Below are 142119 nucleotides of genomic sequence, written 5' to 3'. Positions count from 1 at the left end.
AGGCTGCGCCGAGGCCCAGGTGGAGCGGTCCTGCAGGCCCAGGTGTGCCAGCATGGCCTCCAGCAGGCTGCGCAGCGCTCGGAAATTCACGGCCTCGACATCGGGCATCCCGATGGCGGCGTCCAGCAGCTGGGTCAAGCTGGTCAGAGCCATGGCTGCCGCTATGGCCGACAACACGAGTCTGACCTGCTGGCGGTAGGAGAGACAGCGGGCAGCGGGCAGCCTGCCTCCTGCTCCCTCAGGGATGTGGCGGCCCCTTCCCTACCGCCGGCCCCCCTGACTCCCGCTCCCCGCGCCCCCCTGTCCTCTACCTGCAGCAACTGTCCCTGGCCCCCACCCTGCCGCGCCTCTTTACCGACCAGCACCGCCCGCTCCTCGATGCCCATTGCCCGAGCCCGTTCTCCACCTCACAGAGGGCGGCGCTGACGAAAACACCCGTTGCCAGGCAACAGCCCGCGGCCCTCTCCCGTCCCGTCCCGTCCCGTCCCGTCCCGCAGCTCGAGCGCACGGGGGACGGTCCCGGGACCGACCCTGCTTCCACCAGCCCCTGCCCATGGAACCGGAGCGCCCCGGGAAGGCGAGCCGTCCTGCCGAGGAGGGCAGGGCTATGTGGCAAAAGCAGGACAGGTTTTACTCTCTCCCTTAGCCGTGGCAATAGTGGGGGGAAGGCTGCTGCTGACAGCATCACCACACACACTTTGAGCGCCTCGCTCCAGAGCAAAGAGCTGCACAAGCAGGAAAAAGCGGCACAGACAGACGCAAGCTTCCACACAAGCCGAGGAAGGAGAGGGCTCCAAAACATCTTGGAAGCAGAATCACCCATCAGACAAGTACTGACAGAAAGAATCCTCAAGAACATCTTTTCCCGCGGAAACCTCCAGGCCCGACCATGCCAGAGAAGCGACACCTCCCTCCTGCGGTGAGGCACTCGGAGAATGAGGGTGGGCAAGCTGGAGGCAGAACTTGACAAGCCTTGCTCTTGTCAAAGATATGAGAGATTCATTTTCAGTCATTAAAGAGAGATCTTGGGGCGGGTGGTGAAAGACTCTGGGGCTCAAGTGATCTTCTCCTCACTCCTTCCATCTTCCATTGATGATGTGGGACTGAATGGGAAAATTCAGTCCATAAACGATTGGCTTCGAGGCTGGTGCTGCAGGCAGGGCTTTGGATTCTTCGATAACGGCTGGTTTTATAGGGCACCAGTCTGGACAATGGCACGTGGGAAAGGTTTATCGCACAGAGGCAAAAGGATGCTGGCGCACGAATTATCAGGGCTCATTTGGAGAGCTTTAAACTAGATTCGAAGGGGGATGGGGTTGTAGCTGGGCTTGCCTCAGTGGGACAGTGCTCCGGAATTGATGAAGACTGGGAGGCCTCCTATAATCCTAGGGTGAAATCGGTGTGCTCAGCTCGCTCCCTGAAATGTCTGTACGCCAATGCGCGCAGCATGGGAAATAAGCAGGAGGAGCTAGAAACCTGTGTTAAGTCAGGAGATTATGACCTGGTGGCAACTACAGAGACGTGGTGGGACAGCTCACATGACTGGAATATAGTCATGGAGGGCTGTGTCCTCTTCAGGAAAGACAGGCCAGCCAGGCGGGGTGGTGGGGTTGCTCTTTATGCGCGAGAGCAGCTACAATGCGTTGAGTTCTGTCTGGGGACAGATGACGAGCGAGTTGAGAGTCTGTGGGTGAGAATTAAGGGGCAGGCTGGCAGGGGCAATACTGTTGTGGGGGTCTGTTACAGGCCACCGGATCAGGGTGAGGAAGTTGACGAGGCCTTCTACAGGCGGCTGAGAGCGGCCTCACAGTCACAGGCGGCTGAGAGCGGCCTCACAGTCACAGGCCGTGGTCTTTGTGGGGGTTTTAACTTCCCTGATGTTTGCTGGGAGGACTGCTCGGGAACCCAGCCACAGTCCAGGAGGTTCCTCCAGTGTATGGATGATAACTTCCTCATGCAAATCGTGGATGAGCCAGCCAGGAGAGGTGCGCTGCTGGATCTCATCCTCACTAACAAGGAGGGTCTGATCGAAGCAGTGAAGGTTGAGGGCTGCCTTGGTTGCAGCGACCACGAGATGGTGGAATTCAGGATCTTGTGCGGTAGGACTAGTAGAATAGCAAGTAGAATCGCAACCCTGGACTTTAGCAGGGCAAACTTTGGCCTCTTCAAGCGATTGCTAGGGGAAATCCCATGGGCTAGGCTGCTTGAAGGGAAAGGGGCCCAAGAGAGTTGGTTGACGTTCAAGGACTGCTTTTTCTGAGCTCAAGATCAGAGCATCCCGACACATAGGAAGTCAAGGAAGAGGGCCAGGAGACCTGCGTGGCTAAATAGGGAATTGCTGGGTATGCTCAAGTGGAAGAGGAGAGTTTACAGGTCATGGAAGGAGGGTCTGTCCACCTGGGAGGAATATAAGGCTGCTGCTAGAGGACGTAGGAAGGCAGCTAGGGTGACTAAGGCCTCCTTGGAATTAAAGCTGGCGAGAGGGGTCAAGGGCAGCAGAAAGAGCTTTTTCAAATACACGGCAGATAAAACTAACACCAGAGGCAATGTAGGCCCGCTGATGAACGGGACGGGTGCCCTGGTGACAGAAGATACAGAGATGGCAGAGTTACTGAATGCCTTCTTTGTCTCTGTCTACTCTGCTGGAGGCAGTCCTGAAGAGCCCTGTACCGCTGAGACCTCAGATGAAGACAGGTCAACGGAGCGGTTTGCCTTAGTCGATGAGGAATGTGTTAGAGACCAGTTGAGCAATCTGGACATCCATAAATCCATGGGTCCAGATGGGATGCACCCGCGGATGCTGAGGGAACTGGCGTAGGTCATTGTTAGACCGCTCTCCATCATCTTTACTAAGTCTTGGGAAACAGGAGAGGTGCCTGAGGACTGGAGGAAAGCAAATGTCACTCCTGTCTTCAAAAAGGGCAAGAAGGAGGACCCAGGTAACTATAGACCAGTCAGCCTCACCTCCATTCCTGGGAAAGTGATGGAACACCTTATCCTTGGTGCCATCTTAAGGCATATCAAGGATAAGAGGGTTATGAGGGGCAGTCAACATGGCTTCACCAAGGGGAAGTCATGCTTGACCAATCTCGTAGCCTTTTATGAGGAAATAACACGGTGGATGGATGATGGCAGAGCGGTGGATGTGGTCTACCTTGACTTCAGCAAAGCGTTTGACACAGTCTCCCACAGCATCCTCGCAGCTAAATTGAGGAAGTGTGGTCTGGATGATCGGGTAGTGAGGTGGACTGTGAACTGGCTGAAGGAGAGAAGCCAGAGAGTTGTAGTCTATGGGGCGGAGTCTAGTTGGAGGCCTGTATCTAGTGGAGTGCCTCAAGGGTCGGTACTGGGACCAGTATTATTTAATATATTCATCAACGATTTAGATGAGGGAATTGAGTGTACTATCAGCAAGTTTGCTGATGACACTAAGCTGGGAGGAGTGGCCGACACGCCAGAAGGCTGTGCTGCCATCCAGCGAGACCTGGACAGGCTGGAGAGTTGGGCGGGGAATAACTTGATGAAATATAACAAGGGAAAGTGTAGAGTCCTGCATCTGGGCAGGAACAACCCCAGGTTCCAGTATAGGTTGGGGAATGACCTGTTAGAGAGCAGTGTAGGGGAGAGGGACCTGGGGGTCCTAGTGGACGACAGGGTGACCATGAGCCGACACTGTGCCCTTGTGGCCAAGAAGGCCAATGGCATCCTGGGGTGTATTAGAAGGGGGGTGGTTAGTAGGTCGAGAGAGGTCCTCCTTCCCCTCTACTCTGCCATGGTGAGACCTCATCTGGAATATTATGTCCCGTTCTGGGCCCCTCAGTTCAAGAAGGGCAGGGACCTGCTGGAGAGAGTCCAGCGCGGGGCAACTAAGATGATTAAGGGAGTGGAGCATCTCCCTTATGAGGAAAGACTGAGGGAGCTGGGTCTCTATAGTTTGGAGAAGAGGAGATTGAGGGGTGACCTTATTAGTGTATATAAATATATAAAGGGGGAGTGTCACGAGGATGGAGCCAGGCTCTTCTCAGTGGCAAACAATGATAGGACAAGGGGCAATGGGTACAAACTGGAACACAAGAGGTTCCACTTAAACTTGAGAAGAAACTTCTTCTCAGTGAGGGTGACGGAACACTGGAACAGGCTGCCCAGGGAGGTTGTGGAGTCTCCTTCTCTGGAGACATTCAAAACCCGCCTGGACACGTTCCTGTGTAACCTTATCTAGGTGTTCCTGCTCCGGCAGGGGGATTGGACTAGATGATCTTTTGAGGTCCCTTCCAATCTCTAGCATACTGTGATACAATGTTATTCCCTCAAATGAATTAAAATAATACATAGGCAAATAGATTAGAGTAATGCATGTGTAAAATTCTCCCACAAAATATTCCAGTTTCACCTGCAAGACAATGAAAAATTAATCTATCCCTCAAAATTGATTTGGGCAGCATTCAGGAAGTTGGCTGATTTAACTTGCACATTCTGGCATAACCTTCCTCAAGTGTAGCATCCAAGAAAGAGCACAAATGAGACATGAAGCAATGAATGTAGGAGTCTTGCTCTGATCTGCAGCCCATTCCAAAGGCTGCAAAACCTAAATGAGGACAAACTGGAACATGTCCAGAAAACAAGCCTCAGCACCCTCCATACAGGTGATCTGTAGCAGACATGGCTTTTCCTCAGGGCCAGTCTGTTGCCTCCCACTGTATTGCTCATGTAGCAACACAATCTTGAATAGGAATTAATCATCAATGTCTACATCTCCAGAAGGGAGATTGGGAAGTGTGTTTATCTCACTAGGATAAGGAAAAGAAATAACTGGAAGTTGACAGATGATCAGATAATATGATTGTAGAAGCAGTCAAGATAAAGACTTTCTTCATGTATCAACATGGATTACGCTTTTAGAAAGTAACAGGAGAACTGTCTGCACAAGTACTGTGTTTTGTTTTTCTAATACTGCTTAACTGATCAAGATCCAAATCAGATTGAGGGGAGGGGCAGGAAGCATACATAAAGCGATAACCAGAGTTTTAATAAGATGTTTTGCACTTTGCTGATGTTCCAGAAAGATGCAAACTCTGCAACTTCCCTCTTGCAATTCTGTAATCTTATTGAAGGTAAATTATACTTGAACTAACATCCACTTCTGATAATCTGAATCAAGGCAGTTCTGTTTCATGGGCTTTTAAAAACATAACACTAATGTAACACAATAATTCTGATCAAAGGGGAAAAAATATGAAAGAACATAGACCTATTCTGAAGTACTTTATTTGAAGAGTAAATTTTATTTCAAGGTCAGTTTTATCAACCAAGACATAATACTTCTGCTTATGAAGGAAAAATGAGAACAGAAAGAAACATGTGCCATACACTACACACACTTAGATACTTATAACAGCTTTGTTACAATCAGCAGTACTTTTCTTTCATACAGAAAAGCATTTACTTAATATACCGAAGACAAAGAGCTATCTGAAATCAATTAATTACCATGTTTGTTCTAAGGTCTCCCACTGCAGCAGACTTCATCTCTGTATGAAGAGTTACATGAAGAAAACACAGTTTATCTTTGCAGAAGCTGCTTCATTCCTTCCTTTTCTTTGTACACTGTAGACCAGAGTAGGGCAGTCGGCATCTGCACACGTTAGGAGCTATGCATTTTCCTCCATGTTGACAAGGTAGTTTACATACAGCTGCAATGAGACACCAGATACTCAGTATGTCTCAGCACAACACAGGATCATTTTTCTTCTCTGACTGTGCTAGCAGAATTGTTCCCTAGTGACCGCACTGGGACAGTATAAATAAAAGTATAATGGAAGAACTGGAAAGCAATGCCTCTCAAGTTACGGCATCGTGGCTCTCACTGGAATACAGCCACAGTAGGTCTAGCCTTATTCATGCTCCATTCCCCTTTTAAAATGCTATCATTTCTGTTGTTCTTTACAGCACAGGCTATTTTTGAGATGGATGCCTCCATGAAAGTGTGGCAACAATAAAAATTCCTGCTGAAATTTACTCAAGTTGGTTCTTGGATCCACATCCAGGAGGAAATAGTTGCCATATCCTAGCTTTTGCTCACACACTACCCTTCTGTTCCCCCACAGGAAGGGCAGAGGAGGACTGAGCAGGCACAGCTTTAGTTGTCCCCAGCTAGTTCAGTTAACAGTTATCCCCTAACACCAGTTAATATGCCAGGGGCTGCAATTTGCTTATGAGCACCTGCACCAACAGAAGTCAAACTGGATGCAAACCTAGTTAGCTCAGGAATAGTGATAGTTTTGACACAAAGAATCTGAATACTTCTATCATTAGTGTTGGTGCAGGGAATAGAGTTAAGCATTTTGTAAGTTCTTTGCATCATCTATGCTTACCTTTTAATATTGCCCACTACCTCAATACGCTGATGAATATGAAGGATAGGCATTTTGCTTGTCAAATGGGAATCCTAAAATATTATTTTTTAATGCTCACTTGACTATAAACATATATTGCAGAAGAACTAAGAATAGCTGCTTTGGATTCCCACAGGCACACAAAAAATTGAAATGCAGAGGACTTCATCTGGAGATTCTGCACCCATGAAATCCAGTTAAAAGCAGTGTTTCATTGAGCTTTCTCTCAGTCTCACAGACAGCAAACCAAAAAATTTCTGTTTTTACAGTCTTGGGATTAGTACCTTTAGCATCAGGGCAGTGCTGATATGTGCACAGAAAGCCCTGCCTGGGAAGGGTAAAGTTTTTATAATCATCATCTGCTTTTGTGAATCAGAATTTGGGAAAACGCAAGTGGTTTTTCAGCACGAGTGTCAGCCAGTATTAATCCTGATTATAGCCAGCTTCCTCTTTTAAGAGCACCTGCAGTTGGTTCTGCCAACTCATCCTCAAAGTGAGAAACAAGTTTCAATCTTCCATGTCCATAAAATTTAATGAAGCTTCTAACCTACGTCAGTAGTGACAGTGTTTCTGCAATGACCATTTTCAGTTCTTTATACTGGGGTCTTGGCTTACAAAAAATATTTCAGAAATAATGACAAGACATGCCAAGTAATGAATTTGTTCACACCTAAAATCTGAATCTGAATTTAAAGTGGTGAATTTCTGTCTTTCTGTTCAAAAAACCTTCTTCTGCAAAAAAAAAAAAAGGCTTTCAAAGATATCTTCTGTAAAGCCATCTACTCTTTATGGGTACTTGTAAGCTCCCTAGTGTGCAGAAGCAGCTCTCATTTACTATTCTGAAGATAGTTTCCTAGCAGCTTTGTTAAGCACTGAAGATCTGAACCCTATACTGGTAAATCAAACAAGTACAGAAAAGATAAATGAAAAATGTCAGAAGTCATTTACCTAAGTGACATGCTCCACCAACCCATCCAGCTGGACAGCTACAAATCCCAGGAGCCACACAAGCTCCATTATTCCGACAACCTTGAGGACAAATTGCTAGAAGAAAAGAATGGGCAAGTCAGCAGGACTTATAAAACTGGTATAAAAGAATCCTGACAGAATGAAAGATTCAGGATGATACAAATTAAAATAGCAAAACACATTTTCTTCCAGGTCAGATACTCAACTGGTATACCTCTAAAGGCATTTTCAGGACCATAGAAGGAGAAAAAAAACCACAAACCTACGTACTGTGTTAAAAATTTTGGTTTAAATATTAACAGGTGTGTGCTTTAATGTAAAATAATTTGATGCAATTTTACGCGAGCATGTACCGATAATGAATGTCCTTCATTTCTCTAGTAATGCAATGACATTTCCATAGTCACAAGCCTCTTAATACTTATAAAATGTTTTTGTTACTGCAGTTATATTTTCAATCAATATAAATATTTCCATGAATGTAGATACCCACCTTCTTGGCATCTTGACCCTGTCCAACCAGAAGCACAAAGGCACTTCACAACTCCATTGACAGAGATGCATTCCCCACCATTCTGACAGCCTCCTTCACAGCTTACTGCAAGAGAACAGCATACGTACACAGTGCATTTCAGAAGCAACATAGGACTTCAAATAATTACCTTTAAACAGCTGGTCTGCCATCAAGTACTTATTTTACTATATATGCAAAGACTAAACTTTCAACTATTATGATCAAGGCACAGTTCTGTAAGGAGTGAGTGAGGATGACAGAGCCACATCTGCAAATGCCAATTAAAAATGCAGTAAAATTAAGGATTCACTTAAAAGCTTGTTGAGCATTTAGCCTGAGAGTACCAACAAACAAACACGCTTTTTGCTATGGCACACTTCTCCCTCCAGCTGTGAACCAACAGTTCATCACCTACACCACAGTAACTACTAGCATGCATGTTCTTATTAATCTTGCCAAATCACAGCTGGTAAGCCAGTAACGTACGACCAAGGATTGACATATTTCCTCACCTGACAGGACCTACACATAACAAGAGGAAGAAAAGAAGGGGATATTACTTTGACAAATGTACCTATAAACATAGTCAAGTTGAGTGGTGCCTTCCCAAAGGTCAGCTAAGTCAGCCTCCTCATTCCAGATTTGTTCTACACATCAAAGCCCTGAAGGCCTCATTAATGAAGTGTTATTTATACCAGACATATGATTGGTATCAACTGTGGCGTGCACCATCTTTGAAATATGGCATAATTACTGTTCTGTACAAGCAAATGCATCCTTTCATAAGGTTGAACGTAAATGTATACACCACATTCACTATTGAAGATAAACAACTATCCTTCATTATAATGACAGGCAGTTGGGATGTCTGCTTGATACTTGGTAGGAGAAAGTATCTTTCACAAGTTTTGAGCATGATTTCAGCTAAAGGATATTTGGCACAAATGCTGAACATACAAGGACACACAAGTCAACTCCAGCACAGCTAGCAAAGCTCTTCAGAGCTTGTCTGCATATTTCTTTGTCATACATTGTAAGCTAATGTGTTTAATACTGACTGTATATGATTGATCATGATGACTGGGAGAAGTGTCTGAAGACTACAGGAAAGCAGGCATCAGTCCGATATTCAAGGACAAATTGGACCACAGAATCACAGGCTGAGGAGTCCCAAATTAATTTTGTCTGATTTCAAACTCCTTGTCTTTCCAAGCTACTCCTTGTTGGCTCTTTCTCACCTTTATGACAGTATCTACCCCCGTAGCCAGGTGGACATCTGCATTTTCCAGGTCTGAGGCACTCCCCACCATTTTTGCATTTTGGATAACATGTTGCTGTAAGAGAGAGAGAAAAGGCAAAGCTTAGGTAAATATTGACGAGGCTTACCAAAGTTATTACTTCAGTACATAAGAAATTCACATTATTTTAGTCTCCGAGTACTCAGTTTGTCTTCACATTTCCTAAGATATATTTGCCCTGCATATTCTACATGAGTTGAAACAGTTTCTCTTACAGACAGCATTCCACCATTTTAAGCTTTTAAACACTCAGAACTAAGGAAGCTTTTGGATGACATAGAGGACGGGCAGAAGAAGAAGCCATATTAAGCAGGAACACAGCTGGACTACCAAAAAAGCTTTTCTCACCTGTCATTTCTTGACTTCAGTTATCAAAAGAAATGATAAGAAGAAATTATTTAATCAAAAATGCTGCAACTTAAGGAGCATCTTCTGATTCTTATACTTCACTCTTTACTGGATTCCTACAAGTGTCTCCAGAAAAACTACATGCTCATTTCCTCATATCCCTTCTCTAAAATGTCTCTAGAAGGCAGCATTTCCTTCTACTCCACCCTCTTTTTTTTGCCTTAGCTTCCATTTTGGAGACATACACTGTTTGTCTACAAATCCTCTGAGATAAATGTAAGCTTTATCATAATTGTAATTATATATTGGGAAAAAAACATCTGTGATCATCACAGATTCTGTGATGATCACTGCTAACATCTTGGACAGGTTGAATAAGGCACAAATAAAAATCTTCATTTTGCTAAATTCTGGGTAAGTCCAGTCAGATGGCAAATAAACTATCTATAGCAGAGATCTCCTTGGTATTCATAAATCACTTCTGAATCAGCCCTGGTGTTTGAGAAATCATTTGTTTATTCACACACAACTTTTAGAAATCCATGTGTTTGAGTCTCATCTGGATTAACTGCAGGTGTGAGATGAGTTCTCTATACCACATTGCTTTATATTTTCTGGATGGGTGAGAATGCTGAAACAGAGGCAAGAAAAGGGAAAAGACAAGCCATGAATAACCACACTGACTTTGCCCTCATATACTTTTAGCACTCTGAATCAACCCAATTGAAGAACAGAGGATTTTTCTCATTAGTATCTGCAGGAAGAGTATTTGCATGCAAATACACAGACATGTAAGAAAGAACCATTCAGCACTCAGCTGTTCATAACTGCTTTCAGTTCTTTGGAAATGCCATACCAGAGCTCGCAACTTAACTAAAACTCTGTTTCTGTGTTATTTCACATAGTTTTCAGTCCAGTTCTCTTGACAGAACAGGCTATGAAGCTTCATTTATCCGAATTTATTTCTACATTGATGACCTTATCAGAGCAAGCATTCATTAGTTCCCTTAACAATTCCAGACAATTCACCTCCCTAGCTCAAAATCAGATCTAAATCTCCAACAACCTTTCCCATCTCTCCTAAACCCAAAAATGTCTAGGATCCAACAGTTGTTTGGAACAGTACATACAGCATAGCTATTCATCCCCACTGTGCAGTGCATTAGCAATACACCATTTGTCACCACCTGCTAGCCTTAGCTTCTAAATAAAACAACGTTCCGTGAATAGTTACTGTGCTGAATGAAATTTCCAACATCCCATTTCGGAGTTAAAAAAAAAAGCACAAAACCCACAAAATCTCAGTGAAGGACATTGAGAACTAGAACAAATATTGTACAAATTATATTATCTCTTCACATAAGACGTGAAGCAAAAGAACTCCTGATACTGAGTGACTCAGCAATTAATAGCCATAATGCTCTGCAGTTAAACTTCTGAAGAAAGGAATAAGAAATCCAGCACATTAAACAGGGTATAAATAAAAACTCTTTCCCCAGTGTTTACTTTTGCATACTGCACTACTGAAAGAGGGAAGATTTAGATTAGATATAAGGAAGAAGTTCTTTGCTGTGAGGCTGGTGAGGCACTGGCACAGGTTGTCCAGAGAAGCTGTGCCTGCCCCATCCCTGACAGTGTTCAAGGAAGGCCAGGTTGGACAGGGCTTTGAGCAACCTGGTCTAGTGGAAGGTGTCCCCATCCATGGCAGGGGGGTTGGAACTGGATGAGCCTTAAGGTTTTTCTAACCCAAACCATTCTGTGATTTTCAGAAATACTGTCGCCCCTTGGAAGCCAACAGGAGCAGAATTCAGTTCATCCTAGCTTTACATCTCCTACCACGGAAATGGGAGGTACAAATGACTATATGGGTCAGGTATTACGTATGAAGTAAATTCCGGTATTTTTTGCAATCACAACATATTCTAAATAAACAAGAGATCCAGAAAAGAACCTACTTCCTACACACTTTTTAAATCTTTTAATTAGTCCCATGCTCACTAATCACACCCAGTTTACCACTTCAACATTGCTGAGGCTCAGAAAGCTGCCAGCCTCTAAAAGCACCATTCTTTTCTCGGGGAAGTGTTTAAGCATGCACAGTAAAAATAAGAAAAGGAAACCAATGCCAAAGCCTGTCCAGAAAGTGGATGTTTATCCAGTGTTCATGCGGTAAAACACTACTTGCAGACAGTACAGCCATTTGTGATGTCTGGGTCTACTCACCTACATGTGTGCCTTCATGAAGGAGCTGGTTCCTGGGTGCACTCTACCAGTTTGCTATCATTGCCTTGCCTCACCAGAAACTGAGAATCTTTACCCCTCTTTCTCCACCACTGCACCTGGTTTACATCCTCCCCAGCATCTAGCCACCAGCCTCCCACATTAGATCCAAATCCTCAGACCTTCCCAGAGAGACTACCTGTGGGAAGGCTGACAGGTCAGATACCTGACACAGGTGCTAGTCTGTCCTGCTCAGGCCAAGAAGCATGCCCAGGGACCACCACCGAGGACCAAGTCCCCACAGCAGAGGGCAGGCTACCGGGGCGGCCTGGGGCGCTTCTCATCTCGCCCCCACAGCCCCTCTCCCACCATCGCCTGCGCCGGCCCCTGCCCAGTGACCCCATACAACCAGCCGTCGCCCGCCCCGCGGTGCGTTACCGTGCTGGCAGAGCTCGCCCTCATAGCCCTTGGAGCAGAGGCAGGTGCCGTTGCCGAGGCAGAGCCCGCCGTGCTGGCAGCGCGGGCTGCAGGCCGCCGGCCGGCCCCCGCCGAAGGGCAGAGCCGCTCCCTGGCCGGGCAGGGAGCGGGTGCCGGCGTCGCCGCAGCGGCACAGCCCCCACAGCGCCAGCCACAGCAGCAAGCGGGGCAGCCCCGTCCCGCCGTAGCCGCCGTCCCGCCGCGCCATGGCCCGGCAGCCGCTGGCTCGGGCAGCTCGCTGCAACCCGCTCCGCTCCCCGCGGCCGCCTGCTCTGCGCTCGCTCTCCTTTCACCCCCGCTCCCTCACGCCCCCCTCGCTTTTCCCCTCACGATCTTTCCCACTCCTCCGCCTCCTCACCCCCACTTCAGCGCCGGCCCCCTCTCGCCTCGCCTCCCCCCGCGGCGTGTCACAGAGGGTGGAAGCACCTCCCGGGCCCCGGGAGTCTGCAGGCCCCGAGCCTGCCCCGGGTAGGGCAGCAGCCCATGGGCAGCCATTTACCAGGGGTGATGTGTACGGAGGTCGAGGGATCTGCCCTGGCACGAAGCCTCAAAGCGGGCCCTGCTGTCTGCCAGCCCTTCTGCCTGTTCATAGATGGCACAGCTCTTGCCACATAAGCAGACAAGCTCCCTCTTTGCCACCTTACATGCTCTCTGATTTCTATTCCCTTTAAATCTGAATATCGTGTCACAACATTCAAAGGGTGATCTGAAAGATAGGACTGACATACTGAACTCACTGCCACTTTGCAGGTGGAAAAACAGGAGGAGTGCGGGTTTCCTGCTGCTGTCTCATCCAGTGTGCCGTCTCCAGGAATGGCTTGAAGACAGTTCTGTGCCAAAATAACAATACACTTCAGTTCAATTGTGAAAATATCCTCAGTTGCAAGAATACAAGTGTAGACGGTCAGAAAACATTCCCCCCCCCAATGTTTCCTACCTTTCAGAAACATTTCCTATCATCTTAAATGTTTCCCAGGGAAAGCACACACCTTCAATGGCAAGACTGAGCCCAAGAGAACCTTTTCAGATGAGTTGGATTGGCCAGTAGCTATTAGAGGATAGTACAAACACCTATAGAAAGCAGCCACAAAAAAAGTGGCATAAACCTCATGCTTTTTGAAAAACTAAGGAAAAAAGTTCGCCTTCAACAGTGAGATTTGACTTTGCATTAGTTTTGCGAGTGGCACAAAACTGCTTGATTTGTTGTCCAGGCGAAGCAGTAGTGTGATCTGGTAACTGCATTCACTTTGACTGGAAATCAAAATTTGTGTAACTGCCTGATAGAATAAATGGCGAAAGTACTTCTGTCGGAAAATTTTCTTTGATCCTTTTTCACACCTACAGTGTGGGACATACAGTTCCCAGAGGGAGCAGAACACAAGGCAAAGCTGTTACTGATAGCATTAGGTGCTGTTTGGCTTCTGACAAAGGTTAAGGCACATGGAACATGCTTTGCAAGAGTGTATTTAGCCTTTAAAAGAGCAAAGTAACACGTTAAATGATTAAACAAGAGAACCCTAGAAGTGCAACACTAAATAATTGCCTAAAATGGGCACTGTTCCCATCTTGCTTATGCCTAAGCAACCAAAGCAAGTTTTAGGTGATACATACATACAGTTAATTCATCCTGTGCAAACCCATGTTGGCAAATATCCTTTCAGGTAGTACTGATGCTGCAAAAAACAGTGATCTACTTACTCATGCATAAGTTATCATAGTATAATAATTTGCCATCTAGAAAAAACACATCAAAGTCCTGTTTGTATGGCAGTTCCAGTTGTGGGGGGGACAACAGGGTCTTCTGCATTTGGATACATTATTCCCTCTGGCAAGTAGAAGGGTAGCTGTATTGTGCAGTGAGAATACGGCAAAATTGCTTGCCAGGAATATATTTGGGAATAAATTTTTCCCAGAAGGAGCAGCTTGCTTTGCACCAACCTCACAAGAGCAGAGGAAGGGCAAAAAAATAGAACTGAGACTCTGACTCTGGGCTGTGCTGTTCTCTGGGTATATCATAATTCTGCACTTCCTTGACTTCTGCCAGTAATTTTGATCATATTGAGTTCTTCACAGAATTATTTTTTCCATTTTTCATCTTTTCTCCACAAGACAGCTTAATGTGCAAGTGTGCCTCTCTGATACCAATGCCTAGCAACAATTCATTCATACACAATCCTTTTCAGGCTTTAACAGCTATTCTTCATTATTCATGTAAAGAATCTGATTTTTAAAGTAGTATTTATTGGCAATCCCATATCCCAGCTTTCCTATTCCAAAAAGATGACTTCTGGTGGCTCAGGTTAATTAAGAGCTTTTTTTTTTTTTTTTTTCCTATTTATTTATCTCCAAGTTTCCTTTGAGGATCTTAAAATAATTAATAGGAAAGAAAATAATTATACTTTGAAATATGGCAAGTGCCCCTTCAGTAGAGGTAATTAAATGCAAAGATTATATTAAATAAGCTTGCCCAGGTGTTTCATTGAATGAAATAAATTTGTTTAAACATTATCCTCCACAGGAAGGATTAGTCTGCTTCACCATCTTTGTGAATCTAAATTAATCTCGTAGCTTATCAAATTTGCTGAGTGCGTGTCTGCATTTTTAACGGGATTGTGTCATGTTAACAGAGGTTCTCACTGAAAACGGAAATGGTTCCAGCCACATGCTTTAGCCATAGAAGCACAATCTGAGGAGGACTGCAGTTAATGGAGGTGCTAAGTATAGAGTTACACAAAGAGAATCCACATTCATTCATGTCTTAAGGGTTGTATTTGATAGTTAGTTTCAACTTAAAGCGGTTTTAGGACTAGGACATTCACAGGCTCTTTTTTTTTTTTTTTTTTCGTATTTAAACAGTAAAGAGCATCCTTCTGTTGCACTGGCTAGCTGTGTCATAGACAGGAATATGTGATAGCCTCTTGAGGGGCACTGCTGTCCAGTCCGCAGAGGAAGACAGGGATGAAATGAAAGTTGCATTAGAATCGAAGTTAACATAATCAGTGGCATACTGTAGGGAAAAAGATCCTCACCTGGAGTTTGGGATTCTGCTCCGTGTGAGGCATAGCAGGTACAAGGACTGGGCTCTCCCACAGCCTTGTGGGAATACCCCACTTTTGGACATCCTGGAGTGTGCCTGTGTCTCCCACCTACTAAAAACACTTTTATTCTATTACAGCCTGAACAAAAATATTCAAGCATAATAAGCTCTGATCTTCATATGTCATGGGATTTTACAAGTCAGCCAGGCATAATACAGCACAACCTGTTCTCAAAAAGTAGTGACTTGTAAGAAAACAATAACCAGAGAATTGGGACACAAAATTTTAGAGGGTGCTTGTGCCATGGTGATGCACAATAATCTAATAAAATGTTAATATGTCATTAATCAAGTAGATTTAGTGGGGTGGCATGTATTATACAGCTAACCTCCTCCCTAGCACTGTGCAGCCTGTGTGGTCCCAAGCCTTGAGTCAATCATAGCTGTGCTGTTAGAGCTGGACTCAGTGCTATACTAAAGTACATCTAATAATATAGCATCCAGAGTTGAGGCTTTGTTTTTCAATGTGGTGTCACAATCAGCACCCACATTTGAAAGTACTTTTCACCATAATTTGATCTCCATTATACCACATGCAAATGAGCCATCAGGTAATGATGCAGTTAAGTAGCATTAATCAAAGCTGTATCCCAACTCAAGTCCACATCAAATATTTCAGATAATGGGGACTTATGACAAACATCAGTCTTCTTTGTTGACAGTTTGAATACTGATCTGTCTTTCCAGTGCAATTGGGCTAAGGTGGTATTTGAGAAATATGTATGGAAGTCACTATAATTCTGCTAAAAAGAGGAAAGTGATATATGGGTTTGTTTCCAAATGTGTAAATTAGGGAAGCAGAAATATTAGATATAAAAAGACTGTGTTCAAACATTCATCCACAACTGCCATGCACATCTCTTTTTGGTATCCAAAATTAAGGGGCTCTATGGATTGCATGTAGATTGTCCCCATTAGCACACCTAGCTAGATTCCATAATATGAAATATTTTATCTGAAACAAATATATTAATCTAAAAGATGCCAGCCAGTATGCAACTTTCAAACCCATTATTCTAATAAGTAATTTTCTTCACATAACAGCAAACTCTCAATATGTGGTGTTTAGTCAACAAGACTGATGTGCACTGAAGTTCTCGTTCACAGATTCATCTTGCTTACTAGATAGTAACATGGAAAAGTATACATTCTATTTCAGAATTAACACTTTAATCATTGCAATTAGTTATAAATCTCTTACACTGTCACCTTACCTAAGCATTTGCAATTAGAGTGCAGAATAAATCTGTGCCTGGGGACTGTGAGTATCCCAAAGCAATACAAGAATATTGTTGAAAGACCAGCCAGCCTCACTAGAAAGACTTCAGCTCTGTTTGAAGCTCTGTTTTATGCAAGCCAAGGTCACCCAGCCACTACTCCCTCTTTTGAATCCTGGATGTAAATTAGCTGACAGGAAAAGAAATGATGTTTCTTTTCCCATTAAAAGATCACTGAGCAAAAAGATCACTGAGCAAAAAGATCAAGGCTTGTTTTACTCCGTGAGAAACAGCTCAGCCTTCAGCTGTAACCTCAATTACTTGTTGGATCCAATTCGATCTTTTGCGAAAGTTTGGTGCTGTCTAAGCTCAGAAACACTTCCAAAGTGGGCAGGCCAGTGACCCTTTATCTGATTTCACAAACATAAAATGTTACTTCAAAGTTGCAATTTTATAAAACAAGGCGCTAATCAGACTGCAAAAACCTCGGTTATTCACTCCAACAAGGGGGTACACCAAGTGTTTACACAAACATTGCCCATCTTTATTTCAAAAGCTGAAGCCAATCTCACTATACCTAAGGAATTTTCTCTCATGCTGTAGGTCTTAGGATCGGCCCATGTCCTGGGTTCTATAGGTGCACCATTTGAAAGATGCTGACCAGATACTTATCAGCAGAAAACAAATCTGAGTCATATACATAAACTACTGTTAAGGACTAAAGTCCTGATAAAGCAAAACTGTGAGACACTTAAGTATTACATCCAGCTTCCTTTAGAAACATCTGGAAACTGCCTTATTTTCTTCATCTCTGTAGTATCAGGCCACATCCCAGCAAATAAAAGTCATAATAATGCAAGGCACCAGGTACCTTGAATTTTTGCTTGCTCTGGAGTTCAGAGGGCTATTTCACAATGCCATCAAAGTCAAACTGAAATAGCCCTGCTCCCATCCCCTGTTCTTTCTGCACTGTACTCTGCTGAGTTGCTGAAGTGAGCTTGCAAGTAAATGAAAAGAATTTGATTTCCTCACTACTCATGGGCTCTAAACCATGTCCCTCATAAATAAATGGTTTGTTTTTTTTTTTTTTTGTCACTGAATGTTATATTCTGCCCTTAAAGAAATCTGGCATAATATCCAATGAAAAGAGTAATTGATTAGCACTTGGTGAAACTATTGACTATAACTCAGATAACACACCACTGCACACAGTATAAATACTGGTAGGCTAATGTTCTGTAAATTAGTTGAAGTGGAAAGTCCACATTCACAATTCATCTTGATGAACTGAAGGAAAAAACCCAAGAGAGTAAATCCTAACTCTACTATAGGGTTTTTTTAGTAGTGAATTTTATATTATTCTAGCAATTAAATCTCTGCCTCACAAGATACAGCTGTATATCCATCAACAGTCCACAGCATCAATTATTATTAATCACTTCATATTTATAGTTATTACTGTACGTAATCCTTACACACATTTATCTGTAAGACAAAGCAAGACTGCTCAAGCTGCTCCAGAGCAAAACCAGTGTCTGTGGAAGCATCCAGAGAATCATCCTAGAGACATAAAGATATCACTTTGTCTGCCCCAAAATTGTTGCCAACTTAAGGGTGAATGTGGCTACTGTTCAGCAGGGCACAGCAACACAACCCAGCAATGTGGAACAGGAAATGAATAAAAAAAGACCACGTCTAATTGATATTGAGATATGGTAGGATGTAATTACTCATGCTGGAATTCATTCAGAGCACCAGCACTCTGAATGCTCCCTTATAACAACAACAAAAAAAGTACAATTCATTCTTTACTGTCCACCAACAGAGAAGACTTCCGTTCAGCATCTGATGGTTAAAAAAAATAAAATAAAATATCAGTTTAATACCTATTTCTATGTTTTTCATGTCATTGCTATGTTTGTTGAGTTATATTACCTCAAACCTATCTCTGAACGAAGTGCATAGTGCTTAGAAGTATAGCAGCACTTTACAAGTTTAAAGATCATTCTAAATATTGCCTGCTTGTATTAATTTTCAAAGCATTCCTGAGGGAAATGGCAGAGCCACTCTGCAAATTCTGAGGCAACAGAAAGTTGTTAGTCAACTCACATTTAGGGCTAATAACGAAGCTGGAGCGTGCATGGTATTATTTGCTTGGTCCACATTTCAAATCATGACAGCATGTCTAATGCAAATGTGTCTTCATGTGATGCCTAGGAAATGAGGATGTGAAAAGAAGGAAGTCAGATAATAGCTTATTTTTAAATATCTGTCATTCATCTGAAAACCACTGGTAGACACCATCTTTCCTAACTGCATAGGTATTGAGGGATCACACCTCTAAATTGAACAGAGCTGGAATCTGGGTCCAAGAAACTTAAAAAGTGAGAGTTGCTAATTTGAATGCTTAATAACAGAGCAAACAGGTCAACACTGAATTAAAATTCGTGCTAGCCAACTAACAATATAGTGAAAATTATCATTGGCGTCAATGAAAATATCTCAAATCTACTTCTTACTTGTGTGTGTAGGTAACAGGTAGAGGAAATTAATATATCCAGGAACTTTCAACATTCCTGTAAAAAAAACCAACAGGATCTTTGTCATTGTAGTCTTTCTTCAAACTTCTCCCTTTAAACAGGTGCTCTCCAGTGGATCAGTTCAGCTCTCTCTGCCATTTATGCACTGTGCTGCCACTGACACTCAGCCCCTTGATGGGCACTAACTCTGATGGACAGCTTTTGCTGCCCTGACTGTGAAGACTTTTCATGTTGTATGTAGCGGGAACTCATGTTTGTGCATTGACAGTATTGCCAGTTTTGAAGGGTTTTCACACAGATTGTGGTCTGGGGTTTGGTTTTTTTCTTTGGAGGAGGTTTGTTTGGGTTTGGGGGCTTTTTTGGTTGTTGTTGGGTTTGGTTGGTTGGTTTGCTTTTTTGTCCTCCCTCAAATCTCCAGATTCTCGAATACTATGAGTAGCTTTGATACTTAATTTTAAAAGCTGTGAAAAAGAGCTAAGAATGGGATCCTAGAAAACTCGAGTTGTTGAATGTCTTATCTTCTGCCAACTTCTTAAAAACAACATTTTTTTTCCTACTAATTCTTTTTGTGCCTATCTTTTGAGCTCCTAGGATAGGCAACACTGTCCATAATTTCACTTTTTATAAATGCAAAATGGCAACTTTGTACATATATGCACACCAAAGAACACATTTGTGAGAGTAGAGCCTGAGGTTGCCTGACATTCTAGCCCAGTCCCAGTCCAAAAATCCTGAAAACTCAGACTTCCAAGACACAAGAATTCCCATTTGCCAGTACTGGCAAAGATGGCAGTTATCAAAGTCTGGTGTCCTGACCCCCACAACTGGTAATTCAATGTAAATAAAAAGAAGGATCTTTCTGCACCTAATTGCCAGACACTGGGAGACTTAAAACTTTAAGGGTCCTTGGGTGAAATGTGTTCCATAGGTACAAAATGATCACACCACCTGTGTACATATATAATCTATATATTATATAGATAATATCCTATCTATAGGTGTATAATGGATGCTGTACTGCATATATAGGACTTAGATGCTGAACAGAGGAGCGCACACCTGCTGCAAACACCACTCTGGGTTGAAACATGATAGAAAAAAGCCAAGCAAAAATGTTTCAAACAACTGAAAACAAAACATTAACTGTATAAATGTAACTGGTATACTTGAAAAGATAAGCATAATAAAAGCCCAGCTGCTCATCACTTTAGACTTTCAGCTCACGCTGCTTGATGATTTTGCTTCCAAATTGAGTGCTGCTGGCTGGAGATTTGGAGGCAGACGTGGACACATGCACTATATCTTATTTTAGGAGAAAACAACAACAAAAGGTAAAAAAATGAAATAGGAAAACCAGCCTCAATTATACAAACACATTATAAGACAGTCTCTTCCTCCCTGTGATGGTTAATATTAATGTTGAAATCTTTACTTTTTACTGATTTCAGTGATGAAAAAGTCCAGTCCTGCACTACTTAGCCTCTCCTGTGCTTTAAACAAGACAACCAGAAATGCAAGAACAGACCTTCCCCTTCTTAGCATAGGGGTATTTTTCAAAATTTCATTAAGGGCCTTTGCAATTTATCTAAGGCAAAATGGAATGCAAGATCATAAATATGACTTAATTAATACTGTCAGATTACAATATCTCCGTTCCCTTTTTACAGCTATGCCCAGTGGCAGCAGTTTCCGTTTCTAAAAATGGTTTCTAATCCACAATTTCATTTTGTCACAGTGACAACTAGTAACATAAATGCCACCAATAATACTTACCAGAAAAATCTTTCAGAAGGTTCATATCTGCATTTACATTGAATTACCAGTTGTGGAGGTCAGGACATTGGACTTTGGTAACTGCCTCCTTTGTCAGGACTAGATTTAAACCAGCTTAAATTAGTTGATGAGGTGCTTGGTTTTGGAAAGATGCGGTTCTGTTTTAAGGCCCTGTATTGGTTGACAATAGAGGTTGGCAAAAAATATTTCACTAGAGGATGTTAAACGTTGCTCTGCAAAGTCATTACAAGTGCCTGTTAATGTGGATTGCAGAGTCAATGTAGATTGCAGGACCCTGGTTTTAGACAAGACATTGTTAGAAGGTGCTTGAGAACTTAATCTTTCTGGGGCAGATATTTTCCTGCTTCATACTGTATTAGTTTATGGGCTAAAATAAACTGCATGGCTTATGAAGTAAAGGGTGACACTTTTGTTTTCTGCTGTCTGCTAGAATTTATAAAGTTGGTTGCTCCTTTTGATAAACTTGGTATCCTATTGCCCTGCCACCTTAAAATAAGCCTGCCCTCTAAGTGCAAATCAATGCATATTTGCAAGAAAGAAGGTGACAAAGAGTCATGCTCATTTCTATAAATCATACATCCCCCATTTTACTTCCCTTTTAATGTCAGGCAGAGGAGCAGATGGGCTAGAGATCACAAATGCAGGGCCATTGCTTCCCTCCTCAGCCAGCTCAGGGGTGGCATTCAAGCATTCCAGGCATGATTCCTGCTGACCTTTACACTCAGTAATCAATATGAAACACCAGTAATGTTTGACTCGCCATTAAAAGTGTTATTTTTGTTACACTGCTGAAAGACAAGGCGGCTGATGGGAATCTGCACCATGCCAATGGCTGTAAGGACACCTGGTCCCCACAGCCCTCCATAGCACCCTGAGCCATCGCCACCCTGCACAAACTAAAACTCACAATGGGTAACATCAGCCTCCTACAAAATGTGTGTTCTGGTGAAAGAAGGCAAGAGATAAAGACATTGCCAAAACTTTGTTTGTTTAAACCTGCACTGAATTTTCTTAGTGAAAGCTTAGATAAGCCAAATGACCCTAAGAAGGAAATATTTTTGATCATAAAATACCACACCAGTGGTTTCCTGCCAGCTCAGTCTACAAAAAGAGGACACCAGCTCCCCTTGAGCTGAACAGTCAAAGCCAACCAAGTTTTGCCTACCCCAAAATTATCCCACTGGAATCAACCCCATTCAAACCCAGTGTTATTGCCTAGGTACTGGCCAGTAACAGGCCCATGCTATTGCTCCTGGGTATACTTAGGGATATTATTTTTGTGAATTACTTACACCACTGTAAGGGCAATGAGGCTAATCACAGAAGTAAAATACGTGGCATATAGTCAAAGCCAAGCAAGACTGATTTTAAAGTAGCATCAAACAAGGGAAGTTGCAAAAAATACAGTTGTAAAAGCTTGGGTTGTATTTGTGTCTCCTAATAAGAATAAAGATAATCTAATGGTGGTCCAGGAAAATAAAGTTTTATTTCCTATTTTCAATGCTAAGAACACATAGGTGGAATAACACCATATTCATAGCAAATTTTCCTCTACTACTGTTGTCTGTAAGCTAAAATGGAAATCAATACACAGTACAGTCTAGTGCAGTGAATGGAGTTATTATGAGACTGGAAGAATTTGTGTCTCCTTTGCAATCCTCTCATTCAGTTGGCCATTATGGATTTTCAATAGGAGATGACCCAGCAATCTGCACAGCCCATACAGTACATGACATTGTCTCACTGGGACTTGAGTCTTCACATCTAAGCTGTTCACAGTTAATGTATACAGACCTAAAATGGAGTGTAAATACCTTAATGTCTTCCTTATGTCATTCCTGAGCATCAGCTGTCCATCTGTAGAATATTGTCCAAGCTGCTACAGTTACATCTATTCAAATCTGTCTCAATTTTTATCTGACAGTGGCTTTTTGACATGTCCCATCAAATAGCCAATAATGATGTATTTTTTGGCATTCCTAAAACTGCTTCCTGTGTCTCTCAATTACTTCCCCCCAGCAGAATGGCTGCAGTTATTAGCTGGTGCTTCACTGTGCCATTTGTGTTACTCCAGTTCCATGTGAAGTATGACTTCCTGCATTTATTTGGTAATGGTGATTAGCTGCCTTTCCCTCCCCAGAGGTTTTTTAACTCTCCAAAATGTGCTGGTCAGAAGCATAGTTATTCTTCATTGTCAGCATATTCGTCAGTTTCTTTAGGTTCTGTTCACACCTAGCAATATAGGTACTAGAATTACTTAGTAGCAACTAAACTTCTAAGGTATAATTAAAAGGTATTTTCAAAGTACCAAATCCAAACAGCATATAATACACTATCTGACATGGACAAAAAGTACAACCTAGAAAAATGCCTTGGGATTATGATTTTTCTTGTGTGTGATCATCTCAGATTGTAGTCTTCAATTCTAAAATACAAATCCATATTAACATATGCACAGTAATGATGTAAACAGCCTTGGCAGAGGCTGTTTTTTTGTTTGCTTTTTAATTTGTTTTTGTGCAGAACACATTTAATTTAATCTGCTTGGACTCAGCCAAAAGTAAAGCCGGCTGAAATTCACTCCTGTGTTACTCCCATTTGTCAGGAGACAATCACAATTATTCTGTATATTTGTTTATTCGACCTCCATTAAATACTGGTCATTGATAAATTCTTTTGTGCATTTCCGAGCACCACAGATTGCCAGCCTGGCTTTTACTGATGAACTGCTGGTGGGGAATTGAAAACCCTAAAAGTCAAACAGGAAAAACAAACAAAACAATTAAAAATGAAACATAAAAACACCAACCCCCAAACAAACCAACAAACCAACCAAACCAGAACACCGCACACCAAAACCTTGAAGTCAGTATAGAAGGCATAGGGGCATCTATCCTACAAAATCCCATGCTCTGGCCTACTTCATTATTCCCTTTACTGTTTTGTGTATACTGTACTTCCAAACTGTGCAAATTAGCGGATGTTCTGGCACTGCTTGCTCTCAGTAGGGTATGTGGACTTCAGTATCACAGGATGGTTTGGGTGGGAAGGGACCCTAAAGATCATCTCCTTCCACCTCCCCTCCCATGAGCAGGGACACCTTCCACTAGACCAGGTTGTTCCAAGCTCCATCCAACCTGGCTTTCAACACTGACAGGATTGGGGCAGTCACAACTTCTTTGGGCAACCTGTGCCAGTGTCTCACCACCTCATAGTGCACAATTTCTTCCCAATATCTAATTGAAAACTACCCTCTTTCCCAGTATTTCCTGGTCTGTAGAAACAACAAAATGTGCCCAGACCTCTTGGTGTTCAGTCTCAAATCCTCCTGACCATCCAGCCTTCCCCTCCATGCTCTGATAGTGAGGGTGGCACTTTTAATCATTCAAATCACAGATTTGTCAGACAAGATCAATTTTGGATGTGGTGAACTAAGTCTACAGCTAAACAGCAAGAACTGGTGTGAAACTAGCATGGAAATCACACTAAACATGCAGTTCTGCAATGCCAGGGGCTGTTACCAGGAAAATTGGCAAATTCTGTGTTGGCAAAGTGTTCACATGATCTGCCCTGCTCTGGGCTGTACCAGCCAGCACTCTCCTGGGCCATCCCTAAGTACACTTACAGAGTTTGAACACCTCAAGGGCCATTCCCAGCAGGGGGTTTGTGCCCAGCCATGTTGTTTAGCAGGGTGAGACAGCTTACATCATACCTTTTGGTCTCTTTACCAAGAAACAGACCTAGATACTTTTAATATCCTAATCAAGACGTAGCTTTACGGCCCTAGCATCTCCTAATGCACCATAGGGGTATCTGCCCTATGACCTACACCAAGCAGATTCACTGTTATCCAGTATGTCACCATATTAGGATTTGGAAACAGAGGAAGATCCCAATTGTGATTCATCTCTGACCAAAGGAGCCTTTTATTTCAATGGAATAGCAACCAGCAGTTTAATTATATGTCAAATGATATGATATTATATTTCCATCTTAAATACACAGGCACAACATTGGGTTAGATGTGTGAAGTACTAACTCCACATTATGTTGTCAAGGAAGAATTGCCCAGCTTTCAGATGGCAAAGTGTTTTACACAATATTAAAAGTGAAAGGTTAATGATGGGAAGAAGTGTGAGAGCAGAGTGCTACAACTAGATGAATAGGGAACTATTTAGAATAATTTGTTTAAAGTGTTGCATCTGTACAGATACTGGTTTTAATACCATTGCAGGCAATATTCTTCTGTCATGCTCTTTTGGCTAGAAATATTCTACTTCTGTCTGGTCTATTTCTGACTAGATACTAGGAAAAACATTTAAAGTACAGGGTTTTTATTACTATGACAGCTTTGAGAGGACTTCCATGGTTTGAAATAATCTGGGGAAAAAAAGACATCAACAAGTAAGCTTGTGGATAAATGAGGGACCTGTGATTTACCAGCTATTAACTTGATAGTAGAAGCAGGAGGAAAGCACCCTTGGACTGTCTGCTACAGCTTTTTATTTCCAGTCTATCCTCACAGTAACACATACTCCACTTCTGCTTTGCTCCTGAAATCAGGTTTACAGTCTGCAGCTTAACATGTAAGCAACACAGATATAGTTGTAACCTTTACAAAAGGACACAAATTACTACTCACATTAGTCAATAGTCCTATGCATTTTGGTTTTTTTGCTGGCTTTTTTTTCCTTTTTTTTTGGAAAGTCATCAGTGTAAACAATAATCATCAAAAAATAAAACAAATATGTCTCTCCAGCAGGTTTAATAGCACTAAAAAGTACAGAAATGAGAAAATAAACCTAAACATTGTGACAACTGTTTATAACAAAGACAGCTGAAAAAAACAAGCAATCTGAATACATTCTGAAGGCAGCAAATGTCCCTCTGAATTGTGTGTACCTGAGGGCTCCCATGTTTATCCAATTCACATAGAAATCAACGTAAAGCTCTAGCTATACTTTCTATGGCTCAGCAACTCAGAGAACATCAGGCTCAGTCTCACAGGAAACAAAGTCAGGCCATTACTTCCACTTAGGAGCCTATGACTTAATGCAGATAGTGAACAAAATTGATAGATTTTAAAATCTTTTCTTCTTTGTTACAACAGAATTTCAAGAGAAAATGTTCTAGACCTGGAGTTCAGTCCTGCTCAGTGTTAAGAAAGAAAACATAGTATCACCTCTGACACAGGGTAAAACAACCATCATCAACAACAAACCTCCTACCAACAGCACTTACCTCACTCTTTCTGGGATAAAGCTATACAACTCCTCTGAAGCAAGCACAGCAAAACTTGTCTTTGCTTTTAGCGCATGACAAGTATGTCGTATAGAACAAAATTCACCCTCCTGATCTGTGAGTGCCTTGGCCTCACACCCAGAGTGAGTCCCAGGGCTTTGAGCATTTCCATGTAATGGTACCAAAGGAATAGTTGTTGGCAAGTACTTCTGAACAGGCACCTCTGACTGAAGCCCGCAGAAGCTAATTACAAGCCATATTAAACGAAGAGGATCAGATGGAAAGGTTAAATCATTTTAAAGCTACAATGGTAAGTTCTCCTATTTCCTAAAGGAGTTCCTATCTATAATGGTGCAAGGGATGGAAAAATCTGCTTTTTCTCTTGGCAAATTATTCCAGCTGTTAATTAACATCATGAGTGAAAATTTGCACCTTACCTTTAGTGTGATTTTTTTAGGTCTTAAATACTTTCTTATGAGAAGACTCTTCTGGAGTCCTTTTTGCAGGTAGAATAAAGACAAATAAAATCTGATCTTATACTGACATAGGCCTTGAAACTGGTCCTAGGCAAAGCCGCTCCTTAGTTACACAGGTGGTATACATGTAGCCTTTAATGACATGGTGTCTGGCTGCAAGATATACTGTTAATTAAAAAAAAAGGTTCAGGGCTGGGCATGAAGGAATGCAAGAATTAAAAACTCACTGACACAGGTCTGTTGCAAACAGCCTTCAACACAGTGAGGTTTTAGATAGGAAAACGTATCATTTTTATGCATGGTACTGATGGTAACAGGGTATGCTAACAGGAAGGAGGTTGAGAACTGCCCCTTGTGAGTAGAACACTTCTCTGCCATCTAGTAGGCCAGAAGGAATTAAGATATTAACCCTGAACATTGACAGTGTGTGCGAAATGGGTACAGCTCCTCGCCTGTGCAGGGGAAGTTTGTGTATCCCAGTACACAATAGGATGCAATCAGCAAGCCAGTGCAGACTGCAACACACTCCTTGTCCTTATTAATGCTCTTTGGGCATGATATAATGGAAGGGCCATGCAAATGTGAAAGTGAGATTAGGAAATGAATTTCCCAGTGTTACTTGCAGAAGAACAGGATTTATGTTGCCTGCTGCTATCATTTCAACTTACTGCCCCTGTGGCTTTGATAAGTCTTTGACATGGTTACATGTGGTGATCTCACCAGGAGATGAGGGAAATGTACTGCAGGAGATGAGGCTGCTGCAGGGTAGGAGCAAACCTGGGGAGAAACACCCCAAGCCCTTTCCAATAGCTCTCTGGCAGAGTGGGAGGGTGCTCTGCAAAGGGTTCATCAATGTTACGATAGCCCACAGGTCTGTACCTTAACTTAACCTCCATAGGCAGCTGTCTTAGCCTGAGAGAACTCAGCTATCTTAAAATATATGCAAGAAAATGATACACATGTAAACTGGTGAAACGGGGATTTTGTATGTCTGGTTGAATCTCAAATAAATAGGTCAATAATCTTTTTGTTTGCGCTGTGTGGTTTGACTGTTTATGGCTACCAGCACATCCAGCAGCTCCTGACGCAGCAGAAACAGTCTTTGTAAGCCTATAGCAGTGTCCAAGTGACAGTGGGTGACAGCAAGTGAGCATTTTAGAAGCCTGGTTATGCTTCCTTTGGGACTGCTTCAGCCCCTAGCACAGTACAGATTTGGAAAAGCACAGCTATGCCTTAAGGCTACCTTAGCCCACGTTTCCTTGAATCTTACCCCCACATTTCAAGGAATCTGCTTAGTGCTTCCTTTTTAATATGAGACCTGATTAACCTGCTTCTGGTGGATATTCCCCCTCATTTCAATGATTCAAAACAGATCCAGCAGCTGTGGCTCGCACAGTGAGAAATAAGCAGGTAACATCTTTCACGTTTAAGGGAAACTAGGTTTGTTCTGAAAAAGCTGGTATTTCTGAACTTAAAAATCAGACACGATGCCATGAAAAATGTGCTTGTCCCACATTACTTGATAGCTTTTCCATCACTCTATGAATACAGGAAACACTTTCAGCCCATTTACACCTTTGTGGCTCAGTAATGAAAGTATACGTGAATTAAAGAAAAAACAACTGGAAGAGTTAAGCCTAGAAGCTAGTCATTACTCTTCTTGTCAGTGGCTGTATCTCAGTGAACTTTATAAGTAATTCATGATATTCCTTTTTTTTTCCTTACTCCACAGCATAGTGGGATTATCCATTGAGACTGTGATTCCTTGTTGAGCTTCACAAAGAGTCAGTGGTTGTACAAGAAGTGACAAAGGAGGTTTGTGAATCTGCGTTGAACTGAGGGGCTATTACATTTTTAGCTAAATTTGAGAGGAAGAAAACGTCATCTAGAAACAAAAGGAGCATACTCAATCCATATGTCAAAGCCTAATAAATCCTGTCTTTGATTTTGTGATTGTGAATAGATCAATTAAATGGATGCTACATTCCTGAATGAACCCTTGTAAATTTTATCTGTCTGTGGCACGAACACGCTTTCCTGAGTGGGAACAAGGGGTTCAGGAGACAAAGGGCTCTTGAACCCACTTCCATTTCCTCTTCCCAAAAAGCCCAAGTCTGAAATGGTCTTCAGAGAAAACCAGAAATTAGGACTCCTTGTTAAAGTGAAGTAATGAATGAAGCCTCTCCACAACAGCCGCACATCTGGCTAAATGATAAAAAATACAGACAAAAGTGTTTCATGAGAGTGCTTCTGAGAGGCAAGAGCACTTCAGAAGTTGAGGACCATTTGCTTCCTCCCTCTCACAAGCTATAATTATCTTACAGAACATGTAAAAGTGGCCAGGTACATCATTTTCCTTCCCACCCTCAGGAAGGCCAGGAAGCCAGGTGAAGCCAAAAGCTGACAAAGTGCCCGCAGCTCCAATTCACCTATACACTGAGCAGTCACAAAGGCTGGGGGTGATGAGCACATTAGGACTCCACAGGATCAAGTTGGAAGTGGAGGCTACAAACACTGCAGCACTGGCCTGCAGTGACATAAATTTAATGGCAACTGAGCTGGAAAAAAGAAAGCAAAAGCAGAGGACATCTCAGTGTGGCTCTGCTGAGGTGCCCAGTGCCACGAGCCAGCGAGCTGGGTCCTCTGCCCTGGCACCATCGCAGTTTCTATCTCCTCCCCATGGCTGGTAACCTGCCTCAAAGGCAAAGATTTCAGTTCCTGCCAGTTGTTGAACCTCTGCCTCCCACCTTCCTCCCCCAGACCAGCAAAACACCAGCCATCTCCTCCTCATCCAAGAGCTGAAACTGATGCAGCATGTGGATACTTGCACACTGCAGTGACAAATACAGATGCAGTTAACTTTAACTTTGCTCATGACTGCTCATTTACATGATGTTGTTAATGACACCTGGGCTCTGTAGCTCCAAAAAAGTCACCAAGAGAACAGAATTCAGCAGTTCCCATAAGAAGCAAGTTAATGAGGACATTGGAGAAGAAAGATTAGCCACATATCGCATTTATATAAATCCCTTCCCAAGTGTCCCAGCACCAGAAAAAGGGGGTTCATCTTCATCCCTCCCCTTTTCAGGTATGTGAGACTGGAATATAGAGAGAGCAAATGACGTTGCTGAGGTTAGTCTTGAGTTACTGGTGGAGCAGGACACAGATCCCTGGTGCTAGGCTTATTCATACCATCCCCTGCCACCAACACACAGTGACTCGGCAGTGAAGCCAGTTTCAGAAACTAGATCTAAACCCAGTTCATTAAAGTTGCACAAGCTCTAATGAAAGTTGTCTACATATCTCATGAGTAAGTTTGTTCATTCATGCTCCCTTCCTTACTATGTCCTGCGGCTGCAGGGCGCAGTGCAGAGGGATTGTCAGGTTTTGCACATTCAAGTGGGACTCATTTGACTCCTGCATCATGCAGAAGCTCATTTACAAAGGAGCTTTGCAAGGCTTCTCCAAATCAAAATCATGTGAATCACATCTGTGGGTGAAGCAGCTAATAATTGCAGTCTTAATGAAACATGGCTTTTAGCTTGGTTCTAGAGAATCAAAGTTTAAGAATACGCTCAGTCTATTTGTCTAACTTCAACCTGCCTAATGCCTTTGAACACATTAAACACCACCAACCAAACACAGAAATCAAGTCAACTGAGATATCAGGCCCTTGCATGTGTTGCAAAAAAATACCCCCATTGTAGGAAGGATACACCTTTTATGGAACACTGAGGAATCCACATAGATATGGTCCTACTGATAAATATCTAACCAAAAGGATTTGGTCATTTATTGCTGATTTATCTGACAGAGTAATTACTGCTTAATAAAATAGCAACTAAGAGAAAGCTCCTGACAGTGCTATAAAAGTTTTAAGGAAAGGAAAAATATGGGTACCTAGACTTCCTAAACCAGCACCCTTCTAAGAAATAAGTCCCAAATTATTCAGTGCCATAGATAATCCTGTAAGAGCCTATGCTTCTGAAATTATGAGTTCAAACATTTCTGCCATGAGAGTTAGAACAGAGGAAGAGGATAGGGGCACAGAATGCTGATTAAGGAAAAAGAAAAGTGGTTTGCTCAGCAGATGTCTTGTCAAAACCACATCCTTTAATCTGAAGAACAAACACAAAGACCAGCACTGCAATGATCTGTTTTAGCCATTAGAGTTTATAGTATTCTGGGCTACAGCAGTGGTGAAGATGAAAGAAGTGCAGTCATTAGGGTGCAGACTAACTGCAAGGTAAATGCCTTCCTGTGAAAGGATAAACACCGTTGTCTAGACAGTTTCCCATCAGGAGGAACTCGGGAGCTGGGCACGGCCCTCCCCAGCTGTTAACACTACAGCGGGAAGCAAGGTCCCCTGGGGGGCGTCCAGGGATGGGCTGATCTCTCTGCTAGGCCTTTTGCAGAGAAAAGATGCTTCATGCAGAGCCCGTCATCCAAGCAGCAGCAGGCTGTGAGCAGGATCCACGGTGTGACTCCAACAGAAACCACTGCAGCCAGTGAAGCTGCAGACAAAACCAACTCTCCAGAGAGTGCTGACAAGTGTGGAACATTAGCCTGTGTGTTGAACTCGTGGCTGAGAGAGACGTTGGGGTTTGAAGATGTCTGTGGCTAGAGAGACTGAAGATGAGGATGAGAAAGAGGAAATCCTCAGTTCTGTCAAAGTTGTTGCTCTCATGACATACAAACTTATTTACATGGGAAAATCCTCACCTTTGATTTCTGCCATTTGTCAACTGTACTAAAGTGCCTTAAAGTTCACACAACACATGGTTGAAATGGGTGGATCTAACATGCTCCCCCCCCCCCCCCCCAGTTTAACAGTTCAGAGGAGAATTAGTGCAAACAGTACCTGTACAGTCAGCAACCAAACACTATAGACAGTCTTCTGCAATGTTAATTCACAGTTCAATCATGGCACTGAAAGCATAACAGCAGGAAAAGTGACTTTTCCAGCAAGAGACCTGGAAAAAAAAACCCCACTGACATATGTATACACACAGAACTCTAGGACTTGGTTCAGTAAAGCTGGCTGCAGTTGGTGCACTGCATAAGACTAGCCCAATGAGGGGTGGAATCTAGGTTGCTCTGCAAACTCTTAGCATAAGGAATGTCTTTGTTTCTTTCCTCTCATGTAATTAAATTAAATTTACAATTTGTTAGAATTTGCTCAAGGGCTTGAATTTAAGACAGGACACTAACTCATGCAAGTGTATGTTGTTTAACAATACAAAACAAAGTGGGAATTGTGTCTGCAGTATGAGCCTCCACAACTTTGCAGTTCGTGAAAATGCAGATACATGACAAAAAGTATGTTCTCTACAGTATTTTCTTCACCATATCTAACAGCGCAGAAACCTAATTCACTTGAGACTTTACAGAATAACCGAATTTATGATGGTTGCCTTTTTTTTTCTTTTCAATCTATTCAGTTTTCTGAACACGAATTTGGTAGAAATCTTACTAGTGAGTCTGATTAAATATTAACAGCATATTACACAGACATGTATTTTTCCACCTAAATGTACAATGACCCGAAGGTACGAGGATGTGAGCACGCATATAAGAGCGAGCAAACACAGGCACAAAGCCAATGTCTTGAATGCAGGGATGGAGTTAAGATTAAATAAACAAATAATTTCTGTCTACGGACACAGAATCCCCAAACTGACAGGTCCCTCCGAGCAGGGCCTGTCACACTGAGTGACAGCGGTCTCCGGGGGAAAGGCTGAAGTGGCTTTGCTGCAGGATGCACACAGGGTGTAAGTGAGCACACTCGCCTGCCACCCCACGGCTGTGAAGCAGCCTTCAGAGCACCTGCTGGGAAAGGCAGAAGTATGCAAAAAGCCATCGGCACTCAGAGAGAAGGCACAAAGCAGGTGCTGACTGCACCTGAAACTGAATGGACACTGAAACCCTGGCAATGCTGTCCTGCCTTCAGTCACTGCATTTCCAGTGGTGAACTTCACCAAGCTCACCAGATGAGCAGGCTTCATGGTCCTTCGAACAACTGCAAAGCTAAGGGCTGCTTTCCATTTATCCAACAGGACCATCACCCCCAGTATGTGACCACAGGAAATCAGTCAGTGTCCAGACAGTATTTCACATTACATTAAACCCCTTAGGTATTATTTGGATAAAGTAGTACCTCCCGTCTCACTCCTCCCCAGTTCCAGCTCTGTGCCACTCCTAAGCAGAAAGCAAATGTTGCCATACCTCTAGAGATGCCAGCCTTCCAGACCACATCAAAATCATTAACAGGATGATGACTTCCCAAATCAAAAGTTTAAATAAGCATATTTATCTAATCTACAACATTCATTGCAGCTTTAAAAGAAAAAAACCCCACCAACTTTATTCTTATTTAAATTATATTAAAAACCTTCAGTAAGACTTTAACATAACTTTTGACCAAAGATCTAAAAAAAACCCATAAGCCTCACAAAATTCTTAGTTTAATAAAAGTTATCATTGAAATTTTATCAAAGTAAATAACTAGAGTTTTAACAAACAATAATTTCCTTGATTCTGGTAAAGTCTACTCCAAAATCCTCACTCAGTGAAAGTCTTCTGCTGACTTTATTCAAGGCTTGCACCTAGTCCATAGCTAATTTGTAGCAGAGCAATGAACATTTAATTCTCTATTCACACTTTCACTTGGTTTTTGCAGAAAGCGGCACCAAAGGATGTTTCTGACTGAACACTGTAGATTTTCCAGAGGTGCAGGAATATGTTTTGCTAGCAATTTTTCATCAATATTATTGACCTTGTATTATTATTCATGTTTGTTGCTGCAGACTCCTCTACAATCCTACGTATGAATTGTGTATTCTGAACATAGGCACATGTATTCATGAGAATAAGTGGAAACAGACAGGATGGAAAACAATGTTTTAAGCAGTCTCCTGCCAGCAAAACTTGCAATTATTTTTTTCTGGAAATGACAATAAGTGAATCTGAGAAAATTAATCACGAGTTGGCTCTTTTGAAACGCACCTCCACACAGAGTGAAATGGGAGGTTACAACCTGTAGGGAGGAACATCTCTGTTCTAACCTCTTTCCTTCAAGTCTGCCAATGTGCTTTGCGGATATAAAGTAATTAATTCCAAGAACCTGTAAGCTTCTAAAGTTTGTTCCTTCCTCCTTCGCCGTCCCACTCCAACTGCCTGCCTGGGCAGCTGTTTCAGATCATCTGAAACTATCGAATCCTTCCTCTTTACGAGTTAGGCACAAAACCAGTCTACCTACCTATGGCAGTGTAAGGCCTGCAAGGCCATAAGGTGCATTTCTTTGTATGCAAATGTTAACTTTACTATTCCCTGTCAATGCATCTCAAATGGCAGTTAAACTAGAAACTCTGTTTTCAGCATCGTCCACTTGACATGCCCAGGATTATAGCCTGTAGGCATGATTGTGGTTTACTTAGTATGCTTTCATATACAGCCTACAAGCCAGACACTTCCATCACACATTATGAATGGATGCTGCACCATCTGTAGCCAGGAATAAGGTCAGAGGAAAGTGGGAAGGTTACTGAATAAATGATGTCAGGAAATTTTTGGGTAACAGCGCACACAGGAGAGGTGAAGTATCTCAATAAACAGAGGCTGCCTTTAGCTTGATATAGTGTCATATGAAGACTTCAGTCTGTGTGTCAGTTCACTTTGGGCCATTAGCCATTTTTTCTGCAATCACCCTGTTCCAGAGGGAATGTCACTCTGGAGACAACACTGGATGATACAGTCATTATTTATCATCATGACATCCCTCCTGGGACTGTTAACAAATGAGTCTCGCATGTCTCCTGAAAATCTGCTATCAGTATATTACAAAGAAGGCAGAGACAGTCATTATCTAATAATTCATCTGCAAAAATGTAGTTTAAACAGGGCAATATTAAAGCCTAATAGTCTGTTTATCAGCAAAACCCATAATAATCCTTAAACTCATTGAGACCGTCAACATTTATGTCTTCTGTCATGGGCTTTCAGTGTTTAATAGCTCAAATGCGTGTTTATACATGCATATATGTACACATATACACACCTCTTCATGTGCTGAAGGTCAAAATTACAGTGCACTCTTACTGAAGAGAAGCGAAACACTACGGATGAAGACTGTCAGAATATCAGTAGCGCTGATATCATCACTTTTCCCATGCAGAAATGTCATGTCTAGTCTGATGGTCTTGTTTCTAGCAAACCAACCATGGTGACTGCTCTCTTATTGAAGCCTTTACCAAATTCAAATGCCTCTCATCCTCGTTTAATCAACTTTAGGTCCCCCAAAACCTGGCGTCAGCAATACCTAAGAGATTCCCTGGAAACTCTGGTATCTTTTTGTAAGCCAGATCCCCCTCTCACGAACCACAACAGGGACTGAAGCTCCTATGGGACCCTGCTCCTACAGCCAAGTAAAATACATTACCGATAGCATTTTTGCAGTTTAAGTTTCCAAATTAGATTTTAATCAGAATATTGCTCCTGGAAATTTTCTACTTTTAATCTTGATTCAAAAAAAGAAAAAAATTTTTTTCTATGAATACCAAATTTCAGCCAGCACAGAAAATTTAATGCTGAAACTCAGGCATTTGAGCAGTAATCTGTAAATGTCTACGGGAGAAAATGTAAAGATAAATAAGCCTATAAAAGAAAGATCAATGACATAAGTCAGATATATCTCTGGAAAATTGTTTTGGACTTTGAGTTTTGTACTACACTCATAAAGCAGCACTTAATGCATTTGGAAGGACTCAGTTAAAAAAAAATCAAACAATTTTAAGATAAAATCATAACAGCTTGGGAGTGATTTAATCTCTGAACTTCCAAAATACATTTTTAAGGTACATGACACTGCTTTCTTGGTATCCTGATTATCTTATATTTTTAATAGAATTAGGGATTCAGGGATGAATCATCCTTTCCCACACCATGGCAGAGTTGTGTATCTTTCTATCCAACTACTTGAAATTCCACTAAAATTCTATTAGTTACACTTTACTTCTTGCTGTATTTGAATGACTGCTTTTCTTACACATGGCACATCTAACATTTCATTAGCAGGACGTAAAATCACTTGGTTTATACTTCTAATTTAATGATTAAGTTGAAAAAGGAAAACACCAAGGTATTTGTAACAGGGGGGAAAAAAGCTACTACAAGATTCCTCTTTTTTTGAAAAAGAAAAAAAAGGTGAACTGAGAATTAGGTGAGTTGTTTTGCTAAACAGTGCTGTAAGATGGATTTTTACACTTACCTTTCAGTTCCTCCCTCTGACACCTCTTTGATGATAGTGCTGTTACGCAGGAGCTCATTTTAGTTTTGAGTTTTGGGGCTCTTTTTAGTCAGTTCATTGGCAGTGATATTGTGCACAGTTTAATTTCTCTGGGTTGCACTGTTTCTTATCAGCACCTGCCAAACGGAGAAATAAAGAATTTAAATATGTTAAATAAGAAGTAATATTCGTGTCCAAGAATAAAGAACAGAAGCCAGAAGTTGGATCAGATTTGTATTCATCCATCTTCCAAATGAATGTCTTCATTTGGAAAGTACTATACAGATGCAAATCTCATTAGTTTTCCAGGGGATATTTAAAAACTGGTCCACTTTATCATTATACCAAATATAGAGTCAGCATTTCAGTGTAAAGTACTAGCAGAAGTAACACATCTGTTCTTCCTTCCTGGTAGCTTCTATTGGGATATTGGATATACAGATATACACACACACACATATATAAAATTAATCTATATAATATGTCTTATCAGAAATTATATACACATATATATGTACATAATTTATAGTAGCTATACATTTATATATTATTTATTTTTAAACAACTGATATTTTCTTTGCCTAAAAGATTCACCAAAGCTCTTATTAAGCAATGTATCACATCAACTCCAAGGGAGCTAGTTTGCCATTTGAGAGGGGATTTTATTTATAAAAGCTTAACATTTTGATAACATTGTATGCACCTGCATGTTCAGATCTTTCATGAATTATGACAATGTTTTGCTAGTTAGACAAAGATTCATTATTTGTCATTGTTATGGGTTTTTTTCCCCCCAGGATACTCGATGTTATCCAGTGAAAGTGCTCACTGATCTCAAGTTAAAGTTGCAGCACTGTATGACCAGTGGTAAAGAGTAGAAATAAAGATCTTCCATGACTTCTATACCTCCATCAATTGTAAAGTCAGCTCTAAGCTTCCCTGATGACATTGCTATTTAGCAATTGTGCAGTCTGAGTGGATGTTTTTCAGAGCAGGATTTGTTTACTTTAGCTAAAGTGTAGTTTCAGAGAAACATGAAAAGTATTGTTTTACCTCCAAATGGAGACCCCAGGCCATCCTTTATGGACAGTATTATGCCAACAATAAATTTTATTACCATGAGTTTTCAGCACAGTATTCAGAGGCTTAAACGAGAGACTGCAAATGCAATGGATCAGTAGCCCACATGGGAAAACGTGTGCACATGTGCAGGCACGTACACACATACCCAGGCTAAAACACCAATCGTCTCATATTCCTCCATAATAAAGCAATTGATCTTCTTGACACTTCAAATGAGATTTGGGTCAGATTCGGTACAGATGCAGTTTATGTCTCCTGGCACACCTCCGTGCTTTCCACACCTTCCGCTATCAATCAGCCATTCTAATGGAATGACCATTGCTGCTGCAAGGCAACAGCATCATTTGCAGCATGCTCTCCCTCAGGAACCCAAACCCCAGGAACCTGGGTACATTCATTTGTAAGGCTCTTTGGTAATTAGTTCAAATGATCAGGCTTGGGGAAAAAAACCAGCAGAAAAACCCCTTCACGGCTGCACTATAGCAATCCATCAGAGGTCATGGCCACACTGTCTGGCAACATGACTGCATCTGCTGTAGTTTCAGCATGCCAGCTGCGAACCTAGATCCCAATTTTGCTGAAAACCATGGCAAAGAAACTCTGGATTGCTGAAAATAGTTAATTGCATATGCTTGGACTGCAGGTATTATCCAGAAGCAGTATTGCGTGAGATTCCACCCACTCGTGTTTCAGTATCAGAGTATTAGGAGCATGCAAAGGCTGCCTAGATGACTTTCCCAAAATAAAGTAGGTATGTTATATCCAATAATGTATTTAATGAAGCACATTATGAGTACATTACATTGTCACATCAAGGCTATACTGATTGCCCTGTAAGGTAATACTGCTAACAGCATCTATTACTCAAATAGCTCAGGAGACCAGGAAAATAAAAACCAATCAAGTAAAATGCCTTTCACGTAAACCTAACATCCCCGACCAGTTTGCCTGCTGCATGGTCACTGCAAATATGTCCTTCAAAATCACAGATGTCCTTCAATGCCCTACAGACCAAAAACTATAGAGGAGCATGGACATGGAATACCAGTGAATCTGCTCACTGCACGTGTTGAAAACATTTGCCCCCTTCCAGTGAATTTCCTTTCCACCAGCTATTAAGAAGTAACTCAGTCATCCCAGGCTACTTTTATTGACCAGATACACATTTTAATACAAGATAAGCGTCTACAAAAAACAGATGCCACTCTGGATACACTGTTCATACCAGAGGAAAATTGCTTTTCCAAATCTGATATGCATTAATAGTGATGATTAACTTATATATAGAATCATACAGTAGTTAGGGCTGGAAGGGACCTTAAGATCATCAAGTTCCAAACCCCCTGCCATGGGCAGGGACACCTCACACTAAACCGTCTCACCTAAGGCGTTGTCCAGCCTGGCCTTGAACACCGCCAGGAATGGAGCATTCACAACTTCCCTGGGCAATCCATTCCAGTGCCTCACCACCCTAACAGGAAAGAATTTCCTCCTTATATCCAATCTAAACTTCCTCTGTTTAAGTTTGAACCCGTTACCCCTTGTCCTATCACTACAGTCGCTAATGAAGAGTCCCTCCCCAGCATCCCTATAGGCCCCCTTCAGATACTGGAAGGCTGCTATGAGGTCTCCACGCAGTCTTCTCTTCTCCAGGCTGAACAGCCCCAACTTTCTCAGCCTGTCTTCATACGGGAGGTGCTCCAGTCCCCTGATCATCCTCATGATGGCCCTCCTCTGGACTTGTTCCAACAGATCCATGTCCTTTTTATGTTGAGGACACCAGAACTGCACACAATACTCCAGGTGAAGTCTCACAAGAGCAGAGTAGAGGGGCAGGATCACCTCCTTTGACCTGCTGGTCACACTTCTTTTGATGCAGGCCAGGATACAGTTGGCTTTTTGGGCTGCAAGCGCACACTGAAGCCGGCTCATGTTCATTTTCTTATCAACCAACACCCCCAAGTCCTTCTCCGCAGTGCTGCTCTGAATCTCTTCTCTGCCCAGCCTGTAGCTGTGCCTGGGATTGCTCCGACCCAAGTGCAGGACCTTGCACTTGGCATGGTTAAACTTCATGAGGTTGGCACTGAACCACCTCACAGGCATGTCAAGCTCCCTCTGGATGGCATTCCTTCCCTCCAGCGTATCAACAGCTTGGTGTCATCAGCAAACTTGCTGAGGGCGCACTCAATCCCACTGTCCATGCCAGTGACAAAGATGTTGGCCAAGACCGGTCCCAACACCAGTCCCTGAGGGACACCACTCGTTACTGGTCTCCAGCCGGACATTGAGCCATTGACCACAACTCTTTGTGTGCGGCCCTCCAGCCAGTTCTTTATCCACTGAGTGGTCCATTCATCAAATTGATGTCTCTCCAATTCAGAGACAAGGATGTTGTGTGGGACAGTGTCGAACGCTTTGCACAAACCCAGGTAGATGACATCAACTGCTTTACCGCTGTCCATCAGTTCTGTAGCCCCATCATAGAAGGCCACCAAATTGGTCAGTCAGTATTTCCCCTTAGTGAAGCCATGCTGGCTGTCATCAAGCACCTTGTTGTTTTTCATTTGCCTTTCCATGCCTTCCAGGAGAATCTGCTCCAAGATTTTGCCAGGCACAGAGGTGAGACTGACTGGTCTGATATAGTGTCTTGAAAATATTATATCCTTGTGTCTCTGTAGCGAAGGGGTACAAATATCTGTATTTTCAAAATAAGGCAATTTGCTCTTTAAATGTCACAATTTGAGACCCTGAATGAATTCAGGAATTCCTTGGTTTTGTCAACAAAATCCAGGAAATAAACTCCCTAACCAGAATGACAGGTTAGAGAGCTGACATTACTTTATTATCATCAGTACTGGGTGCATGGGGGATAATTCTGCCTATCATGCACACCAAAAAGAGGCAGTTTATAGCTTATATACCTTAATTATATACATATAATTGTGTGGGATATATACATTATAATTCCATGAAATTCCCCATTCACATTACTCATGCATACAGTAATTTGGGTAGATAAGGCTGTGGCACAGTGCCCTGGGCTCAGATGTGTTATTTTTCTCCTTCTTTGTAGCTGGTGCAGTGCTGTATTTTGGTCTTAGTCTGAGAACATTGCTGATAACACACGGATGTTTTGAGTTGTTGCTCAGTAGCACTTGCTCTGATCAAGGACTGTTCAGTCTTTCATGCTTTGCCAGTGAAGAGGAGCACAAGAAGCCAGGAGGAAGCAGAGACAAAACACCTGACCCAAACTAGCCAAAGGGGTATTCCATATCACAGCACACCAAGGTCCAGATCGGTGCTTGGGTCAGGCTGGGTATCGGTTGGTGGGTGGTGTGCAATTGTATTGTGCATCACTTGTGTTTATTGTTTTTTCTCTTTCCCCTTTTATTTTCATATTCTCTTCCCTTGTTATTTCCTTTATCATTACTATTATTGGTGGCAGCAGTAATGATTTGTATTACACCTTAGTTACTAAACTGTTCTTATCTCAACCTGTGGGAGTTGCATTCTTTCGATTCTCCTCCCCCTCCCTCCGGGAGTGGGGGCAGGAAGAGGGGGGCAGTTAGCAAGCGGCTGCGTGGTTCTGGGTTGCCAGCTGGGCTTAAACCACAACAGTTCTCTGTGGTGCCCAACGTGGGGCATGGAGGGTTGAGATAATGACAGATCTGACCAGAGTGTGTCTAATCATATTTATGATAAGCATTCATTGTGTCAGGTTAATAGTCACTCGTCACAATGCTGATTTATTGGCTCTCAAAGGTGTTGCTCTTGCCGTCACAGTTTCAGCATGTCCTACCTTACAGCCGGTATTTGCTGTGTCAGTGTTTACTGGCTTTGGGGCCTGGGCTAAGGTTCTTGTTTTGTTACACTTTATGATAATGGGGCTTGTAATAGGATAGAATTATTGATCATGAAACTGACCTGGTATGTGTTCTCAGTGTGGTCTTACCTCTATACTTTGGGAGCCATGCAATGGGAATTATTAACAATTATGCCTCTTGTCTCCCCCCCCCGTGTTTTTTCCCCCAACCTATAGAGGACACATCCCCCCTCCTGCACCTCCCGCTCCCCCACCAGGCTATTTACAGCAGCATTTGAGGATTTTAAAGATTTTGAATACACTGCCACAGGCAGGGGCACCTAACACTGGACCAGGTTGCTCCCAGCCCCATCCAACCTGGCCTTGAACACTGCCAGAGACAGTGTTTAACATCCACAACTCGTTGGCACAATTGCAAGGGTTTTTTCCCACATTAGTACTGTGTAACAAAATGTCCATTTAAAGCCGTAACTTTGCCATGTTAAGGGCACAGTGATCTTTGCCTGACAGAGGTCTTTGAGCTGCTTCAACAATACCCTACATGCCCCTGGGACAGAGTCCACAGCAAGAAAGCGAAGTTTAGATTTGAAAAAAAAACCAGATTTTGAGTTTGGTATGCCTGGAGTGGCTACACAGAGACAAACAAGGGTTGTTCAAACACCCTTCACTGAATTAAACATCTCAGCATCAACACTGTGCTCTCACTGCTACTCAGCTAATACATATTCAGGTCTCTCACATTTTCAAATCCCAGAGAGACCTCCAAACAGGACTATTTCATACATTCAGAATGGAAGTCATATACTGGATTTCTTAGATTAAACCCCCATTTCATCGAAACATCTTAACTGGGTCAGCCCTGCTCTTTTCTGGAAGGCTATTTTTGCTCCCCGCTGCACTGACACTGGGACAGGGACAGTGGTGAAGGGCTGGGAGGCAGAAACAACCTTTTCACACAGTTCCCTTCCTCAGGGAACACTCTTCAGCTCCTCAAGCATTCCCTGAGATGCATCCACCTTGCTGGGGTAGCTGCTGCCACCCACACATGCTGCAGACTCCTGGCACCACCTCTTGAGGGAAAGCAGCACCACACACCAGCAGCACAGAGTGGGGTTCCATATACAAACATAAAGATGAAGCAGCACCAGAATAAAAACTGGGGTGCCTCGGACTGTAAGTAGCAATCAGCTAAATCGAAGAATCAATTGGCAGTAACAGGGAAGAGCAGGTTTTTCGGAGAGGGAGGTGGGTGTCTTGGGGGACAGGAGTTCTTTCTGTTTTTTAAACGAAGAGCCCTACATACGCCATCCCCTGGGTTTAGCTGGTCTCATCAAGGTTACTAGGTAACCTGGAGTTGCATTCAGCATTTCCACTGCTCTTTTGAGAAGCAAATTGAATTCCTCCCTTGTTTGTGAAACCCAGCTTTCAGTTTAAAGAGGATTTTTCAAGTGTTAACAGATCAAGCAGTTTAGTTGTCAGCATGCGACAAAAAATTAGCACATTTTTTTCTAAGTCACAGCTTCATTCTGGCCTTTTGCATTTTTAGTGAGAGCAAACTAAAGGCAAGCATAGTAGCCATCTGCAGGAGCAAGACACAGGGTTGTAACAACAGAACAGCTTAATTTGCTTCCAGAAATCAGAGGGGCTTAAATCTGCTGGGTCTCCTTAAGTCTGTAAGTCAGCACTTCAGTCCTGATCCCCAAGAATATTTATCAGTACTGAAGAAGCTGGATCCTGGCATGGTACAGAGGGTGGTAGAAACTCTGGATACACTCCTGACCATGAATCTTTCAGAGGGAAGTCAGAGATACCAGGTCACATAGCACATTAAAAGTGGTGTGGAAATAGCAACTCTGCTCCATCTCTGGATTGCCATCAAATGGAAGTGGTTGTAGATGGCATGAGTTTTAGAATCCATAATCTGCAACAGTTTGGGCTCCTAAGGCTTATTTTAACATTTCTTTGCGTATCTGATGAAGATTTTCGCAAGGCCAGTGCCAGCAGAGAAAGTGAAATAATTGCACTGATTATGTCAAATTTAAATACATTGAATGTAAAATTTGTGCACAAGTTAATGGTGGGTGAATTCAACCTACCAACAATTGAATACAATCACCAACATTCCCCAAACCTATACTATTTAAGATGTATTTAGGAAAGAATACACACCCCAGTAGAACATAAGCCTCATTAAACTCACCAAAGGCATCCCAGCAGGTCTTTACCTGTTCTTTTTCTAAACGTTGCCATCTATTGAGGTAACCCTTACATCACTCCTCTTACCGGTACCGGAACAACAGTTTTGTGGTGTGGTTGTCAGAAGGAAAGTCAGACAAAGGTAAACAACATTTATTTCTCAACCTCAACTACATTGGCTGGTAGAAGTATTACTTCCTCTCAGAAATGATACACATCATTGCCTTTCAGGCATCCGTAACTGCAGTCAGTGAGATGTTACATTACAGTGATGCTGAAACTCCTTAATCAAGTTCTATTTTTACTTTATTAGGTGATTCATTGGCTTATGAAAAAGAAGCTCCATTACAGAGCAGGGACAGCTCCACAGTGCCCATGACAGCTCATTAAACTGTGTGGCAACTGCTACCCTTACACAGGAACCACAAGTGTGGCATCTCAACACTCAGACATGAGAGGCAGGGATTCCTGGAGAAGGAAAAAAACCCCAAAATCAAAACAAGGATGTAGATGGATCTTTACCTCATGTGACACCAAGAGACTTCTAGCAAAATTAACTGTGTGATTTAGTATTCCTTAAGTTGCCAGGTAGACATCATCTTCACACTGGAAGGCAATTAGTGTCATTCATCACCAGTGCACCTGAAGTACTCTCAGGTTAACACATTAGCACAAGAACACATCCCAAGTATGTGCTCAGTCATTGCTACATAGAAAGCTATATGAAATTGAGAAGTAAAAGGAAAGCAACCCACAGCCTGCCAGGGAGAGCTTTGAAATGTTTCAGAGGTTTCTGACATTACCAGGTCTCTTGGTTCCATTGCACTGATAATGCACTGGTGTTCTGGCTAATGTTGAGCAGTGCTCATGCAGCACCTAGGTTTCCTTTCTCATTGTTTCCTCCTCTTCTACTCCCACAGCTCTGCAGTGAATAGGCTGGGGATGGTCAAGGGGCTAGGCCCCTAGCTGACCAAAGGAATATTCCATATGGGATCATGCTCAGCATGATCAAGGAGGATGGAGAGAGATTCAGCGTTATGGCACTTCTCTTCCTGTAGTAAACAACTGCCTGCTGACAGGAAATAAACTTCATATTTTGCCTTGCACACAGCTTTGCTTCCCCTGTTAAACTGTCTGTATACTGATCCATCATCCCACCAGGGGGAAGAGTGTATGAGCATCTGGGGGGTGGAGGGTGTCTCACCTGCTGGCTGTGGGTCAACCCACCACACCACCCTGGGGTTTTAATTCAGTTACTATAGTAGTCCAGTCAGACAACAGCAATTTATTCACAGGTGGTGCTTAGCTTTCAGATACTGGAGTTTATTACAGACTTAACACAAAAGGCATAGTATAAAAAAAAAAAAGAAGAAAAAAAGTGCAAAGTTTTCACATCATGGAATGCCAAAAAAGATCCACCCCAAACCAACCAAAAAAATCAAACGACCACAACCCAAACTTTTTTGATAGAAAATTTAATATCATTCTTGAGTCAACCATGTCTATAAATATATATTCATAATGAAGTTAACTCCAGATTTTGAACCTCTAACAAGATCCCGTGTCCCAGTTAACTTATATTAAGACAGCTTGGATCCTACAAGTCATTCCCAAATACCCCTTGACTTCTAGTTTATCATGCTTAAGTTGAGAGATGGCTTGTTACACAATTACAACAGTTTACAAGTAAGTTACAAAAATAGTTATCACTCATTAGTATCTCTATACATATCTCAAGCAATTAAATGGACACTCTGTACAGTGGACGTTAACAGTGGTTAAGTTTGCTTCCTTAAACAAAAAACCCAAACTAAATCACTGACAGTCACGCCCAAAATATTCAGGCACCATAATCTACTTGCATGACTGGCACCAAGTACCCCTTCCCCATGCCAAGCAAAAGCAGTTTCAATACCAAAAGACTGTATGCATCCAGGTGGTAAGACCCATATGATGGTTGGTGGAAGAGGACAGTATGAGGATTAGTATGTTACTGCCACCAGTCTCACACTGCACTGGGGGACCCAACACTAGCTTGAATTTGTATAGATTCCTTGCAGACAACTGTTCCTGTCCAACAGGCCTGCCTAGGGGTAGGAAAGCAATACGGCAAAAGCTGTACGGCAGCAGAACCAACTACCCCGAACTACCCCTCTAGTAATGATGAGAATTCTCCAGCTAAAGGTAAAAGCATGAAGGTGACTTCTCAAGTAGACAAACACTGGATGTTTTTGCCATACCCAAATTACTGTTTTCAACACATTTTGTGTGGGTTTTGACTTGAGTTTTATTACTTCACCCCCAAAAGAAAGAAGTCTAGATTTTCTAGGCATGATCAGAGCAAACACTAACAAATATTTTGCTGGTTGCAAGTAGTCCATTATTGAAGTTCCTTGGTCACACTTACATTATTTACTCCCTTTCAGAGTTAACAGTAAACCTGGAAGCATTGCATGGGTTGTGGCATTTGTTAGGCAAGTAAAAAAATTAGTTCTTACGATGTATGACTGCTAGTGTTACTTATCTCTTAACTTCTGAAGTCCAGTCCAATGGATGTGAAGCTTCATGTAGCTACCCAACTCTGAAACAAGTCACCTGTTTCAGAAGATGCTGTTTGGGAACAGAGAGCCCACTAGAGGTCCAAGGGGCGGGAAGAAAAGCAAAACCACAACTAAATCACCATCGAAAACCAAACAAATGAAAAAGGCCTTAAATGCTACATAACAACACTATTTTTCTTTTAAGATTTTCTGAATCTAGATATTCCTCTCATACTCACAGTACTCCAAGCACCCTCATGAAGGAGGCACAGCACTTCAGTCAGATGGTTAAGACACTAACAGTTCAATTCAAGGACTTTAGATTCCGAGCTGAAATGGCTACCTTTATATAACACACGCTGAAAAGCCCAGCAATGTCTGCAATATACTGCCATGAAAACATTTATTCACTTTTAGAACTTCAAGGACAATCCAGGGCAAAGACAACTAAGGCATGTACTTAAGTCTGCCAACGTAAGGCTGCAAATATAAACACCACAGTGTTAATATCAAGGTCATGCAGACATCAGAAGTACATTAAAAACTTCAAAGCTATACCACACAAGACACTTCTGCTTGTCTTCACACAAGATTAAGTAATTATCCTCTATGAGGATGAGGAAACAAATCACTAATAAGCTTCTACAGGCTCTTTCCTACACCAGGAATTCAAAAGTGTCAGGAACTACGTCTTTTAGTAACAGAACCTGCCTTTACATCTCTCCAAGTGGTACTTGAGGGTTAGATCTTTTGTTTGGTGCCTATTTTTCATTCTATCATATTTAAAGCATCATATTTAAAATGTAAAATAATTTTGTTCTTCAGGGCATGGGGAATGGCCAGATATGCAACATTTTTACACATTTATGTGTCCAATATTAAGTTACCTTAAGTTATAATTTTAAAGTTTTACAGCTACTGTATACAGAATACATTAAATTTTGGTTTTCAATGGTGCCATTACACTGCAACTTCTGGACCACTATTTGAAGATATAAATAACAGGGCTTCTACTTTAAAGTGCAAGGTTTTAGTATGGGAATTCAAATGAATCATACTAGAAATAAATCCCTTTGAACACAACACTACCATGGCAGTATGCATGTATTTGCTATCATTCTAAGGTTACAGGGAAGTTACAGGCGAAATACAAATTGCTTCAGAAGTCCTTCAGAAACCATCTTATACACAGGAAAACAAAAAGAAAATTATGATTTGTCAAGCTGACCTTCTGGAGAGAATCTGTACTTACTGATTTACAGGGAGCTGAAAGGCTTGCCTTCTTAATTTTAAAATCAAGATAAACAGACGTGATATAATTACAGGTCTGTCACTTGGATCTATTCTCATGGCTGATTTACAAAGTTACACAAGTTAATACTGACTTACTTCTGTTACTTCCTTAGCATGCTTCCAAGCTCAGTTACAGAAAAAATTAAGCCCAAGTTAATTACTCAAAAAGATGCTTACCTGATGAGATGTTACATTAAAATCAGTTACATTCAAATACTTGTCTTGCTTGGTTAGTAACATGCTGACACATTTTCAAAGACATACTAGCATATGCAGAACCTTCAGCCCTTGATTCTCCTGTAACTGACAATTTGAGGATTCAATAAGATCTTTACCTACCCTTTAAGGTAAGAGCTCACTCACATTCAGTATGTCTACTACAAACTGATGGTGTTAAAGTTTATATCCGTTAGATATCCCAGATGACAGACATTGACAGTTGTATCTTCCCCTTCCACCATATACATGGGAAGAGTAACTCATGATTATTTTCAATTAGCCAATACCAATGATTTAATGCAACATGGGAGCCACAGATTTATGTATTTTGTTCAGCATGTCTGCCAGACTTTCAAAGACCAGTTTGAATCTGAACACTGCATAAATAGTGTAACCTCCCCCCACCATGCTTGTTCTAGCAGCATTCATTACTGTCACCAAATAACTTTATCATTGTGCCATTCCAGTTATTTTGGATTACCTCTTATCCTTTGAAGAAAAAGTTGTTGAAAATGAAAGTATCTGCCTAAACCTGTTTTCTTATTTTCTTATTAAAAAAACCCAACCGACCAACCAAAAACAACCCCCCCAACCCCCCCCCCCCCCAAACCACCTGCAAACAAAACCAAACTCTAGGTGTAAATACTTAGCCCAAGAGACAAAAAATAACCCCCCAAACTGTATCACTTACTGGCTATCTTCAGATCTGACATGATCTAAATCAGAATGCTTTCCCTAATCTTCATTATAAGCATATCTTTTAACAGCAGATAACAAGAGTACCTCTCTGCTTCTAGCCAGTTCCCCACTATCCTGGTCTTTAGTTATCACCTGCATCTTTTCAGATGAGCAGACATGGTTCTGCATGAATTTTTATCAGCCACAAGACTGAACCTCATCTATACTCTAGGAAGATTAGAGTCAGTAGTGAACTACTTTCCTTTATGATTATAAGCTATAATAAGGAATGTTTCCTTTTAAGTACGCAGATTCAACAATAGCTTTCAGAACATAACTACAGTAAGTAATCAGAATTGACATTCCAGTTCCACTTCTCCAACACCAAAAGCTGGCATCTTTATGTTATTAATAATTATATGAAACTGACAGGTTGGGTTCCAAAACCTTTAATAGACATTCGGAATAAGACCTCAAAGCATTCAAACAGAGGAGGTTTTTTTTTTTCTGTATGGTTAGCTAATTTCTTTTAAATCAGTCTTACATCATCAAAATTCTTTTCCTCACCCACCCAATTAGGTCCACCAAAGAAAGGCCAATGAAGAAAAAAAAGAGTAATAAAGACACGTGCCTTCACTGAAGTACTGAAGCATAACAGATTGTTAGTTGCAAGAAGTTATTCAGCAGCCTTTTTCCATAGTGTTTACTGCTAATTCATCTTATATAGCTTATTTCCAGGAGATCGGCAGCATAAAAACCACAACATCTACTTAAAAAAAATTATACATTACAATGCAACAGTCTCAATAGTACCTCCTTACAGCTGCTTCTGATCTGATTTAGAAATAAAACAATTCTGATCTAGTTAATTAAAAAGTTTTGTACCTGACCCTTAAAAAAGTCAGTCTTAAGAAGTCAAGCAACTTTGGACCCCATATTTACAATGACCACATTTGATAATAACCCCAGAATTTCTCATTGTGCAAACTATCCTACTGAAATGATTTCATAGCTTTGTTTTAAGTCAGTCTCACGATTACATCAGCATTTGCATTTACAGAAAGAATTGCTTTACTCTCCCTTACAGAACTTCGATGTGAATTTTGAGTGCTCTGGAGATTCAGGTGGCTACTGCATTGCCTGCTGAGCTTGTGCACTAAATATGCACACGCAAACATATTAACACAAGTAGCTTAGATACATAGTATGTTAAACCAATAAAACTTAGGAAAATTTACAAGCTGCCCAAACCCGTGCTCAAAGAGTATGCCCCCTAGTTCCAACTGTACAATTTTGACTTTAAATTAACAGCTGAAACTCAGAAGTTTACTAAAAATCAAAGTAGAAAGACACTAAGTCATCACTCATTCATTTAATACAGTCTGGAATTTTTCCTTTGTTGGTAATGGCTCTGGGGGGGTTGTTTTTTTGTTTTTAAACCCAACTTTAAATCTAACAACATACATTCTCCTTATAACATCCCAGAGGTAGCAGGAGGGAATACAAATGAAATGATGCCAGATTCTGGAAGTTGCACATTCAAGTATAGTGTCATCCTAGAGAGCTTTCCTGGCTTTCACAGACTGCATGTCATCTCTAATCATGTATGGCAAAGAAAAAGTAGAGCCCCAAAATAAAGAACTATCACTACTGGGTTACTAACAGAAGTCTAACAGCCAGATACCTCAAAGTAATCTTGTTACTTAAGTAGTAATACTGCCAGTTTCAATAGTCAAATATCAAGAACTTACATATGAACTTAAAATTTATGAGTATCAATTTTTCTAAAGTGCTCATTAGTGACACATTTCACCTAAACACAGACATACACATGGTTACTCTAAGTTGATGTACCACACTGTAAGGAAAGGTCCCAATTCAATTCAAGAATCTGATATTCCCCTTCTCCCTCCCACCGCATGACAAAAGTGCTTACAGTAATAGAAAGCAAACAGAAGGGGAAAACACAACATTTAACAAGTGCATCTATGTACATTTTGCACCTTTTCCCTCCTGGCATCTAAAGTAAACAGGTCATCATGTTCGCTAAGCTTCACATGCATATATCCTCCCCTTCAGGTAGTACCAGTCCTACTCAAAGGATCTCTGCAAGGATCAGCAGTCATTCCACACTAACCAACAGGTGCTTTTACTGTGGAGGCTGAAGTACATTTAAATATTCTGACTGGCCCAGCTGGTAGGTTGTGTTTCCTCCACAGTCCACATACTGGTATCTCTCCTGGGATGTCTGCTCAGAGTGGCCAAAGTAAGAGGATGTCACTGTCACTCTTAAAAAAGAGACAAAACAGAAGAAAGTTTTTTGTAAAAGACTTGAGTTTCCTATTTTAATTAGCAACATTTTTACATTATTAGGGTTTTTAAGGAAAATGTTATGGAAAAAGTAAGTTTCAAATAAACTTAAACCCAGTACTAGCTTACCAGTTTACCACAACAGATTTTCTCCATGAAAGACATTTACTTCTCTGAGCACAGACCTCCTACCCTTTCCCCTCCTGGAAGATGGTAATGCTTCATGAAGACCTCAGCAACTTTTGAACAGTGGCCGATACACAAACTAATTTCAAAGTATCTGAGACCTTAGTACAGCCATGGCTATGGCCAAGCTGCAGAGCAGATACAGCAATACAGCAATAACAACTCTGCCTATTCAAGTGTCTTCACACCACCAGAACCTGTCCAAAGACACAGCTCAGTTTCAAGAACTATGAACCTACTACAACAGAAAGCAAGATGATTTCATTTTCTAAGATGCACAAGGTGCCAGGATTATGTATTTGAGTAATACTTCAATTAGAATTACATGGTTTTTAAAATTGTTTCCAACAAAATTCCCATACTTACTGCATCATCACTACTATGTTATGCACTTTGATATATGCTAAAGTACAGAAGTCACTGCAAAAAAGAAAAACAATTGTTAGATTTGCATCAAACTTTTACAGGCAATTATCTGAAAAGTAAGAACCGTGTCTTCAACTGGAAATTCTGCTACCTATGTATATAGAGACTACAGAGTTGCTAGCAATGACAACAAAAACACTTGTTGAAAAACACTGCCACTGAATGTATGTTCACCTAGGTTTACTTTTATAAACATAGTGTTGCTTTCACATGATCTGTTTTCCCATGTGCTTGCTTACATGTAATGCTTGCCAACACAAGTGTCCTGTGAAGCACAGTTCACTCCATCTTTCAGAATCTAAGTGAAGTTAACCTGAACATGCTTTAATCCAAAATATGGACAACTTGTGACATATCAGAAAGCCAGCTCATATCCAACAGCACATACCAGCTGATAAGCAGAGGTACAGCACCAACACATTTTTTTTCCAAGCAGGCTGATTCCCCGATACTCTGAATTTTAAAAAACAGAACAAAACAAAACCCCACAACCTAAACCCACAAACCAAAATGAAAAATCCCAACCCCAAAACACACCACAGCACCAACCAGAAAACAGTAGCTAGGAACTACACTGAAGTTGAACTCTACATTGAGCCAGCTCACCAAAATAAATGTGTGGAAATGCCTTGTATGGTGCTGATTTCATCATACAGGCCTTTTGAATCCAGATGATTGTATGCAGATACTTCAGGACTCCAAGATCTCCTGTATTCAACCTAAGCTGATGTTATGGGACATGTACGCTCCAGGAACAAAAACAACTCACTAGTTAATGCCTAACTAATACTTAAATCGACTAGCTGGGGAAACATTGAAGTGCGATACTGTACAACCTCTGATGCTATAACCCACAATACTAATACTGCCTATGTCAGAAAGATTATACCACCGCAATCACTGGAAAGGTTAATGTTTTTGTGTGGAGAAAAAACCCAAACATAGTGAAAAATACAAAACCCCAATAAGACCACGTGAAGCTGCATCAGTTGAGTGTTCAAACTAAGGAAGCTTACTTGCTGTCTCCAGGGCAGACTGCTGGCACTGACACATGACAATTTCACTGCTTCTATTCCAAGAATTCACCATCCACCTCTGAGCTGAACCAGCAAGCACATCATTGTTCCACACTATTATCAAGGCTGCAGCTATAACAGAAGAGCCTGAAATCCATTCAATGCAGGCCATAGGCAGAACAGCTCTTGCCTGTTCGCACCTCTCTACATATCCAAGTCACTCAGGTTTTCCTAAGGTTAGTCACCTTTCAGGTAAAAGTTGCAGCTAGTGTTGGGAACAGACTCTCAACAGTATTACTCACATTAAGGCCACAGTATTGACCATGATAAATTTAAATGCATTGCTGCATCACAAGCATGACTAAGTAAGTATTAGCATTAGTTCTACAAAGGCCACATTTATCTACTCTCCATGCATCCAAAGGATGAGCAAATTTGAAAGATTCAGTGTTTACACAAAGTTAACTTACATGTTTTTAAGAGTGACAAAAGTACACTTCCTGCTTATTTAAAGTTACTGCCCAGTTTGCTATTTCATACCTATTTCAATTCATTCTACTTCAAAAGCTGTAAGGTGTTCTCCCACCCCAAAAGGGCTGGGATCCACTGGAACTGCACACAGACCTGAAGTCTCAATATTTAACTCGTTCTGTTTAGTCTGCATTTCAGTGTGAGAGAACTCACATTTGGTTTTGTTGGTCAAATAAACTTCAGAAGCTCTGAATAACATCAGGTAAAAGACAAGCTATAAACACTGCTTATCACTGCATACACATGGTCTGACGAAAAGAAATACAAACTTGCCTCTAATTTGCATAGAATTAAATACAAATTCCCTCTGCCATCAGAGAAATTAGTGTGAAAGTTACTAGAAAACTTGTTAGAGGAACACACCTGCATTTTTGCCCTCCAAAACAGCATGTCCTAGTTTTTGCCAAGGCCTAACACACTGGGATAAGAGATACCATTCAGAGTGCTGAGAGCCAGGTACTGCAAGGCACTATGTGCAACTATTGAAATAACCATGTTTTAACTACTTTTCAACTACTATTAAACTCACACAAAGAAAATGACACATCTCTATGAATATATTTCTGCTGACTTTGAAAAAAAATTTGGTTTAACACCATTGTAATTTTTAATCAGACCCATGTGATATTTAGAGGTGAGTACACTTACAACATATAGCTCATTTCATCTTGTATAACTGTGGGTACCATATAGTCAATCTAAAAAAAAAGAACAAAAAAAGCAACAAAAAACAATGAGTGTATTTATATATGAAGATTAATGTGTATTCAACTTTGAAAGCCTATCCTGTTTACCTGTTTCATATCCAGAGGACCAATGTTGGTGATGTTGTTTAGTCGTGCTTTGCCAATAACTGTTTTAGAAAACTGAACTTGAGCTGTGATATTTGCCACTTCAACAGAATAATAGTTGTTATTCGTTATATTTAGTGTGCTCTGAAAAACAAACCAACCAAATATAAAAAATTAGCAGCTATCCATTCTGTGTCTCTTGATGTGCACACATTTTGAAGTTTGTGCTTGAGACAGTAAGACCTGAAATTGTGCAAGTATATTCCTGCCTTCTAGGATTGGGGGTTGGAGGCGGAGTGGAACACGATGACACACACAGGACACAGGACATAATCACTTAACCTCTTTCTGGGTTTTTTTTGTGAATATCTTGAGCTGCACAAACTTCTGTACAACATCCCTGGTGACTACCCTCCACTGCAAAGAACGCATTTCTTCCTGTCCTCAACTAGTGTTTCTGGGAAACTTAGCTATCATAGGACCATCTTCTCCCACGGCTGCCTTGCTTTATTTAAAATGAGGAACTCTACCAAATGTCCTTAGGTTTTCGGTATTGACTGCATTACCAAGAAGTCAAGAAACATACAAAAAAATAACTTTAAAGTTTTAAGGTGAATAAAAAAGTAATTTTCCCTCAAAACCAGTTTTGACAGAAGCACAGTACCTGGACAGCACTTCATAACATCCCCACATACACACATTACATTTCACTCATTCAAAAAATAATTCAGAGAACTTCAAATTCACTGTTCCCATGAAAACAGAAGACCCAGTGGTAGCTTGCAACTCAGCTCTATTAGCTATAGCTGCAGGAGCCAGCCAGAGCGGGTCCAGTTACATTCTTTCAGCTGGTCATTATATCTGCTTGTATTTCTTAAGGTACTAAGTAGCCTTACCAGCTGGACCACAATTTTTATGCATGTTAAACTGTTGCAGTAGTATTTCTTGTTGCACTTACCCATTACAAACATCCAAACAGACAGCTAGGCTTACCGTGATATTGAGATATATTATACGACTACTCCGTTCATAACTGACGTAAACTGACTTCACACCAATGTATTCAACATCAATTGAGCGAGGAAACAAGAAGAATACAGCCAGCCCAGAAAGTAGTAAACATACGATTACAGAAGCAGTCACATAGAGCTTTCTGGAGGGGAAAAAAGAACACATTTCAGAGTCAAAAGCATATTAAACAATAATGTCATTTTATTTTAAGTGATAGATTGAATTAGCTATACTTACTAGTCATGCTCCCTATTTCTAACTTCCACTAGTGCTCAAGAGAGGAAAAAAAAACATTATGCTGCACTTCACATCTGTGTCTCTGAGATATTCCTTCTGCATATACATCAGGAACCAAGTTTCAAAACGTGGTTATCCCAACATTTGTAACTTGGAGGAAAACAGAAGAGGTAAATATTTACGTACTTTGAAACATAAGCACTTCCTCTTAAAATTTGTTTATAGCAGAACTGTTGCAATTCTGCAGGACTCTTATGAATAAAGCTCTTACAAATCCTATATACGATTCTTTGATATCTAAGACTGTCAGGAAACTGTCAGACTCCTGCTAAGGAACAGGAAATTCATAATTAACCTAGTGTTGAAGGCGTGTTTGTGTAATAAGAAAAATACATAAGCAAAAGGCTCCACTGCAACTCCAGTTTTCACAAAATTAGAGCACTACAAGTAACAGGTCTCAAATTTGTACGAGTAGAGCAGCAGATATATTATCCAGGACAGTATTACAAGTTACTGACAATCATTTCTGTTTACTACAGAAACACACAAATATTAAAGGTAAAAAAACCCCAAACAAATAGAAAGTGCCAGAACAAGAAGCCCTGAGCACTTCAATTAAACCTTCAAGTAGAGCCTAGTAAAAACATATTAAATATGCTATAATAGAATGATTTTTTGATTTTGCTAGCTGTTCAGAGCTTTACAAATTAATTTCCAGGTGACTTATTTGTAGTTATCAAGGAAGTTATCAATTTACTCAAGACTTTTAACACTGAAGATGTATCTGCTCAGATAATTAAGATGCTACAAAGACTGATGAATACTTAACTACTGTAGACATTCAGATAAGTATCTACATGAAGAGATCATACAGCATACTTAGCTTTGTAAGACACGCTCATGGGAGTAAGCACACCAGTAGTATGCATAACTGTTAATAAATAACTCTCCAAGGTTTAGAAGTTAAGTTTGATAGTACTCATGAGCAGGGTTCTTTCACTACTGCAGGCAAATAAACATGCCAATGATTTTTGCTTGATTCTTCTTATCACTCTTTTTTTTTTAATTTGCTGAATTTTAACTAGAAGAATTAACTGCAGATTCATGTATCACAACCAACTATTGACTTACGTTCTCCTTGGCCTCAGTCTCTGATCACTGTATGGAATTAATGCTACCAGCTGATTTTCCTGTCCTGGAAACAAAAACATTCTTTCAGAATTTAAACAGGCAAAGAATAAATGTTGTTGCAACTACTTCAGAGTGCCCATTAGGACTTAATGGCACCAAAGAATAAACACTAAAGATAAATATTTACATTCCAAACAATGACCCAAGTAGAATACTACTGTATTATGTCACTTTCCAAAATAGAGCATGGCTTACACAAGATGGAAGAAAAAAACCCACCAAGCCCACAAAGACCAAAACTGCAACAAATTCTGCCCTTGTGCTGCATACATGCACAGGAGGCAGCAGGTCTCTGGCACCATTTCCTCAAGAGGAACAGCTTCCAGCTCTCTGTGCCATACCATATAAAGTCATAGGACAAAACACTCACAAGCTCAGGCAGTAGGAACAGATCCAGAAGGCACTCTGCATGTACTTTTCTGAAAAGCAGAGGTCAAGTTTGTTTAAAAGAAAAAAGTATCAATTTGGGTGGCTTTGGTAACACAAGCAATACATACACCGCATTCTAGAAATCACTGGTATACACAGCCATTTTCCATGGGACTGATGCAGCACCCTGGAAGTCAAAAAAGGATCTAAAAGTATCTATTGGAATTTCTCCAAGCAACTAGGTACTTCATAAGACAGCATGGGGGGGGTGCTATCTCAACAGCAGAAATTAAGAACAGCAGCACAGATGAGTTGTTGAAAATACATGGACTACATCTGCCTGTACAGCTTTTTCTATTTGCTGTACAAGAACATGGAACTGAGATTCATCCATTGAAGAAGAAAGGCCTCAACTCAAAGGTGCGGGGACTGATCCTGTTCAACATTCTTGTCAGCAACACGACAGTGGGATTGAGTGCATCAGCAAGTTTGCCGATGACACCAAGCTGTGTGGTTCGGTTGATACACTGGAGGGAAGAAATGCCATCCAGAGGGAGCTTGACACCCTTGTGAGGTGGGCTGATGCCAACCTCATGAAGTTTAACCATGCCAAGTGCAAGGTCCTACACCTGGGTCGGAGCAATCCCAGGCACAGCTACAGGTTGGGCAGAGAAGAGATTCAGAGCAGCCCTGCGGAGAAGGACTTGGGGGTGTTGTTTGACAAGAAACTGAACATGAGCCGGCTTCAGTGTGTGCTCGCAGCCCAGAAAGCCAACCGTATCCTGGGCTGCATCAAAAGGAGCGTGACCAGCAGGTCAAAGGAGGTGATCCTGACCCTTTACTCTGCTCTTGTGAGACTTCACCTGGAGCACTGTGTGCAGTTCTGGTGTCCTCAACATAAGAAGGAAATGGAGATGTTGGAGCAAGTTCAGAGGATGACCAGGAGGATGATGAGAGGTGCTCCAGACCCTTTACACAAAGACAGGCTGAGAAAGTTGGGACTGTTCAGCCTGGAGAAGAGAAGGCTGCATGGAGACCTCATAGCAGCCTTCTAACATCTGAAAGGGGCCTACAAGGGCCCAGGGAGGGACTCTTCATCAGGGCCTCCAGCAATAGCACAAGAGGTAACGGGTTTAAACTTAAACAGGGTGGTCCAGCACTAGAACAGGTTGCCCAAAGAACGAGTAAATGCTCCATTCCTGGCAGGGTTCAAGGCCAGGTTAGACAGCACCGTGGGCAACATGGTCTAGTGGGAAGTGACCCTGCCCATGGCAAGGGGTTGGAACTAGATGTCCTTTCCAACCCAAACCATTCTGTGATTCTAAAACCAAGTCTATTTGCATTTTTTAAGCCAAATGCAGCATTTGACCAGCATTATCACTTAGCTAATCAACCATTTACAAGTGATTCCATACTGAATCACTAAGCTGAGCAAAGCATGCTAAGCCAGTAGTAGTATGTAATATCAACCTTCTAAAAAGCCACTACCAATTTCAAACAGATTTTCATCTCAGCTTCAACAAAGCATCTTCAAGCTTTGAACAAGACTGCACACTCCCACTCACATAGTTTGTCATAGTGAAAACCTAAAGCTGTCCAAGTAACAAAACAGGGTAGCCTCATATCAGGTGTTACAGTCTGCCTTACTAGTCATGCAGCAAACTAAGTTTTCCCCTCTCAAAAAAACCCAAAATTTTTTTCCTAAAATATGAGGAATAATTAAAAAGACAGCCCTGTCTGTTCTAATAATTCATTTAAAGTTCTAACTTTAACCACATTTTTTCATTAGAATGTACAGGCAACACACATTTTTAATAGTTACTGAAAAATATTTGATATATTATCTCACATTTGTTTAAGTATTACATTCAAGAATCCTACAGTCAAAGAAATAAGCTTCTGAGCACAGGAATCCTGCTATCACTGCATTTTAGTTAGCACTATTTTGAGTATGACTTGCTATTGATACTAAGTATTTTAAATTAGCAAGCTAACAGAACAAACTTCCTTCTCTATAGTCTTTCAGTTATAATCTTTAGTTGCTAGTTTTTCCACATTTCAAATTTGCCAAATTCAGAGGTACTCAAAGAATGAATGCATCACAGTATGAAGTTTAACAGCTAAAGTACAAGCCTCTTACGGCACTTACAACTGTTTAAATATCCTGTGCTTCCTGACACTTATTCACACGTACGACAGAAGTATTTGTGAACTATATCAGAATCCAATCTGACTGAAGCACATGTACAAGGACAACATGGCACAGTCAATTTTCCCAAGCTACTGGTCAAAAATCAGTTCCGAAAGCTTTTACACTGAATAATCTATTTTAGGTAAGAGTTCTGCCAAAAGCAAAGCAGCTCCAAGCATGAAACCCTCTCACCAGTTCTTCCTTGCCAGCAAAGGAAAGATCTTACAGCTGAAGCAGGCTGGCACATGTAGAGTGCCTTACCACACTACATTTGACACTCTCCTTTTGCACAGTTCAGCTATCCTGCTTTCAATGGTCTCTTCCTAAATAGCTGTTCTGTTGGCTTAGTGTATAGGAGAGAAGCACAAATAAAGCAGAATATATTTTATTAACAGGAAAAGCAAAGGATGAGGGCAGCTAGGAAACAAAACAGGCATGAAGACTAATGCTGTGCAGCCTACTATCTCCCAGGGCCACCAGAGATACTTTGTATTTTCAGCACCCAGCTGGGGTCCTTCGCCTAGCGGCGACAGACAGGACCAAGAGAGAGTAAAGGAAATTGATGGGCCCTGGCCGCAGTGAGGGCAAGAAAATTCACTATAAATGAGGGAAATGGTGTTGTAGCACAGGCCTTCTTTTAACTCTCTGCATTTGCAGCTATTTTTGCAGAATTATAAATTGATTCAAATAGCTTAAAATAGGCAGTTAAAAAAAGATGCAATAAAATGTCACAAAAATCAAGGTTTGGAAATTCAACTTGCAAGAGCTAGGGTTACATGCAAATTAAAAGCTGAGAAGCAAAGAACACACCAGCATTGTAGAAAGGAAAACCCAACAAGTAACAGCCAAAGCTGATTCAATTTATTTTGTCCATTTAGTGTAATCATACCAAAATGCTTAAGAGCTACAAAGTAAAAACGATGAAAAATGTCATTTTAAGTAGGAGAGTAATTTGTTGTGGATTGTTACAGTTTCAACATCACATGGTTATGAAGTAATGTACAGGTTACAAAAAGAAATAAAGAAAACTCACCTCGTGGAATTCTTCCTGTTCCCTGGCAAGTTGGGCAGGTAACACTGTCTCTTCCTGTAAATTCCACATAGGGAAACTGTGACACATCTCCACATCTGCTGTCTTCGTTGTGTGATTCTGAGTTAAGTAATCCATTCCTCATATTATCAGACACTGTGGCTCCATTGCAGCTATCTTCCTTGCATGTGTGCATAGGCAAGTGAGAAAGTGATTTTCCCATGTCTAAAATAAAAGCCAGAAGAAAGCTTTCAGGAAGAACAAACTTGGCTTGCACTTACTCCTCTGCATCAGGTAACTATTAGTCAATGACCATCACTCTGACAAGACTCCTGCTGCCCTCTGTTCAGATTCCTCAAGACCTGCAAATCGCTAAGGCCCTGTCAAGCTGGAGTCAACCCCAAGTTGCAAGAACCTTAACTAATTGGGAGCTTTGCTCAGATACTTCAATATGTACAGGTTGGAGAGAGGTCAACAAGAGGCATTTAAGTTAGAACAGCACAATGGCTGGCAAAGGTTGCAACAGTCTAGCTGTGCTTTTCAAAGGATTGTTATTGTACAGACTTTCACAATACACAATCTTTGTATAAAAAAAAAAAAAGAAAAAAAGAAAAGATTTCAAGACATCGCTCTAGAAAGCAAGTTTGAAATTTTCAGTGGATTCTACACACACTACAGACCCAAGTCAAATGAGCTTTTCAAGCTGGACTTGTCTTCAGAACATGGGATCAGCTACTAGTTTCTAAGCTAGAAATACAGACCTTCAGGTGTTTGAACTGATGACTCCCTTTAACTTAAACGAGGACTGATGCACAGGACAGTCAAGGGAAAAATAGGAATTATTTTAACATAGCTGCTGGCAATGTGCTGCAGTTCTAAAGACTTGTTAAAAAAAAACAACCCTAACAAAATGGTATTAACCACAAAAACATTTCTGCTACCTACGTAAATTTTCAAGTATTCTCCTTACTGTAGTTTTTCAGCCATGACACTGAAGCTACCTTAAAACACAGAACACGTGAAACTAAAGGCTGTAATCAAGTGATGCAAGTAGAAACCCTTCTAACTTTTCTAAATTGCAACAGATGGAAAATAAATCCAAAGTTGAAAAAATAAATCTGTACAGCAGCAATCAGTTCTCCTGTTTATCCCCAGAACCCATTTTAACTTAACACCCAGCCACTAAATTCACCCATGTCTTGAGGAATGATTTAAAAATGCAAAACTTTTTCTTTTTTTTTTTTTTTTCATTGTAACAGGCATTTTTAAAAGCAGCTGCTAGCAATTACCATGCTGGTTCACCAAGAAAGGAAGCCCTAAGAGGAAGATCAAAAGAGCAAAACAAGTCAGAATATTTTAAACCAATCACTCAAGGCAGAACAGAAAGATCTCAAGTATGGTGAAGGTAACACAAGCACGACAATAATTCATTATATTGCACAAGGCTAGGTGAATCTAAGACAGGAAAAGTAAGGAAAAAATGCCAACAAGTCACAGTTACTGTTTCAGCAAACATGCAGCATTATTTTCTTAAAGTAAGTTATGAAACCCTTACAAGAAGAAAAACTATTTGTCCTTATGCCTCTACAGCATATTTTAAACATCTTAAGTTCAGAAGCCATTCAATAATGGAAACGGTTGAACTGAAAACTATAGTTACTGAGCTATTGTAAAACATTTTCTGAAAAGCTGTTGACAGCATTGACAATTATTCCACATGGGGTTTTTTGCTTACTGTTCTCCCTGTAGCTGACCTACAGCTTTTAAGCTACGAAACTTTGAGTCTTGCAGCTTAGGCAATAGCTGTCACTGTTACAGCTCCAAAAGCTTAGGGATCAATCCCCACTCCTGTTGAGCTACAACTGTATTCACCTTACCTGCTCTACTGATATGCTCAGGCTATGCCTACATTAACAACTAAATACAGAACAAGCAGCAACTCTGCAGAAATAAGTTCTTTACTGTGAGGGCTGCTCAAAGAAGTAGTAAATGCTCCAGCCCTTACAGTGTTCGAGGCCAGGCTGGCCATGGCCTTGGGCAACATGGTCTAGTGGGAGGTGTCCCCTGCCCATGGCAAGGGGGTTGGAACTTGCTTATCTTAAGGTCCTGACCTTAGGTCCGACTGTAACCATTCTATGATTCTATGAATACTGAGGTTTCAATATCCACACTATACATGTGTATTTCATACTACCTCTTGTCTACACTGACAACACCCACTCACAATTGAAGTGCACCTTCTAGTTTTAGGCTCTTCCAAAAGGGTAAGAGCTTACACTCTCCCAGATTACACCGGGATGTCAAAGAAAATGCAGTAAGCAAGGATGACTAGGAGCTCATCTCAAGAGTACAGCCTTTACTTGAATTAAAATACTAATACGAGTATAGCCTCCAATACCAGCTGTACCCGATCTTCCGTAATTAGAATAAGGCTGTTCTACTGACAGAAACTTCGGAGAAACATCTCAGTTCGCAAACAGAACTGTTTAGCCACCTTCAAGTCAAATGTATTCCTCCAACATGCTTCCCCTCCCACTCAAGCACTAAACCTTATTACAGTTTACCAAATCTCAAGAACGCTTTGCACTTTTATCCAGCACTTACGTACTGAACAGTAGTAGCTCTACTATATCTGCTTTGTACCTGACAACTTCTATGCTGTCACCAGAGTCGCAAACTGCAACCATCTTCTCCCCACCAGCTGCGTCTCAACCACGAACCTCACTAGCTCCTCCAATACAGAGGACGCAGCATGGTAAGGCAACGACTTAGCAGCCACAAGCTTGCTCGGGGAAGGGGGGGGGGGAGCATTCAAGACCCGCTCAGGCACCAGCCCCCGGGGCACGGCCTGCTCGGTAAGGCTGGCGCTGCCAAGAATACAGGAGTCAGCAATCCCCGGAGATGTACAGGCTCCCTCGCATGTCCAGCCAAAGCGATGGCCGCTTTCGCAAATATGGCAAAGTTTCCACCGGCGGGGGCGGAACAAGGCCCGGAAAGCTCGGCCCCGCACGGGCCATGCTCCGGCAGGTGGGTGGCGGTCTCGGGGCGGAGAGACGAGGACAGCCTCCCGCAAACACCACCAGGCCCCGCTGAAGCCCACAGACCTCCGCGACAGCGGCCCTCACCCGGCTCCCGGCTCCGCTAGGGCTTTACAGCCACAGGCCGCGCTCGACCCGGCTCTCGGTCCAGGCCCCCCACCCGCCGCCACAGCCTTCCCCACCTGCAGCGCAGGTGCCGGTAGCCGGCCGAGCACCGGGAAACAAGACCAGAAGCCTCCAGCACGACACAGCAACCCCGACGTTAAGGACCCGGATACGCGGCGTGCGCAGGCGCAGGGCAGGGGCGGTCCCACGCCAGTCGCGTCCCGCCGCTGCCGGCAGTGGGCCGGGCTAGGTTCCGTTGTATGTGAGGGTCGGGCAGCTGGGGGTTCCCGCTGTTCCTTTGGCCCGGCTGGTTGCACCGCACCCGCTCTCCTGAAGCGGGAACCACACAGAAGCAGTGTACGAGAGGGAGGCCGTGCCCAGGCTGAGGGGTTTGGGGCTAAGGAAGGGGAAATCAGGTGACGGCGCAGCTCCGCCCCGCAGCTAAGGGTGGGGGGCAAAGCGGTTTCAGTCACTAAGTTCCTTTTTCCGCAGCTTTTGTCTCCTGTGCCCGCTGATACGAGCTCTCCCCCAACTCACATCAACTCCACGTTGCGGTAGTCACGGGGGAAGAAGCGGGGAGTTTTCTTTCCGCAACTGAGTTTGTTTCGTGGTAGCACCTAACCACGAGTTAGGTTCTGTTCCCTGTTTGATAGCTCGGGAGGAAGTAACTCGCCGCACTACTGCAGGGGAAACTAGCTGCTCGAGGAAAGCTGTGGCAGGTCAGTAAAGAAGGTGTAGGAAGTGAGGCACAGTACCACTAAAATTATGTTTTATAACTTGACTTTTATATCTCATCCCCTCCTAAAGGCGGCCTACAAGAAATCTGGAGAGGGGCTTTTTTAAAGGGCACATAGTGACAGGACAAAGGGGAATGGCTTTAAACTGACAAAGGATAGGTTCAGATTAGATATTTGGAAGAAATTTCTTATTATGAAGGTAGTGAGCCAGTGGAACAGTCTGCCCAGAGATGCTGTCGCTGCCCCACCCCTGGCAATGCTCAAGGCCAGGTTGGACGGGGCTTTGAGCAACCTGGTCTAGTGGAAGGTGTCCCTGCCCATGGCAGGTTGGGTGGAACCAAATGATCTTTAACATCCCTTCCAACCCAAACGATTTTGTGATTCTGTGATTCTAGGCCAAGTTATATGTCTGCTTGTACAGCTGGTGATTATTCAGGGCACAGGCAAGTGAGATGTCTGCTGAGCAATTTGCCAGGGCAAAATGAAGTGCACTGGAAGTGTATGACTTGGAATTGTTGCTCTTCGTGTACCTGCCCCCGGTCTGTGGAAACTACTCCTCGGAGCGATGGCAACACAGGAGACTGCTCCTCTGTGGGACTGTGGGTGCACCAAAGGGTGGAGAACTGCGAAGAGGGGACACAGCTCAGATGAAGGAGGCTGGGGACCAGGGCAAACTGCCTGGTTTGAGAGCCTCATCCCAGCTGCAGAAATGAATCAGGAATGAAACCCCGTGATTCACTCTACATATCAAAGGGCGAGCACAGGGGCAGGGCTTGAGGAAAGGAGAAGTAAGCGAGATCCCTAGGGCAGTTTGGAGTGATCACGAGGCTGGGGCAGGGTGCCAGGCTACTCATAGGCTCGGAAGAGGCAGGCTGCCTCCAGCAGCCACCCAGAGCTGGTGCAGAGGTGAGATCACCTGCAGTACAGCCCTGCCAGCAGCATGTCCAGTGCCTGGCTGCAGGTTGAGCAAGTGATCAGCATGGAAAATAACCTTCCCCCACAAAAACATATGCTCAGAGGAAAAAGGCATCTGAGGAAAAGGCATATATCTTTACCAGCACATTTATTCCCTTTATCCTTGGAACTTTTTGGTGTTTTCTGGGAGTTTAAGAAGTCTTGGCTAGCAATAGTCCTTAGCCTTCATTATGCAGTTCAAGTCCTGCATGTTGCTCACTGGCTGCTTTACTCCTCTAGTCAGGCATGAGCAAGCTCCTGGCAGTATTGGCAAAAGCTGGCATGTACCTTCTCCCTCTGGTAGACCTTCATATGAATCTTCGGCGCATCACTGTCCACGGTTCCTAAGGTGCCTATACAAAGCTCTCAGTGCAGCAAGATTGACCATGGTACTGTGTGGGATCCTAACTATAAAATGGTGTGTGTAAGATACCTTTAATAGATTCCTGGCAGACTTAGGACCTATATGGAATTTGTATCTTTAGAATACTAGCATTTGTCACATGATGTGAATTCTGTAGTCTCAGGCCTGGCTATTAGTTTCACTAGCTGTTGTTTTTGGTTCTGGCTCAGCTTTATATTGATCAAAGGAGCACAACGCACAGTGTAAAAAATTGTCATAGCTTTCAGATAATCCAAACAGAAAGGGGGAACACCAAGTCTTTGCCTTTTACATTGTTTTAAATACTGGCAGCTAGGCACTTTGACCTGGATCAGCACACAACTGAGGACATGCCCAGAATTAGGTTCTAGCAAAAAGAGTTTTCAAACAGCTTTGTGAGTTCACACTGAGTTCTGGCAACTCAGAGTTACTCAGTCTGACAAATTCTCTCAGTGGAAATCTGTTCAATTGAAATATTCCTAGCATAGAGATTTTGATTAAATCAGAATCATGCAGCAGTTTTTATCAAATACTTCAAAATTGTAGCAGTTTTTATCCAAAACTTCTAGCCTGTTTGGGTTTTTTCCTCTTTCTAGCTGTCATGATGGAGGAGGACATATCTCTGGCTATCTGTTTTCTTTGTGTTATTTCACTTAGGAAGTATGTGTTAAAGGTATCATTTTAGAAAGAGAAATTGAAACACTGGAAGGATTAGTCTCACCCATTAGTGGCCTCAAGCTCATCCATAAATCCTCAATCTTACCTTAAATAGAATTTATTTGCTATAAGCTAAAATAATGCAACATAAACTGAAAATAAAAAATAATATAAAATGTCATACTGACTGTGCAGGCTTGAAAAACCTGAAAAATACATGATAACAAGATGTACACATTAGAAGTGCTTAAATGTGTGATGAGGTGCTTAAAAGTGTTACTGAAATGGGCTGCTGAGCTTGGATTAATCAAGACACGGTTCCTGTGATTATGGAAAGGGTGTTTTGCAGTAAGGAGGTACAGGCTGCACAATATCCAATATTGCTGGTTCATGAACTGAATAGATTATGTCTAGATGAGGAATGCATGCTTAAACACAGACACAGACATAAATCAGTTCAGAAATGCATGGCAGAGGGATGGTACGCAATACTAGTGCTAGTAGGAGCCTATGAAATACGAATAGCAGAGAGAGAGAAGCTGAGATCATCACCTTTGGACTGAGTTATGGGACAGCTGCAAGTAATATGAGCTCCTGGTTCTCATAGATCACTAAACAGGTGCAGTTTATACTTCCGATAGTACAACAGTAAAGAAATCCAGGTGATGAATCTGGCTTGAAGTTGAATTTTATGGCTGGGTGAGTGATGAGTGAATGAGGTCCTTGAAAGAGCTGGTTAGCAATCCCTGTAGCAGCCAGCTGTGCCAGTGTGGAGCCTCACAGGTCTTGTGAACACCTGCAAGAGACATAGACCGTAGAAGGATCAGTGAAGAATTATATTTACTTCTAATTTGCACCCAATGAGTAGCAATCCACTAACACTGATTATCTGAAGAAACTTCAGAGTGCCCACATTTATATCATCCTTCAGAAATAAAAGCTGCTAGTTCTGTGAACACCAAAGGTAATGAAACCTGATTTAATATGGATTTGCCTCTTGGTTGGCTGACTATTTACCTGAATTATAATAGTATTTTCTGTTACAGCTGCATATACCTAGCATCTTCTTCTCTGGGGCATTTTGGCAGCAACATGCGGGCTGCCACTTTCAGAAATGGAAATCTGTTGAAATTTGCTGACTGGCTAGGAAGTTGTATTTTGGCTAAAAATGTTTGAACCCTAGTGTCTGCTTTGCCTGGTAATCTCTTTATGAAATCTGTATAAATATTATTCTCTCTCAAACTCTGCTGAAGCTGGTTAACACCTTCAAAGTTATCGGAACTTTGGACACAGACAGAGAGACAGGGTGATTGCATAAACCTTGTTTTCATACTGCCTACCAGGCTAAAAAAATGGATGGTATGCTGTCTGAATGCTGAGCTAGGTACAGAACCCGTTTTTATCTTCAGGCTATCTCCCAGTCCAGAAAAACAGTCACCCTCCACCAACAACAAAATCTCCAACAAAACCAAATAAAAGGAATATAAAAACTATCATCCCCATCTAATCCAGGCTATAAAGTAGCAGTATGGGGAATTGTGTCCACTTATCTATTGCTGGTGGGAGAAATGATACTTAAGAAATCCTGTAATTATCTTAGGTTCATCATTACATTGCTGGGGAGTTTATATATAAAGAAAAGCAGGTTTTACAGAACTATTAGGAGTTGTTTGTGTGGATTACGTTCCTTCTTCTCCAACATAATTAGCCCAGGGAATAGTTGCGCTGCCATGTTGTAAAGATCATGATTTTTCTGAATTTCTCTCTATCAATAGTTTGAGAGGACACCCAGAAGCAAACGTTGATTCCCTAAAACATGATTTTCTTCTTGAGAAACTTCAGAAAAAAGGTACAAGTTAACCTGATAAAAATAAGAAAATCCTAATTTTTAGCAATTTTGTCCTTGATCCAATAAAATGACAATACTCCTGGTTTTTCCTAGTCATAGGATGCACTAGACTGAGCTATACAGTGGTGCTTTGTGCCCGGTCTCATAACTGAAGGGTAGTTAAAGTCACAATCAGGCAAAACTACCCAAACAAAAACAAACCAGCAGAGACCTGTAGAAAAATAGGAATTCTGCAAGGAATTTCCAGTTTAGGTGTACATAATCAGAGGCAACCTTATTTCAGGTGCAGGACAGAAAGATCCAGCTTAATATTTGGCCGGGAACATACTGGTCACTTTTAGTGTTTTAGCCTTTGTCATAGCCTTTGAGGAGTGGCACTAAATGTAAAGATCTAAAAATGTACATTGAAAAAAAACCCAACAAAAACCAACCCCACAAAAACCCGTACTGTATGAATTCGGTCTGTTTGGATTTTTAAAAAAGTTCATTTTCAAAACATCCTTTTTCCTCTGTATTCTCCATATTTCATAATTGCAGATTTTAATGGTATTCTGTAGTAAATATTTTGAGACACTTTTAGTACTTGAATAGAGTTTGTCACAGATACATTCATTTCTATGTATTTTCTGATGGTAGGGCCTGTTTATTTTGCATAAATAAAACATAAACAGCCTTTTATAACTGAATTTTTCTCATACGTTGCTCAGCTACTGATAGCGGTCATTCTTGCAACACTCCATGGTTTTCTGCAATGTATACTTTATAGTTTCTCTTTGTTCATTACATGTGTACAAACCTTAAATTCCACATTAGTTGTCAAATGAATGAGATGATGATCTTGTATGAGAACATAATTTCTGCCCATTTCTCAACAGTTCTGATGCCATATAAGAACTGCGGCTCACTCACTGCAGTATATGCTTCCAGTACTTTCTGGGAAAAATAGCCCCTATTTCTCCTGTTCTTATATTCTCACCTTTCTTTTGAAAAAAAAAAACCAAAACCCCAAACAAAACCTACACCCCCCCACCCACCCACCCACCCCCAGCTGAATATTGATGAGGGAAAACGAAAACTGACAACAATCCACAAAGAAAAATACATCTTCTGGTTGACTAGGGAAATGACCTAGTGTTTATACTTTAATGCTTTTGAATAGCTCCTTTTAGAACAAGGTTTTTACAAATCACGTGAAGAATCATTTGTCTTTACCTCAGAGGAGTGGCACTGGGTGGCATCTGTGGCTGCCCTCAGCCATGCATGAGGACATAGAATAATACCTATTGTATAGCCCCATTGATCTTAGACTCATCTCATTTACATATGATCTGTGCTGCAGTTTCTGATGGAGGAAAATACAAGCAAGGAGATTCTAGCTTTTTTTTTTTTTCTAATGTGTGACTAGCTTTAATCAAATGGGTTATATGCAGAGTTAAACCTACTATTGAGAGGCTTTTTAACTTGCATAGCTCCCCAAGGGGAGACTCGAACAACCAATGGAACATTTGGCCTTTCAAATTCGTTTAACTTTAAAAAAGAATACATTTCTACACACATTTCGGAGAAATAATATGTGTAAGTTGCATAAACCCCTGAGAAGATCTAGCTTCCTGCATTTGTAAAGTTGCGTGACTGATGACTCACTATCTCATTGACTTCTCTAACACAACACAATTAGTATGTCCCAATGCAATAAATAAATGGGGTTTTCTATTGCTTTATTATTATATAAATTGATCAGCACCAAGAAAATCCACTTGTACTTTAAAAAAAGTTCTTTTTTCTAAAACATCTTGGGGGAAATCTGGTACTAAGTCCTCCATCTTTCTATTAGGACTCTCTTGGTATAAGGCTCAGGAGCCAATCTGTGCAATCTTCCACACAGTTTATTCCATCATTTACGTATAGAAATTGATTTATGGCATCAGTCTAACAGATGCATAAAGTACTTTTTTGAGCCACTGTTAAAATAGGAGGCATGGTACCTATAACAGGTAAGTAAGAGCTAACAGAAGATGCAGCATCAGGAGTAACAGTGTGAGCAGGTAACATTGAGGAAATTATTTCACATCCAGCCTAAAGCCAGCTTGTTCCTGTCTTTTTAGCTTAAATGTTTTTTTCATTGTATTTATCACCATAGTAAATACCATATTCGTCAGTAGCATAAGTCAAGACATCTTTGATAACCTACCTCCTGTAGCAAAATGATAGACAATTTGGCCAACATGTAAAATAACTTTGTGTTAGCCTGTTATGTAACCTACTTGCAAATATATACATCGTTTGGGAGTACTATTCAAAACATTAACCGTGTAATGATCTCATCTTGCTAGCCTTGTCTAAGCCTCTTCTGAAAGTTTGCCAGGTTATATGGCAGAACGTGCAATTTTTTATTTCTTGGAAAATGGATAGAGGCAGCCAGCTCACAGATTACATTTTGAGAGCTTTGGCTTCCAAGCAATTACAATTTTTACTTATTACTGACTAGACCAGAGTCAAAAGCATTGTAAGGGACATTGAAATTAGTCAGTGCCCTAGAAATGGAACACCCTGAATTCCCTCACCTTTCAACAGGCTCTTCCACATAATGGTGGTAATTATTTTTCATTCTTGAATGCTCAGCTAACTCTTTAATTTTTCATTTAATAAACGAAAGCTTGCTTCTCTCCACCATGTCCCTTTCTTACAGGTTTATATTGGAAAACCCTTTTTATTATAAAAACCAGCATCATAGTTTGTGAAGGCAAATGAAAATAAATAAATCTGATTTAAGTAACTATCCAAAGGTTATACTTGCAAGTGCATTTTCTTTCTTCAGAAAAATATTTTAATAATCATTTTTAGTTGGGATATTCTCTGTGAAAAAGTGAGTCCAGAGACAGTGTTTATCTTTCTGTTGTAATATATTCTACAGAATTCTAGTGGATACATACATAAAGAGATAGAATTAGACATTAATATTTTCTCATCATCAGAAAAATAATTTATCATTGAAAATGTTATCATATAATTGCATGGCATTTATCTTAATGAGTATAATCTGTTATGTCTGATTTTTTTGTCCACTTTAGCACTTATTTGAAATAGAATCCCATTAAAATGTTTTTCATTATTGTCATTATTGTCATGACAACTGCATCAAAATACTTAACTGCAAATACAATGAACCTACTACTGTCTGATCTCTTACTGCAAAAGTAGTTTGGCTTGGATGGACCTTTTACAAAGAGTGTGTTCCTGCAGAATAGTGTTTTTACACAATGACAGTAAATTGATTACTTTATAGAATTCCCATTTTATCTTGCGTCTGCTGATTTTACCTTCACAGAGCCTTGGTTGATCTTACCTATTGCCTCAGTAAGGCACCTGGTAATAGGGTTATATATCTGCAGTTAAAAGATCCGTGTCTCAGGTAAAGCAATGATCATACTTCCCTTTCTAGCTGTTTAGTGTATTATATGCATTCCTGTAATCTTTTAACACTTGCTTTCCCATATGTATGCATATCCTAAATAGTGCCACTGAAACTGAAAATCTAAAGTAATTTGAAGCTAGTTGTGAATGAAAAAGCATTTGTATAACATTTGTATAGTATCTGAAGAAGTGTTTAACAGAGGTAAAAATGCCCCTTTGACTAATTGTGAGATTATAAGTAATTCAGTTTATGGCTAACTTGTTTCAAGTTAAGCACAGCGTTGTAATACAGGTAGCCTGAACATTCAAAGCAAAATGTGCAACCACATTTATGCTCATGTATAAGGCAAACAGTAGAGTGGATTACATCAATTTCCTAAGTTAGACCTTGAGGAAATAATATTTAGAGATGAACATGTTTAAAACCATATAAAATTGCTGCTTAGGTTGCTTGAATAGTGGGAAAGAAGAAATGCTCGAAGAACAGATTTTTTTAATTGAGTAGTTCACAGCTTGTTCTGAAAGCGTGAACATTTCACCGATGAAATACAGTCACTGAAATCTGTGTTTCTGAGAGTGTTTATGTGCAAAGTAGAGTGTTTGGACACTTCTGTGAGCGGGTGTGAAGACCAAGAATATTTTATCTCTCAATTGGAATTAAACATATGGAAAAGACTGGGTTACATTTTCCCAGACTGCTGTTTTGATTTCTTCTCATTTAATTTCATGTTCTGTGGGAAGAATGCTGTTCTCTAGGGAGAGCACACCAGCAGCATAAGGGTGGGTGGAATGCAAGGATATCTGGTTTGCTAGGATATCTGGCTAACAGCTAGTCACCTTAAAACACAAGGAAGAGTCAAGAGAAGTCAATTAAACACTGATACTGTAAACACTAAGGAACAGGAGTAACAAATACAGGGATCCTTAGGCCCTTAATTGATGGGCCACTAAAGGAACCTCTGAATCATGGCCTTGAAGAGGTTCAACCAGAACTTTGTCACTTGTAAGAGAGAAGCAAGTTTATAAGAGATCTCATGGGAAGATGCAAACTTCTAATGGGATATTTGAGGGGACTTGAGAAGTTTTGTAAAACTTCTAAGGCTCTTTTATGGGGATTGTGGGAATGAACAAAATTTATTATGGCTTATTTAGGAAAGGGTCCAAATGCAGTGAAAAGGAAGAGATGGAAGTGGATCAGAGAAGAATGAGTGGAAGCATAGGAGAAAAAAGGGGTTGGTCATGTCTAAAACAAGCTGCTGATCAGTATGCTTCTCTGGCTAAGGCTTGGACTTGATTGCCTCACTGTAGACAAACTAGCTATTAAGGTCTATTCTTCCCAACTATTTTCCCATGTGGGTTTGCCTGACCAACAGTTTGCTTCATGAGAGACTGGGTGGCTGGGAAGAGAGGCCAGGGTGCCAGTACCTGTATGCAGAGGCCATGGGTCGAAAGGACCCATAGGTTTAGGGGACAGTGATTGGAGAGATGGGTAAGCTGACAGAGGGGCCCATTTGTCTATGTGTGTGACTGCAGCTCAGCTGAAGTTGCTGGTGAGTTTGGCAAGCAGACTGTGAGCCTGATAGTGGAAGGGTGGAGTCTGAGATAGTGGAGGAGCATAGACCTAGACCAGTTGCCAGAGATACCCATGTGCATGCATGCTAGCAAGCTTTGAGCCTGATTAGCCAGAAAGTACAAAACACAACCAGGCCATTAGGATTGTTCATGTTATGTGAATACTTCTGGTGTAAATCTGCGGGCGTGCAGGCGCTGCTGAAGGCGCTCTCCCTGGATTGCTCTGTGCTGCCAGATGAGAGCATATGCATCTCTGAGCTACCTGCCTAGCCAGACTTCTGGCTGGACTTGGGAATGGCGTCAGGAAAAAGGTCTGGGGTCTTACAGCCTACCAGATTTATCTTACCTTAACAGCCAGTACCATGGCTATATGTCTGCCTTTTAGCCTGCAGTGTATCTACACAGTGTCCATATACAAGCATAAGAGCTGGGTGTTGGGAACTGCAGGAAGCAATTGTCTGTATGAAGTCTGAGTGTCAGTAATTTATAGTGTTGCTTTTTAGTACATTCTCAAGTGGTGGTGATATGATTTTGTAAACATACCTGTGCCCTGGGATTTTAAAATTTCCTAGAGAATAACTGAAGCTAATGTGCAAGCACAGCAGAGAATTCAGAAATGGCTATCTGAAATGTAGGTGTGTTAGTAGGAGCCGTATTCATATATTATAGTAGCACATTGATTCAATAGCATATTTCAAGTCCACCTCGTGGATCTCTGGAATGATATAGCTTTTGCCATCAATATGATCGGCCTGAAAAGTTGCTTTTCTGTCTTCATTTTTATTCCCAAATGTACACTTTTGACACTTGATTTGTGATAGCTGACACCTCAAAGCTGATATATAGCTCAAGAGTTAAGCAGCAGAGGGCCAGGCAGAATGAGCTGGCTATAATCTCTCAAACATACAATACTCTCTGACATCAAATGTGAAAATCATCAGCATGTGTATAGTGTCATATAGAAAAAAATACTGAAGTGAAGTGAAAAATTACTTGAGTTTTGACACAGAGGAAGTTAGGCTTTTAAACCACCTGGTATATATTTTTCATCTCTTTCCCTTTCTTTTCAAGGATATAGAAACCAGAATTGTATTTCTATATTTCCTGTGTCCCTATTGCTGAGGAAAGGGAAGGAAAAGAGGAAAAGGAAAAACACATGAATAAAAGTGTCAAAGTCTTTCCCAGAAGGCTTCTGGATTGTTCAGTACTGCACTAGGAGAAGGGGTGAATAAGTGACAAAGATAGGCTTTTTTTCCTATATTTGCTTGGAAAATTATTGAAATGAAAACAGAATTTACCAGTTTTGTTTTTTGTTTTTTAGGGAGGAGGAGAAGTTGCTGCACCCTGAATTACTATAGCAAACATATGTCTGTTTAAAATCAATTTGTTGTAAATCAATAGTTTTCTTGATGACAATAAGTATGTTTTGCGTATCTTAAAAAAAAACAAAAACAGAAGGAAGGTGACTTCGAAGGTTTGGAAAAGCATAATGCAACTGCTATGTGTGAGCATATACAGACAACAATTTTAACAGCTCTGGTAGTGGTCAGACTGGAGTTTGTATGAGAATGAGCTGCCTTCTCATAAAACAAAAGATGTGTCAGAGGTCATAGTATAATATGTACATACAAATATATACATATTATACTATATACATATATCAATATGTAACTGATAACCATTAAAAATGTAAAGAGGAGTGTGAGGCTTAGAAGAAAATACAAATACATGATTTCAGGTATGAGTATGTGGTCTGCTAAATACTGTTTGAGAGTAGCCACACTTGCAGTTGGTAGAATGAAATCTGAGAGTATGGAAAAGGCTACTTCAACCTCATTGAATTAAGAAATTTTCCATAATGTGTGAAAGTAATTTCCAGCCACTGAAAGGATTTTTCATGGCAGAAGGTCAGAAGGCCTCTCAAAGAAGCCAAATTTCACAGAATCATACAATCACAGAATAGTTTGGGTTGGAAGGGTCATCTAGTCCAACCCCCCCACAACGAGCAGGGAAATCTTCAGCTAGAGCACGTTGCTAGACCCTTCCAGCCTGGCCTTGAATGTTTTCAGTGATGGGAACCTGATCCAATGTTTCACCACCCACACTGTAAAAAAAATTCTTCCTTATATCTAGTCTGAAACTATTCTCTTTCAGTTCAAAACCATTACCCTTTGTCCTATCATAATAGGCGCTACTACAGTTTCTCCCCATCTTTCTTATAAGCCATCTTTAAATACTGAAAGGCTGCTATAAGGTTTCCCTGGAGCCTTTTCTTCTCCAGGCTGAATAAGCCAAACTCTCTCAGCCTGTCTTCACAGGAGAGGTGCTCCAGTCCTCTGATCATCTTTGTGGCCCTCCTCTGGACTTGTTCAAGCAGATCCATGTCCTTCTTGTGCTGGGGGCCTCAGACCTGGACAGAGTACTGCAGGTGAGCTCTCACAAGAGGGGAGTAAAGAGGGAGAATCGCCTCCCTTGACCTGCTGGTCACTATCCTTTTGATGCAGACCAGCATATGGTTGGCTTTCTGGGCTGTGAGTGCACACTGAAGCCGGCTCTTGTCCAGGTTTCCATCCGCCAGTACTCCCAAGACTCTCTCCTCAGGGCTGCTCTCCATCCTTTCATCTCCAGCCCATACTGATACAAGGGGTTGTCCTGACTCAGGTGCAGGACCTTCCACTAGGCCTTTTTGAACTTCATGAGGTTCACACAGGCCCACTTTTCAAGGTTGTCCAGGTCCCTCTGGATAGCATCCTGCCACTCAGGTGTGTCAGCCACACCACACAGCATGGTGTCGTTGGCGAACTTGCTGAGGGTGCACTTGATCCCACTATGTCATTGATGAAGATATTAAATGTACTGGTCCCAGTATGTACCCCTGAGGGACACCACTTGCCACTGATCTCCATCTGGACATTAATCCTACTTCTGCTAATTCTGTTTCATGTCAGGAATCAGAGGAAAGACCATATGCCATTACTCCCCAGAACAGATCAATAAGCAGGTTTCAGCAGAAAGAGATGTAAAGGTACACTAAATAGTTTGTTTCATTGAAGAATGTTTCAACAGGGATCAAAATCAATCACAGTGTCAGGAAAAGGCTTGCTTCGGTTCAGTAGGACAGATTTTTCCATTTTGACTTAGGAAAGAGAAGCAGTATTGTTTCGCTCTCTAGAGTATAGGTCAGGAAACATTTTATGATCCCATTGGAATGGTATCAGTTGCACTGGAGCTTACTACCTAGCAGTGTGAATAATACTGTCAGTGTGAATAATACTGTTTTACAGGCATGTTTTAAAGCAACTGCTACAGTATTTTATGAAAGGTTAAGCTCTGCAGCTGGGTGCCAGCTGTCCTGTGCACACATCTGTTGTTAGGTTCAAATTTAAGTTATTTTTTTCTCTTTCTAGGTTTCCCTCTGGCTTACAAGGAAAGGCAGATGCTACTCCCGAGAAGGGTAGCTTGGAGTTCACATAGAACTGCAGTGACTGGTGTGCTGCTCAGGGGTCTTCATGGATGTGAACATGAAGTGCATTATGAAGCCTAAATCTTCTTTTGGATCTGGCTGATATTCTAGGCACTTTTTATATTCATAGTTTACCTTTGCCTTAAGGATTTGAAGAGATGCTAAGCAAGTATGGGGAGATTCAGATCGCAATCTGAAGTCTGTTTTTTAGATTTGGATATATTAATGTAAGGAGGCAAGGCTGAGTCAGCTTTTTCTGTCTTTCAGGCTTGTATATAAACTTTTAATAATGAAGAGTCAACAGACTTATATTTTTATGATATGATCCTTCCCCTTTGCATTCACTAACTCTGCCACCTGCCCTGTAGAAGTGCAGGTTAAGAAATAGCAGAATACTGCTGCCCTGGGGTTAGGTCAACTTCAGCAGATGGAGAATCCTCAAGAAGTGCTGTGTCTGAGTATACCTTTGGTGGCATCAGTTAGCACCTGTGGTCTTCTTCCAGCTTAGTGCTTTGGTGGCTTCTTGTTACTAATACCTCAGACTGAACTTAGATTGAAAATTTATCTTTCTTTCATTCTTCGTTTCTGCGAGCTTTTAAGGCTTGAGAAACAATGAGTTCTTTATCTCACTGTAAGCTGTTTAAACGTGATTTTTGTTTGCTTTTGGGTAACAAAAAGCTTCAGTAAACTGTGTTACACATGTAAAGATAACACGTTTCTTTTTAGTCTGGTTATAGCTTTGGACAACATTTTAAAGCCTACTAGCAATTGTAAATCAATACATGTCAATTAAATGTACATGTGGCTGTCAGTTCATATTTGTTCTGTATTTATTTACTTAGGTTTGGCTGCTACCAGTTATTTCACCTTTTATCAACTACAAGCAGCATGAACCTAACAATGAAGAATGATGCAAATATAATGATCCTATTGATTGCAGTAGAGATTCATTCTTTGAGAGAAATTGAATGCACCTACTGAAACAGAAGCAACTTAGGTAATGGACTTAGATGAGCTAAATATCAACTGAAACTCTTACAGAATGGATGTCATGGTATTTGTCTCTTGAGGATATCTAGATAATAGTAAATTCTCGTCAGGTGTACTGAAGCTATGCTTCAGGGAACATTAAGGTGCATCATAATGGCCTCCAAAGTTCACAACAGTTCAGAAATACCACTGAATGAAAACACAAGGGGTTTCACTTTAAAATACTGAAAATAGCTCACAGCTGTTTTTTCTCAGCCTTACTGAAGATACAGCCCCTTCGTTCTTACCCCTTGCCAGTTGTGTGGCTAGGTTTCCTGTGTGTTGATTTTAGCCTTACCTTACACTGCAAGACAGCAGTGAACATACAGAGCTGTTAAGACCAGCACTGTTTCCTCTTAGGAACAAACAATCAATACTCCCTGAACTCATTACCTGCTGGTGCATCTGCATTGCCTGTATAAATTTTTATTCCTAATAAATGACTAACTCATCACACATTAATCTACAATAATGTGATCATTTCAAGATTTTGCTTTATTTCAAACAATTCTCTAGACAGCTGCATAGTTACAGGAACGTGCCATTTTTTGTGATACTATCATGGTTAAGTTAAAATGCATGATGGGAACTTTGGCTCATACACTAGAAATGCTCTTTCCACTTATGCTTTTAAGATATGTGAAGCAGATTGTCCTTGTTTATCCAATGGCCAATGCACAATGAAATCTCATCTTCCTGATGGAAAAAAGTCCAGTCACTTAATTGCTTAAAACCTGAATCACTCAACCAACTTCAAAGCTGCCTTTTAAAAAATATTTTTAATGTAGACTTGTAAGTCTTCCAAGCTTAGCAGGTAACTGCCAGTTTTGGTGTCCCAGACAGATGTCCCTCTCATAGCACTGAATTGGTTAGGGTCCTCACCCTTTGCTTGCCCTTGTGCTAGGACAGCAGCTTTGGCTCCATGTATGTCCCATCACTTGAGACAATTGTCTTAAGCCTTTAATATTCACCCCTGGGGTTTTTTTCCCCACTTTTGCAAACCTTGGTTCTGTTCATTCGTTCAAACAAGGTAATTCCATTGTGCTTGCAATAACAGCCCTTCCAGAATAAGAATTAAAGGCAGGAGGAGGAGATCCAGAGACAATAACTAAAGTCAGCCACAGCTCCAGGATGTCGGTGCAGGACTACAGGGGTAGGGATGGGCTAAGGTGAGGCTGGCATTCCAGCTGGTAGGTTGGAGGCATCCCCACAGCCTGACTGGAAGAGCTCTCTTCATGGTTATCAGTGGCACTGTCTCTAAGTTGGTCCTCAGCCTGGGCAGCCAAACCCCTAAAGGTAAGGGATACACTCAGAGCCCTGCCACCTTGAGATGAGTTTTTTTCCTAGAGGAGAAGAACAGTAAAATTCAGCTTGTTGGTATGTAGAGGAAGATTTTGTTTGTGGGGCTTGAGGGTTATTTTTTTTCTGTGAGGGCAGATACATAGCTGGTATCTTTGGTTTCAGCTGTTGGAAAGTGCCTAGAGAAAGGATGGGACTGAAAAATGGCAGAACAGAGTGTTTTGCTGGTGTTTAAAATAGTCATTTTGACTCCTGTCATTGATAAGATAATTTTTACTTTCTCAGTCAATTTTACAAAGTGCACTTGTCATAAAGGTTGCTCTGCACTGTAGGGAATTGTCCTCAAAGTTATCCTTCACATGTGGGAAGTATGCTGTGCTATGCAGTGATTACACTCCCAGTACACTGTGCCTTTGGTTCATGAAGCACTGTAGGGAATATCAGGTTTTGTAATCTCACCATTTTTGCTCTTTCTTTGGAAGCTTTGCCTAAGCTCAGTGTGCCTGTATATTGAGATAGGCAATATTCTTAACGTTCTTTCTTCAAATACTTAATTCCTGGACAAGAGCGCTTGGAGCAAAGAGCTCTTTCCTCTTGCTTTCTACCTCTTCATTAACAAATATATTTTCTGTTGTTAATATGCGATTTCAATATAAAAAAGTAGTTTAACACAGATCAGTTTCATCACAGATCAAATTAGTTTATTGATTAGAACTATGAAGAGCATAGCTAATCAGTGATGCAGAAAGTACATAGCCTAACTCTGCATGCTTAGGGGTAATACTTTTACCTCCAGATAGGTATGGCTAGCAGTCATCTTTCATTAGCTGAAGTAATAGAAGTATATAATATCTCAGAGTATGCACAAACATCGATGGATGGTTGGATGTAATGCTCGCACTCCAGGTATGCCTAAAAGCCAATTTATCAGGGTTCATCAGTTCTGGCAAGGCATTATAAAGGAACTCTGTAGTGCTCTTCTGAATGCATTTTGTTCCAGCAGATTTACTGGCTGGGTGCAAAACCAGTTTTGGTCTGCTCTGGAGTTGAACTCATGTATTCTCTTAGAAAGAGGGATCCCAAGGAGTTGCAGCACGTAAGTGGTCATCTGTGTGCCACATAGCCAGGCTTATATTGTACTGTGCCTGATGTAAATCTGCTGGAATTCATCTGGATCATTGGTAAGATGGATTTGCTCATGTTTTTGGACTAGTTAATTGCAACCCAGCTGTACTGCTGCAGAAATTAACCTATTCTGTATTCCAGGTCAGGGGGCACAGTCAACACTTGCACACACCCTGCTCATCAGTCTTAAATTGCCTATCTCAAAGTTCTCTGTTGCCTAACTGTATGATTCTGACTCATATTAACCCACATATTAGTTAGCGCTTTTACTTTACCTAAGTGCAGTAGAAGAACAATAAAACAGACAACAACAATCAAAATTCAGTCTTTTAGGGGAAAGTCCTGCTAAATTTCTTTTCCTCCTTATTCTGCTTTCTTGCTAGATTAGTACCATTTCTTACTCTGTATTTGTTTATAATTTAGAGCCTATAAAGTTACTTAACCTACATCAGTTTAACTCCAGACTGAGAGTTTAAAAGCATCAGGCACATAGGTTACCTTTTGCTTACAGCCATGCACCATGAATGCAGAAAAAATGCAAATCATGGTCTGATATTAAAACACCCAGCAGTTCACCAGATCAGATATAACAAAGCTGAGCCTAAGCATAAATGCATGGGATTATGGAAATGTTGTTTACAATTTGATACAAAGGTCTTATTATAATGAAGAGTAAAATAGAGATAAAATGCTATGCTATGATAAAATGCAATCAGTTTCCATTACTTATAAATGAACTTGTTCAGAATTTGGGGAAGATCATGTACATACTTTTTTACCTCCATATGAGTGAGGATACAGTGATTAAAACAGAGGGGACCAAACCTTGATGAAGATTTTGTTAGGGTCTATCCTAATAAAAGAATAAATTACTAATTTTTTTTTCTAATGAATTGATGTTGCTGCTCAAATGATTAAACAGAAAATGTGATTAGCCATCAGCAAAACTGTATAGGGGTTATTTCACACTGTATTGCAAAGTGTACAAAAGAGAGAAACATGAAAAGTGAAAATACTGATTTTTTTTTCTTTTGTTTGTTTGGTTTTTCCTAGTAATAGGTATATTGTAGTGACATATGTTAAATATATGTCCAATGCTTTTGATGAAAATATAATTTCCAAGTGTAACCCTTGATAAATTATCCGATACATGGAAAGAATTGTATCTTAACTCGTCTATTTCTGTCTAATACTATTCATGATTTCCCAGGACATCCAGTTACTTGGTTTCACTACTGTTTGCAGTTTCTACTAATGACCTCCCAAATTAATGCTTGGCATCGAATATTCATTTATACAGTGATTGTGCTGCTAGCTGGCAGATCAGTCTTCTACTGAAGAAAATACTTTAGCAGATGAGAGGCAGAGAACAGAGAGATTAAACAAGTTCCAGAAGGCAATTGCCACCAGAGATCTTTTTAATTTTGGCTGATAGGGGATGAGGCAACAAGGTATCACACTGCCAAGCCTAATTGCAGCCATCAGTAAAGGTGATGGTAAAATACAACTCAAGTTTGCTGATGTTAACTTTGCAAATAATGAGAGGCTGCTCACATAAAAGAGCCCTTGTCAAAAAAGACATTTAAAAATGTGTGTTTCTGTTGCTAAAGGGACATAATAAGAAAGTGTTATAATGAAAGCACAGAATGGTGGTTACACTTTGTGTGAACCTCCTAATAAATGTGTGCCTCTTTCGTGTTCAGTAAATAGAAGATAGATAGTTAATTTCAGACTAGGTTTTATCCCATTTCTGTGGATTTTATTTAGTATTTTATTTAGATACAGCTGTAACTCAAAGGCTATGAATTTTTTAACTGATGTACTTCTTAATGTTTCTTAATGGAATAAATCACTTTCATATTGCAAATGCTGTCTTAGATCACTGTAACCCATCTGTCCCTAAGGGCATAAAGCCAGAACAGTTTGAAGGAGGATAAACCTGTCCTCTGAAATTCCAAAGCTCTCATGCAATGGTGTGGATGTTTTATGCATTTCTCAAGTTTTTCTTAGTTTCACTGGCTGAATTTCTGACCCTGTGCAAGCCAAGGGACAATCTCCAATTTGCTACAGAGGAACCAGAGAATCACCAATTTTTGCTGACTTTTTTCTATAATTTCCAATGTTTTATTTTTTCTCTTGCTAACTCTGCCCTTCCCCATGCCTTGATTTTCTTAAATGACTTCTAATAAATATCTTCATAACTAGTGAAATAATAATTATTATTGCTATTTTTATTACTTGCAATATTCATGGTGTTTTATGAACTTTATTGCCATCACAGTGGAAAAAACACACTCGTTTCAGCAGACATGTTAGATATTTTATATATCAGAAAACGTGACACATTGTGTCATGCCATGTAAATACTATGTTCTGCATTTCTGTTAATGCATTACTAAACTGTGCTCTTTTGTGCTTCTTTAGTGGGACCCTGGACTCCACTGCCCAGGTTCCAAAGCACAGCATGCTGAAGAGTCAGTAATGATGTTACAAATCAGCCGGACTGCTGAGTCCTCAAAATAGCAATTTCTCTAAATTCAATCAAAAGGGAAGCAAAACCAAAATACTTGGTTCTTCATTTGATGGCTTGTGCAATGTGTCTGTCTCTCAAGGGATAACCCTATTTTCTGACACAATCAGCAAAATGCTGTGAACATGTACAAAGCATGGAAGAATAAAAACACAAGTTCCACACAAAACTGAATATAAATTATCATGTGATTAAGATGTGACACTTATTTTTGCATCTAGGAAAGAAGCACATGCATCATCTGATATTTTTTCATTGTAGTATGACTCATGATACAGAGTTCATCAGAGTTCATCTCTGCGAGTTTTGGGTTTTTCTGATCTTGTTAGTACAAATGCTTGGGGTTTTCACTCATCCTACTCTGAATATGTAAACATAAAATATCACATTTCCTCTTCAAGAAAATTCAAAGGTCAAAATCATACATAGGATCAGCCAATAATTAAAATCAGTAATCTGACACCAGCTAAAAAACACATTTAACACATTAATATATTAACTAGAAAGGGTGAAGAAAAGAGCAGTGAGTCTGTTGAAAGATATATGAGAAGCAACTAAGCAGGGTAGGACTCCTTTGCCTTAGAAAAAGACAGCTGGGTAGTAGAGGTATATAGATGATAAGTAACATGGTAATGATAAATGGGAAAGTAATGATTATTCCATATAACTAAGAAATGAAATTATCAAGTGCTAAGTTAAAAATAAATAGAAAAAAGGTGTTTCATTGCAAAGTAGAAATTACTCTTGAGAAAATAATTTCTATAGATTTTTAGGGATGCTGAAGTTTACACAGATACAGAAGCAGTTCAACACATTCACTGAAGAAACATCCATCGACAGTTATCTGCATGGAGTAAATTTACATTGAGATTTCAGAAGGAAGGGTTTGTGTACCTTTAAGCTGTTCTGATTTTATGCTCTCAGGTAAAGATGTGTTGCAGTGGTCCATGATGGTGTTTACAACCTCAAAGGGATTATTCCAGTGAGAAGCATTTGTAGAAGTACATCAGTACCAAATGTCATTAGCCTGTAGTCTGATTTACAAGGTGTTTACAAATCTACTTTTTCCAGTTGAGGAAGTCCTTTGCTGCAGGACTCTGCCAAATGGGTGTGTATACTGGGTAATTACCACCATATGTTCTACATTACTCTATATATTCCCTCTTCAGCCACTATCAAGGACAGGTTATGGACTAAAGGAACATTTAGTCTGACCTCATACAGGTTTGGGGTTTTTTTAGTACTTGCATGGCTATGTCACATATAGCTTGAATACATACATGTAAAGCAAGAAGTCACTGACAGACTTGATGAAAGTGTATCTGGGCAGCTCTAGATAAAGGAGTCATGTTAAAATGTTGAAATCACACGTAACATCACAGATTTTGCAAATTTTTCTTTCAGGTACTCTTAAAAGAGCTAGATTTTTAAGAAAATCCTTTTTTTAAATGCTCAACTAGATAGTTGTCAAAAAGCAGGGTTTATCTCTGCAGCAGGAGGTGAGAATCTGACAAGCAATATAAAGAACTTCTAATGTAAAAGTGTTTGACTTTGAAGAAATGTTTCTATGGAGAATTACAGCTTTGCACCTTTTTGAGAGCTGTGTAAGAGGTTTCTTTTTAAATATCATTCTTTCATTTTTTGACTACATCATTGTAATTTTTTTAGAGATGTCCATATGCAGAAGGAAAGAACAAAACATCCAGCAGTAACACTGTTGTTTTAACACTAGCAAGGCACAACCCTCTCTTGTTTGCCCAGAGGTTGTAGTAGGTATGATCTAGTTGACTTCCTATAAAATACAAAAGCAGAACAGTTGTAGTAGAATATGCTGTAAGTCTCCCAAAGATCATTTACATGAACTTCCGTCTGTTCATATACACACAGTTACGGTGTCAAAATGGTCCTTTTGTTCCTGTGGCTTGTACAGAGCAATGGAATCTGTTCACTGCTATAATGGACATTAATCATTATTCATACATATGCGTGGAGTTTTCATTTATCACTCAACCTGACTTCGATAAGAGGCATCATTATTACAGTCTTCATGAGTTAATGAAATGGTAAATGCTTCTGTCATGTCTTGGAAAGGAAAGCAACAGAGTGTGGTGAGATGAAACACTGAAACTTGCACTGAGCAATTCACCTTTTAAAATGTAGCCTTTATAATCAGAAAAATCTTCATAGTTTTATAAACTTTTTTAATAAAAATAAGAATTTACATAATCTGGTTTTAAAGCATAAAGACATCCTCCACATTTCATCCACAGAAGAGGGATGGTGCACTGGCAGGCTGGAGCCAGACACAGACTCATCAGTGCTCCTCCATTAAGAATTAGATGTCCCATACACAGAGGTGAATGGATAGTATAATTTTTATCTTCCTTCCATTTCTGACAATTCTGCCAAGGCTGTCAGCCTGTATTCTGACACTGCAGATGCTGACACATGTACTGATCTGCACGAATATGAGGTGTTCCTGTGAATACAAGGCTAAATACAGAAAGTCTTTGAGTCAGTGACACTGCTTATGTGCATAAACCTGTGCAGACATCTGCAAGATCAGGGCTCAGGGGAGCAATTACTACAGATGGTTTTGTGCAGTACATACCTGCCTGTCAGGACCTGGCCTGAGACCAACAACTCATTTTGCATTGGTAAATGAATAATGTTTCATATTAGCCACAGTTTATACATAGTATGAATGATGAAACAGGATTTGACCTCTTAATGGGCCCATTTCTCTTTAAAAAAATTTGCTAATATTTCTATTTTTTATATATACTTTTTTTTAATTTAATCAAAAGTCAGTCTATAGCTACTATTCCTTTACTATACATTATCATGAAACACATAGTGAAGATAATTGAACTAAATCAATGCTTGAATATTTTCATGGACTAATTCACTGATGTTCTCCTCTGGCCTGACTTAGCATACCATAGGTTTCTCATTGTTCTGAAAGAGGCTTTTAGGTTCTCTTATGTTCAACCAATTTTCCTCACATGGGAAGTATAACTGACCTTCCACCTAAAAAGCCATTTTTGCATGTGTGTGGCCTTTCCTTCCTGCAGGCCCAGTAAGTGACTTCTACCCTCCAGTTTATTCCTTTGAGAACAAATACTACTTTAAACATGCAATTTAGTTAAATTAGCAAACCTTGTTTCATTTTAACCCTCTGTTGTGATTTAAGGCCAGCTAGTAACTCAGAACCATACAGCTGCTCTTTCACTTCCCCCTTTTCCCCCAGACACTGCCAATGGGATGGGGAGGAAAATCAAAAGAATGTAAATCCCACAGGTTGAGATAAGAACAACGCAGTAACTAAAGTATAATACAGAACTACCACTAATAATAACAACAATAAGGGAAATAACAAGGAGAGAGAATATAAAACTGAAAAAGGAAGAAGGGGGGAAAAAAACCCCAATAAACATAAGCAATACACAGTACAACTGACTACCACCAACTAACCCAAACAACAATCTCCACCTTCCAGGTTACTCCCCCCAGTTTACATAACTGGGCATGACGTGCTGTGGTATACGAGTTCCCCTTTGGCTAACTTGGGCCAGGTGTCCTGTCTCTGCTTCCTCCCAGCTTCTTGTACCCCTCCTCACTGGCAGAGCATGAGATGAAGTCCTTGATCAGGTAAGCATTATTTAGCAACAACTAAAAACATTGGTGTGTTATCACCACTGTTCTCAGATTAAAGTTGGAAACACAGCTCTGCACCAGCTACTAAGGAGAAAAAATAAACACTGTTACAGCTGAATCCAGGACACTCTCCTGGCTAAATAAGCAGAAAGTCTAATTAGATGTTAGCCCCCTGGTGTACACCACCACCTGCAGAAAAGGGCTTAGATCACAGGTGTAAGCCTGTGGGTGATTTATCTCTCCCCTCCCAGCCTTTCCTTTACCAGACTGGTTATTTTACGTTTGAATGCTAATGGATGTCTAACTCCTGAGGTGTGATGGATTCTGTGTGGTAGTGTGGGTGACAGGAAAGTAGATGTGGGAGGACAAAGACAGGTTTGTTGGTGCTTGTGCGGTTCTGTCTGGAGGGAGACTTTTGGTAGTATTAATATAGGCATGCAGTAATGAAGCTGTTTTGTAGTTACATTAGACTTATGCAACTGACTTGGGGGAGGGGGAATAGCAAAGTTATCATGATCAAATCTCAGCATCTATTTAAAATAAGAGTGCCTGTAGCACCATCATCTTAGTTTGCTAAGAGTGCTTTTCTACTGCTCTGCATTGATCCACTGATTTTTTCCCTCAACACAGGGCAAATAGAGTAAGAGGGCACAGATGAAGATAAAAGTGTGGTGAAAGGAAGGAAATAGGTAATACACTAAATATTTGTCTATTTAATTTTATTTTTAATTCTTTGTTGTTCAAAGAAACTTTTAAGATATTTTCAATCAAGATGCTACACTTTCTGTATACAATAAGGAATATTTTTTTCTATCTGTCTTTAAGTACCCACTCCAATGGGATGGATAAGACACTTTAATGTTGGCATTCTGCATTTAAACTAAAATGCAAACTCCAATCCTTCCTAAGGCAAAGGAGCCCAAGGGCAAACTAGCAATTAACATGTGAAAGTGGTTGGGGGGGTTGGTGGTGGTGAGAAATTTGATTTATTAGCATGCTAATGTAAATTAGAAATGAATAATTTTCTGGAATAATTACAGTGATTTAACATTTACAGCTTTATTTTAAATTTGAAATTATGCTGCTAAAATTTTTCAAAACTACTTGTGCTCTCAGCAAGGTGACACTACGTGGATTGATTTTAGTATTTGTTCTTTAGTATTCTTTATAGTTCTTTGAGGTTTGCTTTGTAATTGATCACAGGAAAGATGTGATAGTCCCCTGCTCCCTGTAAAGGTAAACTACGCTGAGTACAATTCGCAAGAATCTATGATACCTTGAATCATAGAATCATAGAATAGTTAGGGTTGGAAAGGACCTTAAGATCATAAAGTTCCAATCCCCCTGCCATGGGCAGGGACACCTCACACTAAACCATACCACCAAAGGCCTCGTCCAACCTGGCCTTGAGCACTGCCAGGGATGGATCATTCACAGCTTCCCTGGGCAACCCATTCCAGTTCCTCACCACCCTAACAGGAAAGAATTTCTTCCTTATATCCAATCTAAACTTCCCCTGTTTCAATTTTAACCCATTACCCCTTGTCCTATCACTACAGTCCCTAATGAAGAGTGCATCCCCAGCATCCCTATATACCCCCTTCAGATACTGGAAGGCTGCTATGAGCTCTCCACGCAGCCTTCTCTTCTCCAGGCTGAACAGACCCAACTTTCTCAGCCTGTCTTCATACGGCAGGTGCTCCAGTCCCCTGATCATCCTTGTGGCCCTCCTCTGGACTTGTTCCAACAGATCCATGTCCTTTTTATGTTGAGGACACCAGAACTGCACACAATACTCCAGGTGAAGTCTCACAAGAGCAGAGTAGAGGGGCAGGATCACCACCTTCGACCTGCTGGTCACACTCCTTTTGATGCAGGCCAGGATACAGTTGGCTTTTTGGGCTGTGAGCGCACACTGAAGCTGGCTCATGTTCATTTTCTTATCAACCAACACCCCCAAGTCCTTCTCCGCAGGGCTGCTCTGAATCTCTTCTCTGCCCAACCTGTAGCTGTGTCTGGGATTGCTCCGACTGAGGTGTAGGACCTTGCACTTGGCATGGTTAAACTTCATAAGGTTGGCACCAGCCCACCTCACAAGCGTCTCAAGGTCCCTCTGGATGGCATTCCTTCCCTCCAGCGTGTCAACCGAACCACACAGCTTGGTGTCATCGGCAAACTTGCTGAGAGCGCACTCAATCCCACTGTCCATGTCAGTGGCAAAGATGTTGAACAAGTCCGGTCCCAACACCGATCCCTGAGGGACACCACTTATTACAGGTCTCCAGTCGGACATAGAGCCATTGACCACAACTCTTTGTGTGCAGTCATCCAGCCAGTTCTTTATCCACCGAGTGGTCCATTCATCAAATTGATGTCTCTCCAATTTAGAGACAAGGATCTATCATGTATTGAATCTATCACCTATTGAATCTATCATAAATTATTGGCATTGGGCTTTACCAACAAAATATAGACATGGAGAATATGAAAGGAACTTTCTGGGGATATTTTTTGTAAAGCTGAAAAAAATAATTAGCTTCTAATAATGCTATCAGAGAAAAAAATAGTGTAATTGCTATTATAGGGGAAAAATACAGAGAAATTTACATGGAGGTAATGGAAAACTCAGTGAAAGACATGATTTTTCCGATACTCAGCAGTTTTATATGAAAGAAACAAGTTCTTATTAAACTGTAGTATACAAGATGGAAGTACAGAAATTGCCAGGTTGCTTTCTAATTCTGAAGTCATCTTCAGGTAAAAAGTCCAACCAAAACAAGACTAAACACTAAAAGAGATTTCTTAGTTTATTCGATTGTAGATGTGCCATAACTTGACTCCAGAATCTTTACACAGGCTGTCTGTTAAAGGGTATATAGATAACCAATGCTTCATCAGTCAAGTGTGTTTTCTTTCCTAATTTCTTCCTAGCCTGTAACATACTTACTTTTTTTTACTCTGAAGTGAAATTATTTTTTTATTACAAATGAATTGGACAAGGTTTTTTAAATAGAATGGATATTAGGCTTAAAAAGACGAAGAAAAAACTGAAGGAAGGCTATAAAGGGAAGCTTTCCAGAGATATTCATGATGTCTGGCTTTGGCAAAAGGACGCTCAAACCTCCTGTCAGCAGGTGCTTCTATGGTATGAGGCTTTTTCCACCCAAGTGATTGTTATTTATACAAGTTAAGAAATCTTAAGAACTTTTAAGAACTGAACAGTCATCTGAATGAAAGGTAATCTTAGACCAGATACTGATGTCAAAACAAACAGAAAAGAACATTTTGTGTGTGAGTTGGAGAGAGGTTTTACTGATGACCTTTTCAATTCTTTAGCATACTTAAGAAACCTGCTGACTTTTTTTAACCCTGAATGAGTGTGAATTTTCTGGGGAATGCTTCATTCAAGGTCCCACCAATCTGTTGTTACATATTTCTGGAATATTTCATAGATAGGGAGATTAATTCTTGCATTTCTTGTATGCAAAGCATTTCCTTTCCTGCTGCTTATTCCCACTGTGAGAAACTTTACAGCTGTGATGATCTAGTATATAAACAATTGCTTTACCAGTTATATTCAGTTCTTTAGGTATTACACCTTCTCCTTGAGTCCTTAATCTTTGTGGTGGTCTAATCAACAGAAGGCATTGGTTATTTATTCCAAATAATTATCTACAGGGCACTGATACTCAGTATATTTTATGCTCATATTCACTGAGGCAAGCACAAGAGAAAAGTTTCAGGAATAGTTGTGGTTGTCTGTACCAATAAGGACACATAGCTGGAAGTGAGATGAGAGATTGTCTCTTATGAGTCAAGCATGGAAAGAATTTCTATTCCTTATTTCAACAACTGTTAAAACAGAACTGAAGATAATCTCCATCATTACCCTTTAGATTCTCTAATATTACAGGAAAAATACCCTAATAAAAATGGTTCTTGCGCTTTTGAGAGTCATACTCAGAGCATGGCTATGTAGTAGAACTAAAGCACCATAATAAACCACAAATATTGTTCAGCCAATATTAGAGGAATCTAGAAAGTAAAATAAAGTTGAGGTGGATTAATGCTCTAGGGCATGTTCTAGGATACAGTATCTGTGGCAGATTATGTACAAGGATGATGTGACTGTCACCTAAATTAAATGCATCTTCTTCAGTCTTCAGTGTGGGAGTGACAGAAAAATGAAATTTAAATACAAATAATGACTACATTTATCTTAATTTAGAGGCTGGTCACCCTAAATCAGGTGCAGATACGAGATAAAATAGTATGAAAACTGACACTTAGTTTGTAAAAGTGGTTATTCTATAAACTCTGGAAAGGTTTGTGGTTGTCAGAAGTGGTACTTATTTAAATACCAGTTTTGTATTTGATCAGAACAAAAGCTAAACATTTCTACTAAACTTAGATTTGTTTTGGTTTGTTTGGGGTTTTTTTTAAGGAAGCTTGATATCAAGTCTATTAAACTATTAGAACTATAAACTATTTAAAAATTTGTTATTTACAATATTATGGAATATAGGTGAAGAAATTTCTAGCATGGAAACATTTTAATAAAAAATGAAAGGATTCCAGAATTAAATATTACATCCATTCCTTAAAAACTCTAAAGTTACAAGATATCATCACATCTTATAAAATTAGTTAAAAACTTGGCTGGTATCATTAGCACAAAAAGGAGTTCAGCTCTTTTCAGGACTTCTCCCTTTGAAGCATGTTTTGAATCTTCTAACATCTGGCCTGGACATCAATGGTAGCAATAAAATCTTCAAAAAATATGGCTCCTTTGGGCTGCTTTGCAATGTTCCTGTCATCAGAGTCAAGTATTTGCGAAGACAGATAGGGCAAAACCCTCTCAAAACTGATTCAGAGCTAAGTTCCTAACAGTGTAAGCATTTCTGGGTTTAAAATCTGAGCTAAGAACCTGGGTGGGAATATGACAGTTCTTAATAGCTGTTTATGGATGCTTTTATAATTGCAGTCCTGCTGCTTAAATTAACTACAGGGAATCCAGTTAACAAGATAAATTGGACAAGTGGGTTATACAGAGACACCTTCTTGATTTTTCTTCCTCTCATTCTTTCATAAATAAATGAAGAAAATTTCAAGCTGTTTGTGTTCAGATCTTTAAGATCATTGACAATACAAGCAATTGCATTTCAAATAGGATTGCGGGCATTTTTTGCCCTGGGTTTTGAGGCCAGTATTAACATTTCATAGTTCCCTTAATAATGAAAGGCACAACAGGAAAAACTAGTATCTATCTAATGAAAAAGAATATCTAGTGATTGCTGTGAATAAACCAACAGAACCAACAGATCTTCTAAAGTGTGTAATGGCAAGCTGTAGAGTCAAATGAAAGCGAGTGATGCTCATTAGAGCTTTCTATGACAGCTTAGTTAGATTCATTAGTGCACAAACAAAGGTTTAAACTATAGAAGACAGGGTTGTATCTGAACAAAAAGAGAAGGGAACAGTTATGAAAGAAAGCTGTATTGTAAAAGTGCTGCATAGGAAACTAACTCATGTTACTGGTTGCTTATCCTTAAAAAAAATAAATCTCTTTGGTCTCCTTATGTAACAAATAAGCATCTAAAAATCACAAAATTCAAAATGAAATAATGAAAGTCTCTGAATTGTCCTTCTGATCTCTAACAATTTTTCTGCTTCAGGATTGCCTGTCTCAAATCCATAAACCAACTCTCCAATAAGGGATGCTCCTGCTGCTTGCTTGATACCAGGATAGCCTGCAGCAGGCCTCGGTGATGATACCCCAATTTAAAGGATGCTGCCAAATTTCCTTTTTTTTTTTTTTTTCCTTAGTATTCCTTCTAGCTACATTTATGAATAAGCTAAAGTGTTATCATTAAAAATAACGTTAACATGCTTATTTCTTGGCACTACTTATGCCACTCCCTTCCTTTTTCACTGGCATCAGACAAATACAATGGCCTAGATGATTTCATTGCATTTTTATGCTGCTAGCATAATGGCATTGAATTTAATAATATAGCTATGATCCCAGCTCCTTACAACAGGAAGGGAGTTCCTGGGAACTCCTTTTAAAAGGGACTTCCTACATTCGCACCCACAGCAGGCACGCGAAAGGAAGGCAGGAGGCCGTCAGCTGCTGCAGTACTTCCAGCCTCAGCTGTAAGGAGCTAGGAAGCCAGGAACACAGGAGATGAACATGAGAGGTGCTCTTCTGGCTTATGGTTTTTGGTCCACCCCCAATAGAGAAGTGGTAAGGGTAGAGGCAGAAACAGCTGAGCACTCCGAGTTCCCTTCCTCAATGCTGTGGCTGTTGTGTCCCTCAGCTTCTCCAGAGGCAAACCTGCTACTACAGGGAACATGAATTTGAGAGGATCACCTTCACCATATGGGCTGTCATATGACCACTGCCAAGCCGACAGCAGCCTCTAGGCAGAGAAACATGAATTCAGTCTCAAAAAACACATCCAGGTTAGTAAAAAGGTTAAACTGACCTCAATGGTTAATATATTAACAATACAATTATACTTCTGTGGGGAACTTTGGCCTGCTTTTTTTATGAGGATGTTCTGTCTAATCTATAATTTGTAAAAGAGAATTGTCACAGAAGGTGCAAGAGCTGCTTAGAGCCAAACTCTGCTATTTCCAGGAACAGTCTCTGATGGTTTTGAACCTGGGGAGGAGCGGCAGGGAGCATAAAATATCCAGATATCTGCTCAGAGTTGGAAACAAGAGCAAGACTCAGATTAAACCTTAGGAAGAAGCATTTTTACTGTGAGGGTTAGGAGGCCATGGCACAGGTTGCCCAGAGGATCTGTGGCTGCCCCATCCCGGGCAGTATTCAAGGCCAGGTTGGATGGGGCTTTGAGCACTCTGGTCTAGTGGAAGGTGTCTCTTCCTGTGGCAAAAGGTTGAAACTAAATGATCCTCAAGGTCTCTTTCAACCTACATCACTCTATGATTCTGTGATTTCTTTGCTTTTTTTCCTGTGTACAATAGGATACTGGAATTAAAATCAGCATTTCTAGATTTTGCTAAAGGCAACTCGGTGAATGAGCTGCTCCTGCAGACAAGAGTGTATAGTTTATACCAGTCCTGTACTTATGCAGGACACTTGTGCAGGTTTGATCAAGTGGGAGGAGGCTGCTGTTTGGATCTAGCTGCTAAGTAAGAACCTGTTTTTCAGGAGAATGATTTGGAAAGGGTAATTATGTAGGACCAGTCATTTTAGTGCATTACTTCATCATAATAATAACTGAATTAATGAGTCTAATGAGATTGAATTACTGAGTTCAGTGTGCAGCAAATTGTATGGCTTTCCCCTAGAAAATTTAAGGTTTTTCTTAATATTGTAAGTCAGCAGCACTGCCAAGGTTAAAAGTGCAGTTTCTATCATAATAAAAGTTCGAATGCTTTCAGTCATTGCTGTGTGTCTTAACAATTCCAACTCATCAGTCACATCCATTTCAAAACTGTTAGGCTAGTTTTGAGGCATCAGGTTTGAAGTGAGGCAAATAATGGGCTTATATTCACAGGTGTTGTGTTTTATGCCAGCCTTTACAAAAGCACAGGTCACCAACTGCCCTAAAACAAAAAAGGAATTTTGATTATTGGTCTTGGCAAACTAATTCAAGTGATGCAAATTATCTGAGTAATGTCAAGTTACTTTCTGATACAGTAAATCAAAACTATGATTTTAGGCTGTTGGGGCTGTTCAGCCTGGCGAAGAGAAGGCTGTGTGGAGACCTCATAGCAGCCTTCCAGTATCTGAAGGGGGCTTATAGGGATGCTGAAGAGTGACTCTTCATTAGGGACTGTAGTGATAGGACAAGAGGTAATGGGTTCAAACTTAAACAGGGGAAATTTAGATTGGATATAAGGAAGAAGTTCTTTACTGTAAAGGTGGTGAGGCACTGGAATGGGTTGCCCAGGGAAGCTGTGAATGCTCCATCCCTGGCAGTGTTCAAGGCCAGGTTGGACGAGGCCTTGGGTGATATGGTTTAGAGCGCGGTGTCCCTTTCCATGGCAGGGGGGCTGGAACTTGATGATCTTAAGGTCCTTTCCAACCCTAACTATTCTATGATTCTATGGGTGAGCAGCGTAATCTTGCTAACTAAGCAAGACCTTCATTGAGCTTAATGGGATATTATCCATCTTGTAGATTGTTAAGAATAAGGCAATTTGGGCTTTTTTGCCTCTCCAGATGCCTTTTGTTCAAGAGAAATCCTATGTTAAAAGAGCTAGATATCTTCTGGGCTTCAAGCTTCTTTGTTCAATGAATTCAAAGAATGTAGTTCTGGAAGGCACTCATTCCTGTTCTAATCAACCTAGTGCTTCTTTGGGAGCAGGCCCTTGTCTCTCTGCTGGTGCATTTTTCTGGAGTCACAATTGCCACAAAGGAGGTACAGGGTCTGACTAGGCCTGCTGGAATCCAAATGACCAGATTAAGAGAAGAAATTGAAAAATAATGCTGGTTTAACTCAATGCAGCATGATGATTAATACAAGCATGAAAAAAGTGTCTTGAAAGTGGTTTTAGTGCAATTCAAATGTGAATATATTGTAAGCAATGCTGTACTTCCCGATGGCAGTGAGAAGCTGTACCACACAAGGCTAAAATGGATGAATTAGAAAGTACTGTGTTATTGTGGTCAGGAGTGTTATGAAAGTGGTCACAAGGTTACATGACTGTGGAATGTTCACAATTCAGAGAGCATTAGGATTGGATTTATTCTTTCCAACCACCTGCTCACCGTTCGTCTAAATCCTTCTGAGGCAGGGAGTTTTGGAGCAAACCCTGTGCCATTTTTCCCTTCCTTCCCCCCCCCCCCCCCTTTTTTTTCTTTATTCTTTTTTATCTCTTTTTTCTTTCCTTTCTCCCTCTCTGTCTCTCTCTTTCTGCCAGCCCTCAGTTTCCAGGTGTCATTCCAAAAGCATGTCCTAATGTGACATTATGCTGCAATTCAAGTGCTTAAATGCCTAGTAAATGATGTATCTTGCCACCTGCTGTGGCTAATGGCAGATGGTGCAGAAACAGAAGGATGCACCTACCTCACTGTGTGATACCAACTGAAGCAGTGGGAGGGAATCCCCATGGCAATTCCTTTACAGCCTGCAGCATGAGGTTTGATTATCCCATCTCTTAAGAGATACAAATGTTACAACCATAAAATTATCCAGCTTAATATGAATATGGAGATCTTAAGGTGATGCTGTAGCAGAATAGGTATTGTGAATGAATATATAATTTAATATAGGTAAGTGCAGGCATGAGTTGTTGATTTAATGAGATGTCATTACTTCTTGTTCCTGGAGACTCGAAAAGATTGAAGTTTATTTCTGTGTGACTCAATTATCTTTTTTTTTCCTTGCCTGCACAGTAAACAGCAGTCTAACTAATGACCCTGACTCATTAGAGAATAAACAAGTGCTACCTTCTTGTCTAGTCATGTATGGTATGTAATGACCTACCTTTCAATAAAATTCCTTTAAAAGTGGTAGTTGAAATCAAGTCTTCAGTTTACAAAGCTCATTCAAGAAAATTAAAACTAGTCTTGGATAGACAATGCACATCTGAGCAAAAAGGAAAAACAAGAAGAAAAAATAGTTACTGAATGTCTGGACACATTGAATTATGTATCTTTTACAGATATTGAAGGCATGTGGTAACTAGGAGGAAACATTCTGTCTTGAGGATTTAAAAAAAGGCTATTAAAAATAAATCAAAGGGACTTTTAATATTTTGCAAAATAGTATGCAGACTGACTTCAAATCACAATACTGCAAATGATTTAAACATACTTTATACATTTGAATAGCATCGTTCTAGTCAATCAACCTTGAGAAACCACCCCATTGGTAAGCATAACTGTTAATATGATTTGACCTATTTTATCTTGACCACAGTTCTCTGTACTATAACTTATTGTATTTATCAGCAGCCCATCTTTCAGAACATTGGCAGAAAGTTCAGAGGTTTGGAGTGGAGATGCAGTTAGATTCAATAGCCCACAGGTGGAGATGGAGCTTTCTTTTGATATTATTAGGTCATTATGCATATGTTTAAGCTGGAGATTTAAATGAGGAGAGGGTCTTGAAAGTTATCAGTAGATGAGTTTCTTTAAAGAAATGCAAAATAAAATCTATTGTAATGTGTTTTCTTTGGAGCTTTATTAAAACCACTAATATGTTCTGAAAAGATGAACTGAAAGATGAAGTAGATTGTGCAGATAGTATTTTCATCTTTGGATACAGGAAATGATATTTAATTTTAATATCAGGCTGTTTCATTTTTTCATCATCATAGAGGTTTAAAATTTGAAGATAAAATCCTTTACTTTTGAAAGAACAAAGAATAGGTGTGTCAGTTATTTGTGGGTTAATATTTGTATATTTCTTCTTTTATCAGCCCTGCTGAGTTTATCCTTTTTTTATTGCACTTTATATCTTTCATGCCTTGTAGCTCTGTCTCATAAAGTTCTCTGTCATCTATTCCCAGATAAATATTACCTTGTGTACCATTACACACTTTTATGATTTTTCTTCATGAAACAGTAAATCTTGATGTATTTCTACTTTCATTTCATGCTATCTGAGCCTCTGTAATGCAATTAAATCCTTTAGTCACAGTGTTACCATGGTTTATTTAAATTATATTTTAATTTCGCTGTTCTGTTACTCTTGGAGGTCTAGAAGTCCACAGCTGATACTGGAAGGAAAGGTGACCTAGCATAGGCAAAGGTTTACAGGAATCAAAAGGAGAGAACCATGTTTGTTTTTTCCAGTTTGCCAATACTGTCTCAAGTGAACCTGCACTAGCCATTGCGGGGATCCCAGTGGAGGTAGCACATGCCTACAGATCTTCTCGACACAAACTTAACTTGAAAAGGAGGAGTCTGGGGGTAGAGGGACTGAGGAGGGCATGATCATAAATTATTTGTATGTAGCTTCACAGCAGGGTCAGGATTCCAAGAACACCATAAAATCCTGGCTTTTCTTGACTTCCAGGCATTAAAGCCTCTAAATAGTCTGTCTTCTATGTAATACATTGCATGATGTAACACCCATAAGAGTGCAGATTAGGGCATATTCTCCCTATGTTGTGGGAAACAGGAAAGGAGCAGTCAGGAAACGGGTATTTTCCTGCAGAAAAAGTGAATATGAATTCTTTCCTGTAGTTCATATGAGCACTTCGAAACATAACTTTAGCCATGTATTAGCCATCTCCCAGCAATGTCACACCTTGAGTCAGGCACCATCCTTTGCAGCATAACTGCAGTATAGCTTTCAGTGTTTCAAGACAGGAGTTTTGGACTGGTTTTTGAAAAGAGGCTTTCAGTGGCATTTCTTTGGGATCTTTTTTCCCCTTTTTTAACCAGGTAATCTGTATAGAAACTCATTCACGTATCCACAGAGAGTCTTCTCTCTAGTTAAAGCAACAGAGTGGGATGAAATGGTCAGAATTACAACATGGAAATAACAGCTATGGGCAGTCAGAGGAAATTACTAAAAACTTCAGGGGCACTCAGCTACATTCTCAAGCCTGGTGAATTAGCTTATTTTCCTGTTTATTAGCCTGATCATTGAAATGCTGTATCAAAAAAATTGCTTGGGTTTTTTTTCTCGTTAATTAGGGAGCTCCCTGAAGTTTTGCACCCGCAACAATTTTCTACTTGCTCTTTGCCAAGTAAACTATGGCCTTATGCAGCTGTAAAATGGTTGAGCTGGATATCAGCTGGAGGTAAAGTGTAGAAAGCCACATGAATGTTAGCAGTGCTCCGGCACACTGCCAGTAATGTGGTGACCATTTTGCTCCCAGGACTTAAAAGCACACTGCTAAAATTCTGTGCAAAAATTAAGTGATCAAGACTGACAATGAAAACAGATGATAAAATGACTGAAACTGTTTGCTAAGCTATGGAAAGGTTTTTGCTAACAGGTGTATGTGCATGGATTGCATAAATAGCAACATCTTTGATATGCTGAAGCTAGCAATTGCGTTATTGGTTCTTACCAGATGCAGTGGTTGTCTTTATAAAGAACACATTTGCTTGTGGTTAAAGGGTGACTTTCTAGTGAAAATAACTGACTTGCAGCTCTTTAGATCCACTAAAGGCTGTTTCTCAAGTGTAGTACAATCCTGTTTCTTAAGAGACAAAACAGCCTTTTATGCTTGGAAGCTAATTGAAACTGAAGATTAATGTCTGCAGTTTTCAAGATTTTTGTGACAGTCTTGTGTTTTAAGAAAGAGTATTGTTTCCAAAATACAAAATGTCATTAAGGTCAAAACTTCAGATTATAATGAACACCCTAAAATCTGAGTAATGAATTACAGTAAGTTAATGCTGTCACCAATAAATTGTCTAGATGAGAATAAAAGTGGAAAAAGGCCATTTCAGACCACATCTCTCCTTATGAATGCAGGCTTCTAATGCAGGCTACCTGCTTGGTCCATAGAGAGGGAAGGGTCTCGCTGTGCCTGAGCACAAAACAGGTATGTCACTGCTTCACAGTGGGAGGGCAGTTGACTTCGTAACATTAGAAGACCCCCATTTCATCCCTCCTGAGATAGCTCCATTTGCTGACTAATTTACAGGTTTTCTTCAGTGTTCTACTGGCTGCTGACAGTACTTTTTGAGAGCTCTTGCTGACTGGTGGGTGAAGGGCTCTTCTTCTCCCCTAACTGGCTGAACAGTCTTGATGGCTTTGTCCAGTGCAAGCAGCTGTGTTGCTGCTTTACCCCATTCTGAGAGGCTAATATTCACCAAGTCACTCTGTTACTGCAAGGCACCATCTCTGCCTGTGTTCTTTACCTGTTTTTGTTTTAAGTGTGAACTGGAACATGTTATCATGTTCCGTATCTCCAGCTCTTTTTTCCCTATCTTTTTTTTTTTTTAATTATTATTGCAACACAGTGCTTTGTTTGTAGATGTCTTTTTTTTTTTTTTCTTTTAAGCAAGCACACCATATAGCACTAAATCAAAATATGTCTTCAAATATCTCTATTTTACAAGCTGGGCTATTGAGCAGCATTGCAGTGATAATGGAATAGACTCCACAACTTCGTTAAAGTTGTAAAGTAGGTATGCTTTATTCAGCTGAAGATGCACGGGGGATTGGTCCTCCAAAAGTCATGTGTGCCTCAGTGTTGTTTCCCTCTACATTTATCCTCTAAAGTTACAAGGTTGCACAATACGCCTATACATATTCATATTCTATCCCCTTCGTATTATAATGACCTAGAAAGTCCTCTGCGCCTGCGCAGTGCCCCCTCTGGTCATGGGCAGGGGTCTCAAGATGAAGTAAATGAGTCTTCCTCCTGTGGGTAGGGGTCTTCAAGATGAAGTAAATGAGTCTTCCTCTTCTTGAACTTGTCACCTTTTAGTCTTTACACATATGGCCTTAGGGTTTGGTTGGTGCCCCAGCCATAAACCATCTGCTTCTTCCCGTATCCAGCGCCTGCTTTTCCTTATCAATAGCTACTTATCATTATAATCAGGTGTCTGCTTATCAATACGACCAGGTGCCTGCTTTTGCTTATCAATAGGACTTGGTGTCTTTGTTCTGCTTAGTAGGCACTTATAACAGACAATACCTTGTCTAGGCAAGTAAATTCCTCTAACACAAGTAAATTCCTCTAATGCAAGCAAATTCCTCTAACCCCCCTGTACATTGGTCAACCCTCTGCATCAGCAGAAGGATAGCTATTTGGGAAACTGCTTTAAGTAACTTTTAGTTCAGTAAATCAGAAAGCAAAGGTAGAATTAAGCTTTGCAAAAAAAGAGATTAATTTTATAAACTCAAAAGGTTCCTCAATGTAATGTTATAACCTGACTTATTTTTCTTAGTTGTCTTCAAGCAAGTCAAATGTAATCAGAAAATTCAACTCTGTAGAAAACAGAATTAGAATTGATCAGGCTTGTATTAATGAGTGAGTCAGTACTGCCTAAAGTTATGGGAAGCTCTACTTCGGTTTCATACTAATTAACAGAGCATCTGTCCCCTACCTCTCTTCACAAACAAAATCTACTTTAAACAACAACAAATTATTCCAAAGATGTGCATACTGTGTTTATTATATTTTTGAAATTACAAAATACAGCAGATGTTTCCCACTTCTGGCAGGGATAGGTAATAAATCCATTGCAATGAGGTAAGGAAGCCGGTTGTTGCAAAGGCTTAAGATGAGTTGAATTGGGAAGATTTTTGAAAGCTCTGTCATCTCACAGAAGTTCTTCAAGGATTAGGATGTTTTCTAATTACAGTTCCACCTCACTGTTACAAAGGTAAACCACCAGTTTGTATCTTTCTCTTTTCTAAAGAGTAAGATTTTGCTGATGCCTACATCAGTGGTTGCCTCACAGCAGTGACCCTGCTGGGTAAGTCCTTCTGTGCAGCATTTCTTCTGGTGACCTGAACTGGCACCTTTCTCTGTGTTTCAGTAAACTGTTAGTCTGACTGCAATGTAAAGAGCACTAGAAAGCTATAGGACCAGGCTCTTGTGTTTGAAGTGCCAGAATTATGCATTGCCAGATCCTTGTCTGTGAGATAGATAACACTTCCCAGACAGATGGCTTAGCTTTCATGTTTTGGAGAACTTCCATTCTTTGCCTTAGCTTTCTATCTGTTGTGTAAAGATACTCTAATACCTGAGTAAGGAGAGGGATCTCCTTCTCTGAAATAACCAAGATAACTCTTTTGAAGGCAAATAATGAGATTGATCAAATTAAGCTGTGGAAGCATAGTCAGCAAACTTCCTTGGTAAAACATAAACTGGTTGAAACAAAGCAAATTAAGCCCACTTCCAGAGGAAGAAACACTTACATTATACCTATGGTAACAGGGTGACCTATTGGGTTGAATGAGCAGCTATAAAATACTGTAGGATTTACTGAAATAGTATGATAGAACCTGGAATTAGTTTGAGTAGATCTTGGCACTTAGTAGCTAAATCAACTGCCCTTCCATTTAACTAAGAGTGATGTGGAGGAGAAAAAGTGAGCAACTGCACTTGGTCCAGTCACACTGTGACCCTAATGGACCCAGGGTTTGGGTCTAATCTAAGGGTAAGGGAATTTCTGGAGATTTTTTTTAAGACCCCTTACTCTATTTCTGTTATCTTCAAGTATAAAATCCTAAAGGGGATATGTGACATACTGTCATTCCTTTCCCGCCCCACATCTTCTCTGGAAAAGGACAGGAACTTGAAACTTAAGAGGTCAAAGGGAGTCACCTGTGAAAGGAACTTGCATGCCACTACAAATAGTTTCACCATATTCATAAGCCAGCATCTGTTCCTGCAAATTGGCTAATTGTGTGTGCTAGCAGATATTCACTAATTAGGTAATCAATTATCCATTTTGTGCAAACAATGAACATTTGCATGTATCAAATCAAAGGTTTTATGGACAGCTAACTCTTCCCCTAGTAATGAACATTAAGCAGGGACCATCTTAAAAACATTCGTCAACATTTCAAAGCTTCAGGGAAGTTGAATGGGGCTGAAATTCTCTCATGAATAAGCACTGTATAGTGTTACCTAACAAAGTATATATGTGGCAATATTAATATTAGAAGGTAGCAGAACATAATATAAATGATAATTAGGAGAAATGACAGCTCAGCAAAAAGGAGCGATAGCATCATTAGTGCCACTAGGGGCTTTGTGAAGGATACTCTTCACTGTACAGCTGTAGAAAAGGGAAGGGTGTAGGAACAACAGCTTCTGATTAGGTCCGATAGTTCTTTGGAAATTCAAACCATTGCCTAGACAGAACACAAACATTTTCTGATTTTCAGAAAGGTATAAGTATGTTTTTTCAAAGGGTTTTCAGGTAGCCATCACAGGTGCTTTTTGAAAACAGGACTTAAGCTTGATTCCATAACCATTCTTTTACCTTCTCTCCATATTGTGCTGGGACAATCACTCTAGAGTGACAAGCTGCTAGCCCTGAAGGCTTTTTAAAATAAATTCAAACCTAAAAAATAATGAACTGTACTTTGTGGAATAGACGATACAATTCCAGATATCTCTCATTTAGCATTTCTTTCTGCCTCTTGCATGACGATTTTGTCTGCTTTGTAGGGATGATGTCAGTTTTGTCCATGCTCATAAAACAGCTTTCTATGCTCTGAGGCAATTACAAGAGAGGAAGCAATAATAAAAAGCAACATATGAAGTTGAAAGTTGTTCTTACTTTCTAGCCAATAGCATGTTGGTAACTTTTAAGGCATAACTCTAGTACCTTTATTCACCACATCAAAGTTGAATAAAAGTTTTAATGTATGTCGTGGTTTAAACCCAGCCAGACAGCTCCTTCACTCACTCCCAGTGAGTGGTGCCGGGCTGGAAGCAGTCGAGGCCCACATCCCCCCACTGGAGGCTCTCCCCTTCCCTGCTCCTGGAGGGATGGGGAGGAGAATCGAAAGAATGCAACTCCCACGGGTTGAGATAAGAACAGTCCAGCAACCAGGGTACAACACAAATCACCACTGCTACCACCAACGACAACAATGATAAGAGAAAATAACAAGGGAAGAGAATATGATAGCACCCACCAAAAAACGAGTGCGACGCAGAAGCCTAGTGTCCTTCCGGGTAACTCCCAGTTATCCCCCTCCGGGCATGACGTGCTGTGGTATGGAATACCTCTTTGGCTAGCTTGGGTCAGGTGTCCTGTCTCTGCTTCCTCCCGGCTTCCCCTCCTCCCTGGCAGAGCATGAGACTCACAAAGTCCTTGGTCAGGGTAAACAGTATTTAGCAACAACTGAAAACATTGGTGTTATCAACACTGTTCCCAGGCTGAAAGTCAAAACAGAACGCTGCACCAGCTACTAAGAAGGAGAAACATTTACTGCTACTGCTAAACACAGGACAATGTATTTTATTTGGGTATAGAACTTCCAGTATTTCCTTCACTTTATATTAAAAAAAATAATTCTCTGTGTACCTCAGAGTCTGTAGACAATGCTCGTCAATCATGGGAGTCAATCTTGTCAGCAGGTACTCTGTGTCCAGTGCAAGAAAAATAAAAGGCTGTAACTGAAATCCCAAATCCCAGCAGCTCTCAGCTACGGAAAGAAGGTTCTACTTGGATTCAATGTAACAAGTCTCTTTTTCTTTATCTGGGAGAGCGGTGACTGTTCTTGTGGGCACTTAGAAGCCATGGAGAAAACAAAGCTTGGCTCAGGCCACCTACAACCTCGGGGCTTTGCAGCCTTTTGAGTTGAAAGGATTCAGCCTTTTTAGCCTTAAAAAGCGGCTGAATACCCAACTCTTTATTCCTCAACTCTGCTTTTGGTTTTGTTTTCCTTTGATTTTTAAATTGTCTAGAAAAATCCAAAACTACAACTCCTCCCCCCAACTTCCCCCACTTGTTTTTAAGTTCTAGAAACTTATGCTGAAAAATAATTTGGTTTCTCAATGCAGAGGTTAGATTAAAAATAAAATTTATATTATTAGTTCCTTTATAAACATGTTTGTGGCATATGAGTTTCTCTGGCTTTTAAATATGTAAATATGCATCAGACATGGCATAAAAGAAATAATATCCTCATTGAAGCTACAGGTAACTTTGCTTTCAACCTCGAGGATAAGAATTGGGCTGTTTGCTCTTTATTTGGTTTTATAAATTCTCTTTTTGACCGTTTTCCTAAAGTTCAGATAATGCTACTGATTTCAACTCTAGCCCTTGCAGCCAGGATTTTGTGTAAGAGAGCCAGTTACTCCCATGTTTCCTCTTAGCTACACCTACCCTTTCATTAGATGCTGAGACTTTATTGCTTCATTTAAAAACAAACAAACAAAAACTTTAAACTCTGAGCTGAATAAAATATTAAAAATAAAACCCCATCAGATGTTTCAATAGCAAGGAAAGGAAAATCCCTAAGGTGTCTGAAGACCCAGTCGTATGAATAAACATGTAGTTATTTCCTCCTAAGGGGTTTTAGAAGATACATAGTTCTGCAGCTATTCCTGCTGTGCAGTTTTTATTATGATTTATCTTCTGGTAAAGCTTATGTGATACCAGTTTAAAGAACGACAGTGCTCTGTGTGATAGTAGAGTGTCTTTGAAGACTTCCACAACAAAATAGTTTTCTATTCTACAAACTCTAAAAATGTGCTAAATATTTTATATCCAAATGTGTCCAAAATAACCCTATGTAGACCATTCTGTACCGTATGGAGTTCATGCTGTATCACTGGTCAAGACAGCTTAGGCAACATGATGTCTTTTCATGTTGTATTAGAATAATGCTGTATTGAAATATTATGAAATTAGTATTTGTGGATGCTAGGCAATGTTCCAGACAAGTAGAAAATTGCCATCTTTTGTAAAAAAAAAACCCCAAACAAACAAAAAAACCCCAACACAGTAAAATTGATGATAAAGAGCAAAAAGAAAACTCACTCTAAGAAATAATTCCTATCTTTGACAGGTGCAGCATCTCTTGATCCTGTCCCTTGGAACAGTGATGTTTCCATTTATCTGAGCCAAAATCACAGCGAGATGCAGCCTGTGTTTTGCCATACCTGAGCAATCCAACACAGAAAAGGACATACGAACTTTAAAATTGAAAATTATGTTGTTTAGATTGTAATGCATTAAAAAAAGACCACTTCTAGTGATCAAGGTCAGTTTGTGTGTGCTAGTCACAGGATGACCTGGTACCTGTTTCTGTGAATGAAAAGACCCCATAAACCTTTATGTTTAATCAGATCCTATAAATCTATTGTGTAAAACATATGCTACTTGTATAGTGTCTGCATAGATACCATGCATTTGTTCCACTTCAAAAAACTCAGTACAACTTTATGGCTAAAAATTGAAACAATTGAAAGCCCGGGAGAGCTTTTCTCATCATGCTGCTTCTACTCCCAAGGCCACTGTATGTCTTGAAGTAGGATTATCTACATGTTTCCGAAGGGATGATGAGAGTAATGAGCAATTAGTCCACAGTGGGCCAGCTTTTCATGAAAGATGCTTCCTTCTTTGTATATTCTGCTTTCTTTAACAGAAACTGACTTTTATGTTTGGAATTGCCAGGTCCCTGGAGTTTCTCTTGTCTCCAAACTATACTGGGGGAAAAAAAAGAAAAAAAAGAATGTTTCACTAAATTATCTTTTGTCAGTTTAATTCTAGTGTAAACATCATTACTGGCAGGAAAATACTCTAGTTAACTAATGTTAAGAAGGTTCATTATTATTAATAAAGCTAATATCCAACTGGGGTTCCATATAGGCATTACAAGTGTAATAAGGGTGTCCAGTAAAGGTTCTTGTTTTCATAAGTCAGCTTTAATAATGCTCAAACTGACATGCTTTTGTTTGGTATATATAGGATGAGCAGTGACAGAGTTCTGACTTTCCAGGTAGGTATTTGTGACAGATAAAGCAGAGTCCAGTGCAGGTGGTGTTCCAGGGGTGTGAATCCAAGATTGGAATGTTCCTCTCACAGTTGTGCTGAAGTGTGTACCTGGTGCTAAAAGCAGGAGAGAGATGGGTTAAAATATTGACATTTGCTTTGGATGAAACAAAGTATTTTTTATAGATGATCAGGGATATATATCCCTTTGTAAAAATACATCAAGTTTTCATGAAAGTAATAACATTTCTGTAATAGTTTAACAAATCTGACAGTAATTCACATTTCATAAAGAACTATGTACATTGCCTAAAAATATGTATACATACAAGAGCTCTCATGTTTTGAAAGTAGTTGCTAATAAAATACTGTACATGAAAAAAAAAAGATTCAGTGGCTCTCCTTAGTTATGCCTAGATTAGCTGCAACTTGGAGACTCAGAGAGAGGAATGAATGGACAATATGCTATACTGCAACAATGCAGTCTTCTGCATTGCGATTTCAATGCTCCATGTACCCTACCCCTAAAAGATAGGGTAGACTTTGACCTGTCCTACCTCATGACTGACAATTGAGACTCCTACAGGCCTGCTGCAACAGCTGTATGTTGTCCTGTCCTGTTCATAGGAAAGTATCCAAAATATTATGAGTGAAAGTGGACTCTTCATTAGGGACTGTAGTGATAGGACAAGGGGTAAGGGGTTCAAATTTAAACAGGGGAATTTCAGGTTTAGATATAAGGAAGAAGTTCTTTACTGTAAGGATGGTGAGGCACTGGAATGGGTTGCCCAGGGAAGCTGTGAATGCTCCATCCCTGGCAGTGTTCAAGGCCAGGTTGAACAGAGCCTTGGGTGACATGGTTTAGTGTGAGGTGTCCCTGCCCATGGCAGGGGGGATGGAACTTGATGATCTTAAGGTCCTTTCCATCCAAACCATTCAATGATTCTATAATACTAAGATTTCCTTCAAGAGACCACATGTGCTTATTGGTATGGCAAGCACAGAGGAACACAGGTATGAATTGAAGTGGATGCTCATAACTTTATTTCCTCTTTCAGTTTCTTAAAGCATAAAGTGTTAGAATGGTCCTATTAACCTCATTGATCTGAATAAAATTTTCACTGCTTGTTGCGCAGAGCTTTTAACTGCAGAGCATGCAGGCCTGAGGCAAAATAAATTTACCTGAGAAGCTGAATCCCCATGTGCATAAAAAAAAAATAAAAAGTTAGCTAGTTCTGCCCTGAAAACACTTTCTTGCTTTAGTTACATGCATATAATTATCATCTTCTGGCAGCTACTTTGCACACCCCATCACTGTTCCGCCCTTGCGTCCACCCCTTTCTTGGGCAACATGATTTCAGGTTCTTCTTTGCCCCTTTCCCTCCAGGTACAATCCAGTATTTCCTCCTGTTCCTACAAAGCTTTCCAGATTTCTGAGTCTTGACCACTGGAAATATTTATTGCTTTGAACTTCATAGTATTGCTGGAGTTAGTGGTAGAGATAAAATATCATGGTATCTCTACAAAAAGTAATCCTTTATGGTATGGTAGAACTTTTCTCAATGAGCAATTTATATTCCAGTACTTTCAAGTGTTCAGTTTTTAGGGGATACACAGAAAAATGGATTTGAACGGGAACGTACAAATGCTTCCATTCAAGCATATTTTTTATAATCTATCTCTAGTAGATCAAATGCACTGCTAACAATTCAACTGATGTTCTAGGAAAATTCTTCAGCAATAGCCTTTTCAAGGATGTAAATCTGTTGGGAAAACTAACAAGTGGAAGGTATTATAATCTGGATATCTCAGATGTGACACAAGAGAGTTTTGTTTCTGTGGCAAAACCAGAGTTATCCCTAAATAGATGGAAAATTAGGTATTCTTTTGTGTTTCTTCTGTTCTAGAATGTGTGGCCAAAGTATCAAGGCAATGGCTTCAAACTACTCTATTGCTTGTTCTTGTAGGGAATAGTTCTTGAATTAAAAAGTTAGTAGTTTTCTTTTACTTTGTTTTGGGAATAACATTTCAAATAAGGAAGGAAAAATAATTAGAACTTCTTTCTTATTTTAAGGGAAACCTAGAAGACGGTGGTTTGGAAAACAGCAGGTAAGCTCTGTGTTGCATCATAGGTGAGGGCAATATTTGCACTTCATCATTTCTGCCTTAAAAGTTTCACTGTAATCAGTGGTATAGTTGTGTGTGCTGTCCATGGTTACACAGTGCTGGAAAATTAAGGCTTTCTACATAGACTGTAGGGTCTGCTGTGCTAGTGCTTTCTTGGGTAGATTTCTGCCCACTGAATAACTAATTAATATCACATAAGGCATAGAATATGTAAAATAGTGACAAGTCAGTCAATTTATCACAGCTTTGCTGAACTGAGGCAAAAGCTTCTCTTATCCCACTCCAATTTGTTGAATTGTTTAGCTCCTTCACTATGAACATGTATTTTCTCTTGTCAAGTCCCTGAGGGGAGATTTTTTTCCCTTGTATCTTTTGAATCATTACAAAGCCTCTGAAAGATTTCACAAGTTCTTAACAGATTTAAGGAGAATTTTTTTTTCCTGTTTCTTAAACACTCCCAGAGCACTGAAGCCAAGTTCTTTTCAATTCTCATACTTGATTTGCTCTAAAGGGCCTGAATAAGCCCACACAAAACAAATTCCAAACACACCTTGCAAGGTTGCTAGATTTGTTTAGAATGTGGTGGTGATTTTTTCATTATAGCCAAATATTATATTTCAGATATGGTATATCTGGTATATGCCTGCTTGTTCCTGGTGTGAAATGGGCATTCCTTAAAACATGACTGCATAAGACTATATGCCTTATAAGGTATATATGTATTTTTAATAGGATATATACATCCTATATATATCTCAGTATGTAGAGAGAAAGAGCACAGAATTTGTGTAATGGAGAAATGGAGAATAAGTTTTACTTTATAATACTTTATAATATCAAATTCAGTGAGAATTATTAAAAAGGGATAGGGAAGAGTACTGAATTTGTTAAGAGTGATATTTCTGAGAGATCTGAAGAAAAGAAGGCTGAGGTAAAAGATCTTACTGCCATCTTCAACTACTGAGGAAGTGCTCACAGGGAAGGCAGAACCAGAGAGTGGCAACAGACACAGCTGCAGCAAGGGAAATTCTTATTAGGAAAACCCAAAGCATTCTCTACAATAAGCAGTAGTCAGAATGGAACAGTTTCCCCAGAAAAGTTGGAATCTTCATTCTGGGGATTTTTGACACTTGGCTGGACAAGATGCTGAGGAAGCTGATCTGACTTTGAAGTTGCATAGCCTTGAGCAGGGGGCTGAAATAGATCAGCTCTAAAGGTCTTCCCCAAGCTAAAGTATTCTGATTGTATATCACGATATTTCTAATTCATAACAATGGCCTGGTTCTCCACTTGAAGTGTTATTTTGACCTTTTGATTTTAAAAATAAATAATTTAAGCCTGATTTTCCACCAAAGTTAGAAAAGATGATACTCGTGTGCAAGACTGTTTCTGCATCAGATACTGAAGGAGTTTGAAGATGGCTAAAGGTACAGTCCTCAGCAAATCCAAAAGCTGACAGTAATTTAAACAGGAACAAAACAGCAGCACTTTTGATATTTTGTACATTGCTTTTCTTAAAACTAATAAAAATAACATGAATTTTTCTAAATAAGTTTTTAATTATTAAAATTAAAATGGTTAGCATAGTAAGCAGTTTACACATATGAGGTTAACATTTGACTGTTTTTTTAATAACTATTGTAAACTGTTTTGAACTGTGGTCACTTTCATGTGCTAGAATAGGTGCTATTACTGAATTTATAGAGCAGGTTTCTGCAAAACTACGAATGTCACTCTAGATTGATCACATTATTGCAGATATGCAAACAAGCTCACAATTACTGAGTCATAGATCTTGGTGCAAAGCTTATATTTATATAAGCACTTGACATATTAATCAATGTGATACCATGAAAGATTGACTCAAGTTGCCCATATCATAACTTATTTTTGCTGTGTGAAGAAAACTTAGCGAAGACTAATGAAAAGAGGTCTACTCTCCACTTGGAACATTTAGATCCTGCAGAATGGCTAATGTTCTTTTACAACCAGTGACTAAAAGTGGTGCTGATTCACTGCTTCCCTCAATGCACATGAAAACAAGACTGAAAAATAAGTACTTTGCTGCAGTATTTGCTGCAAGTAAAGATAAATGTACCAGAGATATCATGACACACCTATTAACTTGCAACTTTGCATGTGTATTTCAGAAAGGGCATTAAAGCAGTGATTTGCGTACTTGTGTAGTTTGCCTGGCTGAAAGGTATCTGTGAAAAATCTTGCTTCTTTTTCATGTTTGAAGTTTCTGATATCCAGGAAGGAAAACCCTGTACTTTCATCATTGAGAACTGTACCAGTGATTGGAAACGCTCTTTCGTAATACAGAGTGAATATTCATCTTCCTAAGAAACACTTCTCTTTAAGCAAATGTATGAGATTCTGTCACTGGTTCTTTAATAATTCCAGAAGTTGAGTGATTTACGCCAGACCTGGAGAGTGCTCTGTTTGCCTGCCATCTGTCCCAGCTAATCTCCGAATTCCATCTACGAATGCGGATGACTTACAACTTCCCTGATTAACGGCATCTATCATTTTCTTCGTAACGGAGCACAATTAATCTCGCCGGGTCCCAGGGGTCCGCCGCAGTAATAGGTTTGGGGAGAGAAGCAGCCCGCGAAAGTCCTTTTGGGAATAACGCCCTTTTTGTCCTTTTTAATTATTTTTTTTCAGCTCCTTTTTCTTTTCCTTCTTTCTCTTTCACTTACACTGCACACCCCCCCCCCCCCCCCCCTTTTCCTTGTTTCACACCCCTGAGGCCAGCGCTAGGAGTTCCCTGACCACACTCTTTCCGTGCGCCTAGGCGCAGTGCCTCTCCACCCTCCGTCTCTCCGTCCGTCCGTCCGTCCGTGGTAAGTTCGGATCGGGGCGGGGGGCAGGTGCCCGCTCGGGCCGGGAGGAGGAGTAAGAGGAGCCGCGGCCGCAGCTGCATTGCGGATGTAGCCGCTGGCTGGTGGGGAGGGGCGGCAGCGTGATGCTGGGGGGGGGGCGGTGCGGGGCACCAGCGGGCGCGGAGCCTGCGCCCCGCAACGAGAGGGAGCGGAGGATAGAAGGAGGGAGGTGCTGGTGCTGCCGCTGCGGCCCGGCGCGGCGCGGCGCGGCGCGGGAAGGGGAGGGGAGCGGAGCGGAGCGGAGCGGAGCAGAGCAGAGCGGTGACTGCTGACGGGGCAACGCGCAGTGCTGCCCTGCCGCTTTACGGCGCGTCTGCCTCGGGCTCACCCTACGCGGGCGCGGAAGAATACAGGACGACTTCGCAGTGACGGGAACTTGTGGCAGGTCCCGGAGCCGGGCTCTCACCTGCGCTTCCGTGCGCTTCTTCCTCTGCCGGCGCTCGGTGCGGTGCAGTGCGGGTCCGGGGTGCGAGCGAGCCGAGTTGTTCTGTAAGTCGGTGGGGTTTGTAGTGCAGTGGAGTGCAGAGGGAATCGGGTGTTGAGCTGGTAAAAGTGCTCGGGAATTTTCTTGCTGTTGTGGAGGGTCTAACAGCGGCTGCTTAGCTGCGGTTACACTCTTGGGGCGGAGGGGTGAAGCGAGCTAGCATGACATGAAGCCATGTCTATAAAAAGCAAAGACTAGGCTGGGCGCAAAGAAGCCGTCAGGAGAGGGTTGGTTTGCCAGGCCGCCCTGACCGACGCTTCGCCTTGGGAGTGAAGCTGTCAAATTGCTTCGTGAAAGCAAATAATTGCTGTCTCCGAAAGACATGAGATTAAAAAAAAAGTCTCGTTTGGCAGGGTAATATGTGCGTGTTTCAGGAGTTGGGATGCAGTTGCTGCCTTTTTGTATTGCCAGAAGTACAACTCTGTGCCTGGGGGCGTTCAGTCCGGTTCCTCACACCGTTACGGGGGGGTTTGTAATAGGACTGGGGAAGGTGCTGCGAGAGAAGTGAAAAGAGCAGAGGAGGTGGGGCAGGCTTGCATCTCATATGTTGGGAGTTCTGGGGGACTCTAGAACTGCCAAAAAGAAAGTAAAGAAAAAGGTATAATTAAACTAACTGAATAAGTCAGTGCTGTTGGCATAAAGTTAAATTCAAATTGATGCTGTTTTCTTCTAATAACTGGAGTCGAATGTAAGTCTGTGGTAATATGGAGGCTGAAAAATTAGTTCTGGGTTATGGATGTGGTTTTGTGTGTAGTAAGTGCTATTTTAATGTGTAACACAGGTTGGGATGCTTAATTCTAGGTTAAAATTTCTGACGTGGCTACATTTATCAGCTTATAAATCAGCACTGAGTTTGGAGCTGCCCTGCCAAAAGCTCTTTTAGCAGACTCTGGTATTTCATTAAAAATGCCCACTTTATCAGGTCATCTTTAGTTTTAGTGCTTGTCACAAAACTTATGAAGACTATTTCCCATTTATGTGTAAGTCACAGGACCTATCCTGGCCTTTCATAACTATACTCCTCTTTTCCTAAGATACTATTGAGAAAGCCTTTAATTCTGAAAGGTCTCTTGGAGGGCATCTGGAAGACAGTGAGACAAATGTTACCAAAGTTGCTTGAGAACAGCATGCTGTGCTTTGGGATAAGGTGATTTTTAGGAACACCTTGTCCACAATGTATTACTGTTTTGGCCCTAGTATTGACTTTATTTTGGAGTGACTTGGTTTCTTGGTTAAGGTCACTGGTATAATACAAGATAATACATAGAATCAACTAGGTTGGAAGAGACCTCTTAGATCATCAAGTCCAACTCTTACCCCAGCACTGCCAAGGCTACCCATGACACTGAGGGCCTTGTCTACAGAGTGTGTGAACACTTCAGGGATGGTGACTCCAGCCAGCACTGCTCTGGGCAGCCTGTTCCAATGCCTGGGCATCCTTTGGTGAAGGAACTAATCCTCATCTCCATCTAAACCTCCCCTGGTGCAGCTTGAGGCTGTTTGGGAGCAGAGACCAGCCCCCTCCTGGCTTCATCCTCCTGTATAATTTATGACTTCTTTTCTAAAATTAAGATTTATGTGACTGGGTAATTTTGTTTGACCTGTTCTGACTTGAGATTCAGCAGGACTATAGAGATGTTTCTTTTTCTTACCTGAAGTTACCAGAAGTTTCACTGTTTTTATGGCACCACTCTGCAGTAATGCAGGTTTTCTGGTGAGATGGCATGTGCTCTGCTTTGCCCCTTGGAAAGGATTGAGGCTTAATGTTGTCCATGACTAGTCTTTGTAAACTGAGGAATTTATTTGCTAATATCTTTAGCAACTATCTCTTTATTCCTGATGTTTTATAATTCATTTTATTGGGCAGTACAACATACCGGGAATTCCAGTTGTGGTTAGGCACTTGGATCTGCATGTATCTTCCCACACTGTGCATTTTGAGACAAGAGGGACTAGTGGGAAGCTGACAAAGTGATAATATTCTGACATAGTGATTCTATAGGCTATACATCATGTCAGTGTATTGTATATTACAGTGGTCGTAGGTAGTGGATTGTCCCAGCAGCCACGGGAGGAGGGGGAAGGGAACTAGAATTGCCTCAGTTAGGCCCTCCTTCAGATCCGCATGAGAACAGCCAAGTTTTTATTTGTATCCTGAAGCATGAATGTGGTCAGAGGAGAAAGGGATAATTTTAATGTTTAATTTTCACTTGATACTAAAAATCTTAAAGAATTAATGAATTCAACTGAAGTAGCCCAGTGCCGTGCTTTCCATTCTTAGTAGTTCCTTTGGTAACTACTCAGCGTGAGTGGGGTGAAATGTCACTTATTTTTCCTTGACCACTCTAAATTCTAAAGGTGCAGGTCACTGCTTTATGGAACTTTAAAATGTATAAAAAATTAATTCAGAATGTAATCAGAAAGAGAAAGCAGTTTAGTTTTTGTCTTGACAGCTTCAAAACTGTATTAAAGTAATTCTTATCCATATTATAGTCTACCTTCTCCAGCTCTGTTTCTTTAGAGTGAGAAGACAACATGGAGATAATACAAGGGATATATCCTGGGATTTGTTTCTTTAATAACATGAAAAAAAAAGTCTCCTTCATTACTGTCTTCACTTGCTTGTGACTTTTACCTGGCAGCGTTTGAAACCAGGATTAGATGTGTGGTGAAGGAGTTGCAGGAGAAGGTGAGCTAGAATGCTACTATGCACATACATCACAGGTTTCGGTCTGCTGTTCTGGATTGTTGTGATGTAAAAGTTACTCTCTTTCCTCCAAAAGTAGAGCTATTCATGAGCTAAATATATTCAATAATTTCATTGAGATGGTAGTTTTACTTCTCATAAGCAGAGCACTTATCAGAACTGTGCGCTGTCCTCAAACTACCGCAAGATACCCAAATAAGGCAAGAAGTGATTCTCAATTTTATTTCGGTTTGCAGACCACTATTTTTCAGTAGAATCATTTTTCAGTAGGCTGTCAGTAGGTCCATTTTTCTTAATTATGTATGTTAGACCTCTTGGAAGTTATTTGCTTATCACATATTGAAAATTACTATTGTAGAATTTGAGAATCCACTTTAACTTTCAGATGGTTGATGGTGTTGTGTGGATGTGTAGCAGCTTTCTTGAAATGTGAGTGAATACCCAGTCTCTTTCCACAGCTGCCCTTTTCCCCTCTGTTTCGTATTTGGCAAAAATGTTGTTATCACAAATTGATGCAATTGAGGCTTTGGAATGATGTTTTAATTAATTAATTAGTCCTCATATTCACACGTAATGTATGCAAGATTTGTTCTTGTAACTCGGGGGGGAAATAAAGGAAATATTCACCTGCACTGCCAAAGTAATGTAGCAATGGAAAATGTAAAAGCTAACTAACCTTACGAAGCCTGAGTGGAGAGGATTCTGAAAGATCTAATGAAAATATTAGTGTCATCTCACAACTTATGATGAGTTGAAATGTCCTCATCACTTATCTTGAAGCAGAAGTAACTTAAATTGCACCAGGTGCTGAGAAGAGCTAACAGGGTGGTCTGAATGTACAGTGACCCTGCCTTGTCATAAAGAGATAAAGGAGATCCTGACCAGTCAAGTGAAATGAAAGCTACGTAGGTATGGATTCCATCTGCAAACTCAAAGGGGATCAACGGAAGGGAAGCAGAAGCTTGTGATAAAGGTCCTTGGTGGCATGGGAGCAACTGAGTATCTACTGCACCGGTAAAACTTTCTTGCAGAAATTTGGAGAACCATCCTGCTGTTTGAGCACGTGGGTTCTGAAACACTCAGTGGCACAGAGAGGGGTGGGGAAATACTGGAAAGATTTTGAGATGGAGCTTGTTTATCTTCCAGAAGGGATTATATGCTTAACAGCGGCATGGGCCCAGGGAAATATTTGCATTTAGCTTTTGTCAAAGCTTTAAATGTCATGCCACTCAATGTGCCAGTCCAGTTCCCCTTGAGTCTGTTTAAAATGCAGCTTCAGAAGCCCTTCATTCTTTTTTGGTGCTTGCCAATGTTTAACCCCTCTCAAGTGACTTCTCTTCTGCATCAGTTTGAAGCTGCTTGTCTGTGCCTTAGCAGTTTAAAGCTGCATTGTGTACAGCCTGTCTCTCTATTGTTTCTTTTGCCTTCCCTTCAGCAGCCCTCAGGACTGCCTGAGGTGGGAGGTTCTCTTCAGAGAGAAACTCTTGTCTCATTCCTCAGTCTGTCCTTTGGACTGGCTGCCCCTCTGTATGGCCTGACACCCTCTTATAAATTCCTCCTGAAAACATGTAATATTCAAAATGGTTTCCCATCATGACCCTTTCGTAAAAGGAATATGAAAAAATGGGCAATGTAAACATTTTTTGACATTCTTCTTTCACCCTAAAATAGCAAGGGCAGCAAAGAAAGTGTCTGCAATAGTTGTGCTCAAACTGTGCTAACAGTGATGGAGAATTTGAAAGTAAAAGGGAAGACAAGTTTAGAAGAGCTTTAGTTGGGGAAATCTTGTTCTCTCTTTCTGTCTAGTGCAAAGAAAACTCCAGCTTGTTTTTGTGTGGCAAGCCAGCATCTTCACCAGAACTACTCATATTTCAGGTAATAGCACAGCCTTCCGTTTAGCTCTCAGTTGTTCCTTGCATATATCTTCTCATTGCAGAGGATATGCTGTAAAGTGTACAGTGTGTCCACTTAAAGTCAGGGCAGTTTGAGAAATACCATGCTGTCACTTGGAGGATGCTCGGGGAGCCCATATACTTTGGGAGTACTTGCCTGTCCCTTTGGGCAGAAATGAGTTTACTTCTAATATAACATTATTTAGTAGAAAGATACATTACATGAATAGTTTCAAATGTCATAGATTCCAGATGGAGCACCCCCTTTTTCCTGGTGCATTAGAAGATCAGTGGTGGCTGTGGTGTTATGGCAGTGGAAATCCAAAAGGCACCAGGCAGTTGAGTTTGAAGCATTGTCACCATCTCTCTGCTCAGCATGGAAAGAGCTGTGAGAGACATGTCTAATCCATTGCTAGGAAACTTGGATGAGGTATTTTTTAAACATCACACTATGCTTATGAAATGATTTGCCTCCTCTTTGGCTTTTTATGTCCTGACTCTTGAGTGCTGTTCACATTTTTAGTTTTCTTTTTATTTGTTTGTAAGCAGCTTCTGCTCTTGTTTGGTTACTGATCACTTTATTCTGCCTGCTCCTGTGTCTTTTTATTATCTGTGTTCCCAGAGCTAAGGCAATATAAAGTTTGAAGTTGAATTTTTAAGCAAATGCTGTTGATGTATAAAATTTTTAAGTATATAGGGTTTACTAGTATTGTTCTTAAGTGTCTGTGGGTACCTTGCAAAATAAAAAAGTCTGTTATGGAAGGTGTTATATTGTTGTTTATTACGTTAAGACTTCCGGACAGAAATTTCATGCAGTCTTTAGTACTGCTTTTGTTTAACAAAATTTCAGCTAGGTTGTAAAATCATTTAATTTAGGACAAATGGCCCGAGGGAGAGAATAAACACATGGTTATTGCCTTAAATAATTTACTATACGGGGTCTTTACTATGCAAAGAGTAAATTGTATTATCTATGTAAAATGCAAATAGGTTTTATGAAATCTATAATGTCATAGGGAGGCAATACTATATTTTGTAGTAAAGAACAAAAAGTCATTCAATGAACTTACGAATTTTAATTCTAAAAAAGGGGAATTATGTATTTATGGATTTTTCTCTTTGTGTTTTTTGCTAAGCTTGAGACTTGGTTTTGTTTCTTTGTTTGTGGAAAGAGAATAAAAATGATGAGAAGCCTACATCAGATCAGCCAGTAACAATTTTTCTGTAATGTTATCTATCTTAATGCATGCATAGGTTTTATAGTCCTTATATAAATATGCATCTGGGTGCTGTGATTCTTCTTTTAAAAATATTCTGATCAAAGTCCTTTGGTTGAAAAGCTTCTCTCACTTTACTTTTAGGCAGGCGTATAGTCTAATGTAGGCTTTAAGAGTTCAGTTCTGTCACTCAAGGGGCAATATATGCTCCCATTGACTTTAATATGTGTAAGATTGGATTCTCATAGTCCAGTAACTGTATAATATGGTGGTATTCATCTGATTAGATACACACAAAAAGATTAATCTTAAAATAATAGAGGACACGTCAAGACATTTTCAGAAATCTGCTACAGTGACTATGTGATTATGTGAATTACAAGTTGCATGTAAATCTCACTAAGGATGATGGATAGAAGTCCCAGATAGAGACAGTTGTAACAATACAGCTTTTGTGGTCTCTGAAATAAATTTAATAAATGTTTAGGAGATTGACAAATATACATATAATGACTTTTTTGGTTAGGTCAATGTAAAGTCTAATATATCTTGGAGATTAGTATTGATCAGAGTAAAGCCAAAATCAATCTTGGATTTTGAGGGTCATTACACTTGGAAATAGGATGCAATACAGAAGATAGTGCAAATGTTAGGTTGTGGAAGGCTTTTACAGTAATTATAGAAAAATAATCTCGTATCTAAAAAAATTGGACAGCCTGGTAAAAGATTAGTTATTTAAATATGTGATGAGTTGAACTCCTTACATCTTTCCTTAGCTTGACAGATGATATCCAACCTTCTTGAAGTTGTTATTAAGTTTGCTTTTGGCTTCAGTGGAAGAGAGATTTTTGTCCTCCCTGTTTGAGGTCATGAGCTGGTGTTGAGGAAAAGGTTAACCTGTGCTCGCTTAGAAATGTATTTTTTAAATTGTTTTCTGTCTCAGCTTCCTTCCTTAGATGTTCTGATCAAATTCATTCTGTGCAATTGGGGAATGTAGGGAAGTATAAGGGAAGTGAAAGAGGTAGATTACAATACAATATACCCTTCAAATATTGCATATCAAGCATAATTGATTTCACTGAAGGTGAACTAGTGCTGCTTGCTAAATAAGAAATGTTTGAACAGAAGATGTTATTTTTTATTTTATTATATGTTTGTTTGTTTTGCCTGACATAAAATCTCTGACCTGGGTACCTCATTTAAAAATAGCCTGGTGGAAACTTTTAAGAGCTTGAAAGAGAGTCTTTCTGAAAATCTGATTTGACTGAAATAGCGCAAACAGTATTTTATCCAAGCTTCCTCTGTAAGAGGTATCTTGTTTCCCCTCTCGTATTTTCAGAAAACAGATGAAAGTTATCCTGTTTATCCTCTGCACAAAAGCCTTCTGCTGTAACTTTTTCTGCAGAGCACTGAATGATGTTGTCCACAATTAATTGGTATAATTCCACTGATGTCTGTGATTATATTTTGGCCTGTCATCCAGCCTTATATATTGAAGTCTACAGTTAGGCTGATAGATTATTCATTTATATTTATGAACGGATACATATTTATAATCTTAATAATGTGTTTGAATGCAAATGGAAGTTTATATATACACACATATGTATATCAGATTCAAGGACCCTGTACCATTGTCCTTGAAAATGAAAGTCTTATAAATGCAAGCTATTGATATTGGAAGTGATCTTCAAAGCTGCTCCATTTCAAGATATTTAAATTTATTAATAATGAGCTACACCCCAGATATAGCATTAGTTTGTATTCTGAGAGATCAAAGAGCCAAGATTATAGATAGCAGTTCTCAGGCTATGAAAGTCCTTTTACCTGAGCAGCTCTTCTTATTAGTGGAATTCTGCATTTCTCATAATAGTTATCCTGAGAGAAAATCTGTGTTGTGTATATTAAGAAATTCAGCTTATTTGTACCTGAAATAACACTTTGAAATATATTAGCAGGAGTTTTCAGGGAGAGAACCAGTATATGCCACCTTCTACTGTGCTAAAATACAGTTGCTTTGGATTTAAGGAAGGCTTAGTTTCTCCCCTCCCCCCGGTATCTGACAACTGGTTTTCAGAATAAAATAATTTTATAATCAGAATGATACTATTTTTAAAAATGCCTGAGAAAATGTTACTTTTAGTGAAGAAATATTTTCGTTCTTATCGAAATGTTTCGGATGAAATTTGCAAGAAGCTTATTTTCCAATTGATGTTCCCATGTGGGATAGTATTTAGGTCAGTTTTACTAAATAGAAGGAGTTTGTCCACAACCATATCCTAATCCTTTCCATGCTTCTCTTTTAGATGCTCTTAAAAGAAGATAGTAGAATGGGAGTTGTCATTCCTTAGCTTACCAAAAAAAGGGAGTAGTGTAGTAATAATACTATATCAGTAACATATTTTCTGATTTTTGGTGTTTATTTTCTTCAGTGGAATTAATGCCTTGTGGTCAGAAAAAGTAATGATTTTTCAATTGTACTTGACCTTTATATTAGCACTCTGTTTATGTGGGGATTATGAAATAAAACCCAGAAAGAAGTAATAGACCTTGAGCTAGCTAATCAGCCTCAAGACCCATGTGAGTTCTTCACAACAATATGTTCTTCAGGGTGTGGACTTCAAATGCTAATAATTTTAGCATGCAGGACCGTTAATGCAGAAAAGATGTGTTATGAAAAGTGATGCAGCACCTGGTTCATGTGTTTATTTAGTTTTGAAAGGCCTACTTAAAATGGGTCAGACTTGCACTGTTCAAGCTGACCTTGAGAAAGTTTGCAGACAGTGTGAAACTTGACCTATATTTTTGACCTGGGACTTCAGAAACTATGCTAAAGGAAAGGTCAAGCTTTATAAACTTGCGTTTGTGCATGGAAATGTTGATGTTTGCACAGTGATTTAGTCCTGTTCTAACAATTCATATACTAATTATGCATCTGACTTAGTTGCTGTTTTATTTCTTCATCAGAGTCTCTTAGGCAGTAAGTGAAGTTAATTATAATTTTATCTGTGTAAGAGCAGAGGAAGCTCAAATTGCATTTAGGCACATGTCTAAAAAGATGATACTGGATGTCTGAAAAGCAGTTCCTTATTTTTAAGGCTTTGTTTGGGTTGGTTGTTTTTTAATAATGGGATTGAGTACTTTTGAAGTAAAGCAGTACTTTGCTTTTTAAAAAATGCAGACTATTATAGCACCGACACTGTGTTGCAAAGCACACTGCTTTGGTTGGTGTCACAAGTCTTTAATACAATGTTTTGCTTGAACTCTGCCTCCAACTTTTTTAGTATGCTATGGTTTCTTGGGAAACAGATCACAGTCCAGATCTTCTGCCTCTTATGGTATTAACTGTCATAGAATACTCAAATTGTCTGACTTTGAGTCTGAAAATTTTACAGAAATTACAGTCTATTCTTGGGGAAAAAATCCCATGAGTAGCATTAGTAAAAGCATGACATTGAGGGTGCCTGTTAACAGTGTGGCTTTGTGTGTTGCTTTTATAACTGCTATCATAACTCTGTTTTTTCAAATTGGAAAGGTGGCCTCCAGAATATAAAAAAAAAAACAAGCCACCAACAAACAACAGAAAAACAAACCAAAATGAGCCTGCATTTATAGTATCATAGAATCACAGAATGGTTTGGGTTGGAAAGGATCTTAAGACAGTCTAATTCCACCCCCCTGGCCCATGGGCAGGGACACCTCACACTAGACCGAGTTGCTCAAGACCCTATCCAGCTTGGCCTTGAACTGTGCCAGAGGTGGAGCATGTGAAAGAAGAGTTACTTGTCCTTTAGTTACTGCAGGTTTTGTTTTGCTGATCTAGGTTGTTGTCTCTGAATTTCTCTATCACTTCTGCAGTCCTCTAGTAAGTCCCAGTAGCTCTTACTTTGCTAAGCTCTCAGCATGAAAAGAAGGCCTGTCCTCTGTTTTTCTTGCATATGAAAACCTGTAGTGATCAAAAAGGAGACTGATACTTAGGTTTTTTGACGCTGACTGACACTCATATTTTGTTGTAATTCAATATTTTGTATGCATATATAGTCAGGCTTAACTTTCTTGTGAGCATGTAAAAGGTCCCCTTTAAAAATGAGTAAGGTGGGTGCAGAAAATGATGCCATGTTCTGATCAACTTACACCAAATACAATGCAACACTTTCATTGGATGGTGTTCTCTTGGAACACTTTTATGTTTTCATTAGACCATTTCTAATGCATTAAATTGCAGTGCTTTCTAAGCAAACCTCTTCCAAGTAACTGTGATTTTTGGCTTGTAATAAATGTAGTTTTGTAGGTTTGTGTTACAGAAGTTTAGTGGTTTTAAGACACAGTTTTGCCTGCCCCGTGAAAGTTTTTAGGAACACTTGGGATTATTGCTTTTTTCTTGTGCTTTCAGGAAGGAGCCTGTGAAGACATGAAGAGAGCATCTTAGCTCTTTGTCAGGATGGTAGGAGTTTTGGTGCCTAGCTGCTTAGTCAGCTTGCTAAATCATTAGAAGCAAAATTATTTGGGGAAAAGAGCAAGTACTTTTCACAGTTCTGCTACAATGAACTTTATAGTATGAATTTCTTATATCAGAGAAGTTTTACTTGTGGGAAGCAGCGGTATTACATGCCTCCCATTTGAGTGCTTTGGCTCTTTGTGTCTGCTGAAGGCATAATTTGTCTTAATAGTGCTACCAATAAAACAAAAGCGCTTTTCTGTTAGTTTTTGTCTTACTTGCTAAATAAAATGTATGGACAATGAAGACTAACAACACTTACTATAACAAGTAAAAGTAAAATCAAGCTATTCAACTGAAGTAATTAGAATTCTTTTGTTGCTTAACTTCAGTGATTTTTTTTTTTTAAAGCTTATTTATAACCTTGTGGTTAGCCCTGTAAGCAGTTTCCTAATGTAATGGTGGTATACAGACTGAACCACAGCTTAAGCCTGGCAGGCAATTGCCATTCAGTGCATGTAATGTGGGAAGAATGGCTTTGGGTGAAATTGCTTTGTGAAGCATTTTAAAAATTAACTTTTGTCACTTTTGTTTGCTTGCATCTCATGAGCAGAGGAGACTTTTCCTGTCAGAAACAGAATGAAAAAGTATGCTAATGAGTAGAAAATAGCTTCACATACTCTAGAAGAGTGTTACAGTACCAGGAAGAACTGAGATTCTGATTTCAGGCTTCATCAGCTGAAGGATGCTCTTTGGAACAAATTCTGCCTGAGGTCACAGCTAAAAGATCTATTTAACTAGTCTTGTTATAAAGCTTTATAGACTTCCAAAAGAAATTAATAATTCAAAGACATATGTTAGTAAATAATGTAAATATCCATTTTAAGCTACTAGTCATTCATTACCTGTGTATATTTATGAAGAAAATTTCTTCAATAGTAAATGTGTGGCAAGACTACAATAAGAGAACAGACAGACTTTGATGTATGAAACACATTCTTCTACTTGCCTTAGTTCTCTTAACTAGGTGTATAAGTTTAAATGCTCTCATTCTTTAAGATTGGGCATGGACACAAGCTTGAACAGTGAAGGATGTAAATAGGAGAAACTGCAGTGTAAGGTATATAAATATTTACAGTGTGACCAGTTCATGATAAGTAATCATTTTGGTAATTGTCATGGTTTAAGTGCAGTCAGTAATCCACGCAGCCTGCTGGCTCTCTCCCCACCCTTTATCCCCCCCCCCCCCACCTCAAAAAGAATCAAAAGACTGTAACTCCCACAGGTTGAGATAAGAACAGTCCAGTAACTAAGGTATAACACAAATCACTGCTGCTACCACCGATAATGATAAGGAAAATAACAAGGGAAGAGAATACAATACCACCTGTCAATACCCAACCTGACCGAGCAGTGAACTAGCCCTTCTGAGTAGCTCTCAGTTACATCCTCGGCATGACATGCTGTGGTATGGAACACCTCTTTGGCTAGTTTGGGTCAGGTGTCCTGTCTCTGCTTCCTTCTGGCTTCGACTCTTCCCTGGCAGAGCATGAGGCTCAGAAAGTCCTTGGTCAGAGTAAACATTTGAGCAGTAACTAAAAACATCGGTGTTATCAGTGCTGTTCCCAGGCTGAAAGTCAAAAACACAGCACTGCACCGGCTACTAAGAAGGAGAAAAATGACTGCTGCTGCTGAACCCAGAACAGTAATGATTTAAGCTATTTAGAAAATAAAAAAGTTCATCGCATATTTTCAGAGCAGCTCAGCTGTGGACTTTGGATGGTGCCAAAGCTTCTGCAAGGATTCATGTGACAGGATTTGCAGGCTTCAGGATTTCTTTGCTGTATACAGACCTTTTACATTTTCTTGTGGCATGACCTAGGCTTAACTCCATATATTCCCCATATCTGCTGTAGAAACCTGTATGACTCATTGTAGTATTATTTTTCTGTTTCCAGTTTCTTATTCACCAGAAATGCCATTCTGAGTCAATGGAAACAATACCTTGAGTAGTGTCATCTAGGCTTAGCTAAGTCCTCAATTTCTGTACAAATGCAGTTAACTGCATTGCTGAACTCTGTACACTGTATATATTAAAAGATGAAGAAGTAGTATAACATCAGTCATAGCATGGGGAGACATTTTTAACTTCGCAGGTTCAGTACCTATTTTAGTGACTTCCAGATAGCTTACTGAACACACATTTTTTTTTTTTTAGTTCTTCATACATAACCAAGAAAATTCTGTCAGTTCTTGACACCTTGAAAAAAATAATTACATCATTTTTTTTGGTCAATATAAAGGAGGTTTAAATGTTTGCTGTTTGCTGCTGTTCATTTACTAGCAACAAATATATATAATGATGTTAACTTAAAAATGCATTCTGTACTAAAGTCACTAAAGTGTAAAATCTAAATATTTTTTGTACTTAGAAGTGTTGGGGAATAGAAAGCAAAATTTTAAGAGTATCTCTGTTAGATCAGAGTAAAGTCGAGGATTTCCAACACTAGCAAATTTATTCTTAAGGAAGAGTGCAAGAAACAGAGATAGCATAAAGTACTCTTTTTTTTGTTTGTTTTTTTGAAGAGACTTCTGCTGGTCAGCATGTTGGTGTATTCCAAGTCTAGATCTCTGCATGATCATCACGTTTAATGATTTATGCTTTGCTACCTTCTATAAGCCTCCTTATTAGCATTTGACCTTCAGGGTATGTTGTGACAATTAATTCCACAAAACAAGCATCTGTTAAAATAAGTCTTCCTTGCATTTGAAAATTGCCAGTGATTTTATTAAATGTCCTCTAGTTTGTGAGCCTCAATTTCTCCTCCCTACCCTTTGATTTTATGGAACTCTATCACTGTATAATTGCTGAGCATTTATGTTGCTATGCCCTGTGTCCTTTCTAGTTCTTCTGTATTTCTTTGTGATGGAGTAGAGAGAACAGCAACCAGAATTTGACCTACCAGGGAGCTATGTGTTTGTATAAAGTCACATTATGATGATTCTTGGTTTGCTGTCTAGATGTGTTCAATTAAGACTCCTCCCACTTTGTCCTATTGCCAAAACTCATAGATTTTTATCTGCTGCCAGACATCAAGGTGGCATTTTCAGACAGCTGTCCTTGAGGACTCTAAAGTGTCATCCTTATAAGCTGATATAGAGCCTGTCTCTGTTTGTATGTGATTGAGGTTGTGTGTGTGTATTAATGCATTATTTTACATTTATGGGTGGTGAATTTCACATGTACTTTTCCACACATTTGTGATTGTAAGATCCTTCTTCAACTTTGACCATTCTGAATTACTAGCAGGTGTTTTCCCTTCGTTACTGCTTTCTGAACAGTTACCTTTCCTTCAGTTATGACTAAAGTGTATGCAAAATGTATCTATATACAGATAATATATTTTATGTACTATATATACATATGATATATTCATAGATATATTTCTACTTACATGATGTTTTTTAATTAATAGAATTCCTTTAGAGAGGTATCCTACCCTCTTAGTCCTGTATCATTTGTATCTTCTATTATCTTTTTTCTACTACTGTTACATATGTTCAATAGGTATCTATTCATAGTCTTTTTATGTTGGGGGGAGTAAAATACCATTTTACACACAGGTGTATGTATATGTACATACACATGTGAATTCACATACATTTTTGGTTTTAGCATCAATATAAAAGCACAGACATTTAATCTTAGCCTTATTACTAATTTTATATACACTATTTAATCCTTACACTGCCTGTTTTGCAAAATTGACAGAGTCTTTCTGATCTAATTTTGTAGCTGTTCTTCCCACTGTTAAAATTATAGCAGAGTTGTATCAGAGTTCATCTGGGGTCACCAGATCTGTGATTTATACTGAGGTGCTTAAAAATAACAGCTGCATCAAAACTAATTTTTAATAGTCCCATATCAACCTGAACAAATTCTGCAGTGCAACATCAGTTGGAGGAAGAGGTTTGTTTGTTTTTTTTTTTTTTGGTGGGCTCTGGAATATGTTTCTTTTTCTAAAGTTTAAACTTTGTAAGGCTCTGGCTTTATGGTTTTAACCTCTGCTTCATTATATACTTTTAAGTGTGTGGATTCTGTAAAGGCATGGGTATGTTTGGGGAGACACTGTGTGAAGCCTACATGAATCCTCACCTGCGGGTAGAGGAAGGTTTCTCTGTCCTGTGTGCCCTAATTTTACATAACAAAGCAGCAGGGACTTGGTGGCAACAGAATGCTGCTCATGGGCTTACTAGAATCATAGAATAGTTAGGGTTGGAAAGGACCTTAAGATCATCAAGTTCCAGCCCCCCTGCAATGGGCAAAGGCAGTTCACACTAAACCATACCACCAAAGGCCCTGTCCTACCTGGCCTTGAACGCTGCCAGGGATGGAGCATTCACAGCTTCCCTGGGCAACCCATTCCAGTGCCTCACCACCCTTACAGTAAATAATTTCTTCCTTATATCCAATCTAAACTTCCCCTGTTTAAGTTTGAACCTGTTACCCTTTGTCCTATCACTACAGTCCCTAATGAAGAGTCCCTCCCCAGCATCCTTATAGGTCCCCTTCAGATACTGGAAGGCTGCTATGAGGTCTCCATTCAGCCTTCTCTTCTCCAGGCTGAACAACCCCAACTTTCTCAGCCTACAGGCCTGTTTTTAATAAAGAGTCTGAAACCTTCCATTCCAACACTCCAGTCATAGGGGCCATCCCACCATGTTTCTGTGATGCCTATTATATCATACCCCCATAGACGAGCACACATCTCCAATTCCTCTTGTTTGTTCCCCATGCTACGGGCTTTGTATAGAGGCATCTGAGCCGAGCTCCAAATGAAGCCGGCTCCGTGGCTATAGCGGCTGGAATACCTCTACATTGCTCCAAGCATTTATTATAAGTGTTGGCAACTGACTGGGTGTGTTGAGATGGAATGATGCCCCCCTCCCCCAACACATCTAGTTTAAAGCCTCCTTGACCAGTCTGGCAAGCATCCTACCAAAACTGCGCTCAGACCAGCTCCACCAGCCTCCGCTAGACCTGGCCTACAAACTTGGGTCCCATGTTCTAGATACCCAAAGCCCTGACTTTGGCACCCCTGTTCTAACCATTTATTAACCCGGCCAATCCTCCTAGCCTTTTTAAGGTCCTCCCCTTTATCCTGGAGAATTGACGAAAAGACAATCTGAGCTCCAGAGCCCTTAACCACCTCTCCCAGGGCTCTATAGTCCTTCTTTATGTTCTCTGGGCTACTGTTATCTGTATCCCTAGCACCCACATGGGTCACTAGAAGTGAGTAATAGTCAGCAGGACTTTACTAGAGCAGGCAGCCTCTCTGCAGCGTCCCTGATCCGTGCCCCTTGTAGGCAACACACCTCCCTTGAGACTGGGTCAGGCCGACAGATGGGTGCCTCTGTGCCTTTCAGAGTAGAGTCCCCTGCTGCTACGACTTGCCACTTTTTCCTTGGAGCACCAGAATAGATCTTCTTCACCAGTGCACCAGCCGGTTGTTTCTGGTGCGAGTCTGTGTTTTCTCATGAGCCCCCTGCAGGACAGCAGAGTGGTTTTGGGTAGGGACAACAGGTTTAGGAGGAAGGCCCTTGCTTTTAATTGTCCTCTTCCTCCTTTTTTTGTTGGTTTGTATTTTTTTTTTGTGTTACTATTTCCCAGCTTCCTGGGTTAATGTCGTCCTTCTTTCCTCTGTGAGCCTCCTTCTTTCCTTCATGAATTACTAGTGAAGGTGAAGATTAGACTCCGGTCTCAATTTTTCATGTGTTATAAAATGTTATTATATTAAGTATTTTATTTGAGAGAGTCAGCTTGCTGTCTGTATGCAATACTAATACTACTTTATGTCACACACAAAGCCTTTCAGATGTTCAGAGGACTGCATTTCTGTTTTGTATGGTTACTGCTTGGTAGTTGTGTGTTTGGATGTCCTTCCACATTATGGATTTAAAGGCATATTTTAAATATGTCTCTTTCTTAGTCTGTGGTGGGTAAGAACATTCATTCTGGGGTCTTATTTTTCCTCACAATCGAGTACCGCAAAGAGCCTGTTTGTAAAGTAAACTTAAGAGTTCAATTGCCTCTGAACAGCAGCTATGATGAATATCACTCTCCAAACCAACCAGAAAGGACTGAACCAATTCTTTCCAGCTGAATGGCTTTGTTAACAGAATAAATACAAGCAAAGGAGAACAATGACCTCCTGCTTAAATAAGCTACAAGACTTTGGAAAATGTGTTTGAAATCTGGATGCCACTTTTCTTTTATAATCTAATTAGATTTGAGGAGACGTGCATGAGACTGGGCCAATGTCAGCCACTCAGCCCTGCACTGCAGTGCTTCCAGCAGGAAGCTGTTGCAGATGAGAAATAGGGCTTGAGCGTTGGTTTTTATTTCTCTTTCTCAGTCTCCAGTGAGTGTGTGTTTGTTGTGGGTTTCTTTTTTTTTTTTAACAAATGCCTCTGAAGTACCCAATATTTATTTGCTGTGATCTCTTGTGTGATATTAATTAATGTTGAACTAGGGTACATCTGCATTTCATTGGTAAAAGAATGAACTGGAAAGTGTTGCTTAGGCTCAGTAAATAATTGTGCTTTGTTTTCATACTGAGAAAACTTGCTTCTTGTTAGGAAAACCAGATACTTGCGTACTTCCTGAAATGGTCCCTTTTACTGGATGTGAATGTTTTTATCCATGTTCCAGTTAAAACAGTGGTGGCAAAACATACTCTGAAGGTTAATAATAGTAGTAATAATACATGTAGGTATCTACTTGATTTAATCTTGCCTGTCAATTATGGAGCCTTCTGCTTCTTAGTTTGCTGCCTGTTTAATGGCTTTTGTCTGGGCAGCACAGGATGAAAAACTTCTCTTGTAGGCAAATAAAGTAAAAAACCTAAGGAGGCTGAAGGTAGTGCCTTTTCTTACTATTGGCCTCAGAAGGAGCCAGGATTAAGCCAGAAATGTTGCCTGTCTTCCTCACGGATGCCATTTTCTCCATAGCTCCTTATCTGAATGAAAAATTGCTGGGAAAAGTAGAGAAATTCATGTGAGCTTTTGTTGCTCTGCACGTCCTAGAATCTGATTTATGTGAGAATACATTTTGCTTGTTGGTGTTAGAAATAATCAAAATAATTAAGATGGAGAAATGAAAGAGTCTTTGGGTGTTTATTATTAGTGAGAGAATAAAAAACTAAAAACATTATTAATAATTTAGTATTTATTAAATTACATTGAACTGAGGCTATAAGAATAAGAAGGATCTAGCATTTTAATTTTCAAGATAAAAAAGCAAAAGGAATAGTTTTATGTTACAGTTGCACATAAAAAGTGCAAGAAGTGGGTTTTTTTTTTTGTTATATACTATATTCACTGAAACAGGCTTGCTTTTCTGTATACACCTCTTTTAGACTTACAAAAATGAACATAATAAGTATATTACTTTAAGATATAATGTGCCATATCCTTAAAGATCTCCTTTGGTTCTTTGTGGAAAAGATTAGCATCTACCTTCACTTTAAGCCAACAAGAAGCTGTACAGAAAGTGCTAGGCACTTGCTAAACTCTAGATGACACCTGAACAACTTTCCATTAGTAGATGGTTCTTGCTAAAGGTTTCCCTCTGGCTTTAATACAAAACAGGATTAAAACCTGCTGGACTTTAATCCTCTTCTAGTATTTTGTTACCTCAAATGCGTAACTGACTTCAAGTTTGCCAAATGGGTCCATGCCTGGTGTCTTGCAGAGGCCAGCATTGCACCACTGGTGCTTCTTCAACCCCTTGCAGTCAAAAATGTTTTGCTTTCTTGGACTGAGAAAAGATTAATAGCAGCCCTACACAGAAGGACTTGGGGGTGGTGGTCGATGAGAAAATGAACATGAGCTGGCTTCAGTGTGCACTCGCAGCCCAGGAAGCCAACTGTATCCTGGGCTGCATCAAAAGGAGTGTGACCAGCATGTCGAAGGAGGTGATCCTGCCCCTTTACTCTGCTTTCGTGAGACCTCACCTGGAGTATTGTGTGCAGTTCTGGTGTCCTCAACATAAAAAGGACATGGAACTGTTGGAACAAGTCCAGAGGAGGGCCACAAAGACTGGAGCACCTCCCATATGAAGACAGGCTGAGAAAATTGGGGCTGTTCAGCCTGGAGAAGAGAAGGCTGTATGGAGACCTCGTAGCAGCCTTCCAGGATCTGAAGGGGGCCTGCAGGGATGCCAGAGAGGGTTCCCTTCAATGGGGACTGTAGTAATACGACAGAGAGAAATGGGTTTGACCTTAAACAGGGAAAGTTTAAGGAAGATACCAGGAAGACATTCTTTACTGTAAGGGTGGTGAGGCACTGGAATGGGTTGCCCAGGGAAGCTGTGAATGCTCCCTCCCTGGCCATGTTTGAGGCCAGGCTGGAGAGGGCCTTTGGTGGCATGGTTTAGTGGGAGGTGTCCCTGCCCATGACAGGGGGATTGAACTAAATGATCTTAAGGTCCTTTCCAACCCTAACTATTCTATGATTCTGTGATTCTTTGTTGTTCTTGATAATAACCTCTTGATTTTGGTGTTTTGTTCCTTTTCTTTTTTTTTTTTTTTTTCCTCCCCAGTTGCTTATGACACTACTAGAAGTTTCTGGGCTGCACATTACCTGTGAGCCATATGTTGGAAAGCCCTGACCTGCTGCAGTGTTGTTCTTCTGTTGTTGCAGGTTAGAGCTGGCAGCTTGGACGGGGGCCCTCACCAGGCTTCAGGAAGCTGAGCGGTGACCAGAGCTGCAGCAATGTTAAAGTTTGGGGTCACCTGAGCACTGCAGACACAGCTTTTGACAGCTTTTGCACAGGCTGTCATTCACAGGCACTTTAGGAAACCTGTGAGACAAATCCACTCATTGTGCATCCAAAGGTGAAAGGCAGTGGAGCGTGGTCTGGCCATGCTGTCATCCCTGCAGCTTGCAGCTGCCTGAGGTGGAGACCAGGACCCTTCAGGGCTGCCTGCACCCCTCCAGCTGGCAGAGATCTCACTGCCACTTAATTGGCATCCCGTATTCCTTGGGGGCTGTGGCTGGCTCCTTCATTGCCTTGTCCCTTGGTGTATGCAATACACAGCATGTCCCTCTGCAGTACCACACTGCCTGTGACTTGTCATGTTGGTCTGCTAGCATGGACTGTGTCCCTCTGGGGGTCCTGTCAGCAATGCTGTCCTCAGGATTGTTTTTCAAGATATGGTTATCAGTTTAATTTGCTTAAAACTTGCCATAAGGAGAAATAGGCCATGAGGTCTTCCTTCCTGGGAGAAGGCAAAATCTGTCACAGAGCATTAGCTGCATGCTGTCATGCTGTGCTGCTGAGAAAAAGAGCAAGTGAAACTAAAATAGTTTGAAATCAGTTCATCTCTCTGTTAAAATTCCACTCCATTATTCTGCATCCTTTGTGCACTATTAGGAAGACAAGATCTTTTAGGAACCAGGCTGCTCTGGTCAGTGTTTTAAATCCTGAAATCTCAAGTCACTTTTGCCTTTGCTGTAGATAGTTTTGGTGTTGCATGAAATTATGACTTTCAGTGGGGAGTAAGGAGCATATGAACTTTTGGAGAGCCTTTTCCCACAAAGTGAGAAACCATGGAGTAGATGGATTTAATACACCAGGGAGGACTCACTGACCCCAGTAGAGGTACAAACTTCTGCTGAGCCCCTGAAGTCATCTTTAATGATACGATCAGTCTTAATACTGATGGCTGTTATGCAAATGTAGGATAAAAAAAAAAAGCACATTCACAAGATCTAGATCCACGGTATCTAATGCTTTTGACTAGATTTGGCATGAGATAAAGTTTGCATCATTGGACTCTCTGAAGGGACCTTTTTTTCCTTGCGCTTTCAAAATCTGCTAAGTGCTGACAGCAGTCAAACAGTCCTTAGTTTTCCCCCAGAATCTCTTAAGTCTCTTGCTTGAAGAATCAGCTCTTTGTGTATCTGGGGAAAAAACCACTACTTTATATTCACAATGAAGGGATTGTGTGTTTGTAGAACTGTATGAACATGTCTTGTTTTGAGGAATTTTCCTCTAATATTTAATACCCAATATAAATTTAATAACTGAAATCTATTTTGTTCAAACAGACGTTCACAGGAAAAGCTTAACATAAATAACCAGTTATTGGTGTTTGATAGGAGGATGACTAGGAGAGAGGGGATTTTTAAGGCTTGGGATTTTTTCTTCATTTTAAAATCCATGATAAAATTGATGCCCTGCAACTAAAGCAGAGCAGGCTAAGCTCCCACCTGATCAATCCATATCACTGTTAACCATTAGGCCACTTCTTCGTCATTGATAAATATTATAGATGTTTGGTAACGATTAATTTATCTTTAGGTCTGTATTCTGGAAGGTTGAGAATAGCAGAAAGTGAAGAGCAAAAGACGAAAAGGGTCTGCGGCAGATTTAAACCGGGCATCACCAACGGTTGCTGGTCAATTGCTGAGGTGAGTAGCTCGAGAGAGGATGCCTTGAACACCGGAGCGGGGGAGATCAGCGTCCAGGAGCCTCAACTCAGAGCGACAAGAGCAGAGCCACCGAGGGAGCCTCAAGTGCTCGACAGGACCTGCCCAGGAGCCGGCAGCTCAGCTGAGGCGAGCAGCTGACTCACAGGGGGCGGAGCCAGGAGGGGCGGCGCTTGCCCTGATTGGTTAAAAACCTGCCCCAGGGAGCGCGAGTGGCCTGAGCGGGTCTAGGGAGTTCTTAGGGGCCCGCGAGAGGGATGGTGAGCACTCGCAGTATGAGCAGGGCCCGGTCTGGGAGCTCTGCTCTGGGTGCCCCGGCTGTGGCCACCATAGGCACACAGACAGAGCCGATGAGAGGGGAGGCTGCAGTGCAGAGCTTGGGGTGTAGAGAGTGCCTGCACTGGTCTGGTGAGGGAAAGGTACACAATGGGCAGGGCTGCACTTGGTGCTCCCTGGTGGAGGCTCTCCTGCAGAAGGTGGCTGAGCTGCGGGAAGCTATTAATAGGCTACAAGATGTCAGGGAAGCTGAGAGGAAGCAGGAATGCTTGCTCCAGGCCCAAACCGTGCAGAGTCTTCAAGCTTCCCCTGTAGCTCATGGAGGAAAGAAGGAGGTTGTTAACCCTCAAACTGGGAATTGGTGACAAAGAAAACCAACAAAAAAATAAAGGAGGAAAAGGACAATTAAAAGCAAGGGACTTCCTCCTAAACGTGTTGCCCCCACATAGAACCGCTTTGCTGTCCTGCATGGGGCTCACGAGGAAACGCACTTCTGCCAAAAACAGCCTGGTGATGCACTAGTGAAGAAGATTTCTACTGGGGCTGCCAGGAAAAAGCGGCAAATTGTAGTGGTAGGGGATTCTCCTTTGAAAGGGACAGAGGCACTCGTCTGTTGGCCTGACCTGGTCTCAAGGGAGGTGTGTTGCCTACCAGGGGCACGGATCAGGGATGTGGCAGAGAGGCTGCCTGCTCTGGTAAGCACCACGGACTATTACCCACTTTTGGTGATACATGTGGGTGCTAGGGATATAGATAGTAGTAGCCTGGGGAACATACAGAAGGAGTACAGAGCCCTGGGAGAGGTGATTAAGGGCTCTGGAGCTCAGGTTGTCTTCTCGTCTATTCTCCAGGATACAGGGGAGGAATTAAAAAAAGCTAGGAGGATTAGCCAGGTTAATAAATGGTTAAAAGGGTGGTGCCATAGTCAGGGGTTTGGGTGTCTTGAACATGGGACCCAAGTTTGTAGGCCAGGTCTAGTGGGGGCTGGTGGAGCTGGTCTGAGCGCAGTTTTGGTAGGACGCTTGCCAGACTGGTCAAGGAGGCTTTAAACTAGATGTGTTGGGCGATGGGGGCATCATTCCATCCCAACACACCCAGTCAGTTGCCAGCACCTATAATAAATGCTCGGAGCAATGCAGAGATACTCCGGCTGCCCCAGCCAATGAGCCGGCTTCATTTGGAGCTCAGCTCAGATGCCTCTATACAAATGCCCATAGCATGGGGAACAAACAAGAGGAATTAGAGATGTGTGCATGACTACGGGGGGTATGATATAATAGGCATCACAGAAACATGGTGGGATTGCTCCTATGACTGGAGTGTTGGAATGGAAGGTTACAGACTCTTTAGAAAACACAGGCCTGGCAGGCACTGAGGGGGAGTTGCTGTTTATGTTAGGGATAGGCTGGAGAGTATGGAACTCCGCCTGGGGACAGGTGAGCAGTCAACAGAGAGTTTGTGGGTCAGGGTTAAGGGGAGAACAGCTATGGGGGACATTACTGTGGGGATCTGTTACAGACTGCCTGATCAAGAGGAATCTGCAGATGAAGCACTCTATAAGCAGATAGGAAAAGCCTCACGCTCACAGGCCCTCGTTCTCATGGGTGACTTCAACCACCCTGACATCTGTTGGAATGACGGTACAGCCCGGCACAAGCAATCCAGGAGGTTCCTCGATTGTGTGGAAGACAACTTCCTTCTGCATGTAACAGAGGAACCGACAAGGAGAGGTGCCGTGCTTGACCTTGTGCTCACCAACAGGGAAGGGCTCGTTGGAACTGTGGCACTGCAGGGCAGCCTTGGATGCAGCGACCACGAGATGGTTGAATTTGAGATCCTCAGGACAGTGAGAAGAGCGTGCAGCAAGCTCACTGCCCTGGACTTCAGAAGAGCAGAGTTTGGCCTCTTCAGGAACCTGCTTAGTAAGGTTCCATGGGGTATAGCTCTAGAGGGCAGGGGGACTCAAGACTGTTGGTTGGTCTTCAAGGATCACCTGCTACAAGTTCAGGAGTGTTGCATCCTAACCAGAAGGAAGTGCAGCAGGAGGGCCAGGAGACCTCCTTGGATGGATAAGGAGCTCCTGAGGAAAATTCAAGTGAAAAAAGAATTTTATAGAAAGTGGAAGCAAGGACAGGCAGCCTGGGAAGAGTACAAGGATGTTGTCTGGGAAGCTAGGGCCCAGGTTAGGAAAGCTAAGGCCCAGTTAGGATTAAACTTGGCTAGGGATATTAAGAATAACAGGAAGGGATTCTACAGGTACATAGCAAATAAAAAACAGGTTAGGGAGAACGTAGGCCCCCTCAGGAAGCTCTCAGGTGAACTAGCTACACAGGATTTGGGAGAAGGCTGAGGTTCTGAATGGTTTCTTTGCCTTGGTCTTCTCTAGCAAAGGCTCTGACCGCACCACCCAAGTCTTGGAAGGCAGATGCAGGGACTGTGAGAATGAAGACCTTGGGCCCACTGTAGGAGAGTAATTGGTTCAAGACCATCTTAAAGGTCTGAACATGCACAAGTCTGTGGGTCCAGATGAAATCCATCCGCGGGTCCTGAAAGAGGTGGCAAATGAAGTTGCTAAGCCACTGGCCACCATATATGAAAAATCATGGCAGTCAGGTGAAGTTCCCGATGACTGGAAAAAGGGAAATATAAAACCCATTTTCAAGAAGGGGAAAATTGATGACCCAGGGAACTACAGACCAGTCAGTCTCACCTCTGTGCCTGGCAAAATCTTGGAGCAGATTCTCCTGGAAGGCATGCTAAGGCACATGAAAATCAACAAGGTGCTTGGTAACAGCCAGCATGGCTTCACTAAGGGGAAATCCTGCCTGACCAATTTGGTGGCCTCCTGTGATGGGGCTACAGAACTGATGGACAGCGGTAAAGCAGTTGATGTCATCTACCTGGATTTATGTAAAGCGCTTGACACTGTCCCACACGACATTCTTGTCTCTAAATTGGAGAGACATCAATTTGATGGATGGACCACTCGGTGGATAAAGAGCTGGCTGGAGGGCTGCACACAAAGAGTTGTGGTCAATGGCTCAGTGTCCAGCTGGAGACCTGTAACCAGTGATGTCCCTCAGGGATCGGTGTTGATACCGGTCTTGTTTAACGTCTTTGTCGCTGACATGGACAGTGGGATTGAGTGCGCCCCCAGCAAGATTGCCGGTGACACCAAGCTGTGTGGTTTGGTATGCTGGAGGGAAGGAATGCCATCCAGAGGAACTCGACACACTTGTGAGGTGGGCTGATGCCAACCTCATGAAGTTTAACCAAGACAAGTGCAACGTCCTACACCTAAGTCGGAGCAATCCCAGGCACAGCTACAGGTTGGGCAGAGAAGAGATTCAGGGCAGCCCTGTGGAGAAGGACTTGGGGGTGCTGGTCGATGAGAAAATGAACATGAGCCAACTTCAGTGTGTGCTTGCAGCCCAGAAAGCCAACCGTATCCTGGGCTGCATCAAAAGGAGTGTGACCAGCAGGTCAAAGGAGGTGATCCTGCCCCTTTACTCTGCTCTCGTGAGACCTCACTTGGAGTATTGTGTGCATTTCTGGAGTCCTCAACATAAAAAGGACATGGAACTGTTGGAACAAGTCCAGAGGAGGGCCACGAGGATGATCAGGGGACTGGAGCACCTCCCATATGAAGATAGGCTGAGAAAGTTGGGGCTGTTCAGCCTGGAGAAGGCTGCATGGAGACCTCTTCATTAGGGACTGTAGTGATAGGACAAGGGGTAATGGATTAACACTTAAACAGGGGAAGTTTAGATTGGATATAAGGAGGAAATTCTTTCCTGTTAGAGTGGTGAGGCACTGGAATAGGTTGCCCAGGGAAGTTGTGAATGCTCCATTCCTGGCAGTGTTCAAGGCCGGGTTGGACGAGGCCTTGGGTGATATGGTTTAGAGCGAGGTGTCCCTGCCCATGGCAGGGGGGTTGGAACTTGATGATCTTAAGGTCCTTTCCAACCGTAACTGTTCTATGATTCTATAATTCTGTGATACTATGAAGAAAATCAACACCACCATCAGAAGAATGTGTCCATCAGTATTGTTTAGCAATTCAATTTCTAAAGTTCTGTTTATCATTTAATTAGTTCTTAATCTATTTTAGTATGAATGTTACACATGACTTGCTTCCTTCAAAAAAAAGTGTTTGTTAACATGTCTTTTTTGTTAAGCAATTACATATTAAAATAATCACACAATCTGAAAAACACAGTTATTTGCATTAGGAATATTGGCTTTTTTTCATATGATGGCATATATTGTTGACCTTTCTATGACATTTGCAGAATCAATGTCATACAAAGTATAAATCTATGGGTTACCCTTTTCTGTTGGTTGGTTTTGTTTTAAAAGAACTATTAGCTTTCTCTTTTTTCATTGTGTTACTTCATAATCTTTTGGGCCTTTCCTTTGTTAAGGCAGCATTCAAGATTCAGGGAGCCCTGTCAGCATTTTTTAATACCCTGGGATGCATGCTTTCTGCTTATGAAGGCTTAAGAATACTACTTCAAATAGTTGTTATTTGAGAACCTATTTTTTTTCAATAAATGGACGAACATTATCACTGTAGGTCACTGATACATCATTCTACTTCCCTAATATGTAGGAGAAATAGCTTTTGAACACTTCTGTCTTTTGTCTAGAAAAGAACATCAAAAGTACAAAGTTTTTAACCCTGAATTCATTGCCTGTTTGCAGTATGTGGTGCTTTCATGACCACACTACCCAGAATAGTTTCAACTGCAGCCTTATCCATCTTTTTTTTGTGTGTGTTTTGTTTGTTGTTTTTTTTTGTCTAATGAAGCTTGATCCTAATCGATTTTTTGTTTTATTTAATTTTATTAAATATAATTTCAACTATGATTTAATTTATCTTTTTCTGAAGTCTACGTTAGTAAATTGGGTTCTCGTAGAAAGTGGAATGTTGAAAGTACAACATTGAAGTGTTTAAGGATCTGCTTTGTGAATTCCCTTTGAGTTGATTAGAGTAGACAGCCCCTGGCCCTGAAACAGCATGACTACAGAAGTGATTTTAGTCGCTAAGAAATGTCACAGCAATACAGATGTTTCATTTACAAAATAGATTAGCTCATCTTAACTAAGGGGTGGATTTTTTTTTAATTTCTTATTTAAAAAGGGGTGATCTGTTGTAGCTTTTATACGTTATAGGCAAAATCCTGTGGATATTTTCATTATATTATCAACACATTTAGGACTAGTTAAGATTATTGAGAATATTTAGGATTATTTTACTACTTTCCTTTTATGTCTCGCCCTTTATTTCTCACTTTTATTTAATGCCTATAAGTAAGCATTACAATATTTTAACTCCCTGTCACGTGATTTGATGTACTCTATTATGAACTTGTAAGGAGATTGTTTTACTGCTGGTATTTCGCTACTAAATTAGATATTTCTAACCTCTGTGTTTCTCAGGTAGGATGGCAATATCTTTTTATTGGGAAAACTGATCTGTTCTACAACTGAACGTTGATACTAGTGCAAAAACTGATACAACTTAGTGTGCTCTAATTTTAGAGAAGACATTTTTTAGGGCTTTCTTTCCTGAGCCAGATCATAGTAAGAAAAAACAGCGGTGAAATAAATTAAATCACTTGGTGAAAACCAACATGTCTCAGCAATAGTAAATTTTATAAAATCTTATAGTTTGTGGCAAGCAGTATCAACACCTTTCAAAACTTCAGTATAAGAAATTGCTAAACATTTAAATATTTAGCCATCACATCAGTTCAAGATAAAATATTGTTGCCTGTGGGACTGTGGAGTGGCATGAAGACATTTACAGCTGCAAGTAAAGCAGATTTGAGATGGTCATATTGGTCCATAGCAGATTTTAATTCACGAGGAAGCTAACCTGTAGTATATTCTTTTGTCTCTGGACTCTTCAGAAGATGCTCTCCCCTTTTGGATGTCAGTCACTTGTCCTCTGGTTTTTGGCATGGTTTTGTCATTCGTCTGTTGTAAATTGTAACCTGTTCATACTTCTCTGTTAGTAAAGGAGCTGTTTGCACTTGGGTAGCTTTAACTATCTAGCCTAAATTCTGCAGCTTCATTAGCCTATGCAGCCAGGATCTTGTTGAACCTAGTTTCTCATCTGTGTGTTGATATCTCAGGATCATGATGCCAGTTGGGCATCTTGATGGCATGAAGTGGGGGGGGATGAAGTACCCCCCCCCCCCGGCTAATGCACCTCTAGAAGCACCCAGAAGACAACCAGCTGTCAAGGGTTAATTCATGCAACTCTGGGAGCTTTTTTTGCCATGTGGCAATATGTGTATCTCTGGAATTATATGGAGCTGCTGTGTACCTTTGCTAAGAATTATTAATAATCATCACTTTTCCCAGCACAACTAGAGGACAGTTTACTTCCTACAAAACAGTTGTGTGTACTGTGGTAAAATTGGACAATCTGCTGCTCTGTTCCCTGTCAGAGTTGGAAAGATGAGCAAAAAATCATGAATGTTGCTTGATTGATTCATTGCAAAGTAATGAATAGTAGTAAGTGGTCAAGAAGTAAGAAGCTTTGTAAATAAAGGAAACCTGAGGAGACAAAAGCTAAGTGCCGGTCACCAGTTTTTTGGGTAGGTATGGGGAACAGAGATGTTAGAATGTGGTGTTTGATAAACAGCTTTGAAAGTCTCAGGGAGCCTGGTCAGAACTCATTTGTATATTGAAATGTCTTCAAAAAAGTCCTGTAAGTTACAAAAACAAATACTGTCAGTTTATCAGGAAGGAACATGAAAGTAAAGGTGTGTAAGAATCTGCCAGCAATCTGTTGTAATAACTGAGTGCCAGGAAACGTGGGCTTGATTTGGTGTCTTGTCTTAAAGCTTGCTGTGGTAGCAAAGTACTATAATTTGATCAATAAAAAGAGTAGGTTGAATGATGTATCAGAAATCTTAAGCAGTTGGGATATTATTTGTGTTTGACTGACAATATGGAAGAGAGAGTATGTTATGATACATCCTTGTCATTCAAAGGTTTTATTTTTAATTTCACTTTCACAGTTGTTTTTATTATCTCAAGCACCAAGTTTTATGTGCTATAAAGCATACACTATTAACTATTTAAGCTGTGCATGTTTCTTCCTGAAATATAAATTGGAGTATAAAATCCATTTTACCATCCTACTGATATCACTTATAATATTCTGTCCTTAGACCCAAATTCTGCCTGCCATGACTCTCAAGTTGCCTGTATATATTAACAATATAAAGGGATACCTTTTATAGTGACTGAAAGCCTTTCAACCCTACTGATATCACTTACAATATTCTGTCCTTAGACCCAAATTCTGCCTGCTGTGACTCTCAAGTTGCCTGTATATATTAACAATATAAAGGGATAACTTTTATAGTAACTGAAAGCCTTTCAACTTTAGTTTAGTTTAGATTTTATTATTAAATCCTTTAAAATGTTTAAGGCCAAGTTGGATGGGGCTTTGAGCAACCTGGTCTAGTGGAAGGTGTCCCTGCCATGGCAGGATGGTTGGAACAAGATAATGGTCCCTTCCAACCCAAACCAGTCTGTGATTCTCCCCTTCTGATATGCAATCTTAAGGGAATTTTCATAGTTAATGTTGTTGAGTTTTAGGGTTTCCCATGACTGCCAAAAAGCTGAAGGAATATTGTAACTGAAATCTTGATGAAACCTAAAGAAAAAGAAATGAACTGATTTTGTAGTACTTAAATACTCAGCAAAATATGGCTCTTCATTACTTTTGAATTCCCAGGTTGTGGCCAAGATACTGAGCCCATTTTTTGCAGACTCACAGCTGCTCAGTGCACATCATCAATAAGAGCACTGCTGTTGCTTCAGAACTGGCACTGTAGCCTGTTTTCAGTATCTTAACTCTTCCCAGATGGACTTAGATGTCTTGTCTTTTTCTTCTTAAAAAAAAAAAAAAAAAAAAAAAAGAAAAAAAAAGAAGAAAACAACCAAAACCCCGACGAAAATAACCAAAATCAACAAACCCCACAAAAAACCAAACCAAACAAGAGCAACAATAAACAACCAAAACAGAATCCAAAACAAAAAAAAACCCTAAAAAAAAAACCCAAATGCAAACAAAACCCAACAGAAATGACCAACTTTTTTATGTACATAGACTCATCCAAGCTAAATTCTTTCAGTCTTCCAAAGAGGGATTTTACTAAGCTCTCTTCTCTTGCTGTAAGCCAGTAAAGCCACACTATGGTTTTCTTGAAGGTCACAAAGAGAAAAAAAAGTAGTTAAGTGGTACCAGATTATGGTATTCTGCAACACAGTAGTTATTTGCTGCAGCGTATGCTCACACTTTACTGTGGCTGAATTCAGTTAGGGTAATTTTTCAAGGAAGGGTCCTGCCTTATAAATCATAATTTGAATTTGGGACATTTCTCTCATTGTCCCTCAGGAACAACATGATTTTAGAGACTTCACATGTAGCTGAAATTGGGAAATGTAAGTTAGATTTTAGTGTTTGTCAATACAGTTTTACAGAAATTCCAGTTATTGTGTATGGAAAATTGTTCTTGCATAACAAATGAACTTAGAAACTGTCATTCAATTACAAAAAAAAAAAAAAAAGTTTAATTTGAATCTTAAAAAATGGGCCAGTGGAAATGAATTTAATTAGGGCACGCTGTCCCAAAAAAGCTCCTGCTTGACTTTGAAGATCTGGAACAAAAGTTGTCATTAAACAACAGCTGACTACAGGAAAGAAGAGGCAGCAGGTTTTTTGGTTGAGTGTAGGGTTTTTTTTCTTAATTTAAATTGCTGTATTTACTTTTTTTTCTGCTTAGTGCACATTGACGTATCAGTTCCAAATACAGCATAGTTCAGCATGAGTATTTGTTAAAATGATGGAAAAATTGGGCAATTGTTGAATGTAGTGCTGGCAGCACTGAACTGAGTATTAGTAATATTGCTTGTTAATTTTTCAGTACTTTGTCCCCTTCCCCTTTGCACCCCTGTTTTAATTTTTAATAATATGTAATTGAAGGAAAATGATTAGATAGCAGGAAAGCTCTCCTGAACTGTATTTAATCAGAAAAAGTGCTAGTGCTTTATGTATAAGTGTAGGTGCATACTTTTCAATATATATGTGCTATTTAACAGTAAGCACTGTTGTTTTAATTAGTTCTTGTTTTGGAATAAAAAGGGACCACACTGGCTTTTTGGTGGGAGGTGTCCCTGCCCATGGCAGGGAGTTTGGAACTAGATGAACTTAAAGTGCTTTCCAACCCTAACCATTCTATCGTTCTATGACTTCCATTGGGTGTAACACACTAGAATTTATTAAAATCTACTACTCTCCATGCTGTAGCCGTGAAGTGTTTTTTATAGGACAAGAATAACAAATCAGGCATGTTTAACTGAAGCAAAGTGCTCTTAGTTAGACCTTGTTAGATATAATCTAATATCACAGTATCACAGTATGTTAGAGATTGGAAGGGACCTCAAAAGATCATCTAGTCCAATCCCCCTGCCGGAGCAGGAACACCTAGATAAGGTTACACAGGAACGTGTCCAGGCAGGTTTTGAATGTCTCCAAAGAAGGAGATTCCACAACCTCCCTGGGCAGCCTGTTCCAGTGTTCTCTCACCCTCACTGAGAAGAAGTTTCTTCTCAAGTTTAAGTGGAACCTCTTGTGTTCCAGTTTGTACCCATTGCCCCTTGTCCTATCATTGTTTGCCACTGAGAAGAGCCTGGCTCCATCCTCGTGACACTCCCCCTTTATATACTTATATACACTAATAAGGTCACCCCTCAATCTCCTCTTCTCCAAACTACTCCAAACACAGCTCCCTCAGTCTTTCCTCATAAGGGAGATGCTCCACTCCCTTAATCATCTTAGTTGCCCTGCGCTGGACTCTCTCCAGCAGGTCCCTGTCCTTCTTAAACTGAGAGGCCCAGAACAGGACACAATATTCCAGATGAGGTCTCACCAGGGCAGAGTAGAGGGGAAGGAGGACCTCTCTCGACCTACTAACCACCCCCCTTCTAATACACCCCAGGATGCCATTGGCCGTCTTGGCCACAAGGGCACAGTGTTGGCTCATGGTCACCCTGTCGTCCACTAGGACCCCCAGGTCCCTCTCCCCTACACTGCTCTCTAACAGGTCGTTCCCCAACCTATACTGGAACCTGGGGTTGTTCCTGCCCAGATGCAGGACTCTACACTTTCCCTTGTTATATTTCATCAAGTTACTCCCTGCCCAATTCTCCAGCCTGTCCAGGTCCCTCTGGATGGCAGCACAGCCTTCTGGCATGTCAGCCACTCCTCCCAGCTTAGTGTCATCAACAAACTTGCTGATAGTACACTCAATTCCCTCATCTAAATCATTGATGAATATATTAAATAATACTGGTCCCAGTACCGACCCTTGAGGCACTCCACTAGATACAGGCCTCCAACTAGACTCTGCCCCATAGACTACAACTCTCTGGCTTCTCTCCTTCAGCCAGTTCACAGTCCACCTCACTACCCGATCATCCAGACCACAATTCGTCAATTTAGCTGCGAGGATGCTGTGGGAGACTGTGTCAGGATAAGGTGTTCCATCACTTTCTCAGGGATGGAGGTGAGGCTGACTGGTCTACAGTTACCCGGGTCCTCCTTCTTGCCCTTTTTGAAGATGGGAGTGACATTTGCTTTCCTCCAGTCCTCAGGCACCTCTCCCGTTTCCCAAGACTTGGTAAAGATGATGGAGAGCGGTCTAGCAATGACCTCCACCAGTTCCCTCAGCACCCGTGGGTGCATCCCATCTGGACCCATGGATTTATGGATGTCCAGATTGCTCAACTGGTCTCTAACCCATTCCTCATCGACTAAGGCAAACCGCTCCGTTGACCTGTCTTCATCTGAGGTCTCAGGGGTACAGGGCTCTTCAGGACTCTTTGTCTTGATTTACTCTCTGAACCTAATTGGTTTTGAAAAATGCATGTTTCACTGTTCAAATGACTAGTTAGCTGACCAATTGCCGAGGCAAATATAAGACTTCAAGCCATATACAAATGACAGTGGTAAAAGCATCTTGTTAGTTTCTAGTTTGACATTTGTTGATCAAACTTTTACTCAGCTCCTGGTGCTAATCTACATTTATCAGAGTGAGATGAAATTCTGATTTTTATTTTCATTAATTCTAAAATAGAAGGAAAAGAAGGTTGTGGAACATTTCTACCAGCATGCCAATAATAAGTGTGTAAATTTTATTCAATTTTTATAAATTCTCAAAAGGGGCAATATGTAGAATAAAGTATGGTGAGTAAATTACATTAGTCTGTTCTATTTACAAGCTCAGAATGTGTTGTTTCCTAATCTGTGTTTCTTATTTAAACACATGTAGTGAGCTGAAAATAATAGCCAAGTGTGCCTTAGGCTTGAGAGTTGAGTTTCTGTGTCTGCCTCTGCAGTATAGTGGGTATGCCCT

At 40.6% G+C, this 142119-nt stretch overlaps 2 protein-coding genes and 2 long non-coding RNA genes across 6 annotated transcripts; 1 reads left to right on the top strand and 3 right to left on the bottom strand.

Annotated features, from left to right (window-relative positions):
- Positions 1 to 5249: 5249 nt before the first annotated feature.
- Positions 5250 to 12528, bottom strand: LOC133207627 (von Willebrand factor D and EGF domain-containing protein-like). The gene is made up of 5 exons (XM_061344716.1): positions 12180 to 12528; positions 9114 to 9209; positions 7855 to 7959; positions 7341 to 7436; positions 5250 to 5690 (listed from the first exon to the last, which is right to left on the bottom strand). The coding sequence occupies exons 1-5, from the start codon at positions 12424 to 12426 to the stop codon at positions 5581 to 5583; spliced, it is 654 nt and encodes a 217-aa protein (XP_061200700.1). The 5' UTR covers positions 12427 to 12528; the 3' UTR covers positions 5250 to 5580.
- Positions 12529 to 48208: 35680 nt separating this feature from the next.
- On the bottom strand, positions 48209 to 62242 carry TMEM106B (transmembrane protein 106B). 2 transcript variants are annotated; one of them, XM_061344713.1, is made up of 8 exons: positions 62208 to 62242; positions 58991 to 59212; positions 55338 to 55401; positions 53952 to 54111; positions 52962 to 53102; positions 52816 to 52865; positions 50561 to 50614; positions 48209 to 49986 (listed from the first exon to the last, which is right to left on the bottom strand). In XM_061344713.1, exons 2-8 carry the CDS (start codon positions 59208 to 59210, stop codon positions 49848 to 49850), a joined length of 828 nt encoding a protein of 275 aa, XP_061200697.1. In that variant the 5' UTR covers positions 59211 to 59212; positions 62208 to 62242; the 3' UTR covers positions 48209 to 49847. The 2 variants fall into 2 exon arrangements, with proteins under 2 accessions (XP_061200697.1, XP_061200698.1); XM_061344714.1 differs by lacking the exon at positions 62208 to 62242 and adding an exon at positions 61708 to 61753.
- Positions 62243 to 62784: 542 nt separating this feature from the next.
- On the top strand, positions 62785 to 95819 carry LOC133207613 (uncharacterized). 2 transcript variants are annotated; one of them, XR_009724090.1, is made up of 4 exons: positions 62785 to 62849; positions 74001 to 74123; positions 76001 to 76155; positions 95478 to 95819. It is a non-coding gene; the product is annotated as an uncharacterized LOC133207613 (long non-coding RNA). The 2 variants fall into 2 exon arrangements; XR_009724091.1 differs by lacking the exon at positions 74001 to 74123.
- Positions 91728 to 109622, bottom strand: LOC133207614 (uncharacterized). The gene is made up of 3 exons (XR_009724093.1): positions 109577 to 109622; positions 94263 to 94364; positions 91728 to 92376 (listed from the first exon to the last, which is right to left on the bottom strand). It is a non-coding gene; the product is annotated as an uncharacterized LOC133207614 (long non-coding RNA).
- Between the last annotated feature and the right edge of the window lie 32497 nt (positions 109623 to 142119).

Source organism: Neopsephotus bourkii, unplaced genomic scaffold (assembly GCF_033783945.1).
Source record: "Neopsephotus bourkii isolate Nb327-2 ecotype Australia unplaced genomic scaffold, CSIRO-AGI_Nbou_v1 NB_233, whole genome shotgun sequence".
NCBI lineage: Eukaryota > Metazoa > Chordata > Aves > Psittaciformes > Psittacidae > Neopsephotus > Neopsephotus bourkii.
This window is presented reverse-complemented; position numbering and strand designations above follow the sequence as displayed.

Excerpts from the sequence above, each read along its gene's own strand:
- LOC133207627 (XM_061344716.1), bottom strand. The coding sequence starts at position 12,426 with ATGGCGCGGCGGGACGGCGGCTACGGCGGGACGGGGCTGCCCCGCTTG. Across the intron at positions 7,960-9,113 it reads GGGTAGATACTGTCATAAAG|TAAGCTGTGAAGGAGGCTGT; the intron begins GTGAGAAAGAGC and ends GTTCTCTTGCAG. Across the intron at positions 7,437-7,854 it reads AGGGTCAAGATGCCAAGAAG|CAATTTGTCCTCAAGGTTGT; the intron begins GTGGGTATCTAC and ends CTTTTCTTCTAG.
- TMEM106B (XM_061344713.1), bottom strand. The coding sequence starts at position 59,210 with ATGGGAAAATCACTTTCTCACTTGCCTATGCACACATGCAAGGAAGAT. Across the intron at positions 53,103-53,951 it reads TAATATATCTCAATATCACG|AGCACACTAAATATAACGAA; the intron begins GTAAGCCTAGCT and ends TTTGTTTTTCAG. Across the intron at positions 50,615-52,815 it reads GATGAAATGAGCTATATGTT|TGACTTCTGTACTTTAGCAT; the intron begins GTAAGTGTACTC and ends TCTTTTTTGCAG.